The 115,434-nt window shown below is 41.2% G+C and overlaps 4 protein-coding genes and 1 long non-coding RNA gene across 9 annotated transcripts in view; 4 read left to right on the top strand and 1 right to left on the bottom strand.

Moving 5' to 3' along the window:
- Positions 1–3,015, top strand: part of LOC127645837 (uncharacterized) — a 9,209-nt gene extending 6,194 nt beyond the window's left edge. Inside the window, exon 3 of the long non-coding RNA XR_007970810.1 lies at positions 1–3,015. This exon is cut by the window's left edge and continues 391 nt beyond it. This is a non-coding gene — a long non-coding RNA (uncharacterized LOC127645837).
- Positions 3,016–13,979: 10,964 nt separating this feature from the next.
- Positions 13,980–29,038, top strand: LOC127645833 (MAU2 chromatid cohesion factor homolog). Its single transcript, XM_052129517.1, has 19 exons — positions 13,980–14,237; positions 14,481–14,499; positions 14,647–14,711; positions 15,504–15,599; positions 15,710–15,804; positions 15,900–15,927; positions 16,117–16,272; positions 18,462–18,608; positions 18,907–18,997; positions 19,144–19,247; positions 19,643–19,720; positions 19,840–19,905; positions 20,007–20,090; positions 20,180–20,229; positions 20,311–20,388; positions 21,492–21,603; positions 23,370–23,460; positions 25,506–25,633; positions 26,986–29,038. Exons 1-19 carry the CDS (start codon positions 14,001–14,003, stop codon positions 27,058–27,060), a joined length of 1,800 nt encoding a protein of 599 aa, XP_051985477.1. The 5' UTR covers positions 13,980–14,000; the 3' UTR covers positions 27,061–29,038.
- Positions 29,039–39,201: 10,163 nt separating this feature from the next.
- Positions 39,202–70,740, top strand: LOC127645775 (transcriptional repressor p66-alpha-like). 3 transcript variants are annotated; one of them, XM_052129445.1, is made up of 10 exons: positions 39,202–39,407; positions 51,285–51,516; positions 57,047–57,173; positions 58,229–58,360; positions 59,763–59,891; positions 59,980–60,168; positions 60,303–60,543; positions 60,698–61,092; positions 67,445–67,688; positions 69,065–70,740. In XM_052129445.1, the coding sequence occupies exons 2-10, from the start codon at positions 51,287–51,289 to the stop codon at positions 69,199–69,201; spliced, it is 1,824 nt and encodes a 607-aa protein (XP_051985405.1). In that variant the 5' UTR covers positions 39,202–39,407; positions 51,285–51,286; the 3' UTR covers positions 69,202–70,740. The 3 variants fall into 3 exon arrangements, with proteins under 3 accessions (XP_051985405.1, XP_051985407.1, XP_051985408.1); XM_052129447.1 differs by having other exon boundaries at positions 59,766–59,891; XM_052129448.1 differs by having other exon boundaries at positions 39,203–39,407; positions 67,445–67,580.
- Positions 70,741–70,870: 130 nt separating this feature from the next.
- On the top strand, positions 70,871–74,465 carry ndufa13 (NADH:ubiquinone oxidoreductase subunit A13). Its single transcript, XM_052129512.1, has 5 exons — positions 70,871–71,038; positions 72,810–72,888; positions 72,975–73,046; positions 73,160–73,229; positions 74,244–74,465. Exons 1-5 carry the CDS (start codon positions 70,945–70,947, stop codon positions 74,361–74,363), a joined length of 435 nt encoding a protein of 144 aa, XP_051985472.1. The 5' UTR covers positions 70,871–70,944; the 3' UTR covers positions 74,364–74,465.
- A 15,391-nt stretch (positions 74,466–89,856) lies between these two features.
- Positions 89,857–95,019, bottom strand: LOC127645822 (cold-inducible RNA-binding protein B-like). Of its 3 annotated transcripts, XR_007970807.1 has the most exons (8): positions 94,898–95,019; positions 94,178–94,287; positions 93,946–94,052; positions 93,539–93,704; positions 93,323–93,452; positions 93,178–93,233; positions 90,155–90,215; positions 89,857–90,071 (listed from the first exon to the last, which is right to left on the bottom strand). XR_007970807.1 is itself a non-coding variant. In XM_052129505.1 (7 exons), the coding sequence occupies exons 2-7, from the start codon at positions 94,275–94,277 to the stop codon at positions 92,257–92,259; spliced, it is 567 nt and encodes a 188-aa protein (XP_051985465.1). In that variant the 5' UTR covers positions 94,278–94,287; positions 94,898–95,019; the 3' UTR covers positions 91,291–92,256. The 3 variants fall into 3 exon arrangements, 2 of the variants coding, with proteins under 2 accessions (XP_051985465.1, XP_051985464.1); XM_052129505.1 differs by lacking the exons at positions 89,857–90,071; positions 90,155–90,215 and adding an exon at positions 91,291–92,264; XM_052129504.1 differs by lacking the exons at positions 89,857–90,071; positions 90,155–90,215 and adding an exon at positions 91,291–92,706.
- Between the last annotated feature and the right edge of the window lie 20,415 nt (positions 95,020–115,434).

The following is a 115,434-nucleotide window of genomic DNA, read 5'->3' on the forward strand; positions in this document are numbered from 1 at the left end:
TTCTGATTGGCTAACATAATTGAAAGCCCAAGTAGGTATAGCTGCAGGCTGCACCAAAAGAGGACGAGGACGAATCTCAGTTGCCTCCGCGTCTGAGACCGTCAATCCGCGCATCTGATCACGTGACTTGTTGAGCGCTTTATCATGGAGACGTAGCGCGTGTGGGGGCTTCACGCTATTCTCCACAGCATCCACACACAACTCACCACACGCCCCACCGAGAGCGAGAACCACATTATAGCTGACCACGAGGAGGTTACCCCATGTGACTCTACCCTCCCTAGCAACCTTACATATTCTTACATAAAACAAACACTTGTTACTCACCACCATCACCGTCGTGTCCAATATTGCTGCCTCAGCTTCATCTTTCAAAACCAGTTTCATTGTTCTCGGAAGAGTTCATCCATGAATCCAAACATTATTCCCACATTTGCGTTCAGGAACACGTTACAGTGTATGTAACATAAATAATTATTCTTGTACATTGATATTTTGAGACATGTAAAAAAATCAATAAAGTATATTTCTCATGCGTGTCTCTCAATGGTCCTGACAGACTCAATCATGACCTTTCTCCTTACACATGACTATGCCCTTGTGCACACTGAGACGTTTGCGTTTGAAAGCGCATCTTTTTCTCTCCGTCCGCACTGAGACGGTGTTTTTGAGCTTTTTGAAAACGCACTCCAAAGTGGATACATTTGAAAACGCCGTTTTGGCGTTGTTGTGCGGACTGTGAAAACGGACGCTTTGGAAACGATGATGCATTTTTTAGTCATGTGATCTATCCAACCAAAACAATCAAGATGGCGGCCCGTGTTATAGCGGCGCTGTTGTAACCGATACTCACTTTCATAGCATTGTTAAAATAATAAATGTGACTTTGTACAACATCACATTGCGTTCCTTCAAAGGCGACGGGAAGATTACTCGGAATTGGTGTCCGGCGACGGAACACGAGGACTATTGCGTTTCAGACCGTATGTGCAGCGGGGTCAGTGACACGATTTAAGCATTTTCATACGTTTCAGTGCGGACGAGCAACTTTAGGAAAACGCTTGAAACGCCATTTTCAAATGTAAATGGTCTGCACTTATATTGCGCCTTTTTAACCTTAGAGGTTACCAAAGCGCTTTACACTGTGACCCATTCACACACATGCACACACGCACACACGCGCACACGCGCACACGCACACACGCGCACGCACGCACGCACGCACACGCACGCACACGCACGCACACTCACGCACACTCACGCACACTCACGCACACTCACGCACTAATGGCAACAGAGCTGCTATGTAAGGTGTTAGTCTGCCATTGGGAGTAACTTGGGGTTCAGTGTCTTGCCCAAGGACACTTCGGCATGTGGAGTCATGTGGGCCGGGAATCAAACCACCAACCCTGTGATTAGCAGCCAAACCGCTCTACCACCTGCGCCACAGCCGCCCCAGTGTGTATCCAGATTAATGCAGACGTAGCCTAAATTAACCAGTTTAACTACCTCTTCCACCAGACAAGCTGTTATTTCTGCAGAAACAATCAAACTAAGAGTCTTAGGAACTACATGATGCTGCTTTAACTTCATTTATCCTGCATAAAACACACAATCCTATATTGCGTCCATCATGTATTCACATTTATATTCCAGCATTAATCTAAAAACATCTTACAACATAATGTAAATGTACAGGTTACTACAGAGTAACGAGTGATGGTTCAGTTCATGGATTGAGTTCCAGTTTTTGTGTTTAAGGATTTGTCTTCAATGTAACAGACACGTTGGAGCATTTGTAGAGCGCAATTTCAAGTGTGATTCCGATATTGTAGATTCCATCCATCCATCTTCAACCGCTTATCTGACGTCGGGTCGCGGGGGCAGCAGCTCCAGCAGGGGGTGCCAAACGTCCCTATCCCGAGCCACATTAACCAGCTCTGACTGGGGGACCCCGAGGCGTTCCCAGGCCAGTGTGGAGATGCAATCTCTCCACCTAATCCTGGGTCTTCCCCGAGACCTCCTCCCAGCTGGACGTGCCTGAAACACCTCCCTAGGGAGGCGGCCAGGGGGCATCCTTACCAGATGCCCAAACCACCTCAACTGACTCCTTTCAACGCAAAGGAGCAGCGGCTCTACTCCGAGCTCCTCACGGATGACTGAGCTCCTCACCCTATCTCTAAGGGAGAAGCCCGCCACCCTTCTGAGGAAGCCCATTTCGGCCGCTTGTACTCGAACCTAGTTCTTTCGGTCATGACCCAACCTTCATGACCATAGGTGAGGGTAGGAACGAAAACTGACCTGTAGATCGAGAGCTTTGCCTTCCGGCTCAGCTCTCTTTTCGTGACAACGGTGCGTTAGAGCGAGTGCAATACTGCCCCCGCTGCGCCGATTCTCCAGCCAACCTCCCGCTCCATTGTCCCCTCACTCGTGAACAAGACCCCGAGGTACTTGAACTCCTTCACTTGGGGCAATACCTCCTTCCCTACCCGCAGAACGCACTCCACCGGTTTCCTTTTGTAGATTATTGAATTTAATTTCAGGCCACAGATAAAACACTGTTCTGAACGTCACTGAAATGGGAACGTCACATCAGCACGTCCCGTTTCCTCAATCGTGCTCAAACTTTTACATTAGTTTAAAGTGTGTTTTTATTCTGTATATGTCAATGTCCAATTATCCTGTTATAGAACCATGTGTCACTATGATTAGAACTATTAGTGGTTAAAATGAGTAAATTAATACATTTTGTGGGTCAGTGATTAAACAACATGATTTTGAATGAACTGTATGTTTGAGTTAATTAATTGAGGAAATAAAGGTCCTTTCATTTTGGCCGATGAAGGCTTTTGTTAGTGGTTAATTCATGTTCTATGTTGTTTAAAAGTGTTGTTCCTCCTTTGACCAATTAATAAATGTATCATTCAGCGAGGAGCGTCGCAGTCCAGCTGGAAACTGATGGCAGGTAATTTGGTGAGCCCATCCCGAGCCCATGCTTCAGACAGAGGCTCATGAAGAATCCCGTGTCTTTGAGTTTAGGTCAATTCATCCGAGTGAAGTCTGGCTGGCACATGCTGCAGTGGGTCATCATCACCAGTGGTAGATTTAGGCAAGGGCGGCAACTTGCGGGGGTGGCACGAGGCAGCCACAACTCCCCCGGTCAACATCTTTGGGGGCGTGTTGAAGCGGGTTTCGCCCAGGGTGCCAACCCAGCTAGAACCGCTACAGATCATCACTCAGCGACACAGTGGGTGTCGGACATCAGGCAGGATCGGACATGGATCTGGCAGGCTCTGGTAACCTCGGGATATAATCCTGAAGTTCAGACAGGGAAAGAAATACAATAACATTAGTGTAGATGCCAATCACTTTAAAGCAGTGTTAAAGAATAAGAGAAGTGTTTTCGGTTCCGGCAGACCTAAATAAGCAGCACAACTATGAACTGATGGATGAATTAGGTGTATGTTTGGCTAAAGAGATGAGTCTTTAGTCTAGAGCAGCGGTCGGGAACCGATGGGTCCCCAATTTGTTGTTCAGCCTACTCCAGGTTGCTCCGGGGGGATTGTCCCTGTAATAAGTGCACTGTAAGTCGCTTTGGATAAAAGCATCTGCCAAATGCACAAATGCAAATGTAAATGTAAAATATCATTCATCTGAAAACTATTTGCAAGAATAATGTCGTCTATGAGAATGCTGCACATGATCTCCGATCATCTCGTGAGGTGACGGAACAGTTACACATTGTGAACGCACCTCTACAGGTTCAGTAATATATGCAGGTGTATCTGTATTAAAGAAACAAAGACAAAAGTGATTAAATCATAAAGTAATACGAGACACGTTCAACTTGAACCTATAATGGAGTTTTATTTTCTTTAGGCAGCATAAACTGTATTAACAAACACATCCGATAAGAACACACGTTTAGCAGCATTATTTTGGGAACACAAGGGAATTTATTTTATTTATTATAATGATTATTATAATTATCTTTACAGTTATAATTGACTTTAGTTCTTAATTTGTATCTGTTAGTAATGTTTTAGCTGTTGTCGTTGGAGATGATAAATGTTTGGATTTGGGGAGGGGGTTATATATAAGATTCTTTAATCACTTCGTTATTTTAATTTCTTTTTTTGTTTCGTTTAAAGTGCAATTTTAATTTAGAGATGTCTTTTAAGTTTTTCGTGTAATGTAAAAGTATTTAATTTTTTAAAGAAAAATCAATAAAGCACAAACACGTGTATTCACTTGCATATTGCAACATGGGTGACGGGTGACATAAACATTTGAAAATAGTCAATTATTGGTTTGTGGTACGACTCTTTCGAAAATATGCATCAACCAAAAAATTTTTAATTGGATCCTAATTGAAAAAAGGTTCCCGACACCTGATCTAGACTTGAACTGAGAGAGTGTGTCTGAGTCCCGAACAGTGTTTGGGAGACTATTCCATAGTTTAGGAGCCAAATATGAAAAGGATCTTCCTCCTTTAGTGGATTTTGATATTCTAGGAACTATTAACAGAATTGTGTGATCGTAATGAAGGTGATGGAATAGGATCCTAGTCCACACCCCCTCCTCCAATACCAAGTTTAAATCTTCCTCCCATAATCTCTTGAGAGAAGTTGAAGCTCCGCCCCCAGACTCTGAATGAGCAGGGAGTAATACACTGATGCCTCATGACCTTGTTCAATACAAAACCAGGGAGGGGCTCTCTCAGGGGGAAGCGACCAATGAGCCAAAGAGAGACCGAACGCATAATAATAAAACCTAATCTTGGGTAGGCCTATCCCACCTTTGTCAATTGTCACTTACTGAAATGTAATCTGGGACGTTTCCCATTCCAAATGAAGGACTTCACTATACTATCAAATTACTTGAAATAAGAGAGGGGGACATCTACAGGGAGAGACTGTAGCAGGTATTTTGGGAGAAAATTCATTTTATTAACATAAACCTTCCCAATCATAGATAAATGTAATGAAGCGCACCTGCCCACATCGCTCAAAACCTTTTTATTAAAGGGTCGAAATTAACTCTGACTAAATCACACAAATTTGCTGGGAATAAAATGTCCAAATATTTAATGCCCTGTTTGTGCCACTGGAAGGCACCCGGCTGAAGAGCTGTTATTGGGCAGTACACTGTCAGAGCCAAAGCTTCAGATTTAGACCAATTATCTCTGTATCCCAAGAACTTAGAAAATAAATTAATAATTCTGTGGAGGCAAGGCATAGATCTAGTGGGGTTGGAGACGAATAATAAAATATTATCTGTGTAAAGCAGAAGTTTATGCACCACACCTCCCTTCATCCTCCATCGCGGCTGCTAATGGTGCCAGCGCAAGACAAAACAATAATGGGGAAAGAGGGCAACCCTATCCAGATAAAATAATCCGAAATTAATATATTCGTTTGTATCGCTGCTACCGGGTGTCTATAAAGTAACTTAATCCATCCAATAAAAGTATTCCTGAACCCTTATATTTCCAAAATCTTAGATAATCCCATTCTACCATATCAAACACCTTTTCAGTATCAAGTGAGATGCAGCGACCGGAGTCTGATCATTCGCCACTGATCACATGATACTGATGAAACTCCTGATGTTATCAGAAGAGCCCCGAATAAACCCCACCTGATCTATATGTGTAAGAGATGCATAACTTAATCAGTTAGCCAAAAGTTTTTACAATATTTTACTGTCTAGCTGGATCAGGGAAATTGGGGCGGTAACTCTTACACTCGCTTGGATCTTTGTCCCGTTTAAGAATCAGACTGATCCGGGCTTGTGTCATGGCTGGCAGAAGTTTTCCATTCTTTAATGAATCTGTTTAAACTTCTAATAAACGTGGAGCCAGTTCTGTAGCATAAGATCTAAAATATTCAGCGGCAAACCCATCTGGCCTGTAGAAAAGGCCTTAATTACCTCACCAAACTCCTCCTATCTCAGAATCAAGAGATTTACTTTGCTCAGTCATCAGTTTCGGAGTTCTGATGGTTCCACAAAGTTTCTAAAATCCTCATCAGTAGATGAAGGCGAGGAACTATAAAGATCAAGATAGAATTAATTAAAAGCATTATTAATATTAATGAGGTAAATATTTCACCACCAGCAGATTTCACTGAGGGAATGATAGAAAAAGACTCTCTCTGTTTTATATATATATTCAGAGGTTTTCCTGCTTTGTCCCCCGAATCAAAGTCTGACTGTCTTTCCCTGAATAGCCAAAACTCCCCCTTCCACGACACAATAGTTTTATATCTGTATTTCAATCGGGTCAATTCTCTGAGGCCATCAGACATTCGGTGCTTCAGCACTTTTAATATTCCCTTCCAACTCCACGAGTTCTTGTGTTTTGGATTTTTTGGTGAATGAGGCGTACTGTATGATCCGCCCCTAAGAACCGCCTTAAGTGCCTCCTAAGCCACGCCCACAGAGGACACTGAGGATCAGTTGGTCTCCATATAAACACTGATTTCAGCCTTTAACATTTGTTGGGAATCTGGATTTTGCAAAAGGGAAACATCACCAGGGTTTGATCTGAGACTAAGATATTTCCAACTGAGCAATCAACAGATGAAATGAGGGATTTAGATATATAATATATATATATATTCTAGAATAAATGTTATGGACTGATGAAGAGAACGTATAGTCTCTACCAGATGGGTTCAGAAGATTTGTGCACATCCTGTGAAGCGTCAGTGTTGCTTTAGGGGGTTTACATACTTTTACTTATGATCAAGGACTGAATCCATCAATAGATTAAAGTCTCCTCCCAATATTATATCATGAGCAACATCCCTTCAAGATATCCCTTCTATAAAGAAGCCCTGATCATCAGCGTTAGGTGCTTAAATATTAGACAAATTCAACCTTTGCCCCTGAATTTCTGCTAAAACTATAACACTGAGTTTGAAGGCCTTAAAATACATCCACAGGTACACGTCCAATTCAGTACTCCTCCTAACAGAAGCTAATTGGCTAATTAGCTAATAGGCTTGACATCATTTTCTGGAGTTTTTCAAGCTGCATAAAGACAGTTAACTTAGTGTATGTAAACTTCTGTTGGAAAATTACTCGTAGCATGCACTAAGTAGATGTCATAAACGACTCGCCGAAACTATAGTTTGCCGTGGAGTGGTTAAAAAACAAGTTTTAATGAAGTGTATGTAAACTTCTGACTTTAACTGTATCATATAATATTGTTTATATGTATATGTCTCTTATTAAAGCGGCTGCTTCTGTATGTAATGCAATGTCAGGATCAGAAAGAGCTTTATTGGCCAAACACGCCAGTGACGTGCGGTGATGTCTTAAAGAGGCTAGGCACTGAGTTATGAAAGCCAGATTACCTGATTTATTGTTTAAGCTAATAATACGTAATAACAGTGAACGTTACGCACAAGTGCGGCATATCAAGAAATGTACAAATCAGGATGTATATCGTGTACACTCTCTCCAGAGATGGGACCAAGTCACACATGTGCAAGTCTCAAGTAAGTCTCAAGTCTTAACCTTCAAGTCTCAAGTAAGTCCCAAGTATTTTTTTCTTGGGCAAGTCAAGTCCAAGTCAAATCACCTTATTATTGTAATTTTACCTGCAGAATCTGATCATAATAAAGTGAAAAGACAAGATATAAGTAACTGTCAGTAAATTACAATACTCATGTTCAGTAAAATACATCATGGAATCAAACTAAATTGTAACTTCATAAAATTATTTATTTTTCACTTCTGCCAACAGTGTTTGAAATGTTTTAAATTTTCAACATTAAGTCCATAAAACAAATAACAGCTTAACATCCAACAGACTGCTCTCTGAACACCTCCCTCTCTCTCTCTCAAACACAGTTACATACATTAAACTTTGTTACATTTCTCCTCTCTCTCTCACACACACACACACACACTCTCTCTCACACTCTCTCTCTCTCTCTCTCACACACTCTCTCTCTCTCACACACACTCTCTCTCCCACACACACTCTCACACACTCTCTCTCTCTCACACACACACTCTCTCTCACACTCTCTCTCTCTCTCTCTCACACACACTCTCACTCTCTCTCCCACACCCTCTCTCACACACTCTCTCTCTCACACACCCACTCACACACACTCTCTCTCCCACACCCACACTCACTCACTCTCTCTCTCACACACACACACACACACACACACACACACACACACTCACTCTCTCACACACTCTCTCTCTCTCTCACACACCCACTCACACACACTCTCTCTCCCACACCCACACTCACTCACTCTCGCTCACACACACACACACACACACACACACACACACACTCACTCTCTCACACACTCTCTCTCCCACACTCCCACACCCACACTCACTCACTCACTCACTCACACACACACACACTCACTCACTCTCGCGCTCTCACACTCCCACACACACACACACACACACACACACACACACACACACACTCAGAGTATATCCATAAGCCTATTTTTGCAATGTCTGTGAGTGGGAAACGTTGAGGTACCAGCACGCGTGAACGTCATGGCAACGTACAAAACAAAGTACCTCACGCGGGAAACACTTAAATGCGCGTAACTAACGTAAATCAAGCAGGCTAGTATGCAGCATAAGCCACGAAGTGTTGGCGAAATAAAAAATTAATGGACAGATTTTTTTTTTCCAGAAAACTTCTTGCACAAAATAAATTCAAGCACTTTCAAGGACCTGTATATGTATGTTTATTTTCAAGAACTTTCCAGGGCCTTGAATTTTATTTTTCAGATTCACAAACTTTCAAGGATTTCAAGGACCCGTGGGAACCCTGCTATTATTACATTAGCTAACTACCAACTAACCAGATCAAATTAACAAATTGACAAGCACTTACTGGGCAGAATGGCTCTTCAAATGGCGGATCGAAATTGGAGGTTGTCGTCTGGCTGTCCATGATCTTAACTTTGCATGTCTTGCAAAGCGCTGTTCGATCTTTTACCATCTTGATAATCATTTTTGAAGCCGAAGCGATGACCCTCGGTAACGTTACCCCTCCGGCTGACATGTTGATGGGTTATCTGATCTAAGTGGGCGTGGTGTGCGTAAGGTACGAGAGGGCATGGCTGATGATAGCCTATAGTGTCGTGATCCAGTCATGACAAAACTATTCTCAGCCTGCGCTCCAGCTGGATCAACTTTATTTTTTTAAATAATTTATATATTTTATATTCAAACTGAAAACATGATGTGATTAACACTCAAGTCATTCAAGTCTTCGTCTCTCAAGTCAAGTCAAGTCCCGAGTCTTTAACTTCCAAGTCTGAGTCAAGTCACAAGTCATAAAAATAGCGACTCGAGTCCAAGTCACCAAGTCACAAGTCCCCATGTCTGACTCTCTCTCTCTCTCTCTCTATCACACACACACACACACACACACACACACACACACACACACGCGTAAACAGTGAACGTTATGCACAAGCGCAGCATATCAAGAAATGTACAAATCAGGATGTCTATCGTGTACTCTCTCTCTCGCACACACACACACACACACACACACAAGCGCGTAAACTGTGAACGTTATGCATTTATCAGATCCTTCAAAACCTCTCGGTTTTCCTTTACCTTTTCATTGTGGTAGGTTATATACAGCTTCCTTTGCTCGTCAAGTGCAAGGTCGATCCGAGATTTTCCAAAGATTTTCAGTGTAATTTGACACTGGATGTGAGCTGACGACTTTTCATGCTTGGTTAACGCCATGGAAACCTAAGCCCGCGGACGGGCCCTTAAATGTACAAAATAAAAGTATGCGATAAACAAAACAGCTGTGTGTTACATTGGTACACATGCCACATATCTTTGGAAAGCTACATTTCTTGATTTTCTATTGATATAAACCATTTTAAGATACAATCACAACAGCAGGTACAATCTATATCTTTGTCAGACCACCAACATATAAACAACCAATAACAAAATTTAGGCAACTCACCTATGAAGCATCATAGTATTCCACTGAGCCATAACTTCCCGACAAAAACGGTGTTGTTTCATTGTCAAATGTCCAAATGATCAAATCAAGTAAAATGTTTAGTCCAAATCACATTATTACATCAATAAATATCCACAGACTCTTGTTGCATCATTTCAAAGCACCTGGCAGCTGTGCCTAATCTTTCACATATTATCGGTAATAACTTCAGTTCAGATGTAAACATTTCCTATATCCGGTATCAAAATGGAAGCACGCACTCTGGCCTTTCGATTGACACCTCATTTGACCCAATAGGAGCTTCCATGTCCTGTCCACAGCCTTCAATACCCAACCACCATCTGTGTCGAGTGTAAGGGCATACCCACTTTCCTTTGTTTACTGATCAAACCAATTACATTGAAGAGTGGAAATGACTGACGCATCGTATAGCCAATGAAATTCTGAAAACAGTGATATGCGGCTTTAGTGGAACGATTAGAGGACGGCTCTGTTGTGTGTGTGCGCAAAGTTTCCTCGAGTTTACCCCCTGCTGTGCGCCTCCGTGCGTAAATGCATGCAGAGCTGCTTTGGAACTGTTTACACATTTGGCGATTTAAATATGGTGAAACGGACGCGAAAAACAGGATTTTCACCCCAGGATGCGATATAAGAAGGCATTCATTGTCAAAATTCTGAGTTTGGAGATGAAATTTCTGAAAACAATACAGATGATTCAGAGGCAGATGGAGAGATGAGACACGGCTCTGGACAAGTAAGTGTTTTCTTGTGTTTATAACATATATTACTGTATATTCCGCATAAATAAGCTTTAGTTTGAATAATGAATACACATTTTGTAATTACCCTTTGTCGTGTGTTTCCTCAGTGAGTGTTTGAACCGTTTGTGCGTGTTTTTAGTTCATTGTTTGTTTCAGATCTATTGACATGCTATATAGATGTTTTGTATATTTACTGTAAATATATATATATATATATATATATATATATATATATATATATATATATAGTAAATAAATCAATAAATATAAGTTGAAAATAAGAATATATGTTGTGTTTGAGAGTCTATTTGTTACAATGCTGGAGGGGGAGGTGTAGGGCCATCTATTTGTTCCATAGTACATTGGCAAAGTATACAGTATTTACAGTAAATATACATACAATAATACATATTTACACACTCGAAAAGAAAATATATACATATATATATATATATATATATATATATAGAATATGGAAAAGTTGTGTCTAGCTTTCTAAATTACATTTATTTATTCTCCCCCACTCAGCAAGCGGCCACATAAAGTGGAGCAGCAGGACAGCACCTCATCAAGAGAGGAGGGCTTTCAGAGAGACACTTGCTGAGGAGCATGGCAGAGTTGGGGTCTCAATCCACAGCCAGACCCGTATCTCCTGCTCCACGAAGAGCACATCACAGGCCGTTGCACATCACCAAATCTTGCACCGCTGGTCGTCTGAAGTGCAGGCAGTGTCATGCAAAGACACCAGTGAAGTACTCTTCCTGTGATGTGCCTTTGTGCTTTGTACACAAATGTGACTGCTACAATGACTGGCATGTTGCTAGAAACATGTACAATTTTATAATGGTTTGTAAATACTTTATGTAAAAATTAATGTAAATAGTTTGTTGTGTATTTTTTATATAAACAAATTGTCCACCATAGCACTAGTTTTGACTCTTTTATATGCACAACATTTAGTTTCAAGAAGGGAAAAGGCACTCTAATGTGTTTATGCATCAGTTACTCTGTGTCAGCAAAACTAATAGTGGATCTGGATATGGAATATGATAGCTCTAAGTGTCATCTTTCATTAGAGCCCAAAATTATGACTGTACGTTGAAGCGTTCAAAAGTTGCAGCCTTTTTGTCCTAGGTTTCCAAAGTGTCCTTTTGGAGTATCCAAAAGGCACTTTTGTAAAACGCCTGGGTGTACCCTTAGAAAAACATGTGTAAAATATTCATTTTTTATGATATTGTTATAACATTTGAACTTGGACTAGGTAAGGCTTCATGCTGTGATCCCATTGTGTTCTCAAGCTAATAGCTACAAGTTATAGTCATCTGCAGGCATCTGTATGCAAAACAAATTTCAGGCGGAAAAAAAAAACTTCTATTTCATTGTGTTCAAACTTCTATTACTCAGAATCAGTAGCACTTACAGTAATTCTGACTGCTGGAGAAAAAACGTCAGAGTGTCCCCTTTCAAATGTGACCAAAACCATGCATGTACTCCAAACGGTTCAAGAACAGCTTTAAATTTACTTTGGGTATGCCTTGATTAGGCGTTTTAGGCTAATTTTACAGGATTGGGAAGAAGCTGCTGGCAGGTTGTTCAAATCACAATATCCCGCTGAAGTCCAAACAGTCTGACTGGTTGAAAAAAGCAGGCAGGGATAGCAGTACAGCCGCTGATTGTTAGCACAGCCACATAGCCAATCTTTTCTTACATACCAATCAGTTTGAAATGATCGGATAATTTTTGGGCCCTTTTGCTGTGCTAGTCCATCTAAGGCTGGCGTAGACCTCCCTCTTGCAATTAACTCATATTTGGTTATAACATTTCTTAATTCCGTGATTACGGCCGGTGTTCTGTCATTTTGATTTTGAATTTGGCGGGGATTAGGCATGTACGCTAGCTGTGGTGTAATGACGTTAGCTACGCAAATGTCCAGGAATATCTCGATTTTAATTGGTCCATGTCTGATACGTAACGGAGATGATTACGGGCATAACATATTTACGTCAAAAGGCACAGCAGATTTGTGCTTTTTGCCGTACATGTTAAAGAATACAGGATCGAAGTGCGCATGCGCAACATGGGTTTTCCGCTTGTCGTCTGCAATGAATGGACCGTAAAAGCACTGCTTATTCTACCATTTGTTTTTAGTTGATTATGCGTAACTGCTACATTTGTCATCATAACGTCTAAACAATTGGAATAACACACATATTGCATATAAATCACAAGAATAAAAAGTAAAAATACAAATACAAGTTTATTATTTAATAAACATTTTATTTTTGAATTTTGGCAGGGTAGGCAGTGCCTAGTTTGCCTACCCAGACCGCACGTCAGTGAAACACGCTCTCACACACACAGCAAGAACAGCAGGTCAGTGCACAAAGGTACAGACAGTATAAATAAATATAAATGTACATATTGCACATAAATTATATTGCACAATGACTAGAATATGTCTCTGTAAGAGACTATGTGTAGGCGAACAAATCAAAGCCTCAATCTCCATTCACTTTCATTGTATCAGGAAAAAAATGCATCGGATGGTGCCTTAATCCAGCCATGAAACAAATATATATATTAAACAACTGTAATATTTGCTGCAATTACCGGTTTAGGCTATATCTCACAATTTATTTAAGTCATTATGAAGTCATAATTTCCTTTATTAGTTTTTCTTCTGCTGCGGGATATATATATATTTGCGCATACCAAAGAAAGTGAATAATGACTGAGACTAACATTCTGCTAAACATCTCGTTTTGTGTTCAACAGAAGAAAGTCGTACAGGTTTGTAATTACACTAGGGTTCCTAAATGATGACCCCCAAATTTGGGTGAAATATACCATTAACTTTTCATCTGTATTTTTACATTTGTAATTAAATTAAATTCGAAATACTCTGAAAACAAACCAAACTTTGATTTGTTTCGTACAAAATTACCGAATATAATTGTGTAAAAATGGGACAGCAGCGATAACTGTTAACTGGTTTTTAAATTTGTAAAGTCGCCGATTGTATAATTTATTTATTTTTTTTGTCAGTAATATTTGTTTATTTTGATACCTCATGACTATTGTTTTGATTTATAGTCATTTTGTTTTGTGACAAATCTCATCTCGGCTTTCAAGCTCCTCCTCTCGCGAGATGTCGTCGCGGGCCGCTCTGGTTCAGTGCAATGTATTGGAGAATCCCGTCCTCTCGCGAGATGTCGCTCCGCTCCGTCGTTGTTGTTATTGTTGTTGTAGTGATGGCGGCGGCAGGAGCAGAGGCCCCGGACTCCTGGTATCTGGCGCTGCTCGGGTTTGCCGAACATTTCCGAACCTCCAGCCCTCCCAAGATCCGCCTTTGCGTGCACTGTCTGCAGGCCGTATTCCAGTTCAAGCCGCCGCAAAGAGTGGAGGCCCGGACGCACCTGCAGCTGGGCTCGGTGCTATACCACCACACGAAGAACAGCGAGTTGGCCGGCAAACACCTTGAGAAAGCGGTGAGAGGGCGCAGGAAAGTCCGAGGCTTAATCCGAGCGAGCAGGCCGCAGAGCCGGGCACATATAAAACGCATTATTATTCATAATATTAATATTTAACAGCATACACATGATCTAGTGTGTTCACTTGACTTGTGAGCGCTGTAGGATATGAATGGCTTATTATGTTAGTTTGAATCATAAGTTGTGTGGGTTTTAAAGTTATATGTGCTTGTTTAATGGCTCTCTTTGTTTCTCTTACAGTGGCTGATCTCACAGCAAATATCCTTTACCACATTTATAAAGCAAACACAATTGTATTACTGAACTTGTGTTCTTCTGCTGTATGTCTGTGTGTATACATGAGCTTGAGGACATTATAACTGTACACACTGTGTTACTGGAGGTTTCCTTAACCCAAATCTGCAGGTCGCACAGTTTGAGGATGTTAAATTTGAGGCTGCCAGTCTCCTCTCGGAGCTTTACTGTGAACAGGTGAGTGTGTGTTTGTGTGATAGTGTTCGTGTGTGTTGCGTGTAAGAGAGCGAGTGTATTGTGAGTGTGTGTGTGTGTATTTGTGAGTGAGAGTTTGTGTGTGTCTGTGAGTATATGAGTGAGCGAGTGTTTGTGTGTGAGAGAGTGAGTATGTGTGTGTGTGAGTGTGTGTATTGTGAGTGTTTGTGTGTGTATTGTGAGTGTTTGGGTGTGTGTGTGTGTGTGTGTGTGTGTGTGAGAGAGAGAGAGACTGACTGAGTGAGTGAGTGTGTTGTTTGTGTGTGTGTTGTGTGTGAGTGTGTTGTTTGTTTGTGAGAGAGTGAATGTGTTGTTTGTGTGTGTGTGTGTGAGAGTGTGTGTGTGTATTGTGAGTGTTTGTGTGAGTGTGTGTGTGTATTGTGAGTGTTTGTGTGTGAGTGTGTGTGTGTATTGTGAGTGTTTGTGTGAGTGTGTGTGTGTATTGTGAGTGTGAGTGTTTGGGTGTGTGAGTGTGTGTGTGTGTGTGTGTGTGTGTGTGTGTGAGTGTATTGTGAGTGTGTGTGTGTGTGTGAGAGAGAGAGAGACTGACTGAGTGAGTGAGTGTGTTGTTTGTGTGTGTGTGTTGTGTGTGAGTGTGTTGTTTGTTTGTGAGAGAGTGAATGTGTTGTTTGTGTGTGTGTGTGTATGTGTTGTTACGTCACTCCTTTCTGAGCTCTACTGTCAACGTGTGAGTTTGTGTAAATGGAAAATGTCATATGAAATATTGACTGTAGTGTAATATGTCCAATATAGTTTCACTCTTCTGTGTTCCAGAACTTGGTTGATTCAGCGAAGCCGCTGTTACGGAAAGCCATCCAGATCTCCCAGCAAACTCCATACTGGCACTGCCGACTGCTGTTTCAACTCGCTGTACGTCACTGCGTTATTCAATCAACATGAAGCAAGCAGAATTAAATGATAACCAAGTCCAGGTTCTCTGTGATTGATGAAGCAGGAAATGATTGATCTTTTTTCTACAGCAACTTCACACGCTAGAGAAGGATCTGGTGTCGGCGTGCGATCTGTTGGGTGTCGGAGCAGAATATGCCCGAGTGGTTGGATCTGAATATACCAGGTGTTTATGACCAGTCTTTCCTTATTTTGGGAGTACTCTGAATCAATTCCGAGCTGTGATGTCATATTAAACATCTCTCTGATGTTTTTCCACAGAGCTCTCTTCCTGTTGAGTAAAGGCATGGTGAGTAATGTCACATTGTATCCGTTAGTAATGTCTTGGTTGCAATCAAACAGGTGTAATTCTAGTGCAAAGGTCATATGAGTTCAATACAGACTACATTCAAGCTTTTTGTCTGTCACTCTAAACTTTAAAGCAGCGATGTAGTCGTGTTGGCTAAATCAAGCGCCAGTAATCTTACGTTCTTTCTAGTTGCTGTTGATGGAGCGTAAGCTGCAGGAAGTTCATCCGCTCCTGACACTGTGCGGACAGATCGTTGAAACCTGGCAGGGAAACCCCATCCAGAAAGAGTCGCTGCGTGTGTTCTTCCTCGTGCTGCAGGTCACGCACTACCTGGACGCTGGACAGGTGAGTGTGTTTGTCTTCAACAGCGTACACGAGGGATGATAACGATGAATCTTTGTTAATAATTTGTTGGGGGGTTTGGGTGTCTCAGAGAGTATTGATGCTGACTATCACACCTGGAGTCGTGAGTTTGAATCCAGGGTGTGCTGAGTGACTCCAGTCAGGTCTCCTTAGCAACCAAATTGGCGCGGTTGCTAGGGAGGGTAGAGTCACATGGGGTAACCTCCTCGTGGTCGCTATAATGTGGTCTTGCTCTCGGTGGGGCGTGTGCTGAGTGACTCCAGTCAGGTCTCCTTAGCAACCAAATTGGCCTGGTTGCTAGGGAGGGTAGAGTCACATGGGGTAACCTCCTCGTGGTCACTATAATGTGGTTCTTGCTCTCGGTGGGGCGTGTGCTGAGTGACTCCAGTCAGGTCTCCTTAGCAACCAAATTGGCCTGGTTGCTAGGGAGGGTAGAGTCACATGGGGTAACCTCCTCATGGTCACTATAATGTGGTTCTCGCTCTCATTGGGGCGTGCTGAGTGACTCCAGTCAGGTCTCCTTAGCAACCAAATTGGCGCGGTTGCTAGGGAGAGTAGAGTCACATGGGGTAACCTCCTCATGGTCACTATAATGTAGTTCTTGCTCTCGGTGGGGTGTGTGCTGAGTGACTCCAGTCAGGTCTCCTTAGCAACCAAATTGGGCTGGTTGCTAGGGAGGGTAGAGTCACATGGGGTAATCTCCTCGTGGTCACTATAATGTGGTTCTCGCTCTCGGTGGGGCGTGTGGTGAGTTGTGCATTGATGCTGCGGAGAATAGCGTGAAGCCCCCACACACGCCACGTCTCCAAGGTAACGCGCTGAACAAGTCATGTGATAAGATGCACGGATTGACGGTCTTAGAGACCGGATTGATGTGTGTAACCACACCACCATGAGGACCTACTAAGTACCACCGTGTTGGAAGACTCTTGTGGTGGTTTTATGAAATCCAATTTAACAAGATTACAAACATTACCTCAAAAAATATTTTGTTTTATTTTTTCAGTTTTTTACTGACTCAAAGACTTGCATGGTGGGCGTGTTGGAGGAGGGCTCGTGCGGTGGGCGTGTTGGAGGAGGGCTCACGCGGTGGCCGTGTTGGAGGAGGGCTCACACGGTGGCCGTGTTGGAGGATGGCTCGCGCGGTGGCCGTGTTGGAGGAGGACTTGCGTGGTGGGCGTGTTGGAGGACTTGCGTGTTGGAGGAGGGCTCGCATGGTGGGCGTGTTGGAGGAGGACCCGCGTGTTGGAGGAGGACTTGCGTGGTGGGCGTGTTGGAGGACTCACGTGTTGGAGGAGGGCTCGCGTGGTGTGCGTGTTGGAGGAGAACCCGCGTGTTGGAGGAGAACTCGCGTGGTGGGCGTGTTGGAGGAGGACTCGCGTGGTGGGCGTGTTGGAGGAGGACTCGCGTGGTGGGCGTGTTGGAGGAGGACTCGCGTGGGCGTGTTGGAGGAGAACTCGTGGTGGAGGAGGGCTCGCGTGGTGGAGGAGAACTCGCGTGGTGGGCGTGGTGGAGGAGGACTCGCGTGGTGGAGGAGGGCTCGCGTGGTGGAGGAGGGCTCGTGTGGTGGGCGTGGTGGAGGAGGACTTGCGTGGTGGGCGTGTTTGAGGAGGATTCGCGTGGTGGAGGAGGACTCGCGTGTTGTAGGAGGTCTCGTGTGGTGGGCAAGTTCAATGAAGCTCTGTGGCAGGAGGACGCTGAGAGGATGACTGCACTGGCTCAGTCTTCTTGCAGTCGAAGACGGAGCAACTTTCTGCTCTTAAGTTTATTCCGTGCACTGTCAAGTGCTACATCAGATTTGTCGTGTTGCCGGTCTTGGCAGCAAATATTGCATCGTGCGCTGCTACAGCCTCACGTGTGAGCCACATCTCTGGGCGTAAACTCGTGTTTTATTCTTGATGCCTAAACACAGCCAATCACCGGCACGTTTAGATTTGGGCACATCTAGCATGCTACATGCTTATCACTGACGTTGACGAGATTAACCCCTTAGGTATGGAAATTTGGTACCGAACGACAAGACATGTTTTGATACTCGATTGTTTAGTGGCAGTTCGGACGGTGCCTAAAATGTATCGAACACGATACCCAGCCCTAGTAAACACTTTATTTGAGATCTGTCGTGGTTCTGGATGCCCGGTATGACTGTGTGTGTGTGTGTGTGTGTGCAGGTGAAGAGTGTGAAGCCGTGTTTGAAGCAGCTCCAGCAGTGTATTCAGACCATCTCAACGCTCCATGATGACGAGATTCTGCCCAGTAACTCTGCTGATCTCTTCCACTGGCTGCCAAAAGAGCACATGTGTGTGCTGGTCTACCTGGTGAGTCTCACACACACACACACACACACACACACACTCATGTCATCTCACTCGTGACAAGTTCAAATCAATCCAACTTTTAAAAACATGTGTCGAGACTAGGGATGTAAATGATTAAAGGAGACCTGTTCTACCTCTTTTTACTAGATGTAATATAAGTCTCAGGTGTCCCCAGCTTCATTTTCTCTGAAAAATATGTTTTCTCAGTTTATATTGTGTGGTCAAATGAGATTCAGCTGTGTCTGTGTTCTGTTATCAGAGAGATGAATGGATGAGTAATTGGTCTGTGATGTTTCAGGTGACAGTGATGCACTCGATGCAGGCCGGATATCTGGAGAAAGCTCAGAAATACACAGATAAAGCTCTCATGCAGCTGGAGAAACTAAAGAGTGAGACACATGATCATACACATGAACACACTCATGACTCTGCGCTGATGTTTGTCATCATTCTGTCTGTTATTTCAGCGCTGCAGGTCTTGAATGTCAAAGATGAAGTGATCATTGCGATTGATATATTTGTGTGTTTTCATCAGTGTTGGACTGCAGCCCGATTCTGTCTTCATTTCAAGTGATTCTACTGGAGCACATCATCATGTGTCGTCTGGTGACCGGACACAAAGCCACCGCGCTACAGGAGGTGTGTGTGTGCGAGAGTGTGTGTGTGTGTGTGTGTGTGTGTGTGTGTCAGATCTGCAGTGCTGGGGTTGTTAACAGGTGTGTGTGTGTGTGTGTGTGTGTGTGTGTGTCACATCTGCATTGCTGAGGTTAACGTGTGTGTGTGTGTGTGTGTGTGTCAGATCTGCAGTGCTGGGGTTGTTAACAGGTGTGTGTGTGTGTGTGTGTGTGTGTGTGTGTGTGTCAGATCTGCAGTGCTGAGGTTAACGTGTGTGTGTGTGTGTGTGTCACATCTGCATTGCTGAGGTTAACGTGTGTGTGTGTGTGTGTGTGTGTGTGTGTGTGTGTGTGTGTGTGTGTGTGTGTGTGTCAGATCTGCAGTGCTGAGGTTGTTAACAGGTGTGTGTGTGTTGACAGATCTCTCAGGTGTGTCAGTTGTGTCAGCAGTCTCCGCGGCTCTTCTCCAATCACGCTGCTCAGCTCCACACGCTGCTCGTGAGTTCACATCCGCTCAATCATCTCTCGCTCTCAATGTGATGTACGACACTGTAGCCCTTATTTTGTGTGGTTTTCAGATGCTTGTATGTGATGATTGTGGATCTGTGTGTTTTCAGGGTTTGTACTGTATCTCTGTGAACTGTATGGACAACGCTGAAGCTCAGTTCACTACAGCATTGAGGGTGTGTGCTTGACACTTTCTGAAGTTCTCACAGCTCCATTGAAACATCACCATATTAAGAGGCTGTATGATGATGTCACACATTTAATTCTGTGTCTTCAGCTCACCACACATCAGGAGTTGTGGGCGTTTATCGTGACTAATCTGGCGAGTGTTTACATCAGAGAGGGCAACAGACATCAAGAGGTCAGTCAGCACACCTTTAGTGATGTAACGGTGGAAACGCATCAGTAATAATCAGTTATTAATAAGAGTACATTCTCTGTTTCCTGCAGCTGTACAGTCTGTTAGAGCGGATAAATCCAGACCACAACTTCCCCGTCAGGTAACACATCGTATCATACAGATCGTTGTTCTAACAGGACATGAATAAATCATCTGAACACAAACACCTCTGATTCTCCAGTTCTCACTGTCTGCGGGCGGCGGCGTTCTACATCCGCGGACTTCTGTCCTTCTTCCAGGGCCGGTACAACGAAGCCAAGTGAGTTACTCCTCCTAAACACTGCGTGTGTGCCTGTGTGCGTGCGTGTATTTCTGTGTGCGTGTGTCTGTGTGTGTGCGCGTGTGACTGTGTGTGTGTCTGCGTGCGTATATGCGTCTGTGAGTTTGTGTTGTGTGTGAGGTTGTGTGTCTGTGTGTGTGTGCGTGCGTGCATGTGTGTGTCTGTGCATGCGTGCGTGTCTGTGTGTGAGGTTGTGTGCGTCTGTGTGTGTGTGCCTGTGTGTGTGTGCGTCTGTGTGTGTGTCTGTGCGTGTGTCTGTGCGTGTGCGTCTGTGCGTGTGTCTGTGTGTGTTTGTGTGTCTGTGTCTGTGCGTGTGTGTCTGCATGCGTGTCTGTGTGTGTGTGTGTGTGTCTGCGTGTGTGTCTGTATGCGTGTGCGTGTATAAGTGTGTGAGTTTGTGTGTCTGCGTGTGTGTGTGCGTGTGTGTGCGCATGCGTATGAGGTTGTGTTGTGTGGGTGCGTGTGTGTGTGTGTGTTTGTATGCATGTGTGTGTGCGTGTGTTTGTATGCATTTGTGTGTGCGTGTGTGAGTTTGTGTTGTGCGTGTGTGTTTGTGTTGTGCGTGTGTCTGTGTGTGTGTGAGTTTGTATACATGTGTGTGTGCGTGTGTTTGTATGCATGTGTGAGTGCGTGTGTGAGTTTGTGTTGTGTCTGTGTGTGTGAGTTTGTATACATGTGTGTGTGCGTGTGTTTGTATGCATGTGTGTGTGCGTGTGTGAGTTTGTGTTGTGCGTGTGTGTTTGTGTTGTGCGTGTGTGTTTGTGTTGTGTGTGTGTCTGTGTGTGTGAGTTTGTATACATGTGTGTGTGCATGTATATGTGTTTGAGTTTGAGTATCTGCGTGTGTTTGTTTGCATGTGTGTGTGTGTGTGTGTGTTTGCATGTGTGTGTGAGTGTGTACGTGAATGTGTTTGTGTGTGTGTCTGCATGTGTGTGTGAGTATGTACGTGAATGTGTGTGTGTGTGTGTGTGTGTGTGTTGGTCTTGATCAGTAATGTAAGGATGCTGATGGTACTCAACAAAAGCTGTGTGTGTGTGTGTGTGTGTGTGTGTGTGTGTGTGTGTGTGTGTGTGTGTTTACAGGCGTTTCCTCCGGGAGACACTGAAGATGTCTAACGCTGAGGATCTGAATCGTTTGACGGCGTGCTCTCTGGTGCTGCTGGGACACATATTCTATGTGCTGGGAAACCACAGAGTAAATGACACACACTGTCTCTACATACATGTGTTCTATATGTGCCAGCTCTTTACAGCCTCATAGTCAATTAATCACTCGCATATGCCACCAAATCACGCTATGAAACGTATGTATTTTATCAGCCAGCGGCGAGTAAATATTCAAAGCTCGAGTTGTTTTACAGCGTGTTGTGTCTCGTGAGTGTCCTCTGAAGGAAATTGACCTTATTAGGCCGCGGTGTGTCCTGCTGTTGTGATCGCGGTCACCGTCGCTTTAGTTCAGCTGTGACACAGCATTAACTTTGCATTTATCAACTCTGACTCTAGTTAAACTTCCCCCGGACTCTTTTCACAATATTCTCTGTTTTAAGCCTCTAGAGGCCGCTAACACGCCTGTTGGACGTCTGTTAGAAGGGAAACGTGTTGTAAAACGTATAGATTTGAATTGAAGAATGCGTACAAGTTTTGGGTTTCCTTCCAGAAGCTTCTTGCAATAAGTTGCTGGAATTTTATCCCATTCCTCCAGACAGAACTGCTGAAACTGAGTCAGGATTGTCGGCATCGGATTGAGGTCAGGACTTTGTGATGCCGCTCCAATATCGTGACTTTGTTGTCCTGTCTGATGTCTTGAGATGTTGCTTCAATATATCCACATAATGTTCCTTCCTCATGATGTCATCATGTATTTAGTGAAGAGCACCCATCCCTCCTGCAGCAAACACCCCCACAACATGATGCTGCACCCCCATGCTTCACTGTTGGGATGCTGTTCTTCACCCTTTTCCCTCCAAACATAACGATGGTCATTATGGACAAACAGTTCAATAGTGTTTCATCAGACCAGAGGACATTTCTCCTAAAGTCAGATCTTTGTCCCCATGTGCACTTGTAAACTGTAGTCTGGCTTGTTTATGGTGGTTTTGGAGCAGCGGCTTCTTCCTTGCTGAGCCTTTCAGGTGATGTCCATATAGGACTGGTTTTGCTGTGGATCTAGATACTCGTCCACCTGTTTCCTCCAGCATCTTCACAAGGTCCTTTGCTGTTGTTCTGGGATTGATTTGCACTTTTCACACAAACTACGTTCATCTCTAGGAGACAGAATGCGTCTCCTTCCTGAGCGGTGTGATGACTGTGTGGTCACATGGTGTTTATACTTGTGTACTATTGTATGTACAGATGAACGTGGCACCTTCAGGTGTTTGGAAATTGCTCCCAAGGATGATCCAGACTTGTGGAGGTCCACAATGTTTTTTCTGAGGTCTTGTCTGATTTATTTACATTTTCTCATGATGTCAAGCAAAGAGGCACTGAGTTTGAAGGCCTTAATATACATCCACAGGTACACCTCCAATCAGAAGCTAATTGGCAAATTAGCTAATCGGCTTGACATCATTTTCTGGAGTTTTCCAAGCTGCTTAAAGACACAGTTAACTTAGTGTATACAGTATATTATATATAATGCCCCCCTTCTCGGTTTGTTTAATATCTTTTTCAGTTTCACTACGCTTACATGTCTTCTTCCTCATCTAAACTGCATATATGATTGTTGTTTATTATGTCTGTGTTTGTCCCAGCATTACAGTCAAGTGTCTGCGGTATATTTCAGCACTGATTGTTCGATTCTGTGATGCAGCTTTATAAAGACACAGTTTATAAAGGATGAAGCCGTTAAAATGATATCGAATCCACAAAACTGTCACTGTTGCCCGTGTCACGTGTCATAACGTTTATGTGTCTGTAGTATGTTGTACATGACCTGTGTGTGTGTGTGTGTGTGTGTGTTAGGAGAGCAACAACATGGTGGTGCCAGCGATGCAGTTGGCCAGTAAGATTCCTGATATGTCCGTGCAGCTCTGGTCTTCAGCTCTATTGAAGGGTGCGTTGACACCCTTACGTATGTGTGTGAGGTTGTGTGGGTGCGTGTGTGTGCGTGTATATGTGTGTGAGGTTGTGTGGGTGCGTGTGTGTGCGTGTATATGTGTGTGAGGTTGTGTGGGTGCGTGTGTGTGCGTGTATATGTGTGTGAGGTTGTGTGTGAGGTTGTGTGGGTGCGTGTGTGTCGGTATGCGTGTGTGCGTGTATATGTGTGTGAGGTTGTGTGGCTGCGTGTGTGTGCGTGTATATGTGTGTGAGGTTGTGTGGGTGCGTTTGTGTGCGTGTATATGTGTGTGAGGTTGTGTTGTGTGGGTGCGTGTGTGTGCGTGTATATGTGTGTGAGGTTGTGTGGGTGCGTGTGTGTGCGTGTATATGTGTGTGAGGTTGTGTGGGTGCGTGTGTGTGTGTGTATATGTGTGTGAGGTTGTGTTGTGTGTGAGGTTGTGTGTGAGGTGTGTGTGGTGTGCGTGTGTATGCATATGTGTGTGAGGTTGTGTGAGTGCGTGTGTGTGCGTATATGTGTGTGAGGTTGTGTGGTGCGTGTGTGTGCGTGTATATGTGTGTGAGGTTGTGTGGAGTGCGTGTGTGTGCGTGTATATGTGTGTGAGGTTGTGTGGAGTGCGTAGTGTGTGATGCGTGTATATGTGTGTGAGGTTGTGTGGAGTGCGTGTGTGTGCGTGTATATGTGTGTGAGGTTGTGTGGAGTGCGTGTGTGTGCGTGTATATGTGTGTGAGGTTGTGTGGAGTGCGTGTGTGCGTGTATATGTGTGTGAGGTTGTGTGTGAGTGTATGTGTGTGAGATGCGTGTGTGTGCGTGTATATGTGTGTGAGGTTGTGTGGAGTGCGTGTGTGTGCGTGTATATGTGTGTGAGGTTGTGTGGGTGCGTGTGTAGTGTGTATGTGTGTGAGGTTGTGTGTGAGTGCGTGTGTGTGCGTATATGTGTGTGAGGTGTGTGTGTGAGTGTAGTGTGTATGCGTGTATATGTGTGTGAGGTTGTGTGGAGTGCGTGTGTGTGCGTGTATATGTGTGTGAGGTTGTGTGGAGTGCGTGTGTGTGCGTGTATATGTGTGTGAGGTTGTGTGGAGTGCGTGTGTGTGCGTGTATATGTGTGTGAGGTTGTGTGGGTGCGTGTGTGTGCGTGTATATGTGTGTGAGGTTGTGTGGGTGCGTGTGTGTGCGTGTATATGTGTGTGAGGTTGTGTGGGTGCGTGTGTGTGCGTGTATATGTGTGTGAGGTTGTGTGGGTGCGTGTGTGTGCGTGTATATGTGTGTGAGGTTGTGTGGGTGCGTGTGTGTGCGTGTATATGTGTGTGAGGTTGTGTTGTGTGTGAGGTTGTGTGGGTGCGTGTGTGTCGGTATGCGTGTGTGCGTGTATATGTGTGTGAGGTTGTGTGGTTGCGTGTGTGTGCGTGTATATGTGTGTGAGGTTGTGTTGTGTGTGAGGTTGTGTGGGTGCGTGTGTCGGTATGCGTGTGTGCGTGTATATGTGTGTGAGGTTGTGTGGGTGCGTGTGTGTCTGTGTGCGTGCATGCATGTGTGTGTGTATGTCTGTATGCATGTGTGCATGCGTGTATATGTGTGTGAGGTTGTGTTGTGTGGGTGCGTGTGTGTGTGCGTGTCTGTGTGTTTGTCTGTGCATGTGTGAGTGTGTGTGTGTCTGCATGTGTGTGGGTGTGTGTTTGTGCATGTGTGTGTTTGTGTTTGTCTGTACACCTGTGTGCGTGCGTGTGCGTGTATATGTGTGTGAGGTTGTGTGGGTGCGTGTGTGTGTGTCTGTGTGCGTGTCTGTGTGTTTGTCTGTGCATGTGTGAGTGTGTGTTTGTCTGTACGCATGTGTGTGCGCGTGTGAATGTGTTTGTTGGTGTCTGTGTGAGTATGTGTGTGTGCATGTGCAGTTCTGGTCTTCTGCTCTATTGAAGGGTGCGTTCACACGTCACCGTAATCACATGAGAGTTTACAACAGCACACTCAGAACACTGTTTTAATATATTAAGGCGGTCGGTTTGTGCTGGTGTGTTTAACGACTGTCACGTGTTCATCTGCAGATCTTAACAAAGCCTGCGGGAATTCAATGGACGCTCATGAAGCTGCGCAGATGCACCAGAACTTCTCCCAGCAGCTCCTGCAGGATCACATCGCCGCCTGCAGTCTGCCCGAACACAACCTCATTACTGTACGACACCCGTCTGCTGCATTACATCATCAGTTACACAGGGCACAACGTTCACCCCTGACCATCACTTTGGGTTTAAACTGATACTTTTGTTTCCATGGCAACAGGATGAAGCAGCTGTTTATGTGCTTGTGTATATGAGGCGATTAGCATCATCGATGAGCACCTGACAAGTTCTGACAGTATTTTCCTCGGAGGTCGCGTGATTGACGGGTGCCGACAGATGTTTTATTTAATAGAGGTTTGATTTGATTCGCTGTAATCAACTTTTAATCATGTGCGGGAGATGAAATGTAGATATTTATAATAAAACTTTCACTAGTGAAAATGCTCTTTTTTTATATATAAATAGGATGTCACATGACACAGTCACCTGCACTGAAGTCAACAATCCCGTTGCCATGACGACCAAAGTATACGTTTAAAATAAACGTCATGCAAAACTAACGGATATGAAATGTTTTCGGCTCATCGTCAGGTGTGTCAGAGTAACTGTTCAAAATACTATTACAGATATCTCAAATGAATGTGTTACTAGTTCCATGATCATTGTTACTATAGTGCAGTGGTCCTCAACCTTTTTGTTGAGTTTGTGATACTCGCTTGTGTCAGACTGTCATTATCAAACTGTTCGTTTCGTTACCGGCTAACAAGCAGTTAAAGGGACAGTTCACCCAAAAATATAAATTCTCATCATTTACTCACCCTCATGCTGTCCCAGATGTGTGTAACACAAATGAAGATGTTTAGAAGAATATTTCAGCTCTGTTAGTCCATACAATGCAAGTGAATGAGACCAGAACTTTGAAGCTCCAAAAAGCAGCATAAAAGTACTCCATAAGACTCCAGTGGTTTAATCCATGTCTTCAGAAGTGATATGATAGGTGTGGGTGAGAAACAAATCAATATTTAAGTAATTTTTTACTATAAATCTCACTTTAACTTTGACTTTCTGATGTTTAAGTGAAACTAAGCAGGCACAGCATGTGACTTTCAGTTTAAAAGAGTAAGTGGAGATTTAGAATGATAAAAGGACCCACACCTATCATATCCCTTCTGAAGACATGGATTAAACCACTGGAGTCTTATGGAGTACTTTTATGCTGCTTTTTGGAGCTTCAAAGTTCTGGTCACCATTCACTTGCATTGTATGGACTAACAGAGCTGAAATATTCTACTAGATATCTTCTGCAGAAGAATCTGCAGATCTGGGACAGCATGAGGGTGAGTTAAATGATTTAAGTCTTTATTTGCTGGCCAAACACAGATGTTTACTGAGGGTTCACTTTGGATGATAGTAAACGAACACAAGCTGCTGATTTACTGTGTTATTGTGTGTGTTTGTGTTGCAGTGGACAGAAGGACTTCCACCAGTGCAGATTCAAGCTCCTAATGGACCAACAACCAGCCTGGCCAGCCTTCTCTGAACACACACACACACACTGTACATACAGGTCACAGGCCTACACACTCACTCACACACACACACACACACACACACACACACACACACACACACTGTACATACAGGTCACAGGCCTACACACTCACTCACACACACACACACACACACACACACACTGTACATACAAGTCACAGGCCTACACACTCACACACACACACACACACACACACACACACACACACACACACACACTGTACATACAAGTCACAGGCCTACACACTCACTCACACACACACACACACACACACACACACTCACACACACACACTCACTCACACACTCACACACACACACACACACACACTCACACACACACACACACGCATCATCTGTCACATGCACATTTTATCTTGTATTATTCTGATTTTAACTTATTTGAAGTCATTCACGGTTTGGAGTCACTGGATGTCGTTTGGTGTTTGTGATGGTTTGTTTGAGGCGGCTGAAGGGAACTGGACATCCACGCTTGACATGTGACCGTGAATAAACTGCTGTAAGCCGCATTAATGCAGTGTAACCCATCAGCAGCGCTCCTGCTCCGAGAGATCGGTATTAACCTTTCTTTTATTGACAGACACGTGTGGACTGCTGTAGTGTTAATGTGAGTAATGACACCTCCAGTAGAGGACGATAATAACTGCAGATGTAGTTGATCCATGTGATCGGGTGATTGACAGCATCAAACCTGTCATAGCGATGACATCATTTCTGTACATTAGTGTATTAGTATGTGCATATGAACGATGAGTTTAGGGGAACTATAAAGCTGGACATGTGACCAGGCGCTCGAGACAGACTTTTACCCAGAAACCCCTGTGGAAATCCACGTGTGGATGAATGTGACGAGTTGATTGGACGCTTTAGATTGTTCATTGGTCGGTCAGTGAACGATCGTTTATGAACTTATTTTAAATTAGAACCCGGTCTGTTTTCTGCTCGACACGTCTCGTGTTTTACTCTGCGGGGAAATCGTTTCTTCTGTTCCTCTGTAGTTTTAACTAATACATGTATTACATTTTGTAAAGTTTGAATATTTATAAACCACATTTAACAATATTATGATCTTTGTCTTTATTTTGATTTGGGAAAGCATTTGTTTGAATGACGAATCTCAGTTGCCTCCGCGTCTGAGACCGTCAATCCGCGCATCTCATCACGTGACTTGTTGAGCACGTTACCATGGAGACGTAGCGCGTGTGGAGGCTTCACGCTATTCTCCACGGCATCCACGCACAACTCGCCACACGCCCCACCGAGAGCGAGAACCACATTATAGTGACCACGAGGAGGTTACCCCATGTGACTCACCCTCCCTAGCAACCAGGGGCAATTTGGTTGTTAAGGAGACCTGGCTGGAGTCACTCAGCACGCCCTGGATTCAAACTCATGACTCCAGGTGTGATAGTCAGCGTCAATACTCGCTGAGACACCCAGACCCCGTGATGATAACTCTCATATTTAGTTTTCTTTTGGCCAGTATGTTGAGATGTAAAGCGTGTAATGTTTATAATGAGGGTGTTTGTGTGGTGCAGTCACCATGTACTGCATTATTATATATGTTGCCTGATTAAGCTGGTTAAATCAGGAAATGTAATGTTTGTGTCAATGTTGGTTTCACAACATTTTTCAACTAAACAAATTGATTTAAGGACTTTAAAAACATCATGTGGTGTAACCATTAATTAAACGGTATTACATATTCCCTTAGTGAACACAACTTAATCATTCATCTCAGAGAAGTTGCATGTCTTCTCAGGACACCATTTGATCTGGACAAAATGTGCCTTTTCATAAAAAAATTATTTTTTGATTTTGTTTACATCACACACTCATGAGGGTCACATGTTGTTTTTATTGTCACATGACGACACAATGTCCTGCATGTTCTTTCATTTTCTTTTCCCTCATGTCATCCCAGATGTGTGACTTCTGCAGAACACAAATGAGGATATTTAGAAGAATATTTCAGCTCTGTTGGTCCACACAATGCAAGTGAATGGTGACCAGAACTTTGAAGCACCAAAAAGCACATAAATGCAGTGCTTCAATGTTCTAGTCACCATTCACTTGCATTGTATGGACCAACAGAGCTGAAATATTCTACTGTAAATCCTCATTTGTGTTCTGCAGAAGAAAGTAAGTCACACATCTGGGACAGCATGAGGGTGAGTAAATGATGAGAGGATTTTGTGTGAACTGTCCCTTTAATGAGACTTTCACTGTCTCTGGACGGTTACATCACATGACTTTTTGGACTTTAAACTCTAGAAAATCAGATGTAAATGCCACTGAACTCAGAAATGGGAACATGATCATCATTGTAAAGGTGTAAATTGTTTTCTGTCAACTGCATTTTATGAATTTGTCATTGAACATTTACTGTAGTTGCGTGATGATGATGAAGATGATGATGAACTCTGTTTGCAGTTCAGTCCAACGGCATTTCTGTGTTTGTAAACAAACATCACACAGTGAATCAGGTCAGCTCTTCATGACCGTCTGAAAGTGTCCCAGTTTACCTGAAATCATCCGGACTGTAAAGTTCACATGTTACACACACAAACATACACACACTCACACACACACACACACTCTCACACACACACACATACACACACACACAAACATACACACACTCAGCTTGGGGGACATTAGTTTGTGTGGCTTTTTTGTGTGTATGTTGTGTGTGAGTGTGTATCTGTGTGTGAGCGTGTGTCTCTGTGTGAGTGACTGTGTGTGTGATTGCATTTGTGTGTGCGTGCGCGTGTATGTGTGAGTGTGTTCCTGTGTGTGTGTGTGAATGAGTGAGTGTGTGTTTCTGTGTGTGTGTGAATGAGTGAGTGTGTGTTTCTGTGTGTGTGTGAATGAGTGAGTGTGTGTTTCTCTCTGTGTTTCTGTGTGTGTGTGAATGAGTGAGTGTGTGTGTGAATGAGTGAGTGTGTGTTTCTCTCTGTGTGTTTCTGTGTGTGTGTGAATGAGTGAGTGTGTGTGTGAATGAGTGAGTGTGTGTTTCTCTCTGTGTGTTTCTGTGTGTGTGTGAATGAGTGAGTGTGTGTGTGAATGAGTGAGTGTGTGTTTCTCTCTGTGTGTTTCTGTGTGTGTGTGAATGAGTGAGTGTGTGTTTCTCTCTGTGTTTCTGTGTGTGTGTGAATGAGTGAGTGTGTGTGTGAATGAGTGAGTGTGTGTTTCTCTCTGTGTGTTTCTGTGTGTGTGTGAATGAGTGAGTGTGTGTTTCTGTGTGTGTGTGAATGAGTGAGTGTGTGTTTCTCTCTGTGTGTTTCTGTGTGTGTGTGAATGAGTGAGTGTGTGTTTCTGTGTGTGTGTGTGAATGAGTGAGTGTGTGTTTCTGTGTGTGTGTGTGAATGAGTGAGTGTGTGTTTCTGTGTGTGTGTGTGAATGAGTGAGTGTGTGTTTCTGTGTGTGTGTGTGAATGAGTGAGTGTGTGTTTCTCTCTGTGTGTTTCTGTGTGTGTGTGAATGAGTGAGTGTGTGTTTCTGTGTGTGTGTGTGAATGAGTGAGTGTGTGTTTCTGTGTGTGTGTGTGTGAATGAGTGAGTGTGTGTTTCTGTGTGTGTGTGTGAATGAGTGAGTGTGTGTTTCTGTGTGTGTGTGTGAATGAGTGAGTGTGTGTTTCTGTGTGTGTGTGTGAATGAGTGAGTGTGTGTTTTTCTCTGTGTGTTTCTGTGTGTGTGTGTGAGAGTGAGTGTGTGAGAGTGAGTGTGTTTGTGTGTGACTGTGTGTGTTTCTCTGTGTGTGTGTGTGACTGTGTGTGTTTCTCTGTGTGTGTGTGTGTGTGTGTGTGTGTGACTGTGTGTGTTTCTCTGTGTGTGTGACTGTGTGTTTCTCTGTGTGTGTGTGTGAGAGTGAGTGTGTGAGAGTGAGTGTGTTTGTGTGTGACTGTGTGTGTTTCTCTGTGTGTGTGTGTGTGTGTGTGTGTGTGTGTGTGTGTGTGAGGTGTGTGAGTGAGTGTGTTTGTGTGACTGTGTGTGTCTCTGTGTGTGTGTGTGTGTGAGTGTGTGTGACTGTTTCTCTGTGTGTGTGTGTGAGTGAGTGTGTGAGTGAGTGTGTTGTGTGTGACTGTGTGTGTGTGTGTGTGTGTGTGTGTGTGTGTGTGTGTGTGACTGTTTCTCTGTGTGTGTGTGAGAGAGTGAGAGTGAGTGCGTGTGTGTGTGTGTGTGTGTGTGCCAGCTCTGAGGGTAGCGTTGTCAATCTGGTCACATGACTTTCTGTATTTGTAATCTGCCGAGTGTTTCTTCTGACAGTGATCAGACACAAGGCCCAAATGAGCCTCACACACACACACACACACTCACACACGTTATAACTGAAGACAGAATAAACAGATATTATTTGTGTGAGGTGTCACAGGCAAGGCATGACACTTCCTGCCAAATAGTGAGCAGAGCTGAGGGGAACTGGGAGGGTCACTTCCTGTTCATTGACATCACTCACATGGAGCTGTACAACACCAGAAACACGAGATCAATAGTTGGGACCCGTGTGATAATCATGACACGTGTGTTTGTAAAAGATGCAGATACTGGATCAAATACAGTCTGAACGATTCCCTCATTTAACCCTGATGATTTTAAACATCAGCTCAAATAAAACTTGGCTACTTATTAAACGATCTACAGACCGTCAGAAGCTCTGGAACATTCTCATCATGAGAACATGATCATCAGGATTTCCATGTGAATGCTGTTATTAAACAAGACACATAATTACTGTATTAACACAGAATAATCATTTTACACTTTATAACTGTAGATGCTGTTTGTGTCCCTCATTTATCTGTAAATGAATTCAACTCAAACATAGAAACTATTTTTATTTTTCCATTTTATTTCCTTTGTTGTGTGTTTGTGGTCCTGAAATTCCAAGTTTACTTTTCTGTCATAAAGGAATATTCTATATAGACAGACAGACAATGGTGGCGTAGTGAGATAAAGCACATAACTGGTAATCAGGAGGTTGCTGGTTTTATCCCCACAGTCACCACCATTGTGTCCTTGAGTAAGACACTTAACTCCAGGTTGCTCCGGGGGGATTGTCCCTGTAATAAGTGCACTGTATAATACATTGGTAATCAGGAGGTTGCTGGTTCGATCCCCACAGTCACCACCATTGTGTCCTTGAGTAAGACACTTAACTCCAGGTTGCTCCGGGGGGATTGTCCCTGTAATAAGTGCACTGTATAATACATTGGTAATCAGGAGGTTGCTGGTTCGATCCCCACAGTCACCACCATTGTGTCCTTGAGTAAGACACTTAACTCCAGGTTGCTCCGGGGGGATTGTCCCTGTAATAAGTGCTCTGTATAATACATTGGTACTCAGAAGGTTGCTGGTTTGATCCCCACAGTCACCACCATTGTGTCCTTGAGTAAGACACTTAACTCCAGGTTGCTCCGGGGGAATTGTCCCTGTAATAAGTGCTCTGTATAATACATTGTTACTCAGAAGGTTGCTGGTTTGATCCCCACAGTCACCACCATTGTGTCCTTGAGTAAGACACTTAACTCCAGGTTGCTCCGGGGGGATTGTCCCTGTAATAAGGGCACTGTAAGTCACTTTGGATAAAAGCGTCTGCCAAATGCATACATTTATACATGTACAGATAGATAGACAGACAGACACATAGATTGACAGACAGACTGATAGATAGATAGACAGACAGACAGATAGATAGACAGACAGACATACAGATAGATAAATAGATAGACAGACAGACAGATAGATAGTCAGACAGATAGAAAGACAGACAGATAGATAGACAGACAGATAGATAAATAGACAGATAGAAAGACAGACAGATAGTCAGACAGATAGATAGAAAGACAGACAGAAAGTCAGACAGATAGATAGATAGACACACAGACAGATAGATAAATAGATAGATAGATAGAAAGACAGACAGATAGTCAGATAGATAGATAGACACACAGACAGATAGATAGATAGATAGACAGATAGTCAGACAGATAGATAGACAGACAGACAGAATGTCAGACAGATAGATAGATAGACACACAGATAGATAAATAGATAGATAGACAGATAGATAAATAGATAGATAGACACACAGACAGATAGATAAATAGATAGATAGATAGAAAGACAGACAGACAGACAGATGATATACAGATAGATTGACAGACAGACAGAAAGTCAGACAGATAGATAGATAGACACACAGACAGATAGATAAATAGATAGATAGACAGATAGATAGAAAGACAGACAGATAGATAGACAGATAGATAGTCAGACAGATAGATAGAAAGACAGACAGATAGATAGACAGACAGATAGATAGATAGACTGGTAGATAGATAGACACACAGACAGATAGATAGATAGAAAGACAGACAGACAGATAGATAGACTGGTAGATAGATAGACACACAGACAGATAGATAAATAGATAGACAGACAGACAGATAGATAGTCAGACAGATAGATAGATAGATAGACTGGTAGATAGATAGACACACAGACAGATAAATAGACAGATAGATAGAAAGACAGACAGTCAGACAGATAGATAGAAAGACAGACAGATAGATAGATAGACACACAGACAGATAGATAGATAGATAGACAGATAGATAGACAGATAGTCAGACAGATAGATAGACAGATAGATAGAAAGTCAGACAGATAGATAGATAGACACACAGATAGATAGATAGATAGATAGACAGATAGTCAGACAGATAGATAGACAAATAGATAGACAGACAGACAGAATGTCAGACAGATAGATAGATAGACACACAGATAGATAAATAGATAGATAGACACACAGACAGATAGATAAATAGATAGATAGATAGAAAGACAGACAGACAGATGATATACAGATAGATTGACAGACAGACAGATAGACAGATAGTCAGACAGATAGATAGATAGACAGACAGATAGATAAATAGATAGATAGACACACAGACAGATAGATAGATAGATAGAAAGACAGACAGACAGATGATATACAGATAGATTGACAGACAGACAGATAGACAGAATGTCAGACAGATAGATAGATAGACAGACAGATAGATAAATAGATAGATAGACACACAGACAGATAGATAGAAAGACAGACAGACAGATGATATACAGATAGATTGACAGACAGACAGATAGACAGATAGTCAGACAGATAGATAGACAAATAGATAGACAGACAGACAGAAAGTCAGACAGATAGATAGATAGACACACAGACAGATAGATAAATAGATAGATAGACAGATAGATAGAAAGACAGACAGATAGATAGACAGACAGATAGATAGTCAGACAGATAGATAGAAAGACAGACAGATAGATAGACAGACAGATAGATAGATAGACTGGTAGATAGATAGACACACAGACAGATAGATAGATAGATAGAAAGACAGACAGACAGATAGATAGACTGGTAGATAGATAGACACACAGACAGATAGATAAATAGACAGATAGATAGAAAGACAGACAGACAGATAGTCAGACAGATAGATAGAAAGACAGAAAGTCAGACAGATAGATAGATAGACACACAGACAGATAGATAGATAGATAGACAGACAGACAGACAGATAGATAGATAGACACACAGATAGATAGATAGACACACAGACAGATAGATAGATAGATAGAAAGACAGACAGACAGATAGTCAGACAGATAGATAGACAGATAGATAGAAAGACAGACAGACAGAAAGTCAGACAGATAGATAGATAGACAGACAGACAACATTTCTGGATTTTAAATGAAGATAGAAATGTAGGTTTATAAGTAAATGTTGTATAAATCGAGCAGCACTAACATATCTTTTAAAAACTGCTCTGTAAAGGGTCTCAACACATCGTGTCTGTCCTGTGACTGCTGAAAATGGGTCTTCACAACAGAATTCAATTTCCCAGCCATTGGTGAAAATAAACTAATCAATGGAAAGACAATGGACTTGTCTTGTGTGTTTTCGGGTCTCTTCCTGTATTGAATTTAAAAGAGGCATTTAATGTCTCGCTTCTAAAAGATCTTACTATCCATAATTACTGTGGCAGATCCTTTTATCTGCTGGTTTAAAACATATTCCGCTTTGATTTTAAAAACTTTATGGCCCTGCGGTGTTCCATCGTTAAGTTATCAATAGAATCCTGATTATTGAAATGTCTCTTTGAATCATTTAAAACAAGACACATTTTTCTCTGGTGGTTCCCACATAGATTTTTCAATAAAAGGGATTGAGGAAAATTCATTAATTAAACCGAAATGATCTAAAAGTTTTAGTTTTCTATGATATTGGTATAAGTTCCCTCTGAGTTCAGCATAGTCGACCCTTTTGGGCATAGGGACAGATGCAAGACCTTTCTCCAAAAGTTGTTCTTGGTCTCCAGAAAGACGGTGCGGTGAAAGAGGCGTCAACTGTCGAGCATGCCGGTGATGCTGGCGAAGGTCGTTGCTGACTTGGAGGATCTTGCTGTAATAGGTCGATCGATCAGTTCTATGGAGATGAAATTCACTGATGTGGTTACAAGAGTGGGGGGCGTTGAGAAGAGGATCGATTATCTGGAGTCATCGGAGAGGGAATTATCTGCTAATCCACCAAGACAGACTTGCAGCACATTTGGGAAAAGTTGGAAGACCTTGAGAATCGTAACCGGCAAAACAACGTCCGAATTGTTGGAATTCCTGAGCATGAGGAAGGCTGAGATATGGTGAAATTCCTAGACGAGCTCTTCCCGAGTCTGCTCGATATAACAGGCCATAAGCTGGAAATCGAGCAAGCTCACAGAGATCCGGCTCGGAGATCTGCTGAGGGAGAAAACCCCAATCAATCCTGGCCAAATATCTGAGATCATCCGATCAAGATCTCGTGTGAGGCGAGGAGTAAAGGAAGGCTTTATTGGAACAACCGCAGCATTTTCTTGTTCCCAGACTTTGCAAATTCAAAGATATATGGGAAATGGTAAGATTTGGGGTGGACATGTGTTCTTTAGTGCTGGCTCGAGTAAGAGCAGGGGAGTCATTACACTGATCAATAAACATCTACAATTCAAATGTCTCAAACAGATTAAAGACACATTAGAGTCGTTATTGTTTAGCAGAAATTCAGGGGCAAAGGTTGATTTTGGCTAATATTTAAGCACCTAACGCTGATGATCAGGGCTTCTTTATAGATCTTGAAGGGATGTGGCACCCCTCATGATATAATATTGGGAGGAGACTTTAATCTATTGATGGATTCAGTCCTTGATCATAGTGAAGCAAAAGTATGTAAACCCCTAAAGCAACACTGACGCTTCACAGGATGTGCACAAATCTTCTGAACCCATCTGGTAGAGACTATACGTTCTCTTCATCAGTCCATAACATTTATTCTAGAATATATATATATATTATATATCTAAATCCCTCATTTCATCTGTTGATTGCTCAGTTGGAAATATCTTAGTCTCAGATCAAACCCTGGTGATGTTTCCCTTTTGCAAAATCCAGATTCCCAACAAATGTTAAAGGCTGAAATCAGTGTTTATATGGAGACCAACTGATCCTCAGTGTCCTCTGTGGGCGTGGCTTAGGAGGCACTTAAGGCGGTTCTTAGGGGCGGATCATACAGTACGCCTCATTCACCAAAAAATCCAAAACACAAGAACTCGTGGAGTTGGCAGGGAATATTAAAAGTGCTGAAGCACCGAATGTCTGATGGCCTCAGAGAATTGACCCGATTGTAATACAGATATAAAACTATTGTGTCGTGGAAGGGGGAGTTTTGGCTATTCAGGGAAAGACAGTCAGACTTTGATTCGGGGGACAAAGCAGGAAAACCTCTGAATATATATATAAAACAGAGAGAGTCTTTTTCTATCATTCCCTCAGTGAAATCTGCTGGTGGTGAAATATTTACCTCATTAATATTAATAATGCTTTTAATTAATTCTATCTTGATCTTTATAGTTCCTCGTCTTCATCTACTGATGAGGATTTTAGAAACTTTGTGGAACCATCAGAACTCCCGAAACTGATGACTGAGCAAAGTAAATCTCTTGATTCTGAGATAGGAGGAGTTTGGTGAGGTAATTAAGGCCTTTTCTACAGGCCAGATGGGTTTGCCGCTGAATATTTTAGATCTTATGCTACAGAACTGGCTCCACGTTTATTAGAAGTTTAAACAGATTCATTAAAGAATGGAAAACTTCTGCCAGCCATGACACAAGCCCGGATCAGTCTGATTCTTAAACGGGACAAAGATCCAAGCGAGTGTAAGAGTTACCGCCCAATTTCCCTGATCCAGCTAGACAGTAAAATATTGTAAAAACTTTTGGCTAACTGATTAAGTTATGCATCTCTTACACATATAGATCAGGTGGGGTTTATTCGGGGCTCTTCTGATAACATCAGGAGTTTCATCAGTATCATGTGATCAGTGGCGAATGATCAGACTCCGGTCGCTGCATCTCACTTGATGCTGAAAAGGTGTTTGATATGGTAGAATGGGATTATCTAAGATTTTGGAAATATAAGGGTTCAGGAATACTTTTATTGGATGGATTAAGTTATTAAGATAAAGGTGGATAGGATAGGCCTACACAAGATTATGTACTTGACTTTTGCACCCCGTCTAGATTGTATAGGCTTGGTCTTAAAGGCACACCCACCTGCTGGCGATGCCAGTCAGAAGACGGGACACAACTTAGGTTTTTGGGGGGTGTGTTAAGATCCAAGAATTTTGGTTGAGGGTTCAGAGCTTCATGTGTGACGTAGTGGACACTCGGTTTTAATTTTAACCCCAGACTCTGTATGTCGGTTGATTGGGCGGTCCGGAATATGGGTGATATATGGAGAGCTGTCCTGACTGGCGTGATGATTGGCAGGCAGGTAATCCTGAAACTAAATGGTCTGAAAAATAAGAGATCCGAGATTAATCGGAATCTCCAATGAACACAATAGGTTTGTTCATCTCTAAGTACCGATCATATATTGTCCTATTTGGATGAGGGGTTACAGGATTGGCATTTATGCAATGGGCAGATGCTTTTATCCAAAGTGACTTACAGTGCACTTATTACAGGGACAATCCCCCCGGAGCAACCTCGTTATTTAAAATAAAGGTTTGTTTGTCATTGTGTGAGCTGAACTGTTGACATGTTTACATGTTTTCTCACTGGAATTGTTTGTTATATGTCATTGTTGTTCGAGTATTTAGTTTCTCTGACTGTATATTGTCCTATAGAAGGATGTTATTGTGTCTCACTCGGAGCTTTTTAGATCCTGATTTCAACAGCAGGTAAAAGTTTACTGGGAAATTTACTGTGTCTGTATGAGTTTGTGTGACTGAGTTTGTGTGTGTGTGTCTGTATGAGTGTGTGTGTGTCTTTGTGTGTGTGTCTGTTTGTGCGCATGTATGTGTGAGTGTGTGTATGTGCTTGTCTGTGTGAGTTTGTGTCTGAGTGTGTGTCTGTATGAGTGTGTGTCTGTGAGTCTGTGTGAGTTTGTGTGTGTGTCTGAGTGTGTGTGTGTGTCTGTATGAGTGTGTGTGTCTGTGAGTCTGTGTGAGTTTGTGTGTCTGCGTGTGTGTGTGTGTGTGTGCATGTATGTGTGTGTCAGTGTCTGTGTGAGCATGTGTGTCTGTCTGTGTTTGTCTGTCTGTGAGCATGTATGTGTGAGTTTGTGTGAGTGCCTCTCTCTTTGTGAGTGCCTCTCTCTTTGTGAGTATGTTTGTGATAGTGTGTGCATGTGTAAGTGTGTGTGTGTCTCTCTCTGTGTGTGTGTCTGTGTGAGTATGGTTGTGATAGTGTGTGTGCGTGTATGTGTGCGCGTGTGTGTGTCTGTGCATGTGTGCGTCTGTGTGAGTGTGTCTGTGCATGTGTGTGTGCGTGTCTGTGTGAGTGTATGTCTGTCTGTCTGTGTGTGTGTGTGTGTGTGTCTGTTTGTTTGTGTGTGTGTGTGTGTGTGTGTGTGTGTGTGTGTGTGTGTGTGTGTGTGTGTGTGTGTGTGTGTGTGTGTGTGTGTGTGTAATAGTGAAGTTTGAACGGGTGTGTGTCAGTGAGGAAGACCCCGGTCGTGATATCGGTGATGATGGTCCCCCGGAGCTCTCGAGCGCGCATGCTCAGTGCGGTGACGCCGCGGCTGGCTGGAAGTGTGTGTGTGCGCGAGCGAGCGGCGCATTATTTGGCAGCGAGGCGGCGTAGCGGCGCGGGGAGGGCGCGAGCGAGCGAGAACAGTAGGTTTCCCCGGGATTATCGGAGTGAATTACCGGTCCGAATCGCCAGGAAGACCCCCGGTACTCACAGCAGCGTCCCCGCGACCCGGTGAGTGCCGTTGAAAGAGTTTGTGCGGTCGGTGATCGCTCGCGAGCTGCTCCTCTTCCTCACCGACCTGCGACACACACACATACACGCATACATACACACTCACAAACATACAGACACACACACTGAGGTAAACTTTAATAGTTCGTGTAAGTTTACTCGTTTATATATTTATAGCTGAGGTGAATTACAGTAAGTTAAGATGTGTGGCTTTCATACTTCAGTTTCTTGTTATTATATATTAGCTTTAATAAACTCATCAAACGGACGGTTTAATGTAGTGTATCGGTGTTTAAAGTGATAACTGTTTATTATGAGAGTTTTAAACCGTCTTGTGAAGTTGTTCGGACTGACGGATGTGTGTGTGTGTGTGTGTGTGTGTGTGTGTGTGTGTGTGCGCGCGCGCGCCGGTGATCGTGTGTTTATGACGTCGAGATGTCATGATTGTGATGATTGTAAATGTTTTGATGTCCGTGTAGAAATATAAAGGTGTTGTTGAAGCAGTCGCCGGTGCTCGTTGTGTGTCGGTGTTTTCTTCACTTGTTTTCGACTGTATCACACAATACGAGTCCCGGGCTGCTGCTGCTCTTCCTCCTCAGTCACACTCATCCTCCTCTTCCTCATCTTAAAGCGGCACGCGCTCATTTACCGCCTCCTGACACATCACATTCAGTGGCGTGATTAATCCTGTTCGGAAAAGTCCAACTTGACCAACGTCATATCAAGAGATGAACTTTTGGACAAAGTTTTGGCTGTTTATTCAGCACATTAGAGTTGTCATGGTGACAGAACTCCGAGAACTACATGACGCTGTTTACTGTGTAGTGCGCGCGCTCAACTTTAATGTTCGTTAAAGAGTCTTAAAGGGACAGTTCGCCCAAATGTCGGTCATTTATTCACCCTCATGCCATCTCAGATGTGTGACTTTCTTTCTTCTGCACAACACAAATGAAGATGTTTAGAAGAATATTTCAGCTCTGTTGGTCCATACAATGCAAGCGGATAGTGACCAGAACTTTGAAGCTCCAAAAAGCACATAAATGCAGCCAGTGGCGGATTTAGGCATTAGCTGGTAGTTTTACTGATTAACCCATTTGACTATATGTCATTAAGTCATGTAGAAGATGCAGATCATCACATTTGAGCATCAGGGTTGCTGGAAGGGTTGCACAATTAATGATAATCAAGATTATAATTTTGGCTGCTGCAATTAACAAATGGTGTAAAGTATAAATTACAGCTATTCATTTAGATCTACTAATGTAGATGGTGTGACAAAACTAGAATGCTTTTATATATTAATATATTAGTAATTAGGAAACATGTACAGTGTAGCCTATATAAAGGAAAGCCTGTTTTTGCCCTAAACAAAGAATTTTGATGTTTGATTTGCCCATTTTTGGCATCAGTGACTGGATTGATGCTGATATCAAGGAGTTTATAACAAAACCAAATAATCGATCTGAAGAATAGTGTGTGTGTGTGGAGGGCTGTTTGTGTCACATGATGCTCTGAGGAGGCGTTCACTACAGGACGTCCATCTGTTCAACACTTTGTAGGTGTTTGTAAATTACCTGAATACTGACAAAATCATGCCTGACGTAAACTCTACATGTTGTATGTTAGCAATGGACTCACTGGGGTCTATGGCTTCATTTGTACAGTCAGTGTATTTACTTACAGGAGTCTTGAAATGTGCTGTTCATACAACAGCTTACTGTAGCAGATCGAATACTCGCTGTATGAACGAACAACCAAAGTCACAATCGTATTCTAACACCTGTAACCATGGTGACAGTGACTAAAGTAAAAATGAATGATGACGATGTCCACTGGGCATGACTCATCACAATTGATGGCGCATTAATTTTGTATTTTTTAACATTTTATCCCCAACAGCGGCTTTTCTCCCAATTTGGAATGCCCAATTCCCACTACTTAGTAGGTCCTCACTCGCCTCAATCCGGGTGGTGGAGGACAAGACTCAGTCCGAGACTGTCAATCGGCGCATCTTATCATGTGACTCACAGCATGTGGAGACTCATGCTACTCTCCAATTTGGTTACCCCATGTGACTCTACCCTCCCTAGCAACCGGCCGATTTGGTTACCCCATGTGACTCTACCCTCCCTAGCAACCGGCCAATTTGGTTACCCCATGTGACTCTACCCTCCCTAGCAACCGGCCCAATTTGGTTACCCCATGTGACTCTACCCTCCCTAGCAACCGGCCCAATTTGGTTGCTAAGGAGATCTGGCTGGAGTCACTCAGCACGCCCTGGATTCAAACTCACGACTCCAGGTGTGATAGTCAGTGTCAATACTCGCTGAGATACCCAGACCCTTGACGCCGCGTCATTAAATAAACATCTTTAATTGAGCCACAAGTGAAAATTTGCAGGTGTCAGTTTGGTTATAGAATGTGGTTGTCACTCTCGTTAATAACCGAAATGTGTGTGAACCAGGGTCTGAAATTAACTCTTTAGCCCACAAGCCAAAGCGGCGGGTAGAGGATAAATTAAAAAATTTAAATAAAATGTATTGCATTTTTACAAGTGGATTTTACAGACATAAAAGAAAAATAAACAATTCTATTTTTATTTCCTCCCCAATTTGTAACGCCCAATTCCCAATGCGCTCCAAGTCCTCGTAGTGGTGCAGAGGCAGAGGACGAATCTCAGTTCCCTCCGTGTCTGAGACTGTCAATCTGCGCATCTCATCACGTGACATGTTGAGCGTGTTACCGTGGAGATGTAGCGCGTGTGGAGGCTTCACGCTATTCTCCGCGGCATCCACGCACAACTCGCCACACGCCCCACCGAGAGCGAGAACCACATTATAGCGACCATGAGGAGGTTACCCCATGTGACTCTACCCTCCCTAGCAACCGGCCCAATTTGGTTGCTAAGGAGACCTGACTGGAGTCACTAAAAATGCTTTTTTAAGAATTGTATTGTTTTATTAAATATGAAAAGTTTAATTGCCAGGTAGTCCATTTAGAATAATTTTTCAGATTATTCACTTATTAAATCAAATCCTCGTCTCATGACGTGTGAGGATGTCACGTTTTGCTCTTTGTGTTCACTTCATGCCGTTCTCCCTCGTGTGTTGAGCATCGCTGTGTGATACGTTCCCAGAACAACCGTTCTGATGGGATTCAGAATCACCGCTGCATGTCTGATTTATTATCAGTGATCAGACTTTGTTTGGAGCTCCATTGATTGTTTGAGGAAAATGAGATGGTTTGGGGCTTTCAGATGGTGGAAGTGTCCCTGTATGTTTGTTGTGGGTTGCCATGGCGTTAGGATGCTGAAGTCGCTTGCCAGTTTAAAACCTTCGAACCATTTAGCCTTCTTTAAAACGTGTTTTGAAAGAGATGCTGTAGCCTCTTCTGTAAACACACACTTGTACACACAGGCATGTAGGTCACTCTCAGTGTTCAATGTGCTGTAGTGGAGGTCATTACATCACACTATAAATACACTTCCTGTGTACCGACATGAGAATCAGACGGACAGACAGACGATCACCGTCTCCATAGGAAGCTGTCTTCAATGGCAGCATCCGAACTGAAAGGAAACCTCATTTTAAAACATCTATGTTTATGGTGACCACCATATCATGAGACTCATGATTGTTCTGGAAGCATGCAGTAGGTTTTGAAGCTTGAAGAGGTGGTCAGCATAAACTGCCATTGTGTGACAGCACTGAACACAACATAGTTTCTCTAACAGCATGGGTGAGTAAACAGTGACTGATTTTTCATTTTTGGGTTAACTAAACCTTTAAGTCGTTTATAAAAGATCTCATGGGGTTTTAAATCATCTCGTGAAGTGTTTGGAACATCTTGTGGAGTGTTTGGAACATCTTGTGGAGTGTTTGGAACATCTCGTGGATTGTTTGAAACATCTCGTGGATTGTTTGAAACATCTCGTGAAGTGTTTGAAACATCTTTTTAAACATCTTGTGGCGTGTTTGAAACATCTCATGGAGTGTTTGTTACATCTCGTGGAGTGTTTGGTACATCTCGTGGAGTGTTTGGTACATCTCGTGGAGTGTTTGGTACATCTCATGGAGTGTTTGGTACATCTCATGGAGTGTTTGGTACATCTCATGGAGTGTTTGGTACATCTCATGGAGTGTTTGGTACATCTCATGGAGTGTTTGGTACATCTCATGGAGTGTTTGGAACATCTCGTGGAGTGTTTGGTACATCTCATGGAGTGTTTGGTACATCTCATGGAGTGTTTGGTACATCTCATGGAGTGTTTGGTACATCTCATGGAGTGTTTGGTACATCTCATGGAGTGTTTGAAACATCTCGTGGCGTGTTTGAACATCTCATGGAGTGTTTGGTACATCTCTTGGCGTGTTTGAAACATCTTTTTAAACATCTCGTGGCATGTTTGAAACATCTCGTGGCGTGTTTGGAACATCTTGTGGCGTGTTTGGAACATCTCGTGAAGTGTTTGGAACATCTTGTGGAGTGTTTGGAACATCTCGTGGATTGTTTGAAACATCTCGTGAAGTGTTTGGAACATCTCGTGGATTGTTTGAAACATCTCGTGAAGTGTTTGAAACATCTTTTTAAACATCTTGTGGCGTGTTTGAAACATCTCATGGAGTGTTTGTTACATCTCGTGGAGTGTTTGGTACATCTCATGGAGTGTTTGGTACATCTCATGGAGTGTTTGTTACATCTCGTGGAGTGTTTGGTACATCTCATGGAGTGTTTGGTACATCTCATGGAGTGTTTGGTACATCTCTTGGCGTGTTTGAAACATCTTTTTAAACATCACGTGGCGTGTTTGAAACATCTCGTGGCGTGTTTGGAACATCTCGTGGAGTGTTTGGAACATCTCGTGGAGTGTTTGAACATCTCGTGAAGTGTTTGAACATCTCGTGAAGTGTTTGGAACATCTCGTGGCGTGTTTGAAACATCTCGTGGCGTGTTTGGTACATCTCGTGGAGTGTTTGGTACATCTCGTGGAGTGTTTGGTACATCTCATGGAGTGTTTGGTACATCTCATGGAGTGTTTGAAACATCTCGTGGCGTGTTTGAACATCTCATGGAGTGTTTGGTACATCTCTTGGCGTGTTTGAAACATCTTTTTAAACATCACGTGGCGTGTTTGAAACATCTCGTGGCGTGTTTGGAACATCTCGTGGAGTGTTTGGAACATCTCGTGGAGTGTTTGAACATCTCGTGAAGTGTTTGAACATCTCGTGAAGTGTTTGGGACATCTCGTGAAGTGTTTGGGACATCTCGTGGAGTGTTTGGAACATCTTTTTAAACATCTCGTGGCAGTGTTTGGAACATCTCGTGGAGTGTTTGAACATCTCGTGAAGTGTTTGGGACATCTCGTGGAGTGTTTGGAACATCTTTTTAAACATCTCGTGGAGTGTTTGAAACATCTCGTGGAGTGTTTGGAACATCTTTTTAAACATCTCGTGGAGTGTTTGAAACATCTCGTGGAGTGTTTGGAACATCTCGTGGAGTGTTTGGAACATCTCGTGGCGTGTTTGAAACATCTCGTGGCGTGTTTGGAACATCTCGTGGAGTGTTTGGAACATCTCGTGGAGTGTTTGGAACATCTCGTGGCGTGTTTGAACATCTCGTGAAGTGTTTGGGACATCTCGTGGAGTGTTTGGGACATCTCGTGGAGTGTTTGGAACATCTCGTGGAGTGTTTGGAACATCTCGTGGCGTGTTTGGGACATCTCGTGGAGTGTTTGGAACATCTTTTTAAACATCTTGTGGAGTGTTTGAAACATCTCGTGGAGTGTTTGGAACATCTCGTGGAGTGTTTGGAACATCTCGTGGAGTGTTTGGAACATCTCGTGGAGTGTTTGAAACATCTCGTGGCATGTTTGAACATCTCGTGAAGTGTTTGGGACATCTCGTGGAGTGTTTGGAACATCTTTTTAAACATCTCGTGGAGTGTTTGAAACATCTCGTGGAGTGTTTGGAACATCTCGTGGAGTGTTTGGAACATCTCGTGGAGTGTTTGGAACATCTCGTGGAGTGTTTGGAACATCTTTTTAAACATCTCGTGGAGTGTTTGGGACATCTCGTGGAGTGTTTGAAACATCTCGTGGAGTGTTTGGAACATCTCGTGGAGTGTTTGGAACATCTCGTGGAGTGTTTGGAACATCTTTTTAAACATCTCGTGGAGTGTTTGGAACATCTCGTGGAGTGTTTGAAACATCTCGTGGAGTGTTTGGAACATCTCGTGGAGTGTTTGGAACATCTTTTTAAACATCTCGTGGAGTGTTTGGGACATCTCGTGGAGTGTTTGAAACATCTCGTGGAGTGTTTGGAACATCTCGTGGAGTGTTTGGAACATCTCGTGGAGTGTTTGGAACATCTCGTGGAGTGTTTGGAACATCTTTTTAAACAGCTCGTGGAGTGTTTGAAACATCTCGTGGAGTGTTTGAAACATCTCGTGGAGTGTTTGGAACATCTCGTGGAGTGTTTGGAACATCTCGTGGAGTGTTTGGACATCTCGTGGAGTGTTTGGAACATCTCGTGGAGTGTTTGGACATCTCGTGGCGTGTTTGCAACATCTTTTTAAACATCTCGTGGAGTGTTTGGGACATCTCGTGGAGTGTTTGAAACATCTCGTGGAGTGTTTGGAACATCTCGTGGAGTGTTTGGAACATCTCGTGGAGTGTTTGGACATCTCGTGGAGTGTTTGGAACATCTCGTGGAGTGTTTGGAACATCTCGTGGAGTGTTTGGAACATCTCGTGGAGTGTTTGAAACATCTCGTGGAGTGTTTGGACATCTCGTGGCGTGTTTGCAACATCTTATTTAATTTATAAAAGATTTTATGAAGTTTTTGAACATCTCGTGGCGTGTTTAGAATGTGGAGTTTTTGGAATGTGGAGTGTTTGGAACATCTCGTGGAGGTCATTACATCACACACTGTAAATACACTTCCTGTGTACTGACCTGAGAATCAGACGGACAGACAGACGATCACCGTCTCCATAGGAAGCTGTCTTCTATGGCAGCATCCGAACTGAAATATTGATTCATTGCTTTGAATCAGTATTTATTATAGTAATGCACAAAGTTTTTACGTTGCTTTGTAATAGGCTACAGTTCGGTAAATTAACCATATTTTGTATTATTAATGTAGTTAATTAGTATGAAATTATTCATTTATATTTGATCTTTGGTGTCTTTATCATATTGATGTTGCTATTGTGAAGTAGACATTTACATTTATGCATTTGGCAGACACTTTTATCCAAAGTGACTTACAGTGCCCTTATTACAGGGACAATCCCCCCGGAGCAACCTGGAGTTAAGTGTCTTACTCAAGGACACAATGGTGGTGACTGTGGGGTTCGAACAAAGGACCTTCTGATTAATAGCGCTGTGCTTTAGCCACTACGCCACCACTCCAAAACATCAGATTCATTAGATATATAATTCATAAATTACTCTTTATCTTCACTGTGTGTGATTCATCATAAAGCCTCACTTCTGTTTGACAAACTCAGTCAGGGTCAATCAACTGTGACACCATTTTCCTATTTTTCTTAAAATCTACAGACAGACCCTCGATCAGGCGTTATGAGCGCAGGGTCGGGAGATCATCAGGGAGATTGCAGTGGGTGTATTGAGTGTCTACAGGCGATAAAATGATGGTGTGGTGTTTTGTTACACGTCCCGACAGTTTACACACATCTGTGTCTTAAATGAGGCATATCCCACACACACACACACACACACACACACACACACACACACACACACACACACACACACACACACGTGGACAGGCCTCAACTCGATACGTGTGTGTGTGCAGGAAACAGCAGCGTCTCACATACACACAGCTGGTAATCAGCAAAGTATTCTCCAGTTCAAATGACAAAAATATTTAAAAACCTTGTTTCAATTCAGTACAGAAGAGCATTTATTGTAATACAGTAATAAGCCACAAGCAGTGTGAAATAGTGATTTTACCATGGTTAAACAGTTTACTTAGACACTATGCAGAATGCCTGTAATCCACCTTAACCATGGCAAAAATCACTGTAATGCACAGCCTCTCACAGTTTATTGATTTCATAAAACAATGGAGTGGTGGTGGTGTAGTGGGCTAAAGCAAATAACTGGTAATCAGAAGGTTGCTGGTTTGATCCCCACAGTCACCACCATTGTGTCCTTGAGTAAGACACTTAACTCCAGGTTGCTCCGGGGGGATTGTCCCTGTAATAAGTGCTCTGTATAATACATTGGTAATCAGAAGGTTGCTGGTTTGATCCCCACAGTCACCACCATTGTGTCCTTGAGTAAGACACTTAACTCCAGGTTGCTCCGGGGGGATTGTCCCTGTAATAAGTGCTCTGTATAATACATTGGTAATCAGAAGGTTGCTGGTTTGATCCCCACAGTCACCAGCATTGTGTCCTTGAGTAAGACACTTAACTCCAGGTTGCTCTGGGGGGATTGTCCCTGTAATAAGTGCTCTGTATAATACATTGGTACTCAGAAGGTTGCTGGTTCGATCCCCACAGTCACCACCATTGTGTCCTTGAGTAAGACACTTAACTCCAGGTTGTTCCGGGGGGATTGTCCCTGTAATAAGTGCTCTGTATAATACATTGGTACTCAGAAGGTTGCTGGTTTGATCCCCACAGTCACCACCATTGTGTCCTTGAGTAAGACACTTAACTCCAGGTTGCTCTGGGGGGATTGTCCCTGTAATAAGTGCTCTGTATAATACATTGGTACTCAGAAGGTTGCTGGTTTGATCCCCACAGTCACCACCATTGTGTCCTTGAGTAAGGCACTTAACTCCAGGTTGTTCTGGGGGATTGTCCCTGTAATAAGTGCTCTGTATAATACATTGGTAATCAGAAGGTTGCTGGTTTGATCCCCACAGTCACCACCATTGTGTCCTTGAGTAAGGCACATAACTCCAGGTTGTTCCGGGGGGATTGTCCCTGTAATAAGTGCTCTGTATAATACATTGGTAATCAGAAGGTTGCTGGTTTGATCCCCACAGTCACCACCATTGTGTCCTTGAGTAAGGCACATAACTCCAGGTTGTTCCGGGGGGATTGTCCCTGTAATAAGTGCACTGTAAGTCACTTTGGATAAAAGCGTCTGCCAAATGCATAAATGTAATGTAAATGTTTTCACAGGCTAACACAGTGATGACCTCTGACAATCATTGATATGAATCTATCCGTGTTTATAGCAATAGATTTCTGATGGAAAATTGGAAAAGTTGCAGTTATTGAAACTTTGTATCTGCTCCAGATATTCTCTTTTTTTATTAATGATATTTAAAATGTAACATTAACATGACAGTAACTTTAGTGCGTCCTTTGTTAAAAAATATATATATACCGGTAATACCAAATGTAAATGTGTAAACGTTTTTTTTTTTCTTCCCATTTTCTCGCCAATCTGGAACGGCCAATTTCCAATGCGCTCTTAAGTTCTCGTGGCGGTGCGGTTACTCGCCTCAATCCGGATGGCGGAGGACGAATCTCAGTTGCCTCCACGTCTGAGAGCGTCAATCGGCGCATCTGATCATGTGACTCGTTGTGCATGACACCGCGGAGACTACTAATCACCACCACGAGGAGGTTACCCCATGTGACTCTACCCTCCCTAGCAACCGGGACAATTTGGTTACCCCATGTGACTCTACCCTCCCTAGCAACCGGGCCAATTCGGTTGCTAAGGAGACCTGGCTGGAGTCACTCAGCACGCCCTGGATTCAAACTCACGATTCCAGGTTGTGAACAGATTAATGGGGAATAATAATGACCGACTAATAATTCCTGTATCGACATTACATCGTCATGGTAACTAAAAGGAGGAACGAATAAAAATACATTTTTGTAGTTATCAACATTATGAAATTCTGTCGATTGAGCTTCACTTGTATTGAACCCGGAATATTCCTTTAACTCCGATTAACTGAACTGTGAAAGATGAAGTAGTCTGAAGCTTTAAAGGAATATTCCGGGTTCAATACAAGTGAAGCTCAATCAACAGCATTTCATAATGTTGATTACCACAAACATTTATTTCGACTCGTCCGTGCTTTTTGGACTTTCTTTGTACATTGCACAGTGTGGTAATAAATCAGCAGCACATATGAAAGTGCCATAGTATTACCATCTGCTCCATCACTGTACCACAGTGCCCTCACTGTCTCTCTCACCTCAAAGGGTTAACTAAATCTATTAACTCTTCCTCCCTCACCGGTTTAAACCGGTTCTCAGGAAGGTGCTTTGTGTGCCCCATGGAATCCTGGGAAGGGTCATTTGATGTCACAGCATGAGAGAGATGAGAACTTGAGTCAGCCGTACATTGTGTGTGTGTGTGTGTGTGTGTGTGTGTGTGTGTGTGTGTGTGTGTGTTCTGTACGGTGGCTCTTCCTGTAATACAGGAAATGTGTTGGTAAGATTTTGTGTTGTGGTTTGTTTCTCCTGTGAGGAAAGGGTTGTCTTGATGTTGATGTTGCTCAGACCTTGCACATACACACGCACACACACACACAAACATAGACTCACAAACACACACACACGCACACACACACACAAACATATACTCACAAACATAGACTCACAAACACACACACGCACACACACACAAACATATACTCACAAACATAGACACACACACACACACACAAACATATACTCACAAACAGACACACACACGCACGCACAGACACACACATAGACGCACAGACACACACACGCACAGACACACACGCACGCAAGCACAGACGCACGCACGCACAGACACGCACAATCACACGCACAGACACACAAACACACGCACACACGCACAGACGCACACACGCAGGCACAAACATAGACTCACAAACACACACACAAACATAGACTCACAAACACACACACAAACATAGACTCACAAACACACACAGACGCACACACAGACGCACACGCTCACACAGACACACACACACACACACACATAGACACACAAACACACGCAGACACAAACACACACACACACACACACACACACAAACACACGCACAGACACACACACACACAAACACACACACACACACACACACAAACACACGCACAGACACACACACACACACACACACACACACACACACACACACACACACACACACACAAACATAGACTCACATACAGACAGACACTCACACACACAGACACACACACACAAACACATGCACAGACACACACACACACACACACACAAACATAGACTCACAAACAGACAGACACTCACACACACACACACACACAAACATAGACTCACATACAGACAGACACTCACACACACAGACACACACACACAAACACATGCACAGACACACACACAGACACACACACACACACACACACACACACACACACAAACACACGCACAGACACACACACAGACACACGACACACACACACACACACACACACACACACACAAACATAGACTCACAAACAGACAGACACTCACACACACAGACACACACACAGACGCACACACACACAATTGTAAATGAAATGTAATTAAAGATCAATAATGAATACATAGTATATTTATAGGAAAGTGTTTTGAGGAGGTTTGTTTGATGATCTGGAGCTGGTGAAACTGAAGATGAATATAACACACATCTGAGGGTGTGTTCTTGTGAATCTCCTCATCACGTGCATTATAGCGTGTTTCAGAAATGCGTTTGCTGCTGGTCTGATCCACGGGTCGACGGGTCATTCAATCCTGTGGGTTGTGAGAGACGAGTGAGGTTTGACTCGCAGTGATGATGTCATAATGTTTGTGTACTTTCATAATTCTCTTGTGTCTAATTGACTTTACACCTGTCTGTCTCTCTCTGCCAGTGATGTCTGAGGAGGTGGTGCGACAGACGCGCAGTCAGAAGCGTGTTCTGGACAGAGACTCTCAGTCTGTGGACGTGGACAGCAAGCGTGTAAAGTTGGAGTGTGTTGAGCGGGACGACACGCCGGCGCTCCGGTCCAGATCTGAGACGGCTGTGAGCATGCTGAGCGGAGAGGAGGTGAAGGCCACCATCAAACTGGAGCTGCAGCCCGTGGACATGAGCACCAGCAGAACGTGAGACTCTACTGTTATTCTAACATGCAGGACACTAGACGTGATCGATGAGCTTCATACGGTGCATGCCGTTGACGAGACGTTAACCCTTTCACATCACAGGCGTGATCAAGGCGTGATCTGTGCGTAATGTTTCCGCCGTCCATTATAACGGGTTCGAGCGTTCACGTCTGAAGCTTCAGCGGTTCCTCAGAGCGCCGCATGATGCAGCGGCTGTTCCCGCTCAATTAAAGTGACAGTGCGCTGATGATGGACGACATGAATGTGATTCCACACACAAACACAAGAACAATATATTTGTGCTCTAGAGCATTTGTACATGAATTACAGCACGTAGAGAACAAGATAAGAAAACACTTGTCAGATGCAAAATCACACAAAAACAGTTATTTTAATTGTATAGCGTAGTGTGTGTGTGTGCGTGTGTGTGCGTGTGTGTGCGTGCGTGTGCGCGTGTGTGCGTGCGTGTGCGCGTGTGTGCGTGCGTGTGCGCGTGTGTGCATGTGCGCGTGTGTGCGTGCGTGTGTGTGTGTGTGTGTGTGTGTGTGTGAGTGTGTACGTGTGTGTGTTTGTGTGTGTGTGTTTGTCTGTGTGTTTTTTTTGTGTTTGTGTGTGCAAGTGCGTGTCTGTCTGTGTTTGTGCGTGCGCACACGTGTGTCTCTAAGTGTGTGTGCGTGGCCGCGTGCGTGTGTCTGTGCGTGTCTGTGCGTGCATGCATGTCTGTCTGTGTGAGTGTGGGTTTGCATGCATGTGTGTGTCTGTGTATGAGTGTGCGTGCACGTGCACGTGCGTGTCTGTGTGGGTGTGCGCATGCACGTGTGTTAGTGTGTGCACATGTGCGTGTGTGTGTGTGTGTGCGCGAGTGCGTGCATGGACGTGTGTGTCTGTGTTTGTGTGTGTGTGTGTGTGTCTGTCTGTGTGCGTGCCTGCATAGACGTGAGTGAGTGAGTGAGTGTGTGTCTGTGTGTGAGAGTGTGTGTGCGTGCGCGTGCGTCTCAGTGTGTGTGTGCACGCATGTGTCTGTCTGGGTGTGCGTGTGTGTGTGTGTGCGTGTGTGTGTGTGTGCATGTGTCTCAGTGTGTGTGTGTACGCATTTGTGCGTGTGTCTGTCGGTGTGTGTGTGTGCGTGTGCGCACGTGTGTCTGTCAGTGTGTGTTTTGTTTGTGTGTGCGCGCGCGTGTGTGCGTGTTTCTCCATTTTCTCTCATGGCACCTGAAAGCTCCTTCACTTCACAAAATGAAGGCCATGTGTCACTAACTGGTTCCAGCCGGCAAGTTGTCATGGTTTCCAGTAAGGAGGGGGGAAGGGGTGTCACATGACATTAGGCGAGCATGCCGTGGGTCACATGACATGTTTAGTTGTGTGATTAATACACAGGAAGATCTTCATCACATCACCGTTCACACCGGCAGATATCAGACCATTTAAAGAAATTACAGACATTTCTAGAGTGCGTTTATATTTGTCTAGTTTTGCTCCGCTTTGAAGTATTTGGATAGTTATTACTCTAAGTCAAGTTAAACTCCAGCATGAAACTTGTGAAAAGTTGAATGCTTTACATGTGTCGTCCAAAGATTGTAAATCTGTCCCAGAAATCTTGATGAAATCATTAACCAATAGTCACAAACCGCTCTAGATGGCGTGTGAACACCTGAGACAGCACCTGACTTTATTATTCTGTTCAAGTGTAAGTGATGGTGTTATTGGTGTCGATATCTCTCTGGCTTTACACAGGAAACACATTCACATGCCAAATGTAGATTCACATTCATTGGCACAGAGAAAGAGTGTGTAGTGTTTGTCTCTTTCACTTTCAGTTTATTTTCTCTAAAGCACTCCGTGTCCCTCATTACCATATAAATAATGTGTGTGTCCCTCATTAACATGTGTAAATAATGACTGTGTCCCTCATTAACATGTGTAAATAATGAGTGTGTCCCTCATTAACATGTGTAAATAATGAGTGTGTCCCTCATTAACATGTGTAAATAATGACTGTGTCCCTCATTAACATGTGTAAATAATGAGTGTGTCCCTCATTAACATGTGTAAATAATGAGTGTGTCCCTCATTAACATGTGTAAATAATGACTGTGTCCCTCATTAACATGTGTAAATAATGACTGTGTCCCTCATTAACATGTGTAAATAATGAGTGTGTCCCTCATTAACATGTGTAAATAATGACTGTGTCCCTCATTAACATGTGTAACATAATGAGTGTGTCCCTCATTAACATGTGTAAATAATGAGTGTGTCCCTCATTAACATGTGTAAATAATGACTGTGTCCCTCATTAACATGTGTAAATAATGAGTGTGTCCCTCATTAACATGTGTAAATAATGACTGTGTCCCTCATTACCATATAAATAATGTGTGTGTCCCTCATTAACATGTGTAAATAATGACTGTGTCCCTCATTAACATGTGTAAATAATGAGTGTGTCCCTCATTAACATGTGTAAATAATGAGTGTGTCCCTCATTAACATGTGTAAATAATGACTGTGTCCCTCATTAACATGTGTAAATAATGAGTGTGTCCCTCATTAACATGTGTAAATAATGACTGTGTCCCTCATTACCATATACATAATGAGTGTGTCCCTCATTAACATGTGTAAATAATGACTGTGTCCCTCATTAACATGTGTAAATAATGAGTGTGTCCCTCATTAACATGTGTAAATAATGACTGTGTCCCTCATTACCATATACATAATGAGTGTGTCCCTCATTAACATGTGTAAATAATGAGTGTGTCCCTCATTAACATGTGTAAATAATGACTGTGTCCCTCATTAACATGTGTAAATAATGACTGTGTCCCTCATTACCATATACATAATGAGTGTGTCCCTCATTAACATGTGTAAATAATGAGTGTGTCCCTCATTAACATGTGTAAATAATGACTGTGTCCCTCATTAACATGTGTAAATAATGAGTGTGTCCCTCATTAACATGTGTAAATAATGAGTGTGTCCCTCATTAACATGTAAATAATGAGTGTGTCCCTCATTAACATGTGTAAATAATGAGTGTGTCCCTCATTAACATGTGTAAATAATGAGTTTGTCCCTCATTAACATGTGTAAATAATGACTGTGTCCCTCATTAACATGTGTAAATAATGACTGTGTCCCTCATTAACATGTATAAATAATGAGTGTGTCCCTCATTAACATGTGTAAATAATGACTGTGTCCCTCATTACCATATAAATAATGAGCGTGTCCCTCATTAACATGTGTAAATAATGACTGTGTCCCTCATTAACATGTGTAAATAATGAGGGTGTCCCTCATTAACATGTGTAAATAATGAGGGTGTCCCTCATTAACATGTGTAAATAATGAGTGTGTCCCTCATTAACATATACATAATGACTGTGTCCCTCATTAACATGTATAAATAATGTGTGTGTCCCTCATTAACATGTGTAAATAATGAGTGTGTCCCTCATTAACATGTGTAAATAATGAGGGTGTCCCTCATTAACATGTGTAAATAATGAGGGTGTCCCTCATTAACATGTGTAAATAATGAGGGTGTCCCTCATTAACATGTGTAAATAATGAGTGTGTCCCTCATTAACATGTGTAAATAATGTGTGTGTCCCTCATTAACATGTGTAAATAATGACTGTGTCCCTCATTAACATGTGTAAATAATGACTGTGTCCCTCATTAACATGTGTAAATAATGAGTGTGTCCCTCATTAACATGTGTAAATAATGAGTGTGTCCCTCATTAACATGTGTAAATAATGAGTGTGTCCCTCATTAACATGTGTAAATAATGAGTGTGTCCCTCATTAACATGTGTAAATAATGACTGTGTCCCTCATTACCATATACATAATGAGTGTGTCCCCCATTAACATGTGTAAATAATGAGTGTGTCCCTCATTAACATGTGTAAATAATGACTGTGTCCCTCATTAACATGTGTAAATAATGAGTGTGTCCCTCATTAACATGTGTAAATAATGTGTGTGTCCCTCATTAACATGTATAAATAATGACTGTGTCCCTCATTAACATGTATAAATAATGTGTTTGTCCCTCATTAACATGTATAAATAATGACTGTGTCCCTCATTAACATGTGTAAATAATGACTGTGTCCCTCATTAACATGTGTAAATAATGACTGTGTCCCTCATTACCATATAAATAATGAGTGTGTCCCTCATTAACGTGTAAATAATGACTGTGTCCCTCATTAACATGTGTAAATAATGAGGGTGTCCCTCATTAACATGTGTAAATAATGAGTGTGTCCCTCATTAACATGTGTAAATAAGGAGGGTGTCCCTCATTAACATATAAATAAGGAGGGTGTCCCTCATTAACATGTGTAAATAAGGAGGGTGTCCCTCATTAACATGTGTAAATAAGGAGGGTGTCCCTCATTAACATATAAATAATGACTGTGTCCCTCATTAACATGTGTAAATAATGACTGTGTCGCTCATTAACATATAAATAATGACTGTGTCCCTCATTAACATGTGTAAATAATGAGGGTGTCCCTCATTACCATATAAATAAGGAGGGTGTCCCTCATTAACATGTGTAAATAAGGAGGGTGTCCCTCATTAACATGTGTAAATAAGGAGGGTGTCCCTCATTAACATATAAATAATGACTGTGTCCCTCATTAACATGTGTAAATAATGACTGTGTCGCTCATTAACATATAAATAATGACTGTGTCCCTCATTAACATGTGTAAATAGAGTGTCCTCATTAACATATAAATAATGACTGTGTCCCTCATTAACATGTGTAAATAATGAGTGTGTCCCTCATTAACATGTGTAAATAATGACTGTGTCCCTCATTAACATGTGTAAATAATGAGTGTGTCCCTCATTAACATGTGTAAATAATGACTGTGTCCCTCATTAACATGTGTAAATAATGACTGTGTCCCTCATTACCATGTGTAAATAAGGAGGGTGTCCCTCATTAACATATAAATAAGGAGGGTGTCCCTCATTAACATGTGTAAATAATGACTGTGTCGCTCATTAACATATGTAAATAATGACTATGACAATGAATGGCTCATGCAAAGTTTTACATTTAGTGCAAAAATCCAATAACCACAATTCATTTATTTTTTTTATGTTTTGTTCTTGATAAAGACCCCAAACGTCGCGTGTGTGTGTGTGTGTGTGTGTGTGTGTGTGTATACATTGATAATCAATGTGGAGATTTGTAGATATGTCAACACTGATTTTTCTTACTAATTAGCAGCTTATAGTGTCACTTGTAGGTAAAATGGTCAATCCTGTTACTTTTATGAAGTTATAATTAAATCTTAATTATGATTTAAACAACTTAATTACATGGTATAATCAGTGCAGTTTAGATCGTGTATTTAAATGGCACAATGTGATGTATTGACACTTAAACTGAAGAACTGTGAGTGTTTAACTTGATTCCCAAACCCAACAGTGTATGCTGAGTCATGTAAGCAGTCGTATTTCACGCTCACGTCCTCTCATGTTTATTACAGTGAGCTGAAGAGAGAGAACGGGCCCTTGTCCCCTGATGATGTCATCGTTCTGTCTGATAACGAGGCGTCAAGTCCGCAGGTGAATGGCGACCGTCGCTGTAAAGAGCTCGACACTGATCTGCTCATGGTAAACACAACGCTCTTCTCTATACACGTGTGTTTATATGAGTCAAGGGCTGTTCACACATGCAGTGATTTACACTGACAAAGCGTGCAGAAGTCATTCTCTAATGAGAGTTTGTTGCCACATCACTGACAGATATCTGTGCACACTTTATCTATCTGCAGTGACATCATGCAGCGACTGGTCCATGTGATGAGTGCCCTTTTCTCATTTCTGCACCAAAAACACAATTTATCTGCTGTATGTTCTGCATTTAAGAGTGTCTATCAGTGTTATTATATGATATACAATTAACCCTACATGTGTGCGTGTGTGTGTGTGTCTGTCTGTCTGTGTGCGTGTGTGTGTGTGCTGTCTGTCTGTGTCTCTATGTGTGTGTGTGTGTGTGTGTGCGTGTGCTGTGTCTCTGTGTGTGTGTGTGTGTGTGTGTGTGTGTGTGTCTCTGTGTGTGTGTGTGTGTGTGTGTCTGTCTGTGTGTGTGTGTGTCTGTGTGTGTGTCTGTCTGTGTGTGTGTCTCTGTGTCTGTCTGTGTGTGTGTGTGTGTGCATGTGTGTGTGTCTGTGTCTGTGTGTGTGTGTGTGTGTGTGTGTGTGTGTGTGTGTGTGTCTCTGTGTCTGTCTGTGTGCGTGTGTGTGTGCATGCGTGCGTGTCTGTGTCTCTGTGCATGTGTGTGTGTGTGTGTGTGTGTGTGTGTGTGTGTGTCTGTGTGTGTGTGTGTCTGTGTGTGTGTGTGTGTGTGTGTGTGTGTGTGTGTGTGTGTGTGTGTGTGTGTCTGTGTGTGTGTGTCTGTGTGTGTGTGTGTGTCTGTGTGTGTCTGTGTGTGTGTCTGTGTGTGTGTGTGTCTGTGTGTGTGTCTGTGTGTGTGTCCGTGTGTCTGTGCGTGCGTGTGCGTGTGTGTCTGTGCGTGCGTGTGTGTGTATATGTGCGTGTGCGTGTGTGTGTTTGCATGTGTGTGTGTCTGTATATGTGCGTGTGTGCGTGTGTGTGTGTGCATGTGTGTGTGTGCGTGCGTGCGTGCCTGTGTGTGCGTGCGTGCGTGCGTGCGTGTGTGTGTGTAGAGGAGTTCTGCAGTGGACCGTGAGCGTGTCATTAAACAGTTGCAGGAGGAACTCTGGTTAGAAGAGGCCAAACTCACCCTGCTGAAGAAACTCAGACAAAGTCAAACACACAAAGACTCCAGTGTACAGAAGGTACAAACACACACACACACACACACAATTTCAGCTCTCAACTGACCCGTGTCAGACAGTTGTCATGAGGTGTCATCAAACGATATAAACAATGACAGACTTGATGCTGTTCATCATCAGTTGTATATTTGTATTATTTTTAGGGTTATATTTAATTTAAAGACACATTTAAATATATATATAATTGTGTATAGGCTGCTATACTCTGCATGTTATGATTGTTATGCTGAGACCCCTACATTGGGAAAATTAATTGGTTATTTTGGTGAGGCAGGCCTCTTATTTTGGGCATGTTTTTCCAGACCAGTTCATTTGTTTTTCTAACGGTGGCTGATATACCTGCTGTACTGTGATTTAAAAAACATTTTAACGCCATAAAATACAGTTTCTGCTTTGAACCAACAGAAATGAAAAACATTTAGATTTTAGTCCCTGTTTTGTCATATATTTAATCTGAATTAATGTAATCGCCCTCTTTGATGCTCGCCATGTGAAAGAGATTTACTGACTCAACTGTCGTTAAAGAGATGAATTAATCTGGGTATATATATATATATATATTACTGCTGTCGATTTAAAAAAAACATTTAATAAATACAAAATAAACACAATCAATCATGTCCCTGCCCGGACCGTCATTAGGAATATTCCTACCATCATGGGCGGAGCCAGGGGTGGCGGTGGCCACCATAGACCAAAGCCTGGCCACCCCATTGGCAATTGCAGTTTTGGTCTTTTTTTTGTCTTGGGCACAATTTAGTTAGTCTTTCTACACCAACAACCACCATACCCCCCTGCGACGATACGACCATCCCGACAATGTTCCACCACAGTCTAAACCATGCCCAACCACCCCTGTGAAAAACTCCAGGCTCCGCCCCTGCCTACCGTTGTATTACCACCTGTTTTCTCCAGGGGGCAGTAAGTGAAGCTCCAGCTGTATTGGCAACGCACAGCTGATACAGAGAACAAACCACACTGACTAGTGCACCTGCCAACACTGGATGGTTAATAATAGGGAGAAAGTAATTAAAATAATGACTTTATTTGAATTGGGATTGTTAGCATTTGTTTAAATGTTTCCATCGCTCTCCACAAACCAGTTTATTCTGCATATTTATCGCCGTTCCCTGTTGTAATGTGCCACAGTCATGCGAAACCTATAAATATGTAAACAATAATAAACCAGTGATTTCAATTACCGTAAAAGTCATAAAATAACGAGGTCTTGAAGTCATGGACATATCATTTTTTGTAGTGATGCCATGTTGTAAATCTGCCCTAAAATGGCTTTTTATGAGTGCAGTATTTTTAACAAACAGCTTGAATATATTTCTGTGTAAATTCCTCAAAATTTGCAGATTGTTGCATTGATTGAATTGTTACAAATTGATTGTTGTAGCAGGTGATGTCAGGCCGGGCTTCGGGAACGGTGATTCCTCCTCCGCTGGTGCACGGCGGCGGTCAGGTGACCAAACCTGGCTCAGCGAGCGCTCAGATCGGAATGCCTCCGCTCGTCAGAGGAGCTCAGGTGAGTGCGCTGCTCTCAGGACACACAGAGTGAACCGACGGCATGTGATGTGACTGATAGTGAGCGCTGTGATGATGTTTCCCGCCAGCCGATCTCAGTGACGCCGCAGCAGATCGCCAGCCTACGACAGCAGCACAACTCGAGCTCTGCTCCTCCTCCGCTGCTGCTGGCTTCCAGAGCGTCAGGACCAAACGTCCAGGGACAGAAGATCATCCAGCCCGGAATCATCCGCATGAGCAACATCCCCAACAACAGTCTGCTCGTCACCATCAACCAGGTGTCTGCCTGCCTTATGTTTAAAGTGCTAATTTGTGTGGTCTCATTATTTTAGAGGATAGTTTATCTATTGTGCATCCTGTTTGTGTAAAGTTCCACCAGCACTAATGACAGCTAATGCATCTGTCCATACAGTCCACGGCCACACACCTCAAGTCCTCGTCTGTGTCGACTGTGAACGATTCTCCGGCCAGTCGTCAGGCGGCGGCCAAACTTGCACTGCGCAAACAGCTGGAGAAAACACTTCTGGAGATCCCGCCTGCCAAACCGCCAGCGCCCAAATTCAACTTCCTGCCCTCTGCCGCTAATAATGAGTTCATCTATCTGGTGGGTCTGGAGGAGGCGGTGCAGAAGCTGCTGGAGTCTCTCGGCCGAGGTACAGATCAAACACCGCTGCTGCGACAGGAGTGAAAACACACACGTCGATTGTAGCTGTAGTGTAGGGGCCATTTGTTAAGAGCGAAATCAAGTTCCAAATAAAATAGATGAAGGCTGTTATGTGAATGTGATGGCATGTTTCTGTCTGTCAGGTAAACAGGGTGTGTACACTGGTTTAGTCATCACTGGTGAAGAGCCGTTCACCTGCTCTCAGTGTCAGACAGACTTCACCTGTCGCTGGCGCAAAGACAAGGGCGGAGCTATCATGTGTGAGGAGTGCATGTCGTCGATTCAGAAGAAGGCTCTGAAGGCGGAGCACACCACTCGTCTGAAGGCAGCGTTTGTGAAAGCTCTACAGCAGGAGCAGGAAATGGAGAAGAAGATCCTGCAGCAGAGCTCTTCACCTGCCTCATCTTCATCATCATCATCAGCAGCAGCAGCTCACTTAATGAAGGCTGATCAGATGAAACGCTCATCAACTGCAGTTCAACAGACACATGGCCGAACCAACCAGCCAATCAACCGCCACCCCTCCAACATAAAACAGGTGAGCTGTTACTCCACTCAATGCTACTCTATACTCTACTGCTCTATACTCTTCTATACTCTACTGCTCTATACTCTACTCTACTGCTCTATACTCTACTGCTCTATACTCTACTACTCTATACTCTACTGCTCTATACTCTACTGCTCTATACTCTACTACTCTATACTCTACTGCTCTATACTCTACTGCTCTATACTCTACTGCTCTATACTCTACTACTCTATACTCTACTGTACTGTACTACTCTATACTCTACTACTCTATACTCTACTATACTTTACTGCTCTATACTCTACTACTCTATACTCTACTATACTCTACTGCTCTATACTCTACTACTCTATACTCTACTATACTCTACTACTCTATACTCTACTGCTCTATACTCTACTATTCTATACTCTACTGCTCTATACTCTACTGCTCTATACTCTACTACTCTATACTCTACTGCTCTATACTCTACTACTCTATACTCTACTGCTCTATACTCTACTGCTCTATACCCTACTACTCTATACTCTACTGCTCTATATTCTACCAGACTCTACTGCTCTATACTCTTCTACTCTATACCCTACTACTCTATACGCTTCTGCTCTATACTCTTCTACTCTATACCCTACTACTCTATACGCTTCTGCTCTATACTCTACTGCTCTATACTCTACTGCTCTATACTCTACTACTCTATACTCTACTATACTCTACTGCTCTATACTCTACTACTCTATACTCAACTGTACTCTACTACTCTATACTCTACTATACTCTACTGCTCTATACTCTACTACTCTATACTCTACTGCTCTATACTCTACTACTCTATACTCTACTATACTCTACTGCTCTATACTCTTCTACTCTATACCCTACTACTCTATACGCTTCTGCTCTATACGCTTCTGCTCTATACTCTACTGCTCTATACTCTACTGCTCTATACTCTACTGCTCTATACTCTACTACTCTATACTCTACTATACTCTACTGCTCTATACTCTACTACTCTATACTCTACTGTACTCTACAACTCTATACTCTACTATACTTTACTGCTCTATACTCCACTACTCTATACTCTACTATACTCTACTGCTCTATACTCTACTACTCTATACTCTACTACTCTATACGCTTCTATACTCTACTCAATACTTTACTATACTATACTACTCTATACTCTATACGCTACTGCTCTATACGCTACTATACTCTGCTCAATACTTTACTATACTCTACTCAATACTTTACTATACTCTACTATACTACTCTATACTCTATACTCTACTACTCTACCACTCTATACTCTACTATACTCTACTGCTCTATACTCTACTACTCTATACTCTACTATACTCTACTGCTCTATACTCTACTATACTCTACTGCCCTACTCAATACTTGACCATACTCTTCCACTCTATAATCTACTACTCTATACTCTTCTGCTCTCTTCAGTACTTTACTATAATCTACTACTCTATACTCTACTATACTCTACTGCTCTACTCAATACTTTATACTCTACTGATCTCTTCAGTACTTTACTATACTCTACTACTCTATACTCCACTATACTCTACTTCTCTACTCAATACTTTACTATACTATACTCTACTGCTCTACTCAATACTTTACTATACTATACTCTACTGCTCTCTTCAGTACTTTACTATACTCTACTATTCTATGCTCTACTGCTCTCTTCAGTACTTTACTATACTCTACTGCTCTATACTCTACTATACTCTACTGCCCTACTCAATACTTGACCATACTCTTCCACTCTATAATCTACTACTCTATACTCTTCTGCTCTCTTCAGTACTTTACTATAATCTACTACTCTATACTCTACTATACTCTACTGCTCTACTCAATACTTTATACTCTACTGATCTCTTCAGTACTTTACTATACTCTACTACTCTATACTCCACTATATTCTACTTCTCTACTCAATACTTTACTATACTATACTCTACTGCTCTACTCAATACTTTACTATACTATACTGCTCTCTTCAGTACTTTACTATACTCTACTATTCTATACTCTACTGCTCTCTTCAGTACTTTACTATTCTCTACTACTCTATACTCCACTATACTCTACTGCTCTACTCAATACTTTACTATACTCTACTATTCTATACTCTACTACTCTACTCAATACTTTACTATACTCTACTGCTCTATACTCTACTGCTCTATACTCTACTCTACTATACTCTACTGCCCTACTCAATACTTGGCCATACTCTTCTACTCTATACTCTACTACTCTATACTCCACTATACTCTACTTCTCTACTCAATACTTTACTATACTCTACTGTTCTACTCAGTACTTTAGTATACTCTACTACTCTATATTCTACTGCTCTACTCAATACTTTACTATACTCTACTACTCTATATTCTACTGCTCTCTTCAGTACTTTACTATAATCTACTATTCTATACTCTACTACTCTATACTCTACTATACTCTACTGCTCTACTCAATACTTTACTATACTCTACTACTCTATACTCTACTGTACTCTACTATACTCTACTGCTCTATACTCTACTACTCTACACTCTACTGCTCTATGCTCTGCTGCTCTATACTCTACTGCTCTATACTCTACTACTCTATACGCTACTATACTCTACTCAATACTTTACTATACTCTACTTAATACTTTACTATACTCTACTATACTACTCTATACTCTACTGCTCTATACTCTGCTACTCTATACTCTACTATACTCTACTGCTCTATACTCTACTATACTCTACTGCCCTACTCAATACTTGACCATACTCTTCTACTCTATACTCTACTACTCTATACCCTACTACTCTATACTCTACTGCTCTCTTCAGTACTTTACTATAATCTACTACTCTATACTCTACTACTCTATACTATACTATACTCTACTGCTCTACTCAATACTTTATACTCTACTGATCTCTTCAGTACTTTGCTATACTCTACTACTCTATACTCCACTATACTCTACTGCTCTACTCAATACTTTACTATACTCTAATATACTCTACTGCTCTCTTCAGTACTTTACTATAATCTACTATTCTATACTCTATACTCTACTGCTCTACTCAATACTTTACTATACTCTACTATTCTATACTCTACTGCTCTCTTCAGTACTTTACTATACTCTACTACTCTATACTCCACTATACTCTACTCCTCTACTCAATACTTTACTATACTCTACTATTCTATACTCTACTACTCTACTCAATACTTTACTATACTCTAATATACTCTACTGCTCTCTTCAGTACTTTACTATAATCTACTATTCTATACTCTATACTCTACTGCTCTACTCAATACTTTACTATACTCTACTATTCTATACTCTACTGCTCTCTTCAGTACTTTACTATACTCTACTGCTCTATACTCTACTGCTCTATACTCTACTACTCTATACTCTACTGCTGTATACTCTACTGCTCTATACTCTACTGCTCTATACTCTACTACTCTATACTCTACTACTGTATACGCTACTATACTCTACTCAATATTTTACTCTACTGCTCTATACTCTACAACTCTATACTCTACCACACTCTACTGCTCTATACTCTACTATACTCTACTGCCCTACTCAATACTTGACCATACTCTTCTACTCTGTACTCTACTACTCTATACCCTACTACTCTATACTCTTCTGCTCTATACTCTTCTGCTCTATACTCTACTGCTCTATACTCTACTGCTCTATACTCTACTATACTCTACTTCTCTATACGCTTCTATACTGTACTCAATACTTTACTATACTCTACTCAATACTTTACTATACTATACTACTCTATACTCTATACGCTACTGCTCTATACGCTAATATACTCTACTCAATACTTTACTATACTCTACTCAATACTCTACTATACTCTACTATACTACTCTATACTCTATACTCTACTGCTCTATACTCTACCACTCTATACTCTACTATACTGTACTGCTCTATACTCTGCTATACTCTACTGCCCTACTCAATACTTGACCATACTCTTCTACTCTATAATCTACTACTCTATACTCTTCTGCTCTCTTCAGTACTTTACTATAATCTACTACTCTATACTCTACTATACTTTACTGCTCTACTCAATACTTTATACTCTACTGATCTCTTCAGTACTTTACTATACTCTACTACTCTATACTCCACTATACTCTACTTCTCTACTCAATACTTTACTATACTATACTCTACTGCTTTACTATACTATACTCTACTGCTCTCTTCAGTACATTACTATACTCTACTATTCTATACTCTACTGCTCTCTTCAGTACTTTACTATACTCTACTACTCTATACTCCTCTATACTCTACTGCTCTACTCAATACTTTACTATACTCTACTATTCTATACTCTACTACTCTACTCAATACTTTACTATACTCTACTGCTCTATACTCCACTATACTCTACTTCTCTACTCAATACTTTACTATACTCTACTGTTCTACTCAGTACTTTAGTATACTCTGCTACTCTATATTCTACTGCTCTACTCAATATTTTACTATACTCTACTACTCTATATTCTACTGCTCTCTTCAGTACTTTACTATAATCTACTATTCTATACTCTACTACTCTATACTCTACTATATTCTACTGCTCTACTCAATACTTTACTATACTCTACTACTCTATACTCTACTATTCTGCTCTACTCAATACTTTACTTTAATCTACTACTCTATACTCTACTACTCTACTCTGTACTTTACTATACTCTACTATTCTATACTCTACTACTCTACTCAGTACTTTACTATACTCTTCTGCTCTATACTCTTCTGCTCTACTCAGTACTTTAGTATACTCTACTACTCTATACTCTACTGATCTCTTCAGTACTTTACTATAATCTACTATTCTATACTCTACTATTCTATACTGTACTATACTCTACTACTCTACTCAATACTTTACTATACTCTACTACTCTACTCAGTACTTTACTATACTCTTCTGCTCTATACTCTACTATTCTACTCAGTACTTTAGTGTACTCTACTACTCTATACTCTACTACTCTACTCAATACTTTACTATACTCTACTACTCTATACTCTACAGATCTCTTCAGTACTTTACTATAATCTACTATTCTATACTCTACTATTCTATACTCTATACTCTACTGCTCCACTCAATACTTTACTATACTGTACTACTCTATACTCTACTATTCTACTCAGTACTCTACTACTCTATACTCTACTACTCTACTCAATACTTTACTGTACTCTACTACTCTATACTCTACTATACTCAGTACTTTAGTATACTCTACTACTCTACTCAATACTTTACTACTCTATACTCTACTACTCTACTCAGTACTTTAGTGTCCTCTTCTACTCTATACTCTACTACTCTACTCAGTACTTTAGTATACTCTTCTACTCTACTCAATATTTTACTCTACTACTCTATACTCTACTACTCTACTCAGTAATTTAGTATACTCTACACAATACTTTACTGTACTCTACTATTCTATACTCTACTGCTCTACTCAGTACTTTACTATACTCTACTACTCTATACTCTACTACTCTATACTCTACTACTCTACTCATTACTTTAGTATACTCTACTACTCTATACTCTACTGCTCTACTCAGTACTTTACTATAATCTACTATTCTATACTCTTCTACTCGATACTCTACTACTCTATACTCTTCTACTCTACTCAATATTTTACTCTACTACTCTATACTCTACTACTCTACTCAGTACTTTAGTATACTCTACTACTCTATACTCTACTGCTCTACTTAGTACTTTACTATAATCTACTATTCTATACTCTTCTACTCTACTCAGTACTTTACTATACTCTATTACTCCTCAATACTTTACTATGTGCTATTTTTAATTGTCGCTCCGTGTACATGCATGTGCCTCAGACTGAGGCATTTGGAGCGTCTCACTGGTATTCAGAATCATAAACGCTGCAGTTTGAGAATGTTAAGTTAAAAGTAGTAGAAATGTTAAAATCGCATCTCAAGATTCCTGTATTCTTGTGAGGTTGGTTGAGGCGCGCTGACACCTGTTGACGCAGCTTGTAAAAACAGATGAACTTCAAGCTTGAATTCCTCACATGTAGGAAAACCCGTACTTTTATTAAGGAATTTACGTACACGTCAGGGGCGTGATTAATTGCATTTGCGGTATATTTTTTTATTTAATTAATGACATTAAATTGACAACCCTAATATATATATATATGCGTGTGAATGAGTGAAATGTCTGTGTGTTCTGTTGTCTTGCAGATCTCTTCGAGTGTGCTGCAGTTGTCTCGTAGCATGCAGCAGTCTGTTGCCGGGATACGCGCAGTTCCTCGCTCGTTCTCGCCATCCACTCAGCTGCAGAATGCCGTCACCGCCGCTGCGCTCGTCAGCAGGCCAGGTAAGCATGCAGTGCACCAGGGGTCAAAGGTCAGCAGCAGTGGCAGCAACAAGAGGTCTGACCCCACGACCTCCTCCACCTGGAGGAAGCAGAACGCCGCCTCAGCAGGTAGACGCTGAACAAAACACCCGCTCGATGACCTCACTTCCTGTCACTGCTTCCTGTCTATAATCCTTTCAGATGAAACAAAGAGTTCAGAATGGCATACGATCATACCACTCTTGCTTTTTCTGCCATAGATAAATATAGCAGATGGAGGAAGGGTAGTATGGCATTCCAAACTCAGCCATAGACTAAAAATAGAGTTGTTTCTTCAGTTTTCCTGCTTTTCTGGTGGTGGGATCATTGCATTTAAAGTGACGCCTCCCATTTTTTAACTGATGATATAAACCTGTGCATGTGTTTAAAGTCAACATGAACTCCAAATCTTTTCTTAATACACATTCTTTGACTTTTGTGAATGTTTCATCACCCAAAAACAATATTTGTAATATTCCATCAAAACATAATAACTTGCTCCGCCCCTCAGCTGATGTCATCAAGCCCTCAGAGACACTATAGAGGCACACCATCCAATGAATTCCTCAGGAGTAAAATCAAGTCCCGCCCTGTTTCTTGTAAACCTTCTGCAACCCCGTGTCCACATGCGTGGACGTTGTATTTTATCTTAGCTATACGAACCGCATAATTTAAATGAATTAAAACCGGCTGAATAGTGTTCGAAACACTCTAGACTGTTATTTAAGGGTTAAACTTCACCTCACGTGTCACAATTTAGATTTCCGTGAAGCGCTGGATGATGTCTGTAACATCTCATGAATAATCAACACTCCTGTAACATCATAAACAATCTGATTAAATAAATCTGACTGTCTATAGATTCATATTATTTCAAATTTCACAATGTCGTCCCGCTGACCTCATATGTGGACATCAACTATTTGCTCTAGAAATATTTTTATTTTTTTTGCGTGTTTATTAAGTGCAATGTAAAACGCACACATCAGTCCCGCTCGGGTCTCAAGAGGTTAAATATCGTATTTCACAAACAGAATAAAAACCGTCAGAAGTTAAAAGTGGGTTGTGATTGTTTCATGTTGACTTTAAATAAAGCTATAAGATCCTGGCACTCATGTTCTGTCTCTGTGTGTGTCTGTTTGTGTGTGTGTGTGTGTGTGTGTCTGTCTGTGTGTGTGTGTGTGTCTGTCTGTCTGTCTGTCTGTCTGTCTGTGTGTGTGTGTGTTTGTCTGTCTGTGTGCGTGGGCGCGCGCGCGTGTGTCTTTCTGTGTGTGTGTGTGTGTGTGTGTGTGTGTGTGTCTTTCTGTGTGTGTATGCGTCTGTATGTGTGTGTGTGTCTTTCTGTGTGTGTGTGTGTGTGTGTGTGTGTCTTTCTGTGTGTGTGTGTGTGTGTTCTGTGTGTGTGTGTGTGTGTGTATGTGTGTGTGTGTGTGTGTGTGTGTGTGTGTGTGTGTGTGTGATCACAGGTGTGACGATGGCGTATGTGAACCCCAGTCTGTCCGCGCACAAGACGACATCATCAGTGGTGGAGCGTCAGAGGGAATATCTGTTGGACATGATCCCCTCACGCTCCGTCTCACAGACCGCAAACACGTGGAAATAAAGATCTGCACAACCCTGATGAGAAACTCCACGTTCTCCCGTCTGGATTGAACTTCAGCCTGAGAATCTAGAACGGCTCCTCTAGAGTTTATCTGGAATCCTGAAATTAAATCCGTGTTTTGTACAAAAAAAAAAAAGTTTGTCATTTCCTGTTTAATCACTCTTTATTTCCTCAGTCCTGTTTGTAGTTTTTAATGTTGTTGAGATGCAGCAGTTCTGATGTAATAACTGATGACGGCGTTAAAGGGCTTTCACTGCTGCGGGTGAGTTCATGCACTGTTGGACACGGCGCTGACGCTCACGCGAATGATGTGCCTTAAACGAACCAATCAGGAGCCGCTTTGAATCTCATGAGGACTTGAACGCAAACACGCGGGCGGATGATGTCACTCCGCATCGCTGCTCTACATGGACGATATCGCTTCTGTTCTTACAGATAGAAACATTTTCATTAAATAACAGAAAAAGACACAAAAAATACATTAAGAACAAATTGAGTGCAAACAAAAGATCATTCGGTGTGTCCCGGAGTCCTTTATTTTGGCTAATAGGCTTATAAGTTAAATAACCGTGTGCAATTGAACATGTTTGTGTTGTTTATGGTCACTCTCATGTGTGTGTGTTTGCTTTTCTTTATGAGACGTCACCGTGTCACTTCCATGTTTATGATTGTTGTTTCTCAGATATATTGCCGTTACGTTTGCTGTTTATTTCATCAGGGTTCGGGTTAAATTACAGTTCATAAATATGTAAGAAATACAGATAATTCCATGCATGAGTGATTTAAAGGTTTCATCAGTTTATTGCATCTCTGTATTTAAAGGCGTCTTCGCCACGAGCTCATTAATCATCTGATGAACACGCCAGAATGACGTTCCAATCCGCAACTCGCCACGTCTGTCTGTTTTACTTTATTGCGCTTTACTAATATTCCCTGTTGCTTTTCTCACAGGACGGTTTTCTATATTTTCCATGACCTGTTTTCAGGGTTTTGAGTGGCTGATGTGTTTCCTGCGGACGTGTACAAAATGAGGTTACAGTTTGTTAGATTTACTTTTGTTCCCAAAATAAAGTTTGAACCCTTTAATTCTGTCGGGACATCTTTTATAGTTATTCTGTATGTAGTAAAGACCCCATGAAACAGTGTTGTGACGGGTGTGCAGCTATGACAAAATAATATTGTTAGTAACTTCCTTGAGAAAGATAATAGGATTGAGTTACATTTAATTTGGCACTGTATGTGAAGCCTTGTATGTCCTGTAACAATAATAGATAAAACCGCATCTAGTTAAAAACATGGTAACAGAGTTGACCTGGGGACACAACACTAATGCAAATGTTTAATACATTTTGTCAGTTAAAATCTACAAATGCAAATAGAAAGAATAAAGACATATCTAGCTTTATATCATTTTATTTATTTATTTTATTTTTTTGTGCATAATTGCTACATTGAGGTAAAACACATGGTTTTACTTGATATAAGTAAAGTTGTTCATTTTTTGCTGTGATCGCACTGTGTTATTGGCATCAGATATTCAATGAAGTCATTGTTTACACACAATGGATATAAAGCCCCGCCCCGTTTGGGAGTTGGCCCCGCCCCTCTGTGGAGATCTCCGTTGGAGGATTGAGTGTGCCTGCAGTGAGTGTGTTGAACGCTGGGGGCCGCTGGTGAGCAGCGCTGATTGTCTCTCACTCCAGCCGAAGAAGAGTCGGTCAGAGCGGCAGTGGAGGAGGAAACATGGCGGCGTCCAAGGTGAAGCAGGACATGCCTCCGACCGGAGGATACGGGCCCGTCGATTACCGGAGAAACCTGCCGCGACGCGGGCTGTCCGGTACGTGCACGAATCACCGGGTGTTTAAATCATGACGATTGAGGACTTGTTATAGCACAGACAGTGTTAATGTCAGTATTCAGTCAAGTAAATCACTCGATTCTGCATTTATTAATCACAATAAAACAAGAGTTGAAGCTTTTAAACCTGTTTACTTCATCTCAGAGCTGTTGACATGAAAGATAAGTGTTTACCGTGTGATCATGACGCATTATATTATAATCTATGTGTTTAATATTAAAATGAAGCCGTTGGTTTTATTAATGCATGTAGTAAAATGTTTATATATATAATCTTTAATTATTATGGGAACAATCTTCGGGAAAATCAGGCTGTAATTCTTCCATTAGGTGTCATTGAGAAATTCACTTTTATTAAAAACTTTAGAAAGTGGATATTATGAAATTTTAAAAAAAAAATGAACGGAGGACCAAAGTACTCCAAATGAAATTAATCAATCAATAAATAATTACAATGTACTCATAAAGTTTGAAATAATCCATTTATTGTTTAAACATTTTTATAATATCTACAAAATTACTGTTTATATTTTTCTCTGTTTTCAAAAAGTTTTTTATTAATAGAAGATTATAAATCCTTTTGTATTTAATATGTTTTTAGTATAAAAAAAAGAAAGAAAGGGAATATTATGAAATCTTTTAAACAATAAATGTTTTGTTTTTTCACTGACAGATACAAAGTAAATTGATACATTTTAATTGCTGGTTTAAATATTTAATGATTTCAAAATGAAATTGGTACATTTAACCATTGGTTTAATAATTTTTATTATTTGTTATTATTTTAATTATTTCATTTTGAGTATTTATAACTTCCATTTAAATCGACAATAAATTGCTCTTTTGTGAGTGCAGTCTCAATAATAATAATAATACACAAAGTGAAGATACACAAACGACAAGTCAGTGTTCAAAAGATATTAAATACCACAGATCAATCAAAATAAACCAAGACCTTTGAAGAAATATACAACACTGTAAAACGTTTCTATAAGCATATAATTAATATCACTTATTATTTGATATTCATTTATTTTATTTTAAGTTTGAATCCAGGGCGTGCTGAGTGACTCCAGTCAGGTCTCCTTAGCAACCAAATTGGCCCGGTTGCTAGGGAGGGTAGAGTCACATGGGGTAACCAAATTGGGCCGGTTGCTAGGAGGGTAGAGTCACATGGGGTAACCAAATTGGGCGGTTGCTAGGGAGGGGTAGAGTCACATGGGGTAACCAAATTGGGCCGGTTGCTAGGGAGGGTAGAGTCACATGGGGTAACCAAATTGGGCCGGTTGCTAGGGAGGGTAGAGTCACATGGGGTAACCAAATTGGTTCGGTTGCTAGGGAGGGTAGAGTCACATGGGGTAACCTCCTCGTTGTCACTATAATGTGGTTCTCGCTCTCGGTGGGGCGTGTGGTGAGTTGGGCGTGGATGCTGTGGAGAATAGCGGGAAGCCTCCACACGCGCTACGTCTCCATGGTAACGCGCTCAACAAGTCACGTGATGAGATGCGCGGATTGGCGGTCTCAGACGCGGAGGCAACTGAGATTTGTCCTCCACCACCCGGATTGAGGCGAGTCACTACACCACCACGAGGACTTGGAGCGCATTGGGAATTGGGCGTTCCATATTGGGGAGAAAAGGGGAAAAAACAGGGTTCCCACAATTAAACTGTCACAAATTGGTCTTGATTCATTACTAAATTGTTCTGAATCAATCATTGTTTAAAAATGGTTCTCTGTGTGTCTGTTTTCAGGATACAGTATGTTCGGGATCGGAATCGGGATCATGGTGTTCGGATACTGGCGGCTGTTTAAATGGAACCGAGAGCGCCGGTGAGAGAGCGAGTGGATGTTTAAAGCGTTTGAATCAAAGCTTCTGTGTTATCAGAGAATCGTGACGTTGTTTCTCTCGTCCGCAGGCGTCTGCACATCGAGGATTTAGAGGCACGGATCGCATTAATGCCGCTGCTGCAGGCGGAACAGGACCGCAGGTCAGGAACTCCACCTGATCGTTCACACACAAATCAATCAACACCTTAAACGGTTCAAATCCGTTCTTTTCTTGATCTGATCGCATGTTGAAGTTTCTTTCTTTCCCGTCTAGAACGTTACGGATGCTGCGTGAGAATCTGGAGGAGGAGGCCGTCATTATGAAGGACGTTCCTGGCTGGAAGGTTCACATGATGAATATATAATCACAATATATGTGTTGTGTCTTTACTGTATTTCTAGCGCACTGTTATGAAGATCGAGCATGCGGTGGCAACACCAAGTTAACAGTCCATTAAAGTGTTCCTGTTTTGTCATTTTACGTCGTTACTTAAAGGGACAGTACACCCAAAAATGAGATTTCTCTCATCATTCACTCACCCTCATGCTGTCCCAGATGTGTGTGACTTACTTTCTTCTGTAGAACACAAATGAGGATATTTAGAAGAATATTTCAGCTCTATTGGTCCATACAATGCAGGTGGATGGTGACCAGAACTTTGAAGCTCCAAAAAGCACATAAATGCAGCCTAAACGTACTCCATAAGACTCCAGTGGTTTAATCCATGTGTTCAGAAGTGATATGATAGATGTGTGTGAGAAACAGATCAATATTTAAGTTCTTTTTTACCCTAAATCTTCATCTTTGACCCACCCCGACCAGTTGGTGGCGTTATGGACAAAATATTTGAATCAAAAACTAGGGCTGAACAAGTATATTACAATTGCAGCGGTCACAATTAATTAAACCAATGTGTGTAAGGATGCCAAGACAAATCAGAAACGGCAAAAAAAACAATTACATATCAGGCAAAACAGTCATGATTTTTGTCATAATTGTGCAGCCAAAGGCAAAAAAAAAAAAAGAAAGTAAAAGTGGAGATTTAGGGTACAAAAGCACTATTATTGATCTGTTTCTCACCCACACCTATCATATCACTTCTGAAGACATGGATTAAACCACTGGAGTCTTATGGGTCACTTTTATGCTGCATTTATGTGCTTTTTGGAGCTTCAAAATATTTAAGTGAACATTTAGAATTTAGTTTCTCAGCCCTGTTGACCCCTAAATCATTAGTAAACTTAAGCCTACTGTATGTAATCACATCATTTATACACTTCCTGGAATTATTGAAATGTTGATTATGTATAATCTGCTGACGTCCCGTGTGTGTGCGTGTGGGTCCGTGTGTGTGTAGGTGGGTGAGAACATGTTCCACACAGATCGTTGGGTGACGCCCCTCACAGAGGAGCTCTTTAACCTTCGACCCCGTGAGGAGTTGCTCCATAAGAAGTTTGGCTTCCTGTGGTATGTGTGACATCAGCCTGAAGGATCTGAGACACACGCCGTATCTGTCTGGGGTCACATGGTTCACCTTGTTCATGTTTAAATATTAAATCTTATTTCTGTACCTCTGAAACACTCTGTTTGTCTTCTGTTGCACACGCTGCGTTCACTTGAGAACCGCTGCATTGTCCTCACTTTCCTGTGTTTATTGTGAGTTACCATGGTGACGAGACCTTGCCCAGCACTTCAGTGGGCACTTTTGAATTATTAGAAGCTGTGAATTATTGCATCTGAACAATAAGCAGAAATGTAACTTATAATTTTATAAAAGCACTTGCTTTAATTCTTCTGGTAAAACTTGTGAATTATTTGAGCTTTAATGTTTTTAAAATATAATTCTTACAGTTATTTTGGGGTTTACAGCATTACGTTGTCATGGCAACACAGTTGTAAAATTGGCTCTAACTCACAGATGTGGTTAGTAAGTGATTTAATGACAGTAAAATCATGTGAACACACATATTGTTTATGTCTTGTGTCAGTGAGTATTTTAATGTTTATAGATTAAACCCCATTGACTTGCATTGGAAGTGTGAAGCATTTACATGCTTCCATTGATCATGGTATAAATATTGGGGAGGTTGTTGCTTGTTTTGATTATTTTGGGGGTGCCCCATCCCCAGCTACACCCTTGACGAGCCAGGACATTATATTTGCAAAACTCATATTAACACACGATGCCATGAAACTCACAAACTTTGTCAAATGCATCTATTTTTCTCATAAGCAACCGTTGAAGCATGTCACATTTAAACTAAGTTAAAAACACCAGATTTGTGTTTTAAATCGCAAATGTTTATTTTATAATATTTTCATTATATTAAAATGAACCTCTTATAAACAGTAAATATCAGTTAAAAGACTGAAACGGAAGGAAAAGAGAAATGGTCAGGGAGAATGGTCAAGGCTATTACATTCTGGTTTCTGGTTAGAAAATGAACATTTGTTTACATAAAACTTTGCTAACTTTTGTACGCTCGCGGCTTCCTGTACGCAGCGGAAGGGGCGGAGTTACACGTGTTGTAAATAATGAAGAATGTAGCAACTAGTGAAAGTTCAGTGAACAGCATCTTATAAATATGAATATGAACGTTATTTGCGATACAAGTGTTGAACTGATGTTTGCTAACAGGATAAACCGGAAACACGTCACATGCGTTTGATACGTCACTTCCGTCAGTTAAACGGCGAATGCGTCATCATCATCACACTATGTGTGAATATGAACGTTATTTGCGAATAAGCGTTGAACTGATGTTCACTAACAGGTTAAAGCAACATAAATAGCACTATAAAGCAAATACTTCAGTGTTCTGTTTGGGATACACTGAATATTCATACACTATGGCTGAGTGCATTATTATATTAAAAGCACGCGATTTATGATCTTTGACTGATCTATAGTGTTTCTGAGGTAAAAGTTAGTTGGAAATTGTGTTTTTAGTTTTAGTAATATTTAACTATTTCTTATATAAATGACACCTCACAAATGTAACATTTAACTTGTAAAATATAAAGTGTGTTACATTTCAATATTTCATGAAAGGATGGCCTCATATCTCCACAGAGGGCTAATCCCACAATATCACTGACTCCAGGACTGCTGCTGCACTGAATAATACTGTAATTGAGACAGTCTGAGGCAGTCAGGAATGGTGACAGTCGGGAATGGTGACAGTGAGAATGGTGATAGTGAGAATGGTGATAGTGGGAATGGTGACAGTCAGGAATGGTGATAGTGAGAATGGTGATAGTGAGAATGGTGACAGTGAGAATGGTGATAGTGAGAATGGTGATAGTGGGAATGGTGACAGTGAGAATGGTGATAGTGAGAATGGTGATAGTGGGAATGGTGACAGTGAGAATGGTGACAGTGAGAATGGTGATAGTGGGAATGGTGACAGTCAGGAATGGTGATAGTGAGAATGGTGATAGTGAGAATGGTGACAGTGGGAATGGTGACAGTTGGAATGGTGATAGTGAGAATGGTGATAGTCAGGAATGGTGACAGTGAGAATGGTGATAGTGAGAATGGTGACAGTGAGAATGGTGATAGTGGGAATGGTGATAGTGAGAATGGTGATAGTGGGAATGGTGACAGTGAGAATGGTGACAGTCAGGAATGGTGACAGTCAGGAATGGTGACAGTGAGAATGGTGACAGTCAGGAATGGTGACAGTGAGAATGGTGATAGTGAGAATGGTGACAGTCAGGAATGGTGATAGTCAGGAATGGTGACAGTCAGGAATGGTGATAGTGGGAATGGTGACAGTGAGAATGGTGATAGTGGGAATGGTGACAGTCAGGAATGGTGACAGTGAGAATGGTAATAGTGGGAATGGTGACAGTGAGAATGGTGATAGTGGGAATGGTGACAGTCAGGAATGGTGATAGTGGGAATGGTGACAGTCAGGAATGGTGATAGTGAGAATGGTGATAGTGTGAATGGTGATAGTGAGAATGGTGACAGTCAGGAATGGTGATAGTGAGAATGGTGATAGTGAGAATGGTGACAGTCAGGAATGGTGATAGTGAGAATGGTGATAGTGAGAATGGTGACAGTCAGGAATGGTGACAGTGGGAATGGTGACAGTGGGAATGGTGATAGTGGGAATGGTGACAGTGAGAATGGTGACAGTGAGAATGGTGACAGTCAGGAATGGTGATAGTGAGAATGGTGACAGTGAGAATAGTGATAGTGGGAATGGTGACAGTTGGAATGGTGATAGTGAGAATGGTGATAGTCAGGAATGGTGACAGTGAGAATGGTGATAGTGAGAATGGTGACAGTCAGGAATGGTGACAGTCGGGAATGGTGACAGTGAGAATGGTGACAGTGGGAATGGTGATAGTGGGAATGGTGACAGTCAGGAATGGTGATAGTGAGAATGGTGACAGTCAGGAATGGTGACAGTCGGGAATGGTGACAGTGAGAATGGTGACAGTGGGAATGGTGATAGTGGGAATGGTGACAGTCAGGAATGGTGATAGTGAGAATGGTGACAGTGAGAATAGTGATAGTGGGAATGGTGACAGTTGGAATGGTGATAGTGAGAATGGTGATAGTGAGAATGGTGACAGTTGGAATGGTGACAGTGAGAATAGTGATAGTGAGAATGGTGACAGTTGGAATGGTGACAGTGAGAATGGTGATAGTCAGGAATGGTGACAGTGAGAATGGTGATAGTGAGAATGGTGACAGTTGGAATGGTGACAGTGAGAATGGTGACAGTTGGAATGGTGACAGTGAGAATGGTGATAGTGAGAATGGTGACAGTCAGGAATGGTGACAGTCAGGAATGGTGATAGTGAGAATGGTGACAGTGGGAATGGTGACAGTGAGAATGGTGATAGTGAGAATGGTGACAGTCAGGAATGGTGACAGTCAGGAATGGTGATAGTGAGAATGGTGACAGTGGGAATGGTGACAGTCAAGAATGGTGACAGTGAGAATGGTGACAGTGGGAATGGTGATATTGAGAATGGTGACAGTGAGAATGGTGACAGTCAGGAATGGTGATATTGAGAATGGTGACAGTGAGAATGGTGACAGTCAGGAATGGTGACAGTGAGAATGGTGACAGTGAGAATGGTGACAGTCAGGAATGGTGACAGTGAGAATGGTGACAGTGAGAATGGTGACAGTGGGAATGGTGACAGTCAAGAATGGTGACAGTGAGAATGGTGACAGTGGGAATGGTGATATTGAGAATGGTGACAGTGAGAATGGTGACAGTCAGGAATGGTGATAGTGAGAATGGTGACAGTTGGAATGGTGACAGTGAGAATGGTGATAGTGAGAATGGTGACAGTCAGGAATGGTGACAGTCAGGAATGGTGATAGTGAGAATGGTGACAGTGGGAATGGTGACAGTCAAGAATGGTGACAGTGAGAATGGTGACAGTGGGAATGGTGATATTGAGAATGGTGACAGTGAGAATGGTGACAGTCAGGAATGGTGATAGTGAGAATGGTTACAGTGGGAATGGTGACAGTCAGGAATGGTGATAGTGGGAATGGTGACAGTCAGGAATGGTGATAGTGGGAATGGTGACAGTGGGAATGGTGACAGTCAGGAATGGTGACAGTGAGAATGGTGACAGTCAGGAATGGTGACAGTGGGAATGGTGACAGTTGGAATGGTGACAGTCAGGAATGGTGACAGTCAGGAATGGTGATAGTGTGAATGGTGATAGTGAGAATGGTGACAGTCAGGAATGGTGATAGTGAGAATGGTGATAGTGAGAATGGTGATAGTGTGAATGGTGACAGTGGGAATGGTGACAGTTGGAATGGTGACAGTCAGGAATGGTGATAGTGGGAATGGTGACAGTGAGAATGGTGACAGTCAGGAATGGTGACAGTCAGGAATGGTGATAGTGAGAATGGTGACAGTCAGGAATGGTGATAGTGAGAATGGTGATAGTGTGAATGGTGATAGTGAGAATGGTGACAGTCAGGAATGGTGATAGTGAGAATGGTGATAGTGAGAATGGTGACAGTCAGGAATGGTGATAGTGAGAATGGTGACAGTCAGGAATGGTGACAGTGAGAATGGTGACAGTGGGAATGGTGACAGTGGGAATGGTGATAGTGGGAATGGTGACAGTCAGGAATGGTGATAGTGAGAATGGTGATAGTGTGAATGGTGATAGTGAGAATGGTGACAGTCAGGAATGGTGATAGTGAGAATGGTGATAGTGAGAATGGTGACAGTCAGGAATGGTGATAGTGAGAATGGTGACAGTCAGGAATGGTGACAGTCAGGAATGGTGATAGTGAGAATGGTGATAGTGTGAATGGTGATAGTGAGAATGGTGACAGTCAGGAATGGTGATAGTGAGAATGGTGATAGTGAGAATGGTGACAGTCAGGAATGGTGATAGTGAGAATGGTGACAGTCAGGAATGGTGACAGTGAGAATGGTGACAGTGGGAATGGTGACAGTGGGAATGGTGATAGTGGGAATGGTGATAGTGAGAATGGTGACAGTGAGAATGGTGACAGTGGGAATGGTGACAGTTGGAATGGTGATAGTGAGAATGGTGATAGTCAGGAATGGTGACAGTGAGAATGGTGATAGTGAGAATGGTGACAGTCAGGAATGGTGACAGTCGGGAATGGTGACAGTGAGAATGGTGACAGTGGGAATGGTGATAGTGGGAATGGTGACAGTCAGGAATGGTGATAGTGAGAATGGTGACAGTCAGGAATGGTGACAGTCGGGAATGGTGACAGTGAGAATGGTGACAGTGGGAATGGTGATAGTGGGAATGGTGACAGTCAGGAATGGTGATAGTGAGAATGGTGACAGTGAGAATAGTGATAGTGGGAATGGTGACAGTTGGAATGGTGATAGTGAGAATGGTGATAGTCAGGAATGGTGACAGTGAGAATGGTGATAGTGAGAATGGTGACAGTTGGAATGGTGACAGTGAGAATGGTGACAGTTGGAATGGTGACAGTGAGAATGGTGATAGTGGGAATGGTGACAGTGAGAATGGTGATAGTGAGAATGGTGACAGTTGGAATGGTGACAGTGAGAATGGTGACAGTTGGAATGGTGACAGTGAGAATGGTGATAGTGAGAATGGTGATAGTCAGGAATGGTGACAGTGAGAATGGTGATAGTGAGAATGGTGACAGTTGGAATGGTGACAGTGAGAATGGTGACAGTTGGAATGGTGACAGTGAGAATGGTGATAGTGGGAATGGTGACAGTGAGAATGGTGATAGTGAGAATGGTGACAGTTGGAATGGTGACAGTGAGAATGGTGACAGTTGGAATGGTGACAGTGAGAATGGTGATAGTGGGAATGGTGACAGTCAGGAAAGGTGACAGTTGGAATGGTGACAGTCAGGAATGGTGATAGTGGGAATGGTGACAGTCAGGAATGGTGATAGTGGGAATGGTGACAGTCAGGAATGGTGACAGTCAGGAATGGTGATAGTGGGAATGGTGACAGTGAGAATGGTGATAGTGAGAATGGTGACAGTCAGGAATGGTGACAGTCAGGAATGGTGATAGTGAGAATGGTGACAGTGGGAATGGTGACAGTCAAGAATGGTGACAGTGAGAATGGTGACAGTGGGAATGGTGATATTGAGAATGGTGACAGTGAGAATGGTGACAGTCAGGAATGGTGATAGTGAGAATGGTTACAGTGGGAATGGTGACAGTCAGGAATGGTGATAGTGGGAATGGTGACAGTCAGGAATGGTGATAGTGGGAATGGTGACAGTGGGAATGGTGACAGTCAGGAATGGTGACAGTGAGAATGGTGACAGTCAGGAATGGTGACAGTGGGAATGGTGACAGTTGGAATGGTGACAGTCAGGAATGGTGATAGTGGGAATGGTGACAGTGAGAATGGTGACAGTCAGGAATGGTGACAGTCAGGAATGGTGATAGTGTGAATGGTGATAGTGAGAATGGTGACAGTCAGGAATGGTGATAGTGAGAATGGTGATAGTGAGAATGGTGACAGTCAGGAATGGTGATAGTGAGAATGGTGACAGTCAGGAATGGTGACAGTGGGAATGGTGACAGTGGGAATGGTGACAGTGGGAATGGTGATAGTGAGAATGGTGACAGTGAGAATGGTGACAGTGGGAATGGTGACAGTTGGAATGGTGATAGTGAGAATGGTGATAGTCAGGAATGGTGACAGTGAGAATGGTGATAGTGAGAATGGTGACAGTCAGGAATGGTGACAGTCGGGAATGGTGACAGTGAGAATGGTGACAGTGGGAATGGTGATAGTGGGAATGGTGACAGTCAGGAATGGTGATAGTGAGAATGGTGACAGTCAGGAATGGTGACAGTCGGGAATGGTGACAGTGAGAATGGTGACAGTGGGAATGGTGATAGTGGGAATGGTGACAGTCAGGAATGGTGATAGTGAGAATGGTGACAGTGAGAATAGTGATAGTGGGAATGGTGACAGTTGGAATGGTGATAGTGAGAATGGTGATAGTCAGGAATGGTGACAGTGAGAATGGTGATAGTGAGAATGGTGACAGTTGGAATGGTGACAGTGAGAATGGTGACAGTTGGAATGGTGACAGTGAGAATGGTGATAGTGGGAATGGTGACAGTGAGAATGGTGATAGTGAGAATGGTGACAGTTGGAATGGTGACAGTGAGAATGGTGACAGTTGGAATGGTGACAGTGAGAATGGTGATAGTGGGAATGGTGACAGTCAGGAAAGGTGACAGTTGGAATGGTGATAGTGAGAATGGTGATAGTGGGAATGGTGACAGTGAGAATGGTGATAGTGAGAATGGTGACAGTGAGAATGGTGATAGTGGGAATGGTGACAGTGAGAATGGTGATAGTGAGAATGGTGACAGTTGGAATGGTGACAGTGAGAATGGTGACAGTTGGAATGGTGACAGTGAGAATGGTGATAGTGGGAATGGTGACAGTCAGGAAAGGTGACAGTTGGAATGGTGACAGTGAGAATGGTGATAGTGAGAATGGTGACAGTTGGAATGGTGACAGTGAGAATGGTGACAGTTGGAATGGTGACAGTGAGAATGGTGATAGTGGGAATGGTGACAGTCAGGAAAGGTGACAGTTGGAATGGTGATAGTGAGAATGGTGATAGTGAGAATGGTGATAGTGGGAATGGTGATAGTGAGAATGGTGACAGTGAGAATGGTGACAGTGAGAATGGTGACAGTGAGAATGGTGATAGTGAGAATGGTGATAGTGAGAATGGTGACAGTGAGAATGGTGATAGTGAGAATGGTGACAGTGAGAATGGTGATAGTGGGAATGGTGACAGTGAGAATGGTGATAGTGAGAATGGTGATAGTGAGAATGGTGATAGTGAGAATGGTGACAGTTGGAATGGTGACAGTTGGAATGGTGACAGTGAGAATGGTGATAGTGGGAATGGTGACAGTGGGAATGGTGACAGTGAGAATGGTGATAGTGAGAATGGTGATAGTGAGAATGGTGATAGTGAGAATGGTGACAGTTGGAATGGTGACAGTGAGAATGGTGACAGTTGGAATGGTGACAGTGAGAATGGTGATAGTGGGAATGGTGACAGTGGGAATGGTGACAGTGAGAATGGTGATAGTGAGAATGGTGACAGTTGGAATGGTGACAGTGAGAATGGTGACAGTTGGAATGGTGACAGTGAGAATGGTGATAGTGGGAATGGTGACAGTCAGGAAAGGTGACAGTTGGAATGGTGATAGTGAGAATGGTGATAGTGAGAATGGTGATAGTGAGAATGGTGACAGTGAGAATGGTGATAGTGAGAATGGTGATAGTGAGAATGGTGATAGTGGGAATGGTGACAGTCAGGAATGGTGACAGTGAGAATGGTGACAGTGAGAATGGTGATAGTGAGAATGGTGACAGTGAGAATGGTGACAGTGAGAATGGTGACAGTGAGAATGGTGACAGTGAGAATGGTGACAGTGAGAATGGTGACAGTGAGAATGGTGATAGTGAGAATGGTGATAGTGGGAATGGTGAATAAACATTTGAGAGGAACATATCCATATTTGGAACGTGGATGTAAACGATAGCAGGTGAACTTGTATAGCTTTGTTGAGTTGTTCGCGTGCTAAGCTATTTATCATAGCAGAATTCATAGCAGAATTTATGATACCATTGTTGTCATATTTTACTGCTGATTTTAACATGATCTTTGATCGTAATCTTGACTAAACATTTAGGAGATTTCTTTCTTTCCCCATTCAAGCAGATAGGAGCTGCACTTTTATGTTACTTGTTTACATCTTTGCAACACCCGGGGCCAGTGGACTGACTTCCCTTGAAAAGAACTTTGATAGCAGCAAAAGAAAAACTCCTGTTATGTTTCCATGCATGCATTTGGCAGACGCTTTTATCCAAAGTGACTTACAGTGCACTTATTACAGGGACAATCCCCCCGGAGCAACCTGGAGTTAAGTGTCTTACTCAAGGACACAATGGTGGTGACTGTGGGGATCGAACCAGCAACCTTCTGAGTACCAATGTATTATACAGTGCACTTATTACAGGGACAATCCCCCCGGAGCAACCTGGAGTTAAGTGCCTTACTCAAGGACACAATGGTGGTGACTGTGGGGATCGAACCAGCAACCTTCTGAGTACCAATGTATTATACAGAGCACTTATTACAGGGACAATCCCCCCGGAGCAACCTGGAGTTAAGTGTCTTACTCAAGGACACAATGGTGGTGACTGTGGGGATCAAACCAGCAACCTTCTGAGTACCAATGTATTATACAGAGCACTTATTACAGGGACAATCCCCCCGGAGCAACCTGGAGTTAAGTGTCTTACTCAAGGACACAATGGTGGTGACTGTGGGGATCAAACCAGCAACCTTCTGATTACCAATGTATTATACAGTGCACTTATTACAGGGACAATCCCCCCGGAGCAACCTGGAGTTAAGTGTCTTACTCAAGGACACAATGGTGGTGACCAAACCAGCGACCTTCTGATTACCAGTTATGTGCATTAGACCACTACACCACCACCACCACTCTGTTTCCACAACATCACTAAAAAATTACAATAAAAATTGTAGTTCTATAGAGTGAGGCCAGAGACTATTTAGCAGAGACGTCGCTTCTGTACTACGGAAGCCCTGAACCGTAATGTGGATAGAAAATAAACGGTGACAGACAATATTTGGATATTTATTTGACAGTCTTCATCTGGAACTCTTTTGCAGTAGACAGTGTTTTTCAAAAGCATAGACTTGTTATATTAAAATATATTATTATAATTAAATTCCACCATGAAAGTCTGCACATGATATATAGCAACAGAGAAAGCATTAAAAGCAGATGACATGTTTACTGATAGTGGCACCTGGTGGCCAAGGTTGGTACTGCATTCCTTTTTTTGAAGAGAGAAAAAAATTGAAGAGAGAAAAAAAATATTTGGAGAGAAAAAAAATATTTGAAGAGAAAAAAATTGAACAGAGAAAAAAAATTTAACAGAGAAAAAAAATATTTGAAGAGAAAAAATATTGAAGAGAAAAAAAAATATTTGAAGAGAAAAAAAAATATTTGAAGAGAAAAATTAATTAATTGCAGTTCAGTGCTTCCGTACTTCTGTTTAACTGAATGGGAGAAATTGAAGCTGTAGAACCCAACGGGCGATGGCTGTAGAAAGGAAGTCCCGCCTTTCAGGTAAAAGAGCCAATCATCTTTTAGAAACAGACATCACCTGTCAATCAATCAACTCGCTAACGTGCATGCGCATTTAGTGTAATATGAGGTCAACATTCGGTTTAGTGATGCGCGATTGATTCATGTGATAATACACAGTCACACTGCATTAAATCAGTAAATGCGTTTATAAATCTAATCTTCAACTGGCCACGACATGATACACATACTCGCTCAATCCACTGATTAAACAGTCGAACTGCTCCGTATTACTGGGAGAATGAGACTCGACTCAATCCGGGTGGCGGAGGATGAATCTCAGTTGTGTCTAAGACCGTCAATCCATGCATCTTATCACGTGACTTGTTGAGCTCGTTACCATGGAGACGTAGCGCGTGTGGAGGCTTCAAGCTATTCTCCGCGGCATCCACACACAACTCACCACACGCCCCACCGAGAGCGAGAACCACATTATAGCGACCACGAGAAGGTTACCCCATGTGACACTCCTCCCTAGCAACCGGGGCAATTTGGTTGCTAAGGAGACCTGGCTGGAGTCTCTCAGCACGCCCTGGATTCAAACTCACGACTCCAGGTGTGATAGTCAGCGTCAGTGCTCGCTGAGATACCCAGACCCTCCCTAGCAACCGGGGCAATTTGGTTGCTAAGGAGACCTGGCTGGAGTCTCTCAGCACGCCCTGGATTCAAACTCACGACTCCAGGTGTGATAGTCAGCGTCAGTACTCGCTGAGATACCCAGACCCTCCCTAGCAACCGGGGCAATTTGGTTGCTAAGGAGACCTGGCTGGAGTCTCTCAGCACGCCCTGGATTCAATCTCATGACTCCAGGTGTGATAGTCAGCGTCAGTACTCGCTGAGATACCCAGACCCCAACTTTACTTTTTTTAAAGAGAAGGAGGGACGTGTCGAAATATATTGTCGTGGTAATCAATATTACGCCGCAGATTCTGTCGATTGCTCTTCACTTGTATTGACCTCAGAATATTCCTTTATTTCTGGATTTCAATTTATCTTAATTTCCCAGATCAGTCGTTTATTGGAGTAATTAGTATATTTTTAGAGTTCATCTCGCTGTTAATGTCTTGATTATGTAGCACGTTTTACACAGTTAAGAGGAGGCAGTAGCCATGGAGACGGAGTTGCTAAGGGACTATCGCTTCGGACGTCAACAGCTGATGGAGATATTGGGACACGTGTGTTTGTGAGTGAGCGTTCGGTCAGTTTTCAGTGATGATTCTGAGCAAAGGTAGATTAGTAAATGAACAAAGACTCATAGCATAACACCTGTAGAGCGGCATTCCTCTCTTACTTGCCCACAGAGGTGAGAACTGCAGAATACAGTCGTCTTATTATTATTAATATGCTCTTGAAGTCTATGGCAGCCCATAGAACTGCATGGAGGAAAATGCTGAAATTTGGCACACTGATAGAGGAACCTTTCAAGTGTAACTGACCCAAATTTGGGCTCTCTAACTCGAACCCTCTATTGCTACCAACTGTTCAAAATTGAACACACGTTTCGGCCTGTAACCTTTAACCCATACTACCCAGAAACATGTTTTTCCTGTGATGTCTTGGCTCAACGGACAACATTTTTGCTAAATCCTCCTAGACCGTTTGACCGATTCACTCAAAACTTGGTATCATCGTGGGACACTCATGAAAATTTTTCATGGAATTTATGACGATAGACGAAACCGTTCTTGTATACCGGATCAACAAAATCAATGGCGAGCACACCAGAATGGACACGCGGCTGTACCTTAGCAACGGTTTAGCGTTTTGAAACAAAACTTGGTGTATATATGTCATCACAAGCATGACCTGAGGGTACCTGAGCCGTTTCGTACAGCGCCACCTAGTGGACAAGAAATATAACTTCTAAATAGTTTGGCCTAAATTCAAGAGAGTGGTCTCTTTAGATTCCTTGCGAGTCGAATTATACCCAAAATTCCTATGTTGACCATTTTAGGCGTCGTCATTTTGAATTTTGTTGTAAAATCTTGTATTTTACGAACACATTGGCATATCGTTACGGTATGCATCATTGGCGCTGTGCTCCGAGAGACCATATAAAGTTTACGTGTGGCGCCACCTTGTGGTCAAAAGTTATAACGAAATGTGCAAAAAATGCTTTTGATTAATTTGGTCGGTCATCCTGTGACTGCTCTTTGTAGATTCATTGGGTTATGCCAAGCACGATGCCAAGCACGATGATACCCAATTTGCCATGGTGGGCAATACTTCCTTTCCACCGTAGACCAATGATTGACCAAACCGTACTCGTGTGAACGCATCAACAAATTAAAAAATAATCGAAGGCTGTATCTGTGCAACACTTTGGCATGAAACTTTCTGTGCCATCCCCAGAGTGCACCATACAAATCTGGCAACAGCGCCACCTATGGGTCAAAGGTTAGAATAACTTTTCATAACCAAATAGCAAGTACTTGTATTTGACGTGTATTATCTGGTTCTGGGTCCAGACACTGAATCCGCTGCAGTTGGCGAGACGTTAACTGGCATTTTACAAACTCGACGAGGACTCGGTCGTCAATCTCGACATCCCCGCCGGTACTAAACCACATTAAAACCATTTCACACAAGACTTGGTGTGCACTTTTCTCACTGTAGACGTCTAGAACGTAAAGTCTGGTTAAAACATTTCTGCACTCTCTAGTTGATTTCATTTGTCCATCAGTGTGTGTTCATGCATCACAGGAGAGTTACACCGGCGGCCAAACGTCTGGAATAATGTGCAGATTTTGCTGTTTCAGAAGGAAATTGGTTCTTTATTTCACTAAAGTGGCATTCAGCTGATCACAATATTTGGGACATTACTGATGTATAAATCATCATCACTATCTGAAGAAGTCATTGTTGATCAAATCTCGACAGCAGCATCAGTCCAACACCTCATCCTCGAGTGATCATGAGAAACTGATCTTTAGATACTAGAACATCACCATTATATCAAACACAGCTGAAACATATTTGGTTCATTAAATGAAGCTCAACATTGTCTTTGTGTTTATGTATGCCACAGTATGCAATAGACTGGCACGTCTTAAGGTCAATATGAGGTCAAAAATGGCAAAAAAGAAACTCGTCAGTCAATCATTGTTTTGAGGAACGAAGGTGATACGATGCTTGAAATTGCCAAAAATAATTAGGGTGTTCTGGGTGGTTGCTAGAGTATTTTGTGTGGTTACTTGGGTGTTATGACTGGTTGCTAGGGTATTCTGGGTGGTTACTCGGGTGTTCTGACTGGTTGTTTGGGAGTTCTGACTGGTTGCTAGAGCGTTCTGTGTGGTTACTTGGGTCTTCTGACTGGTTGCTAGAGTATTCTGTGCCGTTACTTGGGTGTTCTGACTGGTTGCTAGACTGTTCTGTGTGGTTACTTGGGTCTTCTGACTGGTTGCTAGAGTATTCTGTGTGGTTACTTGGGTGTTCTGACTGGTTGCTAGGGTGTTCTGTGTGGTTACTTGGGTCTTCTGACTGGTTGCTAGAGTATTCTGTGTGGTTACTTGGGTCTTCTGACTGGTTGCTAGAGTATTCTGTGTGGTTACTTGGGTCTTCTGACTGGTTGCTAGAGTATTCTGTGCCGTTACTTGGGTGTTCTGACTGGTTGCTAGAGCGTTCTGTGTGGTTACTTGGGTCTTCTGACTGGTTGCTAGAGTATTCTGTGTGGTTACTTGGGTCTTCTGACTGGTTGCTAGAGTATTCTGTGCCGTTAATTGGGTGTTCTGACTGGTTGCTAGACTGTTCTGTGTGGTTACTTGGGTCTTCTGACTGGTTGCTAGAGTATTCTGTGTGGTTACTTGGGTGTTCTGACTGGTTGCTAGGGTGTTCTGGGTGGTTACTCGGGTGTTCTGACTGGTTGCTAGAGTGTTCTGTGTGGTTACTTTGGTGTTCTGACTGGTTGCTAGGGTATTCTGGGTGGTTGTTTGGGTGTTCTGACTGGTTGCTAGAGCGTTCTGTGTGGTTACTTGGGTGTTCTGACTGGTTGCTAGAGTGTTCTGGGTGGTTACTTGGGTCTTCTGACTGGTTGCTAGAGTGTTCTGGGTGGTTACTTGGGTCTTCTGACTGATTGCTAGAGTGTTCTGTGCGGTTACTTGGGTGTTCTGACTGGTTGCTAGAGTGTTCTGTGCGGTTACTTGGGTGTTCTGACTGGTTGCTAGGGTGTTCTGGGTGGTTACTTGGGTGTTCTGACTGGTTGCTAGAGTGTTCTGTGCGGTTACTTGGGTGTTCTGACTGGTTGCTAGGGTGTTCTGGGTGGTTACTCGGGTGTTCTGACTGGTTGCTAGAGTGTTCTGTGCGGTTACTTTGGTCTTCTGACTGGTTGCTAGGGTGTTCTGGGTGGTTACTCGGTGTTCTGACTGGTTGCTAGAGTGTTCTGTGCGTTTACTTGGGTGTTCTGACTGGCTGCTAGAGTGTTCAGTCGGGTGTTCTGACTGGTTGCTAGGGCGTTCTGTGTGGTTACTTGGGTGTTCTGACTGACTGCTAGGGTGTTCACTCGGGTGTTCTGACTGGTTGCTAGGGTGTTCTGTGTGGTTACTTGGGTGTTCTGACTGGTTGCTAGGGTGTTGTGTGGGGTTATTTGGGTGTTCTGACTGGTTCCTATAGTGCTCTGGGTGGTTACTAGGGTGTTCTGACTGGTTGCTAGGGTGTACAAACTGACCGCTAGAATAACAAGGATCTGCAAAACTGCATATGGAGGATTTATTGAGGAGAACTCTGAAGTAGTTTGTCAAATTGTAATAGTAATTTTCCATGCTATTAATGTTCTGAATTTACATTGTGATCAGTTGAATGCCACTTTGGTGAATGAAAGTACCAATTTCTTTCCATAAGAGCAAAATCTGTCCATTATTCCAAACTTTTGTCCACCAGTGTGTCATTCAAGTCATGAAAGGTAATTTCCAGCACATCTCAAATGCTGTATTGTGTTTAATAGAATGTTCTATACAAATATGCATTGATCATAAGGTGTGGGAACCCGTTTCCATTATGAAGACGAGTTAAGAACGCTCCTGTTCTCCCTTATGAACCCGTCAATGTTCTTCTGTCCAACCGCAGGATGGGACGCAGATTAAATCCATCCAGCAGTTCTCATCTCTCTGATCACACCAAAGCGATGCGCTCCGAGTCACGCCTCACACTTCCTGCCGTACCACATTCAGAAGCAATACGAGCTGAACTTGCCCAAGTATCTTGGGCCTGATTGTCTCGCTGAACTGATCACCTCCTGTTACTGAGCTAGCATCTGATACAGAATACAGTGCAACAAGGAACTTTTCAGAGATTTTATTCTTGTATTATAAAATACACAAAATCCTGTGTGACGAATGTGCTTCCAACGACAACTCAAAACCTCAAACGTCACATTTACACCTGTTGGCTGAACGGAGGATCATTCGGCAGCACCGAAGCCGTCTCTCCATCAATACAAGCGCTAACAGCCGCTCCTCACTGAATCCCATCTGTGGAGGAACACCACCGCACACCTGCAAACACAACAATGAAACCGTCAAACGTCACGTCATAAGAGCTACTGTACATTCCTCAAACTATTTCAGCTCAAACAAACCTCACAATTCCCTTCGAGGAATGACTCCTGACCAGGCCTCAAACGTCAGCAGGACTTCACCCTAAACAGAGCAAATGAACATGATCACGAAGGCAGGACTAACACACAAGTATTACAGTAAGTGTTGTCTTTGGTCATATGAGGGCTGTGCTAGTAATGAGCTGAACGGGGCACGTGACAGTCCCAGGACTAGGGCGAGCAAACAACGGAGATTTCTAAAATGCATAAAGAGTGCAACAGGTGACCTGGAAAATTTAACTGAGGGTTTGGCAGGCACCATGCAGATGTGACAAACTATAATTAACATCTGCGAGAAAGGAACAGGTAAAACTGAGTGTGAACAGGAGAGCAAATGAAGTTTACCTCAGCGACACAGGGCTGTAGATGCTCCAGGACCCGTTTGAGGACTGACACCCCACTCTTTACAGTAGCAGAGCGCTTGGATTCAACGAAGCATTTCTTTCAGCTCTTTCTGGCTTTTGGTTCAACTCAAGGACTAATGGTGCAGGATTGGCTCCGAGGGTTAAGTACAGTTAAGCACTAGTTAAGTGCCCCAGTGATGCTGGAAACCTTGGGAATATTTCTCGAGTTCCCATCTCAAAAATATGCAATGGCTCATTTTGAACAAATGTACTGCAATCGGTTTGTCCTGTGTGTGTTTGTGTGCTACAGCGTTTAAAACATTTATTGCATAAGGCAGCATTTAAATGTGACATACACCGATGCCTCGGGTCAATCAAAAGTGCTACATTAAGTGGCATGTGTTCCAGTAATGGCCGATTGATCTTTCATGGAGACGGCAGCAGGTTTTGATCATGTCTGGAGTGGGGGCGGAGCTTCATTCTTCTGGGAGGACATCAGGTCTTTAGTTTCAGTAAATTCTCTACATGCATCTCCTCACTACAGTCTCTTCTGCAACCAATCGTACGGTCTCAGACAGGTCAAAAATATGATGCCAGGTCACAATTCAGATCTTTAAAAAAATAAAATCAAGGAAATCTTGTGCATGAAGAAAATGAAATCTATCAAATTAAGACGGTTTGCATTTTTACATGCACAAATCCACCCACCAAAATGAAATGTATTTTTGCAGTTACAGGGATATTTTTCACTTACAGGAGAAAAAAAAAATTGAATTTACAGGATTTTTTTTATTCAGGATTTTTGGCATTTACAGAGAATTTAAATTTTTTACATTTCAGCAATTTTTGGCATTAACAGGGATTTTTATTTTGTTGCAATTGCAGATTTTTTAATATACACAGATTTTTTTTATTTTATTTCAGGAATTGTTTGCATTTACAGGGATTTTTTTTTTTTTAAATAGGATTTTTTTGCATTTACAGAGAATTTGTATTGCTTTTAATTTCAGGAATTTTTGCATTTACAGGGATTTTTTTTTATTTTCTTGCAATTACAGAATTATTTTTTTGTTGATTTTACAGGAATTTTTATTTTAGGGATTTGTTTGCATTTACAGGATTTTAATGTATTTTTTTATGTGGCCTATAAAAAAATAAAATAAAGTTCCTGTAAATACAAAAAACACACACACACACTGGTATATTATAAAACAATTCTCATGACAGTAATTGTTTATCTATTTAAAAAAGGAAAAACTTTAATTGTCATGAAAAAGGACAACACAAAAAAATAATGTCCTTTAAAAATGAAGTCTTTGTTCATGCAGATTAATTCTCTCTCTACTGGTTTTGGGGTGAAACTGCGTTTAGGAGCCTCACACTGACGCTGAGAGAAACACTTCCCATCTTCTAGATCTTTGAAAGGCACAAACAGGATTCAGAGCATTTGAACAAATAGTTTTGTTTAATGAGCTCCATGAAGCTAAAAATGGATCAGCAAAACAAAATTAAAACAAAAAGGAGTCAAATCTTCATACAAAGAACACAAGAGCACACGTCTTCTTCCCGTTCTGGAGTGTACTTTAACAATCTTCTCTTTCAAGTAACTGATTCATGGATTGAGTTCATCATTACATCAACACAGTTTAAAATGCAGGCGTGGAGCGGAGACAGATACCTCAAGCGGAGCGAGAATTAGCACATCTGCGCCAGTGTCTGCCCACTCCAGCTGCGCAGCCGTCACCAGTCTGCAAGGAATTCACTTTTTGGATACTGGACATGGACAATAGATCCCCTTACAGCTTTTAAAAAGGAGCCTTTCATTTACTTATATATAAAATAATAAAACAAAGGAACAGCAGCTCCGATGACGTAACGCACCGTGCTGGTGCACAGAACTACTTGTAACAGATGCTTACAAATAAAATGACAAAGAAATATAAAATACAAAAGAGCCTAAGAGGAGGTTAAATCAGACCAGAGATGCTCCACACTCCCCATAAAAGCAAAGCTTGGCAGGACTCCAATAACAGACAAGGTTTGGTCAGCATTCGCAAATTGTACAAATGGCCTTTCCCCCCTTTAAGAGTACTAGGTGTATATATTAAAGAAAAACAGAGAGAGAGGGGGAGAGAGAGTCTTTAGAAAGCTCAGCCAGTGATGTCACGTCTTGGGTTTAGTCTTGAGCAGCTGAGGAGGAATATCACACATGAGGACACGGAAGAATCTCAACAGGGTTTAACACACACTCCCACGCCAACCCGCTGATCCGATCAAAACATACGGGGGAAATACGCACGGGAGAGGGGTCATCGGAGCACTGAATGAGCGAGAGAGCCTCATTTGGGAGCCGACGGTCACTCCGCTAATTAAAGGAGACGCCCGCGGTCCTGCTGGAGATATTTCACCTCAGCAAAGATGAAGGGCTGCCGTTAATGAGACGGACCCCAAACAATAAATGATAACTGGTCCTTTAAAACGGCACACTTTGGATTTAAAAATGTTCCCCAATTATTATGCGCAAAAAACATCTAAAAATGGTATGTGGCCAAAACGGTTCTAGGAACTTAAAGAAAAAGTGTTCTCGCCGCTCTACGTTGTAAACGAGGGTGGTCGACATGCTTGTATGGGGATTGTAGAGCAGTAGAGGCTATTACATACCATAACTATCATAGCCATCTCTGTAAGACCCGCCCCGATCACCATAACCTGAACCCCTGCAAGAGAACACACAAACAAGCACGTTAACACACAACGCAAACGGGCGCGGTTCCTGATTAAAGACACCTGCGTGGTCATCACTCACCGGTCTCGGCTGTAGCCGCCGCCACCTCCTGAAGAGTACCCGCCTCCACCTCCGCTTTTGTATCCTCCGCCGCCGCCATAGCTCCGGTCACTGCCGTAACTACGGTCACCACCGCCGTAGCCACCGCCACCTTAAAGGGACGAGACGACATTATAATGCGAAGAATTCACAAACGCTCATTATTGCGGTCAAACTAAAGGGTGGTGATCTGCTCACCTCTCGGACCGCCTCTTCCTCGCCCTCCTCGGAAGAATCCTCCACCTCCTCTTCCTCCACCGCCGCCACCACCACCTCCCCTGTAGGAGCCACCACCCGATCGTCCGCCGCCACCGCCACCACCCTTACCAGCTTCATCCACACGGATCGTCCGTCCATCAACAGACTGCACACAGAGAACGGTCAACTCATATTGAGAGAACGGTCATATTGGCTCAGTTTACTTTAAAGGGATAGTTTAGAAGGCTAAAGCTCCAAAAAGCACATAAAAGCAACATAAAAGTTCTGGTCACCATTCACTTGCATTGTATAGTGCAGAAGTCAAAAACATCTGGGATGGCATTTTTGAATTCAATAAAATACAATTTGCACACGAAAATATTAAAACAATAAAGACTTTAACCAACCTTTCCATTCATTCCTTCAAGCGCATCTTTGGCATCATCTGGATTCTCAAAGGTAACGAAGCCGAACCCTCTGGACCGGTTGGTTTCTCGGTTTCGGGCCACATGAACTGAACAGAGAAAAACACATTATAATGAGCTGCTCATTATGATAATCACATGCACGAAACGAACCAATCCAAAGCAGCCAGACCGCAGGGAGCATCTGTGATTGGCTGGAAGCGTCTGAACTCACCGTTGGTGATCACACCATATTTGGAGAACGCGTCCTCTAGCGACTGTTCGGTGGTATCGAAACTCAGACCGCCGATAAACAGCTTCCCTTCGTCAGACATCGCGACTGATCTACACAAAAACATCATTACATTTCACAACGCATTCAAACTAATGTATATACACATGATAACTTACATTCATTTAGCCTAAAAGTACCCAGAAATATAATATATATATATATATATATATATATATATACACACATACATACACACACACACACACAAATTAAACATTAACGTAATGCATGCCTTTTCATTCGATTATCGTTTAAAAACACATATCTTTATTTTTATGCACTGTATTTAAGAACTAGTGAATCTGGGTCACCGCACGCGCAGCCGCAGAGTAGGTCAAACAAAAGACTCCACTTAAAACAGACGAATGATCGAATAAATGGTGAATAACGACAGATGCGAGACCGTCCGAAACCATTTAAGCAACATAATAAACAATTACAAGCTACTAGACAGTGAATGTACCGATATATTGATAAATTGTGATGAAGAAGACGAGGAGGATGAAGAGCTCGAGCTGCGACGCCATTTTAATCAGCGCGTGTCATTCAGACCAAAAACACGCGCGAATCTCCTCAATCCGACTGTATAAATCGGTTATAATTAAATCTAGTGTCATATGCATTGAATGCAGTGAATGAATGCGAATAAAATACGCGTACCTGTAATGTCGCAGAAGTGGATGCGGTAAAGTTCAATCCGTCAAGCGCGAAACCCGAAGACCCAGAAAACAGACGCGCAGCAGCTTATAAAGACTCCAGAGAAAGAGGCGGAGCCTAAACACTGATATTTGCATACCGCATACTACACACTAGACAGACAGACACAGTTAGCTAGACAGACAGACAGACAGATAGTTAGCTAGACAGACAGACAGATAGACAGACAGATAGTTAGCTAGACAGACAGATAGATAGACAGACATACAGTTATTTTTATTATTATTTTATATATTACCAAATTTTATAATTTTAATTAAATTAAATCAATACAACTTTAAATATTTAGTTTTTATTTTATTTATTTAAAGATCACTCAATTCAATTTGATGGAATTTTATTATGAAATTGAAATCTTAAAGCTGAAGTACGAAACTTGTTCTGTGTTGAATTCTTCTTTAATATTCAGACAACTAGCCGTAAACCATTTAAGAGGTTTATTTAAAACCATAAACACTGTGTCTCTTTGGTGCCCGGTCGGTTCTCCCTGTGGCCAGCCCATCCCTGCCCACCAACATCACTCAACCAATAGTGTGACTTGGGGGCGGAGCCATTTCTTTGTTAGACCAATGGCAGGTGGGGGGGTATTCAGAAAGCTGTTTTGAAAACAATGTTTATTTGAATGTGTGTGTGTGTGTGTGTTTCTGTGTGTGTGTGTGTGTGTCTGTGTGTGTTTCTGTGTGTGTGTGTGTGTCTGTGTGCGCGTGTTTCTGTGTGTGTCTGAGTGTGTGTGTGAGAGTGTGTGTGTTTCTGTGTGTGTGAGTGTGTGTTTTTGTGTGTGTAATTTGATGTTTTTTCAACATCCTAAAACTTAATACTATATTGAAAGATTTACAGTTAGATAACATGTACACTTTATCTGCATTATAGTACATATGAGCATTGTTGGCCAATGTTAAATAATGCTGAATGCTTAAAGAAAGCCGTGTGCATATGAGAGATAAACTGTGATCTGAGTTTGACTGTATCGACTGTGAGACACTTGAAGTACAGCAGCAGTATCGACCAATAAAACCAGTATGTTCCTGGTTAAACCTGTATGACCTGTTTAATCAGAGTCAGACACTCATACAGGAAATCAGTCTTCCCTTCAAACATTCAGAGACAGATCTGCTATAGATGACGTGTGTGTCGGTCTATTGAGAGACAATCAGTGTTATCCACCGCTTCATTCATTATTCATAACCCTGAGCCCTGCCCAATCCAGTTAAATAATCAACACAATATTTCATACAATATGTTAGAGTCTGAGTGAGAACATTTCATTATTCATTCAAATAAAAGAAAGATACAGATTAAAGAAACTTTTTGGCAAAAAGTGTCGAGAGCATATAGAGAGGGAGTGGACACACCAGTATTTCTCAGGGTCGGTTTGTCTGAAGCAACACAAACTTTGAGGCTTGAATAAATTTGTATTATTGCTACAAAAAAAAAATCACATTTATAAAAACATGACGACTTCCCACAATTAAACATTTATAACACATAATCACACATGCTAATATCAAACATGCTAATATCATACATGCTCATATCAAACATGCTAATATCATACATGCTCATATAAAACATGCTAATATCATACATGCTCATATCAAACATGCTAATATCATACATGCTCATATAAAACATGCTAATATCATACATGCTCATATCAAACATGCTAATATCATACATGCTCATATCAAACATGCTCATATCAAACATGCTAATATCATACATGCTCATATAAAACATGCTCATATCATACATGCTCATATCAAACATGCTCATATCATACATGCTCATATAAAACATGCTAATATCGTACATGCTCACATCAAACATGCTAATATCATACATACTCATATCACACATACTAATATCATACATGCTCATATAAAACATGCTCATATCATACATGCTCATATAACACATGCTAATATCACACATGCTCATATCACACATGCTCAAATCACACATGCTAATATCATACATGCTCATATCAAACATGCTAATATCAAACATGCTAATATCACACATGCTCATATCAAACATGCCAATATCACACATGCTCATATCAAACATGCTAATATCATACATGCTCATATCAAACATGCTCATATCATACATGCTCATATCAAACATGCTCATATCATACATGCTCATATCACACATGCTCATATCAAACATGCCAATATCATACATGCTCATATCACACATGCTCATATCACACATGCTAATATCAAACACGCTCATATCAAACACGCTCATATCAAACACGCTCATATCACACACGCTCATATCACACACGCTCATATCACACACGCTCATATCACACACGCTCATATCAAACACGCTCATATCACACGCTCATATCAAACACGCTCATATCAAACACGCTCATATCACACACGCTCATATCACACACGCTCATATCAAACACGCTCATATCACACGCTCATATCAAACACGCTCATATCACACACGCTCATATCAAACATGCTCATATCACACACGCTCATATCAAACATGCTCATATCACACATGCTCATATCACACACGCTCATATCACACGCTCATATCAAACACGCTCATATCACACGCTCATATCAAACACGCTCATATCACACGCTCATATCAAACACGCTCATATCACACACGCTCATATCAAACACGCTAATATCACACACGCTCATATCACACACGCTCATATCACACGCTCATATCAAACACGCTCATATCACACGCTCATATCACACACGCTCATATCACACACGCTCATATCACACACGCTCATATCACACGCTCATATCAAACACGCTCATATCAAACACGCTCATATCACACACGCTCATATCACACACGCTCATATCAAACACGCTCATATCACATACGCTCATATCACACGCTCATATCAAACACGCTCATATCAAACGCTCATGTCACACGCTCATATCAAACACGCTCATATCACACGCTCATATCACACACGCTCATATCACACGCTCATATCACACACGCTCATATCACACACGCTCATATCACACGCTCATATCACACGCTCATATCACACGCTCATATCACACGCTCATATCACACACGCTCATATCACACGCTCATATCACACACGCTCATATCACACGCGCTCATATCACACGCTCATATCACACACGCTCATATCACACACGCTCATATCACACGCTCATATCACACACGCTCATATCACACACGCTCATATCACACACGCTCATATCACACACGCTCATATCACACACGCTCATATCACACACGCTCATATCACACGCTCATATCACACACGCTCATATCACACACGCTCATATCACACGCTCATATCACACACGCTCATATCACACACGCTCATATCACACACGCTCATATCACACACGCTCATATCACACACGCTCATATCACACACGCTCATATCAAACACGCTCATATCACACACGCTCATATCACACACGCTCATATCAAACACGCTCATATCACACACGCTCATATCAAACACGCTCATATCACATACGCTCATATCACACGCTCATATCAAACACGCTCATATCACACGCTCATATCACACACGCTCATATCACACACGCTCATATCACACACGCTCATATCACACACGCTCATATCACACACGCTCATATCAAACACGCTCATATCACACACGCTCATATCAAACGCCATATCACACGCTCATATCAAACACGCTCATATCACACACGCTCATATCACACACGCTCATATCACACACGCTCATATCACACACGCTCATATCAAACACGCTCATATCAAACACGCTCATATCACACACGCTCATATCACACACGCTCATATCACACACGCTCATATCACACACGCTCATATCAAACACGCTCATATCACACACGCTCATATCACACACGCTCATATCAAACACGCTCATATCACACACGCTCATATCACACACGCTCATATCACACACGCTCATATCACACACGCTCATATCACACACGCTCATATCAAACACGCTCATATCAAACACGCTCATATCAAACACGCTCATATCAAACACGCTCATATCACACACGCTCATATCACACACGCTCATATCACACACGCTCATATCAAACACGCTCATATCACACACGCTCATATCACACACGCTCATATCACACACGCTCATATCAAACACGCTCATATCAAACACGCTCATATCAAACACGCTCATATCAAACACGCTCATATCACACACGCTCATATCACACACGCTCATATCACACACGCTCATATCAAACACGCTCATATCACACACGCTCATATCACACACGCTCATATCACACACGCTCATATCACACACGCTCATATCAAACACGCTCATATCACACACGCTCATATCAAACACGCTCATATCACACACGCTCATATCAAACACGCTCATATCACACACGCTCATATCACACACGCTCATATCACACACGCTCATATCACACACGCTCATATCACACACGCTCATATCTATGGCAAGCCGTTTTAACTTTTATTCATTTCCAGGATATGAAGACTTGATATCAACAATTCAATTTTCACTAGTTAAAATGATAGTTATTGATATCAGGAATTCGATTTCTACTAGTAACAATGGAAATTTTTTATATCAGAAATTACATTTCCACTAGTAACAATGCTAATTCTTGATATCAACAATTACATTTTTACTAGTTAAATGCTCATTCTAGATATCAACAATTGTATTTCAACTAGTAAAAACTATAATTCTTGATATCTGTAATTGTATTTTCACTAGTGAAATGTCACCATAGGCTGCCATTCAAAATCAATTGCTGATATCAAGAATTGATTTCTTACTTGTTGAAATTCCAATTTCACATATCAGAAATACAATTCGTACTAGTAAAAACCTTTATTTTTGATATCAAGAATTCAATTGTCACTAGTTGAAATGTCTATTCTTGATATCAACAATTGAACTGCTACTAGTAACAATGTTCATTTTTGATCTCAATAATTCCATTTTCACTAGTGACAATGTTCATTTCTGCTATCATGAATGTGATTGTTACTAGTAAGAAAGCCATTGTAGATATCTGAAATTATGTTGATATCATAAATACATTTTCAGATATCAAAAATTTACATTTTTACTAGTAGCAATTTAATTGTTGATATCCAGAATAGACATTTTTACTAGTAACCACGTAATTCTTGATATCAAGAATTCACATTTTTACTAGTAACAATGTAATTATTGATATCAACAAACCAAGTTGATATCTGAAATTGCCATTGCAACTAGTGAAAATAGAATTACTGATATCTTAAATAATATTTTAACTAGTGAAAATAGAATTACAGATATCTAGAAATGTAATTTTTACAGGTAAGAATAGCTATGGTAATGAATTTATGAATATTAACGAGTAGGGGTGTGACTAGATGTGGTGCCACGAGCTCTGGCCAGAATAAAATGTGACGAGATTTCTCGTGGAGTGAAAAGCTATCGCCATGACAGAGAAATATCACGTTTCATTTGATTGGCCACCACCAGGTCAAAAAAAATTGTGTTCTCATTTTTTGTCTTCAAAACGAAATAAAAAAACATTAACAAAGCATTAATTTAGCCTATCACATATTTTGCCCTTCTCGTGAACATTAATAAACCTCATGGCGTTTTTTTTTTTTTTCATTTATTTTGTTGTTTTCTTCACACTTTGTTCTAATGCATCAAATGAAAATACAGTAGGCTACAACCAAAACGAAAAATAAAACATTTTTGTAAACATTAGCTACCATTTGTACAGTTGTGTAGCCTACTACTAAATCATGAATTCATGAATTAAATATTTTTTTCACGCATTTTTCCTTTCGATTAATAGGTCTATTCATTTAGGCTAAGTAGCCTATACTTATCATTCTTTCTTCATTATATTACTTTTATGCAATGAATAGGGCTGTATGAAATGTACTTAACCAAGGTTTAAAAATGCTTTAAAATGATAAATTAATTTTAAATATATGTCATGTTAATATAGGCTATAGACAATATTATTACCAGTGTTACTGATATAACTAAGCAGGATAGACAAAGGTTTTCCAACTAATCTAACTTCTAGAAAAAACGATTTTTTTTGTTCGCTTTCTCTGGCTCTTGGTGTTTTTGTAGACAAATTTCAGTGCAGTAATTTAATTTATTTTATTTATTTATACTGAATATAACAGAACTCTGTATAATGTAAGGGTCTTTATTTAATAGTTTTTTTTCATAACGAGCCGGAGTCTGTTAGACAGATTTAAACGCTACCCTTTTCAACAACGTGGTAAAGACAGAACATAATGTGTAGCCTATAATGCGTACAAATTTAAAGCAGTTTTACTGGACAATGTTTCAAGGCCGCTGCTGGCCAAATGGGTGCCCTAAGCAGCATTGTAGCCTGTGGGGCTGTCCCAATTTAATTGTATTTTCTCTATTGAAATGTCACCATAGGCTGCCATTCAAAATCAATTGTTGATATCAAGAATTGAATTGATGATATCAAAAATTGCCATTGTTACTAGTAGAAATCGAATTCCTGATATCAATAACTATCATTTTAACTAGTGAAAATACAATATCAACAATTCAATTCTTGATATCACCAATTGATTTTGAATGGCTATGGCAAGCCGTTTTAACTTTTATTCATTTCCAGGATGGTGACATTTCACTAGTGAAAATACAATTACAGATATCAACAATTCAATTCTTGATATCAACAATTAAATTCTTGATATCAATAATTCAATTCTTGATATCAACAATTTAACCGTCAGCGGTTTTCCGATCAGATGCTCTCACTTTTGGCGCCTGAAAAGCGGTCCGTGTAAGATGGAGGAAGAAACAGCTTCATCAGAGCAGGTAACGCTAGATGCGGCAGTTTCTGCCTTTGATAGAATTTTTAATGTCGCAAATAGAGCAAGAATGGAACTTATGCAGAGTTCATCGAACGACAATTTGCTTGCTGCTACAAGGAGGCTTTTTCGACGGTCTCGAAATCGACATTCAGGTAAGTAGGCCTTTTGCGAAACATGTTTCTGAGTTTCGAAAAGCTTTCTTTTTTTCAGTTGCTAGCCTTCCATTCATACACATTGGGATGCATAGCCTACGCTTTTTCTCCATTCAATCTCATTACAATTTGATGTTGGTTTTTTGTTGTTGCTGGAGACACTTGAAATAGACCTAATACTATAATATTAAATGTACCCGATTATGTCAAGAATTTGGTAATTGATGTGCAAATAAAAAATAGTCCCACAATTGTTAGAAAATGATTTTTAAAAATCGGCATGTTGTGAATTCCCAGTGATAGGCTTGACCAGGGGCGAGTTTCCAAATCATTGCAAAGTTGTACGGGAACACGTCTCATTTCGAAAGCTGTTGCTACGTAGTACGCAACCTCTGCAGGCTAAAGTAAAAGTACAAGTGCCCTGATGAGTCTTCATTGCTGATGATGAGGGCTTTCGAAGCTTCGAAACATTTACGAATATTTGTTTTCGAACAAGCGATTCAGAGCCCGTATCAAACTGCCAAAGTCACGTGATTTAAGTATAAACGATCTGTGAAACCATGAGCCAGTGTCTATTCTATATTATTTTGTTTATAAGTTACCTGATCTCGGATTATAAATTTGTTGACATTCGAAGCTAAGCCGAAATCTCATTGACCAGTGTTAAACTAAATAAATAATAATAATAATAATAATAAAAAAATAAAAATCGTTATTCCTTTTCGAATAGGATATCAAACTGGTAAAACGTACACGTTGATCAGAGGGTTTTCTTATTTCATTTATTCAGTCTTTAATGTTCTGTTTTATAGGTACAGCCGGAAGACGAGAAAACCTTTGTTGGAATGTTGGGCTGTTTTTGCTTCCTGGCCCAACCTTTACAAAGCTACCTACAGTGACAGAACGCAGAAAAATGACACAAACTGGATTTGGTAATGGCACAGTGAATTATGAGATTTTTTAAAATTAATGTTATTTTTTATAATAATACAGTAATATTATTATTTTTTCTTTCAAAACATCTTTAGGTAGCCCTGTGGATGACACAGGTAAAGAAAAAGTCTCCCAAATCCAAATGAATTGGAGTTTGGCAGATTTCAAACAATGTATCTGTCAAAGTTTCCCAGATGTCAGCCTGAATTTGATTGGATATGAATTAGCCAAGGCTGACAGAGGAAATAAATTACAGAAGCTTCAGGTTACTTCTGTCAAAGAATTAAAGCAAGCTCTTGGCCGGAGTAGGCTGTACATTCTGCCATTAGCAGAATTATACCAGGTTTGTAATAATTTTCTTTGATAATGCTAAAATGTAAAAGTGTGTTGTTGTGTAAATGACAACAATTACCCGCACAGGAATCACCACCTCCTTTGTGCCCGTCACAAAGTGCACCTGAAGCAGGAGCCAACTCTGAGAGAACTCCATCCGTGGTGATTGACCTTTACTGATTTTAGTGGCAACACAGATGACACTGCAGACAGCACAGTGGTAACTAAGAGTAGACCTATAACGTTTTAAACCAATATGTACCAGAGTCTGTGTTGATCATTTGTTTCTCATAATATTTAAGTCAGATATTTTTGATGTGTTAATAGGTCTTGCAGCAGTGGCGATCTTTGCGGCAAGAACAAGACAAAGAATTTGAACAATCTTTAATGGCAGACAGAGAAAAAGTAACTATTATTTCACTGCAACCCAGCAACCACCTATCTTTTTACTTTCTAAATTTGCAAGTATACATCAAAGAAACATGATAGTAGCATACTGTTAGTCTTGTAATACTTCAGCTAATATGTGTAAATGTCTTTGATTAAGAACATTATTAAAATCCTGCATTAAGCTATATATAAACTGCATTAGCTGTATATATATAAACTTTTGAATGTTGAGGTCCTCTTTACTAATCTTGAGAAAATCGTGTTTGTGACCAGTTGCAAAACATGAGTCCGGGGTGAAAGACATTTTTAATTTAAGGAAGATTTGAACCCATTTAACCTTTAGTACATTTTCTGAATTGGCATTAAGGTCTGGATGGTATAAGAAACTTAGATGGTTGAAATACAAAAGAAACAATTTATTTGAGAGTATGGACACTAAACTGCTCTGTAATGTTTTTTTATGAACATACTAGTTCTAAGGTATATCAATAGGTGTAAATATACATTTCTATTTAAATAGAATCCACAAATTCTTTATATTATAAACAGGAGATGAGACGCCAATGTTTAGAGGCACAGGAGAAGAGTCGACTACAGGTAAACGTTATTTAAAAAAATATATCTAATGATTTGTTTGGTTGAAGTAAAAGTACTGCATTCATGTAACCTTGGTTGCATAATAGGCAATTGAAGACAGACGGAAGAGGATTGCGAATTACGAGGAACCCATTGATGCTGTGCCCATCAAATTCAAGTTTCCTAATGGAGTGGAAAAAATTCGAAAATTCATCTTGTCAGACACAATTCAAGTAAATGACTCCCTATTTTTAATAAAAGTATAGACAATAAGGATAGAAAACAGTCATGATTTAAAATGTGTTTGGAAATAATATAGTAAATAGTATAATAATAATTGTATAATAATGTCACTAAGTGTAATCTACCTATGTTTCATGTACTTCTTTTCAGATCTTATTTGACTTTGTTGGTCAGGATGACCTGTCCAGTGAAGTGTTCTATGTTCAAGATGCGATCTCATCTACACCTCTTGAAAATAACCTTTCAGGAACACTTAATGATTACAACATCCAGGGTCATTCAACTCTTTATGTTATTTGGGTTTCACCAATGGATGCACACGTGAGTAACCCTTCTATTTATAGTCTCTGCAACTATTTTAGGAGTATATCGTTTTTTTTTCTTCTTTTTTTTAAATATATATATTTTTTTAAATATTGTTCTATATGTACAGGAAAGTCAAGATAAACAGAACGAGGCAAGCATTCAAGTGAATTCTGGTGAAGTTCATTTCACCTCATCCTTTTCCAACCAGTCACTTCCATCATCATCACATGAACCGATTACTTCTTTGCCACTGAATGATTGTCATTCCCCAACACCCCCAAACTGGTCACCTGCTCCTTCACCTTCTCACACATATCATCATTGGTCACCTGAACACTCTCTTCACACTCAACCGTCCTCTGTAACAACTGACAACTGTGAAATTATTTCAGATCAGTATGTTATGTTATACTTTAAAGGAATTTAAAACTAAACTTTTTCAGACACATAAAAGCTAAATTATTTTACTCCTTTGTGTTTTAGAGTTGATCTACAGATGATTTTGAAGAAGCTTCATAGCAGAGTTGATCTCTCATGTTGTCCCACAAGCAATCAAATTAATGTAAGTCGAGACAACATATTACAAGGTAGTCTGCACGCTTTCAAACGGAGGCGCTTCAATCCAGAAGCAAGGCTGGATGTGATTTTTGTGGACTCTGATGGGGTTGGAGAAGGAGCTATAGATGATGGTGGACCAACCAGGGAATACCTACGCTTGCTGATGAGGGAAATCCAGATATCCAAAATATTTGAAGGGCCGGAAGATAACAGACTACTGGCTCTTGATACTCATGGTGAGGATTATCTAATTTTCTTTTCTTTTTTTCTTATGAAATATATTTATATATATGTGGTGAAATATATTTATATATATTTCACCACATTCACTAAATATATATATATATATATTGTATATGTTTTTCAGCCCTTGAGAATGGCTTGTACACGACCATTGCAAAAATGATTGCAGTGTGCATAATTCATGGTGGAGTTGGCCCTCGTTTTTTTTCTGATCGTCTCTTTATGCAACTCTGTGGCACATGTACACTTCCTGCCTCCCTTGAGGAAATAGCAGACCGCTGCTTCAGAGAAAAACTCTCAAAGGTGATTATAAACTTTAGACTTTTACATTAAACGGTCTCATCTATGCAGGGATTTTTTATTTTGTCATTTGCAATGGATGCTTTGTGATTTCATGGCATAACGTTCTAATGATTTACTTGTAGATTAAAGAAGCAGACTCTGTTCAAAAAGCAAATTCTGCAATCTCAGATGCTGGGGACAGTCTGAACATGATGGGAGCACTTAGGTACATCTCATCACTTGAAGAGAGGGATTCCCTGGTCCAATCTGCAGCAGAATACTTTGTGAATGGGCGGACAAATTTGGCTCTCAGACAGTAAGTATCCATCATGAGATCCATGTAAATGCCTTACAAAGGAAAAATGTAGTAAATGTAAAGTTTGGATGTGACTAAAATCTCATTACGACTAAATGTCCTGTGACAGATTTGAAGAGGGTTTCAAAACGTTTGGTCTGATGGACGAGCTAAAAAATCATGCTGAAATCTTTGAGGACCTGTTTGTCAATGCGATCAGACCACTGGAGGCAAAAGATCTGACAACTCTTTTCGAAGTGGACTTCTCACCCCTTGGCAGCAACAAAAGGCAGCTGGAAAATAAGACCATCTGTTTCTGGAGAGACTGGTTAATAGATGTAGAAGGTAGTGTTTTTAGTGCTTTATCATTTAAAAAATTAATTAGCATTTAATGTGATTTTGAGTGACACATTAAGGTAAATTTATTTCAAATAAAAAAAAAAATTTGATATTCAATTTAACCCTTATTCTGCTTTTTTGTGTGTCTGTCTGAATCTGTGTGGCTACAGAAGGTGACTTCAATCCGTTGACACTGGAAATGGTGCTGCAGTTTGCTTCTGGAGCCTCATCTGTGCCTCCTCTAGGATTCCCCCATCAGCCAAAAATTGAGTTTTTACATTCATTTGGTCAAGACACCAGAATATTTCCAGAGGCCAACACATGCCTTATTGTTCTCAGACTTCCAATTCACAGTACCTACGAATCGTTTAGAACCTACATGACTGAAGGTATTCTGCAGTCGCCAACTTTCGGCACCATGTAGTACCTTGTTCATGTAAGGGTGATAAAAGTAATTACTTGAAATAATTGTCTTAACACTTATCCACACTTATGCCAGCTCAAACACACATTTTACTGTTACTGTGTTTACTGTTATTGTTGTACTATTCGGGAGGGGGGAAAAAAGCAGACTGTTTAAAAAATGCTACACTTCCCTCCCCTGTGAAACAGACAATACAAATGGATTGTCAATAATAGTTGAGGTGATTCTGGGCATCTGCACTGTTCTGAAGTTATGTAATATTTGGTTTGCTCTAAAAGGTGTGCCCAGCTCAGAAAGTACTAGGAAAGTGCTTTTAAAGATTGCGAGAGACACTACATGGTGGAAATAATGAATGTACAGTGTATGCGACTGGAAAATGTTTTCCGTTTTTGGCAGGCATGGTGGGCTTGAAGGATGCAAAATGACAGAATTCTTAGATTTTGAGAAATGTTTGATTTATATTAGCACATTTTGCTTCATTTACTCGATATATCAACATCAGTTTTAATTCCTCTAAATTGAAAAGTAAATAACAGCAATTTGTGATTCAAAACAGTAATCCATCTGACATCTAAATGTTTCACTGTATAAATGCAACAATAAAACCTGAATTTGATTGCATTTGTCTGAATCCTTGTTCACATTGGAGTCTAGTAATCCTGCTGAAAACATTTTGTCAGAGCATGAAACAGACAGTGTGGTATTTACCTGAAGGCATTTAATAGATTTATTTAATAAGGGGGGGGGGGGCCCTTTGAGATCCAAGCATCCAGAATACATCAACATTTTTATCACTCTGATGGAGCGTTTCAAGAAAAAAACACGCTGTATCACAAATTGTATCTCAGCTATCTTGTAATGTGTTTGCAATTTCTCTGCAGCATGTCTGGTACTTAGCAGTAGTATCTGAGATGGTCTCAATTGCCTGCATAATGTTTTGCTGCTGCTGATGGCTCAGATTGATTCTAGGTTGCTCCACAACTACAGCTGGAAAATGATCTTCGTCATCATCAGTCACAGGGAAGTTGTCTATACCATGTTGTGCCAAAAGCTCTTGTAGAGTTTGTGTGCTGTAAGGATCTTCACCAAAAACATTGCTGATGGCTCTGCAGTTTGTCTCCATGTTGGCAAGCATTCCTGCAGTCCATATTTGGACAGGTGTTTTATTGTTCTCCGTTCTGATTTTGTGGTGATTCCATCCATTCCTAAATAGACCCAGTCTCTTTTGTATCTCTGGCAGGAAGACAATTTGCAGGGACATCTTGTGGACATCATCATCTGGATCAAGGACCTCAGAATCCTCAAGAGTGTAGAACAAGTTGTAGAAGTACTGGAGCACATGCAGGAAAACATCTCTCCAAAGCCGCTCTATGCGCTGATTGTGAACAGATTCTCCCGTTATGTGACTCCTCCGTTCCACCCCTTGAACAAGATTCATGAAGAGGGCGATTTGTGAATTTTCTCCTCCATGGTCAGATCGCACTCGCGAAGGAAGGCCATAAAGACATGAGGCCTTCACAAACTGGGTCAGCACAGTGGAGACACGGTTATTTGTGTTGCAGCTCAGGTAGGTTATAAGGCGAGATTTCCCATCGATGGCTCCATGTACAACAAAACCCCACCTTGTATTAAAAAAAAGGCATAAAAAAAACACAAGGTTAATTAATAAAAAATAAGTGCATTCATAATATCTTAAATAGCACTAGTAGCTCCTAACCATAAATTAAGAAGGGGCAGATTCTGGATCGTAGTGATAGATAATGAATAAGTGCTTGTGTTATAGATTAGCGGAGTGTGATATTGACAAATTATTTCTTGATATTTTTGGGGATTTTGTCAATAACGATAATAACACAATATTTGTACTCTTTTTATCATGAAAAATAACATTATTATAAAAACCGCATTATATAAATTTGTGTTGTTAATTGTATCCTTTAGTAATGATACCAGCTGACAGGTTTTCCTGTATGTTTACAGCATTAGTTAAGAGATTTATTTTTTCTTGAGAAAATTTAAACATATTTATCCAAATTAATTGGTATTGAATTAAGATCGGAATCAAATCGCAAGCTTATCATGAAATTTGTGTCAAGCACTTAATAACAGTAGTCCACCCGTCATGTAAACAACATGTTGTCACTAAATTTAATGAAGTTCTGTTTAGTTACCAATTGTTTTGACAACCACAATATTGTGTTGCAAGGTTTTTTTCCTCAAAACGAAATTTGCATTTCATGTGATTTCTTTTGCTGTTCACATTAGCTAAATAAGATCAGATTCCAATAAGATATGAACAAAAATTGGGTTTGGACTGACAGTCTGAATAAGGCTTTTTTGACAAGATTTATGCCAGAAGCCCTTCCTGATGTAACCCAGCACTGGAAGTGCACTAACTTGTGCAACCCCTAGTACTACTAGGGCCCTGTTTCCACCTGTTATTAAGATGTGTTTTGGTCGATCGGATCACAAGACGACGAGGGAGACAAATTCCCGTTTACACCTGGGGTTACATCAGTCTCTTTTGTCTCTTTTAGTGTTTCCAGTCCACTGAACCTGTGTCTTTGTATTGGGGGGAGGGATGAATAGTGTATTACCTAATCAACCACATATTTCCATCTATGTGCCATAAACTGTTCGGATGAGGAACATGGTAGACTCTTCTGGCAATGGCATTACTCCACCTGCGTGCAGTCGCAGTGGGATCGATTAGGGTAAGGGCTTCTCGGACCCTGCACCGCTGGACAAACAGCCCTTCTCCACGTGGCAGCCCCCTCATGATCTAAGAAGTAATAATAAAAGCAAATGTTTTAATTTGACAGTATGGTTGTGGTTGACAGAATAATGAATTTGACTTTCCTTTGCCTAACACACCTCACTTCCTGTGTTGGGATAGAGACTGTGAAGTCTTCTGACATGCTGAATGAGCTCTTCCTCAGTCACTTGTGTTTGCAGTTTTCGTATAGGAATTCCGAGCTGTTTAGTTTTCCTATAAATAAATGAAGATGAGCAGCCCAGAATATTGGCCATCTGCTTAATGGTGTGTCCTTGTTTCATTAGAAACTCAATTTGCTGCTTTGAAACATTAATGGAAGGTCTTCCACATACACCTATGACAAAAAGTAACAAAGAACAATTGAACAACAATTAACAGACACTGCTGAGGCCACACGGGCATTCATAACAGTGTGTCTCCACTGGTCGCTCTGCTCCAGCACCGTTATGAATGCCTGTGCGGCCGTACGCATTTTACTTAATCTAGTACGTTTTCAATCTATTAAGTAGTCTATCTATCTAAGTGTAATCTATTAAATGTAAAAATCACAATTTAAATGATTAAATACAATTAAATATGAAGTGTCTGTGTTCCTTTAATAATTTGTTAGAAAAATTCTAGGAATTTTCAAAGTTGGGAATGGGAATTAACGATAATACATGGGAATTAACGGCTTAATTTACAAAATTGCATGTAAGCCTATAACAGGGAATGCAGTTGAAAATAATCTTTTTTAAAACAACCAGATTTAATGCCAATTCAGCAAAAATTCTACCCTGCACATTCCTCACTCACTTCAGGGCTATTGAGGCCAAACCTCCTGGATGCACTGTGCATCCTGCACAGATCATTTCTATTTCATTTTACATTTTAAATGGGACTTTTTTTTTATACAACATTCATGCTTTTCTGTTATTCAAAGAAACAATCAATCAAAGTTGTACTCACAAATAAATATACCCCGAGGTGACCTGTGCAAAAAAAAAATCAAAGAGACTTTCGCGTGCGCATGAGAAACAGTTTCCGGTGTGTGTATAGCTCTTTTCCGATTGCGTCATTGCCATCATTAATTTACTCAAAGATACTGAGAGCATGGATGCGCATGAATTTATAGAGATATATTTTAAACTTGGCCTTCAATACAAAGACATTTCTGTCTATGACATTTGTAATACTGTTATGGCTGAGACACGCTTTGATCTTCCAAAGGACACTAATCAAGCAATAGACTTGTACTTGCATTTAACACGAGAACTACCGGAATTCTAGAACTACTAGAATGGCCATAGCGGTTGATATCAAGTATTCATATCCTGGAAATGAATAAAAGTTAAAACGGCTTGCCATAGTATTCGGAATTATAACTAGTAAGAAATAGATTCTTGATATCTGTAATAGTTTTGTCGCCCTTTTAACATTTAAAAACACATGTAGGATATGAATTGTTGATATCAAGAATTCAATTCCTGATATCAACAATCAGCATTTCTGATATCAAGAATTTAATTGTTGATATCAAAAATTACGTCATCACTCGCAAAAATACATTTATGATTATGGCAAGCCGATTTAACTTTTATTCATTTCCAGGATATGAATTCTTGATATCAACAATTCAATTTTCACTAGTTAAAATGATAGTTATTGATATCAGGAATTCGATATCTACTAGTAACAATGGCAATTTTTGATATCAGAAATTAAATTACCACAAGTATATGGCAAGCCGTTTTAACTTTTATTCATTTCCAGCATATGAATTCTTGATATCAATAATTCAGTTTTCACTAGTTAAAATGATAATTGTTGATATCAGGAATTCGATATCTACTAGTATCAATGGCAGTTTTTGATATCAGAAATTAAATTTCCACTAGTAACAATGCTAATTCTTGATATCAACAATTACATTTTTACTAGTTAAATGCTCATTCTAGATATCAAGAATTGTATTTCAACTAGTAAAAACTATAATTCTTGATATCTGTAATTGTATTTTCACTAGTGAAATGTCACCATAGGCTGCCATTCAAAATCAATTGTTGATATCAAGAATTGATTTCTTACTTGTTGAAATTCCAATTTCACATATCAGAAATACAATTCGTACTAGTAAAACCTTTATTTTTGATATCAAGAATTCAATTGTCACTAGTTGATATGTCTATTCTTGATATCAACAATTGAACTGCTACTAGTAACAATGTTCATTTTTGATCTCAATAATTCCATTTTCACTAGTGACAATGTTCATTTCTGATATCATGAATGTGATTGTTACTAGTAAGAAAGCCATTTTAGATATCTGAAATTATATTGATATCAGAAATACATTTTCAGATATCAAAAATTAAAATTTTTACTAGTAGCAATTCAATTGTTGATATCTAGAATATAAATTTTTACTAGTAACCACGTAATTATTGATATCAAAAATGATATAAATACAAAGCTGATATGTGTATTCGGAATTATAACTAGTAAGAAATCAATTCTTGATATCAACAATTGATTTTGAATGGCAGCCTATGGTGACATTTCACTAGTGAAAATACAATTACAGATATCAAGAATTATAGATTTTATTAGTTGAAATACAATTCTTGATATCTAGAATAAGCATTTAACTAGTAAAAATGTAATTGTTGATATCAAGAATTAGCTACTTGTGGAAATTTAATTTCTGATATCAAAAATTTCCATTGTTACTAGTAGATATCGAATTCCTGATATCAATAACTATCATTTTAACTAGTGAAAATTTAATTGTTGATATCAAGAATTCATATCCTGGAAATGAATAAAAGTTAAATCGGCTTGCCATACAAGTAGCTAATTCTTGATATCAACAATTACATTTTTACTAGTTAAATGCTTATTCTAGATATCAAGAATTGTATTTCAACTAGTAAAAACTATAATTCTTGATATCTGTAATTGTATTTTCACTAGTGAAATGTCACCATCGGCTGCCATTCAAAATCAATTGTTGATATCAAGAATTGATTTCTTACTAGTTATAATTCCGAATACACATATCAGCTTTGTATTTATATCATTTTTGATATCAATAATTACGTGGTTACTAGTAAAAATTTATATTCTAGATATCAACAATTGAATTGCTACTAGTAAAAATTTTAATTTTTGATATCTGAAAATGTATTTCTGATATCAATATAATTTCAGATATCTAAAATGGCTTTCTTACTAGTAACAATCACATTCATGATATCAGAAATGAACATTGTCACTAGTGAAAATGGAATTATTGAGATCAAAAATGAACATTGTTACTAGTAGCAGTTCAATTGTTGATATCAAGAATAGACATATCAACTAGTGACAATTGAATTCTTGATATCAAAAATAAAGGTTTTTACTAGTACGAATTGTATTTCTGATATGTGAAATTGGAATTTCAACAAGTAAGAAATCAATTCTTGATATCAACAATTGATTTTGAATGGCAGCCTATGGTGACATTTCACTAGTGAAAATACAATTACAGATATCAAGAATTATAGTTTTTACTAGTTGAAATACAATTGTTGATATCTAGAATTAGCATTTAACTAGTAAAAATGTAATTGTTGATATCAAGAATTTGCTAATTCTTGATATCAACTAGTGGAAATTTAATTGTTACTAGTGGAAATTTAATTTCTGATATCAAAAACTGCCATTGATACTAGTAGATATCGAATTCCTGATATCAACAATTATCATTTTAACTAGTGAAAACTGAATTATTGATATCAAGAATTCATATGCTGGAAATGAATAAAAGTTAAAACGGCTTGCCATACACACGCTCATATCACACACGCTCATATCAAACACGCTCATATCACACACGCTCATATCAAACACGCTCATATCACACACGCTCATATCAAACACGTTCATATCAAACACGCTCATATCACACACGCTCATATAACACACGTTCATATCACACACGCTCATATCAAACACGCTCATATCAAACACGCTCATATCACACACGCTCATATCAAACACGCTCATATCACACACGCTCATATCAAACACGCTCATATCAAACACGCTCATATCACACACGCTCATATCAAACACGCTCATATCAAACACGCTCATATCACACACGCTCATATCACACACGCTCATATCACACACGCTCATATCACACACGCTCATATCACACACGCTCATATCAAACACGCTCATATCACACACGCTCATATCACACACGCTCATATCAAACACGCTCATATCAAACACGCTCATATCACACACGCTCATATCACACACGCTCATATCAAACATGCTCATATCACACCCTCATATCACACGCTCATATCAAACACACTCATATCACACAAGCTCATATCAAACACGCTCATATCACACAAGCTCATATCACACACGCTCATATCACACGCTCATATCAAACACGCTCATATCACACACGCTCATATCAAACACGTTCATATCAAACACGTTCATATCACACACGCTCATATCACACACGCTCATATCAAACACGCTCATATCACATGCTCATATCAAACACGCTCATATCACACACGCTCATATCACACACGCTCATATCAAACACGCTCATATCACACACGCTCATATCACACACGCTCATATCAAACACGCTCATATCACACGCTCATATCACACACGCTCATATCACACACGCTCATATCAAACACGCTCATATCACACACGCTCATATCACACACGCTCATATCACACACGCTCATATCAAACACGCTCATATCAAACACGCTCATATCACACACGCTCATATCACACACGCTCATATCACACACGCTCATATCACACACGCTCATATCAAACACGCTCATATCACACGCTCATATCAAACACGCTCATATCACACACGCTCATATCACACACGCTCATATCAAACACGCTCATATCACACGCTCATATCAAACACGCTCATATCACACACGCTCATATCAAACACGCTCATATCACACACGCTCATATCACACACGCTCATATCACACGCTCATATCAAACACGCTCATATCAAACACGCTCATATCAAACACGCTCATATCACACGCTCATATCACACACGCTCATATCACACACGCTCATATCACACACGCTCATATCACACGCTCATATCACACACGCTCATATCACACACGCTCATATCACACGCTCATATCACACACGCTCATATCACACACGCTCATATCAAACACGCTCATATCACACACGCTCATATCACACACGCTCATATCACACACGCTCATATCAAACACGCTCATATCACACACGCTCATATCACACGCTCATATCAAACGCTCATATCACACGCTCATATCACACGCTCATATCAAACACGCTCATATCACACGCTCATATCAAACACGTTCATATCACACACGCTCATATCACACACGCTCATATCAAACACGCTCATATCACACACGCTCATATCACACGCTCATATCAAACACGCTCATATCACACACGCTCATATCACACACGCTCATATCAAACACGCTCATATCACACACGCTCATATCACACACGCTCATATCAAACACGCTCATATCACACACGCTCATATCACACGCTCATATCACACGCTCATATCACACGCTCATATCACACACGCTCATATCACACACGCTCATATCACACGCTCATATCACACACGCTCATATCACATGCTCATATCACACACGCTCATATCAAACACGCTCA

The sequence above is a fragment of the Xyrauchen texanus genome, chromosome 6, assembly GCF_025860055.1.
Source record: "Xyrauchen texanus isolate HMW12.3.18 chromosome 6, RBS_HiC_50CHRs, whole genome shotgun sequence".
In the NCBI taxonomy this organism is placed as follows: Eukaryota; Metazoa; Chordata; class Actinopteri; order Cypriniformes; family Catostomidae; genus Xyrauchen; species Xyrauchen texanus.

Excerpts from the sequence above, each read along its gene's own strand:
- LOC127645833 (XM_052129517.1), top strand. The coding sequence starts at position 14,001 with ATGGCGGCGGCAGGAGCAGAGGCCCCGGACTCCTGGTATCTGGCGCTG. Across the intron at positions 14,712-15,503 it reads CGGAGCTTTACTGTGAACAG|AACTTGGTTGATTCAGCGAA; the intron begins GTGAGTGTGTGT and ends TCTGTGTTCCAG. Across the intron at positions 15,928-16,116 it reads TCCTGTTGAGTAAAGGCATG|TTGCTGTTGATGGAGCGTAA; the intron begins GTGAGTAATGTC and ends CGTTCTTTCTAG.
- LOC127645775 (XM_052129445.1), top strand. The coding sequence starts at position 51,287 with ATGTCTGAGGAGGTGGTGCGACAGACGCGCAGTCAGAAGCGTGTTCTG. Across the intron at positions 57,174-58,228 it reads TCGACACTGATCTGCTCATG|AGGAGTTCTGCAGTGGACCG; the intron begins GTAAACACAACG and ends GTGTGTGTGTAG. Across the intron at positions 67,689-69,064 it reads GCAGAACGCCGCCTCAGCAG|GTGTGACGATGGCGTATGTG; the intron begins GTAGACGCTGAA and ends GTGTGATCACAG.
- ndufa13 (XM_052129512.1), top strand. The coding sequence starts at position 70,945 with ATGGCGGCGTCCAAGGTGAAGCAGGACATGCCTCCGACCGGAGGATAC. Across the intron at positions 71,039-72,809 it reads GCCGCGACGCGGGCTGTCCG|GATACAGTATGTTCGGGATC; the intron begins GTACGTGCACGA and ends GTCTGTTTTCAG. Across the intron at positions 73,047-73,159 it reads CAGGCGGAACAGGACCGCAG|AACGTTACGGATGCTGCGTG; the intron begins GTCAGGAACTCC and ends TTTCCCGTCTAG.
- LOC127645822 (XM_052129504.1), bottom strand. The coding sequence starts at position 94,277 with ATGTCTGACGAAGGGAAGCTGTTTATCGGCGGTCTGAGTTTCGATACC. Across the intron at positions 93,705-93,945 it reads TTGAAGGAATGAATGGAAAG|TCTGTTGATGGACGGACGAT; the intron begins GTTGGTTAAAGT and ends CTCTGTGTGCAG. Across the intron at positions 93,234-93,322 it reads GGCGGCTACAGCCGAGACCG|GGGTTCAGGTTATGGTGATC; the intron begins GTGAGTGATGAC and ends GTTCTCTTGCAG.